Source organism: Emydura macquarii, unplaced genomic scaffold (genome assembly GCF_026122565.2).
Source record: "Emydura macquarii macquarii isolate MOO-44397 ecotype Brisbane River unplaced genomic scaffold, CSIRO-AGI_Emac_v2 contig_1253, whole genome shotgun sequence".
Taxonomy (NCBI): Eukaryota; Metazoa; Chordata; order Testudines; family Chelidae; genus Emydura; species Emydura macquarii.
Genome location: NW_027131390.1, coordinates 41,468,006 through 41,611,131, shown reverse-complemented (window position 1 = coordinate 41,611,131; position 143,126 = coordinate 41,468,006). Strand labels below are relative to the sequence as shown.

Genomic DNA, 143,126 nt, shown 5'->3' with positions numbered 1-143,126 from the left:
AGCCTCCTGGCCATGCTGTGGAGATTCCCGGGGCTCCAGTGAGCAGGAGCTTGGGAAGTGATTGCAATAGACAGCAAAGCACTGTGATTTGGGTCTCGTACTGCCTGGCATTGCCTCTGTTTGCGACGGCTGGCTGGGCTCACGTGGCAGCATCTCCATTGTTTCCAAGGAAGGATTTCTCTATCTCGGCCACTCAACAGTGCCGGGAGCCTCAGCCCCACACTCCATAACCATCCCGGCAAGCCAGGCAAGAGAAGTCAATGGCAGCTCAGCAAGAAGCCAGCTGACACTGCAGAGGCCCCTGGGGTCTGTGTAGTTTGAGAGCCGGAGAACTCGGCCTGTGGTGTAGTGGGCAGTCGTGCCGCCAACCCCCCTGTGCTGCTAGCAGCCCTGCCTCAAGGAGGGAGAAGACAGCAAAGGGAACAATGTCTGTGGCTCTCTGGTGTTCAGACCCCGACGTCTACTCATGGTTGCAATGGAAGGAAAAATACAAGCTCTTATGTGTGTGTTAATACACCCCTGCTGAGGTTATAGTTCCTTCCCTGTTAGCTAAATCCAACACTTGGGGAGCCCCTCCTCTTTCACCCCAAGGGGCCTTGTTATATCCCCCTAGAATAATCACAATAATCCCTCTCTTTGCAGATGCTCCGCTGTTAGCAGCATTGAGCTGGTATTTAGCTCTCTGCTCACACCTCAGTCTCTGGTTCACCCTAATTGGATCTAAATGAGCTGTTACCACTCAAAAAGGAGGAGTTGGAGGGAGTCACTGTGGATAGTTCTCTGAAAACACCCACTCAGCGTGCAGTGGCAGTCAGAAAAGCTAACCAAATGTTGGGAATCATTCGGAAAGGGATAGACAGTAAGACAGAAAACATTGTATTGCCTCTTTATAAATCCATGGTACACCCACATCTTGAATACTGTGTGCAGATCTGGTCGCCCCATAATAAGAAAGATATATATTGGAATTGGAAAAGGTACAGAGAAGGGCAACTAAAATGATTAGAGATATGGAAAAGTTTCCATATGAGGAGAGATTAATAAAACTGGGACTTTTCAGCTTGGAAAAGACATGACTAATGGGGGATATGATAGAAGTCTATAAAATCATGACATAGGTGGAGAAAGTAAATAAGAAAGTGTTATTTACTCCTTCTCATAACACAAGACCTAGGGGGTCACCAAATGAAATTAATAGGCAGCAGGTTTAAAACGAACAAAAGGAAGTAGTTCTTCACACAACGCACAGTCAACCTGTGGAACTCCTTGCCAGAGGATGTTGTGAAGGCCAAGACTATAACGGGGTTCAGAAAGTAACTAGTTACGTTCGTGGAGGATAGGTAGGGATTGCTTGATGGTTGCCCTGCTCTGTTCATTCCCTCTGAAGCACCTGGCATTGGCCACTGTCGGACGACAGGATACTGGGCTAGATGGACCATTGGTCTAGCCCAGTATGGCTGTTCTTATGTTCTCATTGCTCTTCTCTGGACTTGTCCACTTTGCCAGTATCTCCCTAGTACTGAGATGGGCAGAGCTGGCCACAGTGTTCTAGGTGTGATCCCTCAGAGCACTCTAGAAAGATACCTTTACCTCCTGGCAGCCTAAATCACTCCCTGGTGCTCCTTCTTCTAACAGCTCTTGGAGACGTTGAAGTCTGTGGAGCTTCCTGAGATTCCCCAGGCGCAGACATTGGGGAATAGAAATGGATATCGCGACTGTAACAATCACACATCACAAGAAGGGGATGGTCAATGACACTAAAAGGTGACACATTCAGTACTGGTTGTGTTTTTTTACACCACAGGTAACAGTGAAACTCACTGCCATGGGAAGTTGTTGAGATCAACAACTTAGCAAGATTCAAGAAGGGATTGGACATTTATATGGCAGCCAAGACTCTCCGGAGTTGTCATAAAGGACAAACCTTCTGGCATGGATATTAAACCTCCTGCTTCAGGGCTAAATCCAATCTCTAACTATCAGGGACCAGGATCACACCTAATCTGGGGGACAGCTTATCCCCCATCTGTGACTGTGTGGGTCTTGCACCTTCTTCTGAAGCATCTGGCGCTGGCCACTGTCAGTGACATGATTCTGGATTAGATGGATCTCGGTTCTGATCCAGCCTGGTCATTCCCAGATCTTTGAGTTATTCCAATACAGGATTTCAGTGCAAAATTCAAACAGTATTTGATCAGTGTACTTCACAGAGGTGTCTGCTATGTGCCTCCTGCCCGGGGCCAGAACTTCCAGCAATATCACCTTCTCTAGGGCCACTGCTGTCTTCCCCTGCACAGGCATGGCAGCTCTGAGATCTGCCATTCTCAGGGTGCCTGGTGAAATTATCTGGGGAAAAGAAAGGGATTTTAATCTCTACGGGCTGTCCCCTCCGAGTCACCTTTCCTGATCTTCATAGTTACACTGTATCGGGGTCAGTGCAAAGCTTTACTCCAAGGGAGGCAATGAATTATGGGCCCTGGATAATCTCTCGGTGGGACCCTCTCCCCTAAAGGATATGCTGTGGGGGCCCCTCAGCACTGGAAGCTAGTTTGAGGGGAACCCCAAATACTCCAACTGATTAGGGGTGAAGGGGACCAAACCATTAACCAGCCCATGGGCTCTCAGCTGTGCTCTATCTCCTGCCCCCAGAGCTTCAGCAAGGAAGTGCTGAAACATGGGAATCCAGTCGGTGGGATAAGGAGGAGCCTGCTTTGAAATTGCCAGCCCTGGGAGGCCACTGCCAAAGCTTTAAGCAGTGTCAACTGGCCTGTGGGTGCACTTTTGTTAACCCCAATGTCAATGTTCCCCTACCAGCCCATGCAAATGGGAGCAGGTAGGGGAATTCTTAGGTCCCACTGAAAACACAGTTTGGAGGCACTTGCTGGAGGTGATGCTGGGAAAACAGGGCACTGGCTGAAGATATGTAGATAAATAATATTGCCCACCTGAGCACACATTGTCACCATCATGGCTAGTGGATACGTTGCTAGGCAGCTTTGACTGAAAGGAGACATACAATCATGGGACAATTCACATGTTCTCGGGGCAATCAAAGTGCCTGGATTAAGATTCTACTTAGATATCAAGGGACTAGACTAAACGAGTTGGAATAAGCAGCCAGGGTTGCATTGAAGTGACAGTTGCAGCAACAAAAATCAGTTGGATATGATCTATCAATGCATTTATCCATCAGTCATCACCATGATATCTGAGCCTTCCTGACAGTGCTTTGCACAAATATGGTGCCTCCCACCCCAAGATCTCAAAGCACTTCACCGACATGAATGCCTGAGTCCTCACAGCACCTGTGTGGGGCAGAGAGGTAGCATGGGCTGAGGGACAGAGAAGTGAAATGACCACTCCCTGCCCATGGAGGAATCTGTCAGAGCTGGAACCAAACCAGTAGTAGTTCTGATTCCCAGTCCTGTGCTTGGACCAGAAGACCATCTTCCCTCCGGATTCCCAGCCAGTGTCTTGCCCAGCTCATGTTACTGTTTGATTTGACTGATAATGCCTGCTGTGTTTTCAAGTGGTGCAGACCGGATGAAATAACCTTCCCGGGGATTTCACTGCGTTTGAGCATGAGCTCACACTCCCCCCTCCAGGCCTGCAGTAGGGCCAGCAGATGGTCGTGTCCTCAGATTCCAAAGGACAGATTAAATCTCAGGGCAACGTGCACAGTCAATGGAACCTGTTAGTCACGACTCAGCTTCCATCAAGGCCCCTCTGATTCACTTCCCCAGTCCTTGCAGTCTCTCACGTTGCTAAACATTGTCATTGCCTTTGTTGTGTCCCAGTCAAGCAGCCCAGTATTGCTTTAGAGCAGCGGTTCTCAACCGGTGGTACGCGTACCACCAGTGGTACTTACGAGAAGGCTGGGTGGTACGCGAGCCGTACCGTGCCGCCGATTCCGCCGCCGGAAGTGCCCTCCCGCCCGCCCTTGTGAAACTTTGCTGCCGAAAATGGGCAAATGGCAGAAGGGTTTCGGTGGTGGGTATTGTTTCCCTCATGTAAGCCGCTGCAAGTCTTTCCCAGCCACCGCGAAACCCTGCCGCAAATCCCTCCCGCCGCTCCAATGCAGCCAGCTCTACTTCTGACTCCAGAATACATGTCCAGCACATATATTCAATGCTGGGCCTGTCTCTGGCAATCTTAGGTCACCCTTCATTTGTTCCTGCCAGAGGACTGACACACAAGTGTTCTGCTGTGGCTTCCTTCATATTATTAATTCATTATTTAGCCTGGTCATGGCCCAAGACCTCATTGCGCCAGGTGCTGTACAAACACATTAACAAAAAGGCAATCCCTGTCCCAAAGAGCTTACTTGCAATACCAAGTGATAGGCAGAATAATGACAGCTTCCCTTTCAGTGGATGTTGGTAGCTGAGTTGTTTGATGCCCAGAAAATGTAGTGAAAAGCTGAAATGGGAACATCCAACCTATGAAATGTTCCTTTCTTTACATTCCCTCCTTCTGCCACCGTGGTACAGAGTATTCACGGTTACTTTGTATCCACGGTGATTTAAAGCGCTGGTTTGGGGCACTACATTAACTCCAACGAGAGTGACAGCCCCAGCCAGGTGCTCACAAACGCAGGGATAGCCTTGAATTACCCCCTAAGAGTCCTGACTCCAGAACAGATTTTCTGAGGTGACTGCATAGTCATCAGGGCCGCAGGGTGCTGGTAAACAGGAGTCGCCTCCCAATCACTAAGCCGTGGAAGGTGAGGAAGGAGCGACCTCGGATGACACAGAAGCAGAGAATTCCCCCGGGGAAAGTGCAGAGTCATTGTGGAGTCGCAAGACACAGAGGTACCAAACAGACTATGGCCTCTCCTTTGGGAAATGGGTATATAGAATAACAGGCATAACAAAAATTCAGTCAATCGTTAAGACAAAAACAATGGATACAAGAGTCTGACGTCTCACCCTGGCTAGGCAAGGTGCTTGGTAAGTAACACTGTTGTCGTAAGGCAGTGAATCACCCTCAGACCTTCCCGTGCGCTTATAGGTTCATTTGGTTTCTCCCTCAGGCTTCCACATTGACAGAGGTGGCCCAGTAGCGTAAGGAGAGATCTGATTTCATTGGTGGGGCTGAGCCAAGACGAGGAATTGTACAGTCTAGCGCAGTACAGTCTAGCGCAGTGGTTTTCAACCTTTTGGGGCTCAGGACCATTTGTAAACTTTGATGGTCTGTCACAACCCACAGCGCCCCTGAGATGCCCCCCAGGCCCAATACCCCCCCACACAGGGGTCCATTGGGGGTGGGCTTAGAGCTAAGATACCAGAAGCTCTGGCTAGATGTGAACCTCTGGGGAACTCCCCCATCTCCGAAAACTGGGGGGTGAGGCAGTGAGCCGTACACTGCCCAAAAAAGACAGAGCCCACCCCTACATGGCCCATGGGGGGCAGAGTGTAAGGGGTGGGGGGGGGGGATTGAGGGACCTAGAGATGAAGAGGGGAGGTTGGGGGCTCTAGGGGAATAGTGAGTAAGGAATTAGAGGCTTGGTGGGAGTGGGGAAGGATATGGGGGTAGAGGGGCCTAGGCAAGGGCTGAGAAATGAATAACTCCCCAAAAAACACACATCCCCCAATGGCTCACGGATGGCAGAGTGTAAAGGGGTTGAGGGGGCTTGGGGTCATGGGGTAAACTGGGGGTCTGGGAGGGAAGGGTTGGGGGCAGAATGGGTGGAGAGTGCAATGGATAAAGATCTGGCAGGCTGAGGACCAGGAGGAGTGCCACGCATGACTGAGGGGGAGTCACCTGGCTATAAGGGAGGGAACACTGGAGGGCCCATTCTGGAGGTTGGGGGCGGGACAGAGGGCATGGAAGACAGTTTTCACTGTGCTGCAGAACAGAGGGGGTAAATTAGGGGGACGGCACTTATAGAGAATGTGATACTAGTTGCTCCATCCCAGCTCCAGTCCCCCCACTTGGTCGTCTCTTTTTCCACGCTGAACTGTCCCCGTCTTTTTAATCTCTCCTTGTATGGAAGCTGTTCCATGCTCCTAATCATTTTTGCTGCCATTCTCTGTACCTTTTCCAGTTCTAATATATCTCTTTTGAGACGAGGTGACCAGAACAGCATGCAGTATTCATGATGTGGGTGTACCATGGAATAATATTCTGGCATTATGATATTTTGTCTTATTATCTATACCTTTTCATAATAGTTCCTAATAATAATGGTTTCTTAATGGTTAGCTTTGTTGCCCACCACCGCACATTGAGCAGATGTTTTTAGAGAATTATCCACAATGACTCCAAGATTTTTCTTGAGTGGAACCCATCATTTTGTATGTATGGCTGGGATTATGTTGTCCAGTGTGCATTACTTTGCATTTATCAACATTGAATTTCATCTGCCATTTTGTTGCCCAGTCACCCCGTCTTGTGAGATCTCTTTGTAACTCTTCGCAGTCTTCTTTGGACTTCACTATCTTGCATACGGAAAGAGTGCCTACCACTGATCAACACCGCTTACTGCAGCTCCCATCCAAAGAGCCTGGGGGCCCAACACTGCAGACGAGGCCACAACTCGAGTTGTTAGGGCATCAGGAACACATGCTGCTCTTTTGCTGTTCCTCTTTTTTCAGTTTTACTCGGTGCAGGAAACCCGGCACTGCAAATTTAACACCAACAAATAGGTAACTGATTAAGTGATTCAGTGTAATTATTTCCAGCACCAGCCCTGGGGATGTGAGCTGTGATTTCCTGTCTACATGCCTTGTTTTTATGTCCCCACATTCAAATGCACCCAATCCATGTCAATAACCTGTTAGACTCAGCGTTACATCACCCCCAGGCTGCTGATTTTCCAGTGCAACAGGTTCATTTGGCATCGGAAACCATCCCTTGAAACTAACAGTATGTAACTGCATGCTCCCCCACCAGCCAGTGAAGAATTTGGGAAGTGAAAAGGACGACCAAATGCATTCTTGCTATGAGATGCTCATGCCCACATACTTTACAGCTCAGTGACTGCTAGAGGAAACGGGGAGGTTACCATGATCAGCGGACTGAATTCTGCTCTGTGCTATTCCCATTGAAACCAGTCAGGCCCTCAGGGCCCTTTGAAGCATGACGGGCTCAGCCCGACTTGTGACTCAGGAGCTACCCCTCAGCCTTACCGATGAGCTGGCAACACAAGGGCCAATTCCTGACCCCAGCTGGGTGTGATGGAGCTTAATCAGACAGACAGAGCCCAGCTGTGGTGGAGTGGCAAGAGAGTGCTACTGCCATACAGCTGGGACCTCAGCGATGGGAGGAGGAAAGGGAGTCCCCCCAGGCAGCGGGGTTGGCTCCTGTGGAGAGAGCCTTGAGATACTACCCAAAAGAAGCAGGGTGCTGCTCCGGGTAAACTGCTGGAGTCCCTGAGTGAAGGCAGCAGGAGGGACTTGTTCTGGGAAAGAAAGAACAAATTCTGATCAGTGAGAGTCATTAACCCTTGGAACGAGTTGGCAAAGGTTGTGGGGGATTCTCCGTTACCAATGATTTTTCAATCAACATTGGCTGTTTTTCTAAGAGAACTGCTGTAGGAATTATTTTGGGGCAGTTCTCCAGCCTGTGCTATGCAGGAGACTGGACTAAATGATCACACTGGTCCCTAGGGCCAGGAATCTATGAAGATAAGTGAAGTGTTGCAGGGAGCAAGGAGCAGAGATTTTGCCTGAGAGGGGCAGAAGAACTTTTTGGTTGAGGGTTTGATTTGGTCTTTAAGTTGGCCCTTTTGTTGGCCCGGAAGGGGAGTGAGCTGTAACTTGGCCAGAGGGACGAGCCACAGAAAACCTCGAGAGGGAGTTGGGAGGAGACTCCAGCTGGGGCTGGTCATTGCGGCCAAGGAAGGGTCATCAAGAGAGGTGCGAGAGGCAAAGTCCCCTGCAATGCCCTGTCCGTGCACAAGATGAGGTGAGGCTGCATGCTCCCAGCGGGTTATTCCCATGAGCTTGTGATGCACACAAGGCCCCCTTAATCAGGGTTTGCAAGGGGCCCCTGAAGATTCCAGCCTAGCCCTGAGTGTCCCTTACATTCTGGAAAAAGCCCCTTAACATCTGTACTTCTGGGAATGACAGGCAATTCCTGCCTGGGCCTTGAGACCCACATTCTAGGTTTTGTTGCAATGATTAGTATAGTAAATATACTAGGGATTTTTCTTTTGATTCTCTCTCTAATTTTTTGTTGTTAAACTAAGTTTTCTTTTAAGTTCAGCTCAAACTGCCTGGCCATGAGGTCAAAACAGGTGTGTTTCCTTGACTTACTTGCTTTGTCCATGTCCGATGGAATGACTAAGTGACACTGTCTGATGTTAAAGGAAGCACCATCTAGTGCTCCAAGGCAACTCGGAGAAGTTGGGTGCTCCACTTGGAATATGTGGAAGAATGGAAACAGTCTCCCAAATTGGAATCTAGTCAGGCTCCAGTAGATGTCTGGTAGTCTTTGTGAAATGGTTTGGTGGTCTCATAGCAATTTCCTTAAAAAGGAGAGGGTCTGTACCTCATGCAAGCCTACGGAGCAACCTGTTACAGAAATAATTTGTAACTCAACAGAGAGACCTAGGACTGCCTGGCGAGAGCAGAGATGGGCTAGTGCTTCTGAGTCCCCAGTGTTTGGATTCACCCTGTTATCGAGATAGGGGCCAGATGTGAGGTTCAGCTCCTGGGCTGGATCCAAACTTCCCCAGAGTTCAGGTGTTTTATCTGGAGGGTCAGCATTATGGGGGCCCAGAACCTGTCTGCAGAGATGAAGTGAAGCTTGAATTGCTGCAATGCCCAGACAACATCCGACTTGACAGCTGGCCGTCATGAAGATTTAGACAAACAGTAACGTCACTGAGAGAGACAGCCCAGGTGCAGTGTGCGCTGGAGTGATCTCACATGGATGAAGAAAATCTAGTCACTTCAGAGAGAGACAAGTTGGGTGAGGTAATCTCTTTTATTGGACCAACTTCTCTTGGTGAGCAAGACAAGCTTCTGAGCTGACATTGTGTAAAAATGTCTAATAAAAGATATTACTTCACCTAACTGGTCTTGCTAATATCCTGGGACCAGCGTGTCTACAGCATGCATATTCACTTCACAGTCCTTTCAAGTCACGTGTCTCTTCTAGGATGGTTCTATGCACACAAGCTTTCTCCACCTCTTCTCTCCACCCTGCACTGACCTCTTGCTCTTCAGCATGTGCATTCTCTACATACCAATCCTGGCTCTTCAGCGCACTCCCTCTCCTCTCAGATTGCAGACTTGAGCTCTCCCCAATGCTTCAGTAAAACTGTGCCAAGAATCAAGCAGCACCAGAGCTTTTGAAGCCTCATGAAACTTCAAAGCACAAGCAAAACAGGAATGCATTTTTTAAAATGCTTTAAAAACGGTGGATTGCATCTGAGGATTTGATGGTGAAAATCTGATTGTGTATGGGAATCATTCAGGCTGGAGAGCAGGTCATCAAAAACCTTTTAAAGAGGAATATGGTTCTTTGGGCATTTTCCCCTCGGACGCTCCTGTCATTCTCTCTCATTTCTAGAGTCTTTCTGTTATTTAAGCAGCTGAATCACTGCTGCCTCAGTAATGCTTAGGAAATTTGTAACAGTCAGGCCTAACTATTTGTCTCACGGTTGATCTCCAGTCAAATACAGCATCAGATATTTATACAAAGGATCAAGAGACAAGTCCAGGTAAAGTGAGATCTGATCTGAACTCTGAACCAAACTCAAACCAATACCAATTGAGAAATGCTTCTCCCTCCACCTCCATGAAAAATTTATAGGAAAATGAACATTTTCAGGATTTCATCAAAAAGCCAAAAGCCAGATATTTAACTGATGCCTCTGCGTCCTGGTCTATAAAACAGGGTGAATGATCCTTGCCCACCTAATTAGAGGCATCTTAATATGTGTTAAGACTAGGTTCCCCTACTGAGTACCCTTATCGAGTACCCTTTACCTATCTGAGATCCAGACACCATACTACAATGTATTCCTGAGACTTTGTATGACTCAGCCATTTGAACCATCTAATATGGGAAAATGGGGTTCAAATCTGAGCTGTTTGCAGCTGTTCTTTCCTTGGTAAACCTGCTGCTTTAAATCTGTGACCTCCCTATGTCAATTAAAAATCATATGTTTAAAAACAAGTTTCTTTACACAGTATTAATGATGACTTGATTATTACAAGTTGCCATTTAAAACACCGGTTGTGCCTCCACTACTGAATGCTATTGTTTATTTCCTGTATTTTCTATGGCTGTTGAAGTGTGACTCAGACAATCTTGTTGAGGTCTCCAGGTTATAGGTGATATCAACATTCAATGGCAAACCCAGTCATTTCAGGAAATGAAAATAGACTGTTCACCTTCCCTTTGGTTCCTAGTCAGTTTCATCTGCTGAGCTAACACACTTTGTTAGCATTGCTGGGGAACAGTTAAACACAATTAAACATTTTCTCAGTTTATAGAAAAAATCCATGAAACATTTCCATAAATCTTAGGCCAAGTTCTACCATCCTTCTACACCGTGTTGCGAACTCTCACAATTTTACTGGAAGTCTCACAATGTTCTGACAGACTCAGCTTTTGGCGTCAGGTTTTCAGGTGTGAATCCCAGTTTTCTTTTTTATCTTTAAGTCTCTATTCCTCATAGAAGTTTGAAACTGTGACCTGAGTGTAACCTAAAGATTCAGAACAGAAATGGCAAATAAGAAAAAATATATTCGGCTTAAAAATCAGAAGATTTGTTTTAAAAATCTCATAATTTTTTTAAGGCCTGATCATGATCTTTGAACATTTGGGGTTGGCAATACTGCATCCAGTTGAAGGACACCAGATACAGAAGTTCTAACTATACAGTGCTTGAAAGAGATGTGCTGGAGGGAGATGGATGAATATGCCATACTTATTTCTGGTGGACAGGAGGAATAAAAAGGGAAATAAGTTGGAAAAAGGTGGGTAAGAAGGGAGCTCTTATTGCTTTTTCCTCCCAGACTAGGCAGTGCTGGTAGCAGACACTCAGCATAAATAATGAAGGGACACTTTTAATGTAGAACAAGTCACCAGGCTACTTTTAAAAAGCTTTTCCTCCTGTTATAAATTATTCTAATGGAACAGGTCAGTCACCATCCATCCATGCTATATGAGCTGGGGCATTTATTTTTCTTGACAAGAGAGCCTCTTAAATCTGTCTCAGATCTCTGTTCAAGATGTATCTTTTTGGGGAAAAATAGGGAATATACTTACAAAATTTAACAGGAATTGACATCAGCGGGGTTCCTTTATGCTGAGAGAGAGAGTACACTTTATAAGCTGGGGGCCAGAACTGTGGATCCATTCTGAATTTTCTATCTGGGGCCAATCTACCCTTGATTGGTCAAGAGACACATAAAGAGCATCCAATATCAGGAGAGGTGGCTGTTGCCTACTCTACACATTTCAAAATCATTAGTCAGGCCTAAAAAAATCATGAGTGGCATTAGAGTCATGAGATTTTTAAAAAAACAACAAAAAAACCCTTCAGGTTTGGTTTCTTTACTGTCTAGATTCCGAGTCTTTAGGTTACATGCAGATCATATTTTCAAACTTTTCTCAACAACCACGAGGGCTAGAAACATACTTTAAAAAATGCTTGAAACTTTCCTGTAGTCACATGACACCAGGAGCTAGGACTTGAAGTAGAGAACCTAATATTGTCAGATTTGCGATAAAATTGTGGGTGTTGCCAACTGCAGTCTCACCAAGATTTTCAAACTTTGCTGTCTAATGGTAGGCACCTAAATTCATCTTGGACCACTCTAGATACTCACATCCAAGCAACGTGTAAATCTTGCCAATTCTTTCTGGAAAACATGTCTGTGATTCGGCTTTTCCTATCCATCCACACAGTTAAAACTCTCATCCATGTTCTCATTTTGCATCATCATCAATTACTTGCAGCATTCTTCTCTCTGGCCTTGACAAATACAGTCTTCTTGTTCTCAAATCCAGAGAACATTTTCCTAGCCCACTAGTTTGACCATATCACCTTTCTCTTTGCATCCCTCCACAGGCTGCCCCTTTTCTATTGCATCAAACATAAGATGCTTGTCTTCACTTTCAAGGCACTTCACGGCCTATCCCCAACCTACCTATCATTCCCTATTCACTATGAAGAAGTCGATCAGTCCATGAAGTCAACCTCAATCACACACTTGTTAAATTTTCTCTCAGGAAGGGGGTGGCTGGGTGGCAGATCTGCACCCCAAGAGTGTGCCTGGAGACCCAAAGCTACTGGCTAGACTGTACTCTCAGGCTACCTGGCCACTGGACACAGGGGATTGAGTGGTTGGATCCAAACACAGCAACCTGGTGAGCGTCCAGCAGGGAGAGCTCAGCCAAGGTTGAAGCAGTCTTTTTGTTCTGTGTTTGTACAGCACCTAGCACAGTGGGGTCTTTTTCCATGACTTTGGCTCCTACGTGCTGTGGTATACAATAATCACTCATAATAAAAAAACAAAAGTAGCATGATTTTCAGATATGCTGGCCATTCAAGTTGCCTAAATACGGATTAATGTTCAAGTTTGAAAAACATTGGCCTGCCTGGTCCAGAGGGATGAGACAGTTCAAGGGCAACGATCACTCCGCTGTGATGATCTTGTTTCTTCTGAAGAAACTGCTTTTCGTTACTGGCAGCTGATGTCACAATGATTGACCTTGTGGTGTACGGGTGACCCCTCAATCTCATCACATGACTGCTGTCAGTCAGGTAGGAGTCCACTTTCCTTGATACAGAAATATTGAGACAATTATAAATAATTAGGTGGGCACAGCGGGGCAGATTCTGCACTGAAGTTAATGAAGCAGGGACAGTTAATGCCAGCTGAGGATTTGCCCCACAGATTTTAAACATGCAACAAGTTGCGTTTTCCTCGTTCCTTTCTACTTCTTTGTGCCCTGAAACCTCTAGCCGCTGAAGAATGAGGCAGGTGCTGTTCATACAGTCTGATTTAATGCATCAGTTCCCTGGGGAGCACTAGCACCCCCTATAGGCAGTAGCAGTGACCAAATCCAATTGCTACCCACTGATCTCATGGCTAATTGTTCTTTGATTAAACAGTCAAAGAGCTCAGTCTGAGAGAGTCAGAAATTAGCTCATTCTTAAAATCGTTGAAGACTTTGTACTTGAATGGATGAGCTGCACTGACTGAAATGGATGATATCTCTGTCTGCTAAGCCCATTAAAATAAAGATCGCTCATTAGTGGTGCCATGAGCAATTATCATGCAGCTACACTAGCTTCCATCAGTTTAAAAATAGGTAAATATGAATCAGACATTTAAGAGACTAGAAAATGACGTCAATAATGCTGAAAGTTGTTCCAGGATCAATGTCTCCTGGTCTGAAAATAAACACCTGGGGGCAGATCTTTTACTGGTGTAAATTGTCTTAGTTGCAGGGAACTCAATGGAGCTATGATAACTTACCTCAGCAGAGAATGCCTCCTATCAGTACATACGTAGCAATAGGAGACCATCAATCTGTGACAATGTCTCTCCCATTGGCATTTTTGCTGCATTAATAGTGATTTATAATTAAATCCTAGAAGAAATGCTGATTATTTCCTTATAGGCCAGACTGTGTCAATACTCATGTTGAGTAGAACATAAGAACAGCCCCACTGGGTCAGACCAATGGTCCATCTAGCCCAGTGTCCTGTCTTCCCACAGTGGCCAATGCCAGATGCTTCAAAGGGAATGAACAGAACAGGGCAATTATCAGGTGATCCATCCCCTGTTGTCCAGTCTCAGCTTCTGGCAGTCAGAGGCTTACGAACACCCAGAGCAGGGATTTGCATCCCTGACTATCTTGGCTAATAGCTATTGATGTACCTGTCCTCTGGGAACTTATCTCATTCTTTTCTGAACCCAGTTATGCTTTTGGCCTTCACAATCCCCCTGGCAATGAGTTCCACAAGTTGATTGTGCATTGTGTGAAGTACATCCTTTTGTTTGTTTTAAACCTCCTGCCTATTAATTTAATTGGGTGACTACTGATTCTTCTGTTATGTGAAGGGATAGATAACCCTCCCTTATTCACTTTCTCCACATTATTCATGATTTTATAGGACTCTGCCATATCCCTTCTTAGTCATCTCTTTTCCAAGCAGTAAAGACCCAGTCTTTTTAATCTTTTAATCATACGGAAGCTATTCCATACCCTTAATCATTTTTGTTGCCATTCTCTGTGCCTTTTCCAACTCTGATATATCTTTTTTTGAGATGGGGCAACCAGAACTGCATGCAGTATTCAAGGTGTGAGTGTGCCATGGATTTATATAGTGACATTATGATTCTTACTGTCTTATCTATCCCTTTCCTAATGGTTGCTAACATTCTGTTAACTTTTTTGACTGCTGCTGCACACAGAGTAGATGTTCTCAGAGAATTATCCACAGTAATTCCAGGATCTTTCTTGAGTGGTAACAGCTAATTTAGATCAGTCATTTTCTATGTATAATTGGGATTATGCATTCCAATGTATGCTACTTTGCATTTATCAACATTAACTTTCTTCTGTTATTTTGTTGCCCAGTCATCCAATTTTGTGAGTGGACTTTCCCTTTTAAGCATACTAAGCAGTCATGGGATAAGAGCCTTTGGTGGGGGACCTTGTCAAAGGCTTTCTGAAACTCCAGGTACACTATATGCCTTGGATCACCTTGTCCACGTGTTTGTTGACCCCCTCAAAGAATTCTAGTAGATTGGTGAGGCATGATTTCCCTTTACAAAAGCCATGTTGACTCTTCCCCAACAAATCACGTTCATTTATGTGTTTGATAATACAGTTCTTTACTATAGTTTCAACCAATTTGCCTGGTACTGAAGTTAGGCTTACTGGCCTGTAATTGCCAGGGTCACCACTGGAGACTTTTAAAAAAATTGGCATCAGGTTAGCTATTCTCCAGTCATCTGGTACAGAAGCTGATTTAAGTAGTAGGTTACATACCACACTTAGTAGTTCTGCAATTTCATATTTGAGTTCCTTCAGTACTCTTGAGTGAATCCCATTTGGTGCTGGTGACTTATTACTATTTAATTTATCAATTTGTTCTAAAACCACCACTATTGACTCCTCACTCTGGGACAGTTCCTCAAATTTGTCATCTAAAAAGAATGGCTCAGGCATGGGAATCTTCTTCAGATCCTCGGAGTGAAGACCAATGAAAATAATTGATTTAGCTTCTCTGCAACGGCCTTGTCTTCCTTGAATGCTCCTTTAGCACTTTGACTGTCCAGTAGCCCCACTGATTGTTTGGCAGGCCGTCTGCTTCTGATAATTAAAACAAATTTAGCTGGTAGTTTTTTAACCTTTTGCTAGTTGCTCTTCAAATTCTTTTTGGCCTGCCTAATGACACTTTTGCACTTGACTTGCTAGAATTTATGCTCCTTTTTATTTTCCTCAGTAGGATTTGACTTCCAGTTTTTAACGGATGCCTTTTTGCCTATAACTGCCTCTTTTACTCTGTTTAGCCATAGTGACTTTTTTCTTTCTCTTACTGTTTTCTTTTCATTTGGGGTATACATTTAATTTGAGCCTCTATTATGGTGTTTCCATGAAGCTTGCAGGCATTTCACTCTTGTGACTGTTTCTTTTAATTTCTTTTAATTAGCTTCCTCATTTTTGTGTAGTTCCCCTTTCTGAAGTTAGAGACTACTGTGGTGGGTTTCTTTTTAGTATTTTCCCCCCTACATGGATGCTAAATTTAATTATGTTATGGTCACTATTACTGAGCAATTCAGCTATATTCACTTCTTGGACCAGATCCTGTGACCCACTTAGGACTAAAGCAAGGATTGCCTCTCCGCTTGTGGGTTCCAGGACTAGCTGCTCCACGAAACAGTCATTCATGGTGTCTAGAAACTTTATCTCTGCATCCTATCCTGTGGTGACATGTACCCAGTCAACATACGGCTAGTTAAAATGCCCCCATTATTATTATTATTATTGAGTTTTCTATTTTTATAGCCTCTCTAATTACCCAGATCATTTCAAAGTCACCATCACCAGCCTGGTCAGGAGGTCAGTAATATTTTCCTACTGCTATGCTCTTGTTATTCAAGCATGGCATTTCTAGCCATAGAGATTCTGTGGCATGGTTTGATTCATTTAAGATTTTTACTATATTTGACTTTATTCTTTCTTTCACCTATAGAGCCACTCACACATCAGCATGACCTATTCTCTCATTCCTAAACATTTTATACACTAGTATTACTGTGTCCCATTGATTGTCATCATGCCACCAAGTTTCTGGGATGCCTATTATATCAATGTCCTTATTTAATACCAGGCAATCATGTTAGTATTTTAGTATTAGTATTTAGTATTAGTATCTTAGTATTTAGACTTCTCGCATTGTATTAATATTTATATTAACATTTGTAAGTAGAGCCTTACTCTACGCAGTCCTCACTGCTGGGAATGAGAGTGGCAGAATCTAGTCCTAATTACTTTGCTGTGGGCTCTCAAATCCTGTATTTATGATGCCATTGGGTCCTACTGATGTTTCATTGAATTCAAGGTCCTGTCATGTTGTCCTCAGGACATCCGGTAGCATGACAGCTATGATCAGCTATCTGCTGCTACAAGAGGCAGGTATTTAATGAAAGCATTTGCTGTCCTAGTTGGATTATTCATGCATTGCATTTTCACTATCTGTGGTTCTTATATGCCCCCCACCTTCCATTAGTATGCACCTGACAAAGTAGGAATTATCTCCATTTCACAGATGGGAAACTGAGGCCCAGATTTTTAAAGGCAGGTAAGTGCTGCTGTGCTCAGTGTTGCAACTAGTTTAGAAGCCTAAATCTCATTTTCAAATATGATTTAGAGATGTAGAAGTCAAAATTCCATTACCTTTCATTGATCTGAAGAAAAGCGCTGTCTCTTCTGTTGGTGAAATAAATAAAGGACATTACCTCACTCACCTCATCTCTTTTTTGAAAACCTGGACCAGAGAGTCTAAGTGACTTGCCCAAGATCACATGGGAAGTCTATGACAAAGCCAGAAATTGAATCCAGGTCCCACACTAGACCCTTAATCCTGGACCGTCCTTCTCTCTTGCAGATGTGAGGTATCCTAGAAAGACCCCTCTGTATTCCAGAACATCTGCCCAGGATTTACACAAGCACACACTGTAATGGGGCACTATGTGCGTTATTCCTGTGTGTAATAGATAGCCATACAGAATGGAGTGGTCAATAAAAGGGACAGATCTATTAATCTTTACAGTAGTGCTGAAGTTGTATATTCATGATGGATGACCCTCGATAGGTTGGGGATTTGGATAAACCTTTAAATATTTTTCCCTGTTTATCTGAACCTCCTGAGTCCGCAAAAGTGAGCTGGAGGTCTCGGGAGAACAACCCATCTTGGACTGTGGTCAGCACTTCTTCTTGTGGCACCTGGAAGTGCAAAGAGAACAACCTCCCATAAGGAAAGCTGGAGCTTCAGACTCCTGTCTCAACTTGGAAATGAAAGTGGGGAGAAGATGTATCCAAAAATATCTCAAAGAACCTTAAATAAAACACTCTATACAAGTTTGGTTTTGAAATAGCCACAGGGTCAGGTGTCTTATTTTACCCCTGCACTATTCTGTCGCTATCCCCTCACTAATATTAATTAAGGTTCTCAGAAAGTCTGAAGCACATCAGAGTGGACTGTCAATTTTAAAGTTAGATGTTTACCTGCATCTGCCGGGGATGGGAGGGGGAGGAGAGTGTGAATTGTTCAGCTTTCAGCTGGATCAGTTCCTTGGTCTCACTGGTAGATCTTGAGGCTTTAGCCACTTTTAACAGGTACCCCTCTAAACAGGGGAGGGAGGATGGTTTTGTGGTTAAAGCACTAGGCTAGGAGATCTGAGTTAAATTCCTCATCTTGGGGGTAGAACCTAGTGGAGCAGGAGAGTCTGGGTTCCTGTACTGCCAACTCCAGACTTGAACCACTGGGTGGTATGGCTAACTAGTGCCCTAACCACTAAGCAACATGGTCTGGTGAGACAGTCCTCCCTCCCTTTACAGGGACTTTAGGGGGTTAGGCGGCTGGTGAGTGGCAGCTTTGAAAACATCAGTGGCACCCAAAGGGTGGATAGATGCCTGAGTACCTTTAAGGATCTATGGCCTGAGCCAACTCCCACTCAAATCTATGCTCTCTGTCCTTCAATTTCCCCATCTCTAAGGGAGGCTGAGGCATGTGCCTTTCTCTTGCGAAAGGAAAGATTGGCACCCAGCACAATGGAGCTGTAATACCAGTAAGTCTGCAAATCCAACATGTGCTGCTGTTCAGGGCACCCCCAATAAGGGATTAGACGTTCTCCTCACCAAGCCGCACAGTGTTTTGCTGTGCGGGCATTTGTGGGGAGAGAGAGCCGAAAATGACATGCAGAGCTGCCCTGACGTGCCAAGAGGTTGTGGACACATGTCAAGTGACATTTGAGAGAAATGCGTACCAGCTCTGTGGACTATTAAACAAGCCTCCTACGTTGCTGGGGGCTATGCCCACATCTTGCCTTGCCTTCGCCATTATAATGATGGTCAATGACTTTGTCCAAAGGAATGGCCATGCTAAATGGATTTCTCCTCACGCACAAAACTCAGTCAGAACCTGGCCCCGAGAGCAGTCATTTCTGCTTGCTGTCATCCAACCCTGTTACACATTTCAGGAGAGGTCAAAAGGACAGCAGTGGAAAATCACAGCCCATTGGAAAGTGATGGCTGAGAGACTCAGCATTCAGCACTCCAGGCCGTTTTCATTATGGGGTCTGGTGTTGAAGACTCAGTGACAACAAAACTTTTGTTTTATCGGTTATTAAAAAAAGACCTACCCTGTCAATAAGAAAGCCTCTGGCTGCCTGACCTCATTCAATCTGTATCTCATTTTCAGTGCAGGCACTGGGTAAGGCAATGATTTGACACAGGTCGCTTCACCTTATCTACCAGCAGAGGGACAGTTTGCAGGATTGCGGGAGAGACTGCTCTGCAATTAGAACAGGACCTGTCTGCTGTGCTTGAAATCAGGATCTGTCAGGATTTATTACCCACTCAATGTCCCTGATTTTTAAGTTCAGCCATTAGAATTCTCTCCAAGCTGAAACTTGAGATGCAAATGTCTTATTCAGAGGTGCGATTTGACATATGGGTGGCATGCAGGAAGCCATCTTGTCGAGCCAAAGAAGAGATCACAGGCTTTATAATTAATCTAATAATTTAATTCTGACCTCTCTGAGTTTTGTACTCAGGAGTCAGAGATGGGGCAGGTACTGAAGTGCCCTAGATACCTCTGGTGTCTCCAGTAACACCCCTCTTTTCATTATTTATTAGGTGCCAGCAATGTGCTTGGTGCTGTACAAGACAGTTCAGCCTCAAACAGCTTACAGTCTGGTAGAGAGATACACAGGAGACAGGATGCACAGGAAACCCCACAGGGGGGCTTGATGTGGAGCAGTCATGGTGGGGAGTAGGTTTATTTATTTAGGCATCTCTGGAGTGATTTGAATCATACTTGTCATTCCTCTTGGTTTCAGGGCTTTGCTGCAGTTCAAGTGCTATCAGAGCCTGTTCTGCAAGGGGCTAAGCACCTCAAAATCCCACTGGTGTTCATGGGTGGAGAAGGCACCTCAGCACCTAGCAAAAGACGTTCTAACAGAGAGATGACTCAAGGGGGGATTCAAAACCTGCGGCCAGCTCCTTGCTGTTCTTGGCTGTGGCCTGATCCTGAGAGGTGCCGATCACCTTTGGTGAGGCCCAGCACATGCTCGGCGGCCAACAGCGCTTAGACGATCAGTCGCCATGGGGGTGCCCATCAGGCCCAGCCACCTGGGGCCCCAGAAACACAAAGCTGGAAAACAAAATGGCTTCCAAACTCCCAGAGCGCAGCTCCCGTCGGTCACTCCAGCCCCCAGGGAACGAGGTCATTTGAACGATAGGGAAGCCGCTCGTGGCGTCTGTAAATGCTATCGGTGTCAAACTTGTGCATGAAGGCAGCTAATGAACCATGCCTCAGGTTGTAGCAAGGGCTCCCAGCAGAAAGCGCTGGCAGTGGAGCAGAAAAGCAGGAACTCAACCCAGGCTTCAGTTAGCAGTGATGGAGATGGACAATAGGGTACAGCTGTCCCTCCCGGTCCAGCACTGAAGTTCATCCACAAACGCCAGGAGCCAGCCATCTGCCGCTGATCACCCAGGCCAACAAGAGAGCTCTAGAGGCAACAGGCTTACCAAGAACTGGGATTAGCTAGTACAAGTTGCTTTAGCTTCCCCTGCAGGGTGTAGCTGGATCTGTTGCTTGTTTAAGGGGACAAAGTAGTTTCCCAGCAGGTTCTGAAAGTTATGCAGGGTGTGGGAGACAATGATAAACAAGATCAAGGCTCACCAGATTCTGGACCTTTAGTGCCCCATAGATAGCACTGGTGTATTATAAATGCTGCATCATCCATTTATAGTGGGAGCAATGAGAGGAAAAACTAGTTCCAGGTTTGTTAAAGGTAACTAATGGAAACAGGTGCCCCAATCTCTTTGAATTTCAGTGAAATCAGGACACCTAGTTCCCTAAAATCCCCACTGTTAGTTAACAGCATTGTCAAGGCCAAGCCTTCAAAAATAACGAGACAGCCCTTCAAATGCTGAGACTGGCTTCTAAATCATAAAATATTCTACAAAACAATGTACGTGGGGTTCTTTTTTCCTGCCTTCTAATTGCAAGGCCTTCGGGATGCACCCAAGTCATGTTCTCAAGGTTAGATCCACAACTTGAAGAGATAGAAACATACTTTTTATTTAACGAAAGCTAACTGTCTCACACAATCACATGACGAGGCATTTCAGAAAACCTGTGAGACTCACAATAAAATCACAACAGGTGGAAACACTGAGTTAGGAGTTTCAGACTTTTTTTCTTTTAATTTGGGGAAGTGCTAATAGGTAGCTTTTCCTTTTAAAATTATTTTAATATAACACAGCTCGTCTTAGTAAAAGAACAGAAGGGTAGAAATCCTGACTTCTCTGGAGTGTTTAGGTTTGGTGTATAGGTTCCATAAGCTTGACGCTAATTAATTAATCTCCTTCATCTAAATTGCTTTTTCTTCATGCCTGTTCTGTAGGAAGGACTAGAACAAGAGCCCAATACCCGAGAGGGCAATTTTAACTTATTTAAAGTATTGCTTCTGAAAAGCAATTTCCAGCCATTAATTTGAGAACATAAATAAGCTGTGCATCTCAACCTTGGCTTGGGAGGCTCCAAACCAATTTGAGTTGTTTTAAAATCCTGGCTCAGATCCTTTAAAAAATGAGTCATCCTTTCTGTGCCGTGTGACTCTTAAAGATACCAGGTACTCCAACAGAGGTGGAGTTAGGACAGCTTTCTACGGTCTATATTTGGCTTGAGGCAGAGAACAGCCTATCTATGGGGAGTATTTTGTGTGAAATTCCCATGTCATATTTCCTTTGTTTTGGCCAAGAAAGCACATAGTTGACACGATAAAGTCAATGAATTATGTAGTGAAACACAACTGGGGAATGGCCTCCCACTTTCATCTAGCTATTCCCTGGCAGTCACAAGAGCGATAGTAATGAAGCTTTATTCATTCCTAGATGTCTCCACTAAGTGAGGTTTAATGGTGGCCAAACACTCTAGAGGATTTTTAAACTTTCTTTAATTCAAAATGGATTTTTTTGGGGGGGAGGGCGGGGGAGGAAGACTATTTCATCCACTCCATTTCTGAGGCATTTTCAGGCAGTGGATCCTTTCTCACATCAAGCTACAGGGAACATGAGGAAAGCCACTTTAACACACAAGTCGGTGCAGAGGCAGAGGTGGGACAGCAGCCATCTTGGCCATTTGTCTCCTGTGGGGAAGCAGGGAGGTGGAGGAGACATTTCTGTGAGGTGGGAGTAAGTTAGGAGGTGGGGAAGTAGAGAAGAGGAGGAAGGGCTGTGATAGGGAGGGTGTGAATACAGACTATGGTTAGGGACACAGCTCTAGCTAGGCTCTTATACTGTGCCCATCACTCTAGTCTCCATGACTCAAACCTAGCTGGGCAATACTGAACTTACATAAGTGGGATGGGAGTGTCCACCCCTCACAAGTCCTGAGTGGGTTACTTGGGCCAGGAGGGACCCATTAACCTTAGATGCGGCACCTCAGGGGAACCAGGGATTGACAGGGCCTAATGACAGATGAAGCCCAGCTGGGATCGGAGTACAAAGCCAGGAAGCGAGAGCAGGAAGGGCTGCAGGGAGGAAATCTGCAGTCACTTCCTAAAGGGAAGGGTGCTGGTCAGGGACAATGAGGAGATCCAGGAGGCGCATAAGCCCTGGGGTCCTGCCTGGGACTAGGGAGTTCTACAGGAGGCCTAAAGGGGTAACAAGTAGCCACAAGGAGCAGAGGAAGCTCTGGGGGGTAAACCCAGTGATAGGCAAGATATAGAGAGGTGGGGTAGGAAGAGGGCCAGGAAAACAGTCACAGAGTCTGAGACTGAGCAGACCGACGTTGCTAATCCTAAAGTCACTGGGCTGAAACCCGGAGCTGTAGCCGGGCCTGGTTCCCCTACCAGCCACTGGCAATGTGGCACAGGACATGGCATTGGGAATGAAACCTGCCTGAGATGGCATGTGCACAGCTCAGTCAGTGGGACTTTGTCACCCTGGTATGGGGGGATCATATATAATGACCTGACCAAAGAGCTGAGTCACAGATGAGAAAGGGTCACAGTGTGAGCAACCAACGGAAGGGGGTGCCAGATGGGGCGAACGCTAATTCCCAACCACAAAGAGGCACCCCTGCAGAGAGTGAAACCCTTTACAAGGAGGAATGGACCCTAAAAGATAATGCTGAATGCACAGGATACAGGAAGGAAGGAAGCAATACACCCGGACCGTACACAGACCTCACAGCAATAGAAAGGCACCTCAGTCGCACCCACCACAGAGATCTGTGCTCTGCTCTCTGGATGAAGATGGCTTCTGTGTATAATGGGAGACAAAAATACAGCAGTTGCTCAAGGGCTCAATCTTTCCTCCACTGAAGTCATTGGGAATGTTTCCCTTAACTTCCGTGACAGCTGAATCAGGTGCCCATGCAATAAAAACTAGAGATGGGGAGAAGTGGAATGACTTTTGGATCCATTTACTTAGATTGGAAGCTCTTTGAGGCAGGGACTGTCTTTTTATTGTGTGTTTGCATAGCACCTAGCGCATCAGGGCCCTGGTCCATGACAAGGGCTGCTAGCTGCTATTGCTAAAGCAACAATAGTCATACTGATGCTCTATAGGAATATGCTGTATCTTATTGTTTCCAACATACAGCTGTTTATTTATCATCCCCAAACTCCCACCCCTTGAATTCATTCCTGCCCTTCAAGGGCTGAAAGAAGAAAAGAACACGCAAAGCCCAGTTCTACCACAGCAAGCCACAAAACAACACGCTGATAACCAGCCACAGCAAAAAGGCATTGAAACTCAGGGCTATATCTGAACTGCTTTTGTTCTCAGGGGAGTGAGGTTGCCAAGGTGAAGGTTAAAAGGCCATCCTTGGGGACAGACAATCAGTGTTGAGAAGTACCACTGACATGCACCTGCTGGACAATGCACGTCTGTCTTTGTAACAACTCCTTCCACAGGCTGTAAGGATTTGAAGTGAGGATCTGTTGCACCCAAGCACAAACCACAACTGCTTGAGTTAAAGGACTGAGGCCCAGATTTTTGGAAGGTATTTAGGTGTTGCTTTGGCCAGCATTGCAGCGCCTAACTGAGTGAGGAGACTAAATCTCATTTTCAAAAGGGACTTAGACACTTAGGAGTCTAAATTCTGCCAGCAGTAGACAGGAAATCTAGATTGACTTTTTGGGATGACTCCTACTTTGGTTGGTCACCCCTTTCCCATTAATCAACCTGTGGGTGGGAATCTGGGGGAGGAAATCTCCAAAGATTCCCTCTATCCTCCCATTGGGGTGCCTTGCTTACCCCACCAAAAACTGTACTGGGCCAGTTAAAGCGATACAATGTTCTAGTGCAGACAAGTGCTAAGGCTTGTGTGAATTACTACACTGATTATTAGAAGGACAAGCAAAATGTTCCATAGGTTCTTCTGCCCCTTGGCATGAGTCATTCACACAGATTGTAACCTTGGGGCCCGTTCTGCACTTCAGGTAAGCGAGTTCTGTGACTACTGTTGTTTGCTGTAAGGATGGTAAAACACATATGTATCTAATTTCCTCAGTCAGGTCAGATTTGCATTGAGAACCGCATATAGCAGACAAACAACTCTCTCCGGTGTCGTAAAAGAGCAATGACACAAGAATGGGAAATCCAGTCATATTAATTCATGTACCCCATGAAATCAAGCCTGGATTATGTTTTGTTCAGTAAAAGGATTCCTGCATGCTAAATGTATCTCAACTGATTATTAAAAACTGCCTTACGGAGAGCCTGCTTTGTCTCTCTGGTTTGGGGGGTGAATGTGTATGATCGTTCTGAATTCTATAGCAGGAGTCCATGATTGTGCATGCAAACTGCAAGGTGCCCTTGATTCCCCATTTGCACATGGAAGTACGCTAACTATGTGCAAAGGTTGGTGTGCATTTTAGTGCCCGGCTCATGGACCTTCCTTTCCAGCAGTTAGGCACATGGGTACTATGCAAATTATTATCCAGTTGAAAATTAGAAATGTGTGGTGTTTGTTTAAAGAACCGCTAGTCTGGCAAGTTGTAGAAGAGATTCTATTTAGAAATAAAATCTGCTTGAATATTTTTTGACTCTGTCCTCTGGCAAGCATCTTTGTTATAAGCCGGTCTGCTCAAAGCCACATCAAATGCAAGTAGCTGTCTTTTTAGTGTGCAAGTACAAATAAGGCTTGTTTCTTTTCCTTGCCGGCAAAGAAAAAGGTGACATGCTGGATCCTTTACTATCCAGTTTTGATCATATCTCACTTCTACTGCACTTAAGGTCATGGCTTCCCGAGCCAGTGCAGGAGAGCTGGATTTCTGAGACGGGTGAGAATGAGAGAGAGAGAGAGAGAGAGAACTCCATCCCTAAAAGCCAGCTAACAGCTGAAACAACCCAAGTGGGCTGAGCAGTGCGTCTCTTGTGTGTTAAGTGATTTGTTGAAATTCAAGCTCGGTTGTACTTGGTAGGTCCGCTACAGTCCCCAGGGTTCCTAAGGCTGTTGAAATAAGAAAGAGAGGGAATGTGAGGCTGGCAGCTCAGCTGAGTATGCAGATAAAATTCCAGCAAAACTGTGCAATAACACACACTCCCTCTAGTGGTTATAATGGGAAAAAGGCCTAGGCTGAGTTTGCAAAAACATCTTCTGGTCCGAGGGCCACACGAACCAGAGATTTAAAGAGAATCTGAAATATTTTTAGCATGAAAAGCAAAAAAATCAATTTGAAGCTACTGAGGGTCCCATATAGCTAACAGGATACATACACCAAGTCCCTAATCTTTCAAATGCTTATACACTTGTTTGACATTAAACATAGAACCACAGGGTTAGAAGGGACCTCACATGTCATCTAGTTTAACTCTCTGCCAAGATGAAAGATTTGTTGTGTCTGAACCATCCTTTTTGAAAATCTCCAGAGAAGGAGCTTCCACGACCTCCCTAGACAGTCTGTTCCATTGTCCTACTGTTCTTACAGTTAGGAAGTTTTTCCTGAGATTTAATCAATCTTCTATGCTATAGTTTGAACCCATTGCCTCTTGTCCTGTTCTTTGTGGCAAGAGAGAACAACTTTTCTCCATCTTTTTTATGGCAGCCTTTCAAGTATTTGAAGACCGCTATGATGTTCTCTTATTAATTTCCTCTTTTCCAAACTAAACATACCCTGTTCTTTCAACTTTTGCTCATATGGCTTGCATTTCATCCCTTTCAGATTCTCTAAATAATTTCTATACACTGGAGCCAAAATTGGACACAGTTCTCCAGCTAAGGCCTAACCAGCGCTGAGCAGAGCGGTAATATCACCTCCCATGACTTGTATGCTATGCCTCTGTTAATGCAACCTAAAATTGCATTTTGCTTTTTTTTTTTTGCAATAGCATCGCATTGCTGACTCATGGTGAGGTTGTGATCCACCACAACTTCCAGATCCTTCTCAGCGGTGCTGCTGCCAAGCTAGTTATCCCCTATTCTGTATTTGTTTTTTCTTCCTTAAGTGTAGCATCTTACACTTGTCTTTGTTGAATTTCATTTTGTTGTCTATAGCCCAGTTCTCCAATTTATCAAGATCCCTCTGAATTTTAGCTCTATCCTCCAAGGTGTTGGCAGGCCCTCCACCCCCAGTTTTGTGTCATCTGCAAATTTGACCTGTATGCTCTCTATTCCTACATCCAGGTCATTAATAAAGATGATGAACAATACTGAATCCAGAATAGATCCCTGTGGAACCCCACTTGAGACCTCCCTCCGATCCAACATCATTCCATTAAATAGTTCTCTTTCTTTAGGGTTGTTTAACCAATTATGTCTCCACTTAATGGAAGTTCTGCTGAGCCCACATTTCTCCAGCTTACTTATGAAAATGTCATGTGGGACTGTGTCAAAAGCCTTGCTGAAGTCCAGATAGATTATGTCCACCACATTCCCATTATCCAACAAACCAGTTACGCCGTCAAAGATGGAAATCAAGCGGGTTTGGCGTGATTTGTTCTTAGTAAAATCATAGAATCATAGAATATTAGAGTTCGAAGAGACCTCAGGAGGTCATCTAGTCCAACCCCATGCTCAAAGCAGGACCAACCCCAACTAAATCATCCCAGCCAGGGCTTTGTCAAGCCGCAGTTTAAAAATCTCTAAAGATGGAGATTCCACCACCTCCCTAGGTAACCCATTCCAATGCTTCACCACCCTCCTAGTGAAAAACCTTTTTCCCAATGTCCAGCCTAGACTACCCCCACTGCAACTTGAGACCATTACTCCTTGTTCTGTCATCTACTACCACTGAGAACAGCCTAGCTCCATCCTCCCTGGAACCCTCTTTCAGATAGTTAAAGGCTGCTATCAAATCCCCCCTCATTCTTCTCTTCTGCAGACTAAACAAGCCTAGTTCCCTCAGCCTCGCCTCATAAGTCTTGTGCTCCAGCCCCTAATCATTTTTGTTGCCCTCCGCTGGACTCTCTCCAACTTGTCCACATCCGTTTTGTAGTTGGGGGCCCAAAACTGGACACAATTCTCCAAATGCAGCCTCACCAATGCCGAATAGAGAGGAATAATCACTTCCCGCGATCTGCTGGCAATGCTCCTACTAATGCAGCCCAATATGCTATTAGCCTTCTTGGCAACCAGGGCACACTGTTGACTCATCCAGCTTCTTATCCACTGTAACCCACAGGTCCTTTTCTGCAGAACTGCTGCCTAGCTCGTCAGTCCCCAGTCTGTAGCTGTGCATGGGATTCTTCCATCCTAAGTGCAGGACTCTGCACTTATTCTTATTGAACCTCATCAGATTTCTTTTGGCCCAATCCTCCAATTTGTCTAGGTCCCTCTGTATCCTATCCCTACCTTCCAGGGTATCTACCACTCCCCCTAGCTTAGTGTCATCTGCAAACTTGCTAAGGGTGCAAGCTACCCCACCCTCCAGATCATTAATGAAGATGTTGAACAAAACCGGCCCCAGGACCGACCCCTTGGGTACTCTGCTTGTGAGCAGCTGCCAGCTAGACATGGAGCCATTGATCAATACCTGTTGAGTCCGATGATCTAGCCAGTTCTCTATCCATTTTATAGTCCATTCATCCAACCTATACTTCTTTAACTTGCTGATAAGAATACTGTGGGAGACTGTATCAAAAGCTTTGCTACAGTCAAGGTATATCATGTCCACTGCTTTCTCCACATCCACAGAGCCAGTCACCTGTTCATAGAAGCCAATCAGGTTGGTCAGGCATGACTTGCCCTTGGCGAATCCATGTTGACTGTTCCTGATCACCTTCCTCTCTTCTAAGTGCCTTAAAATGGATTCCTTGAGGACCTGCTCCATAATTTTTCCAGGGATTGAGGTGAGGCTGACTGGTCTGTAGTTCCCTGGATCCTCTTTCTTCCCTTTCTTGAAGATAGGCACTATATTTGCCTTTTTCCAATCATCAGGGACCTCCCCCAATTGCCACAAGCAAATCCATTCTGGCTGCTAGTGATGACCCCTCCATCCTCCAGGTATTCACAAATTGAATGTTTTATACATTGCTCTAGAAGCTTCCCAGGTATTAAAGTCAGGCTGACTGGTCTATAGTTCCCTGTCTCCTCTTTTTTCCCTTTTAAAGATGGGCACTACGTTAGCCTTTCTCCAGTCTTCCGGCATCTCTCCTTTCATCCATGAGCTTGCAAATATTATTACCAGTGGCTCTGAGATTTCTTCAGCTAATTCCTTCAGTATCCTGGGGTGAACAGCATCAGGCCCCATCAACTTGAATTTATTCTGATTGGTCAGAAAATCTCTGACGTGTTCTTCACTTATCCTGATCTATCCCCCTTCCCCTTTATTGTCTATGGTAACTTTGCTAGTCGCCCAGTCACATTGTTTTTGTGAGAAGACTGAAGCAAAGTAGGCACTGTGCAGCTCTGCATGATGAGTGATCTGATGATGTCCATGAGATAGCTAGAAAGGCCCATTAGAGCATCTCGTTTCACAGGCCATCAAATATCACACAGTGATACTTGCATTGGCCCAATAGAATGCTTTAGTTAGAAACCAATCTTCCAGAGAGGCATCCAGTATGGATCTGAAGGCATCCAAAAATGGAGTGTCCACCATTTCCTTGGGAGTTTGCCCCCATGATTAATCACCCTCACTGTTAGGAGCTTCTGCCTGGTTTATAATTTCAATTTGTCTGGCTTGAGCTTCCAGCCATTGGTTCTTGTTCTGCCTTTCTCCGTGAGCTGAAAGAGCCTTTGACTAGCCAGTAAAGATAAGCATGTGGGTAAGTGGCCACAGAATTGGAACCTAGATAGGCATAAAGCTGGACAACATTTTTCAAATCCCTTTTTTTTTTTAAATGAGAAACAGTCTTCCAGAAACAAAAGTTTCCACAAGAACATTTTTATTCCTTTAACACAGCTTTTGCTGACGTTGTCAGTGCTTGGCTTTCAGTCTGCTTGCTTTCAGTTGTCAGGATGGGTTGGCCTGTGCTGGCACTCTGGGGGTTGGTGGGTGGGCACCGGTGCGTGATGCCACAGGGGAAGGTTGGCAGGCGCTGGTGCATGGAGCCCTGGGGGACAGTTGACAGTATCAGGCAGTCCCCATTTCAGAATGGACGCGATTCAATCCCCAGCTTTCAATGTGAGAGTAGAACTGCCAGATGGGTCTGCTTCACATGCTAATCCCACCAGACTGCTGCACGTTGGGTGACACTGCTCAGCCAACCCTCCATGTTGCAATCCTTTGTTTGAAATATTGGGGCTTCAGGAAACCCCCTGCCTTTAACTGATAAAAGACAGAAATTGGGAGAGACTGGAGAAGAGGGATAAAGTCACCACCTCTTCCACCCCACACCCATTTTTCTCTTCAGTGACTGTTCCAGGTGACAGTCAGGCTGCCCTCTTTAAGGCACAGAAGCTCCGCCCCTGGACACCTGCCAAGAGAAGGTTCCTCGGCCGTCGAGGGCTAATTATTCCTGGAAAGTCCAGCTTATGCATGTGCACATGCCCCCATGAGCACACACTGTGTGTTTTTACATTACTCTCCTACCCTGCTGAAAACCAAAAACATGGAATACACGGCAAACAGGCATTCACAGTAAAAAGGACATTCAGGAGTGAGGCAGGTACTGAAGGCCAGGTCCCTGCTGAAGTTACCCTATGACCCAGGGCCCTTTTCCCCACACCTTGGGCCGCAGCCCTCCTGTCTTGACAGGTCACCTAGACACATGGAGCCTCTGCCCCCAGGAGTCCTACACCTACCCACTCCAAGAAGCCTCAGTCCTCTTTCTGTCCCAGCCTAGGAGCTACTGCCTCCCCCTACCTGCTCGTTTCTCCTCCCTGCTGGTGGGCTCAGATATGTCCTGCTTCCGGGTCGCTGGCACCAAGAGGAGCCACTTTGGTTTTGGCAGATTGTGGGCCCTTTGAGATTTTTCCACTCGGCTCATCCAGAGCACCTCATCTAGTTCTCTGGGATCCAAAAACCCCAGTGCCACTCCAGCTCGTCACTCAGGTCACTTTATCAGGCATGTAATGCTCTTTGTCCATGCTGGCCCAGCCCAAATGCAGGAGACTTGGGAACAGGGTGATACCACAACTCCAGTTCATGTGACACACCACAGAGTTTATATCTTCCCTAGACACCAACATCTATACTTCTTGCATGTAAGGACCGATTGCTTTGCACGTTGTACTCCTGCCTACTTTGTTTACTCTAAACATACCCACACTATGCTGTGTTGTTGTAGCCAGGTTGGTCCCAGGAGGTGGGAGAGACAAGGTGGGTGAGGTAATATTTTTTATTGGAACAATTTCTGTGGGCAGAGACAAGCTTCTGAGCTTACACAGAGCTCTTCTTGTTGCTTGATCCTTTTTAATCGTCAATATTTGTATTGATTGACCATTGTTCCTGATTAATGAGCTGAGGGTAATAGGGTTCTTGTCCCAGAAGCAAGCTACACAGATCTAAAACCAACGAGTTCAATATTTTGTAGGGAACCTCTGGGTGTATGGCAAGGACACTCACACTGAGGGCAAAGCAAAGCCTTCGTGATTTTTATTAGGGTTAATAATAAAGCCAGAAAAGGTCCAAGCCACATAAACCGATAGGAATACAGTACTGGGGATAGCCATGGTATCATTCTTTGCGCATGCTCTTAGACTTGCATACTCACCACCCTTCGTTGAGGACCTGGTGGTGAGAGACAAAGGACCAGCCCTGACTCTGGCAAGTAGAATGAGTCTGATGGCCCAGCGTGAGGGTTCCACCAACACTGACCTCACCTGAGCTGATTTTTGTCTGGGAGTGGGGTCAACTTTTGAAAGGTCTTTGTGTGTGGAGGTGGGGGCAGAGACTGAATCTCTGGCAGGTGCCCCTGGAGAACCCCACCCTTTGTTTCTATGGCCTGTCTAGGGCTTAGCACCTAGCATGGAGATGAACACCTGATGCATGCTGAGAAGCTGTCCTTGATGTGCCATGCACTCATATGGGTGTTGGAGCTTCACCACAGAGGTCAGCAGCAGACACACCACGTGGCGAAGAATGGGCTAAACAGCCTGCATTGCTGGGTACACAGACACACCACGGGAGTGGGTGAGGATTGAATATGGGCCCTGCATCTCCAATAGAATCATAGAAGATTAGGATTGGAAGGGACCTCAGAAGGTCATTTAGTCCAACCCCCTGGTCAAAGCAGGACCAACCCCAACTAAATCATCCCAGCCAGGGCTTTGTCAAGCTGGGTCTTAAGAACCTCTAAGGATGAGATTTCACCACCTCCCTAAGTAACCCATTCCAGTGCTTCACCACCCTCCTAGTGAAAAACATTTTCCTAATATCTGAACTAGACCTCCCCCACTGCAACTTGGGACCACTGCTCCTTGTTCTGTCATCTGCTAGTGCAAGCTCCGTCATGCTCCCTTTCAGGAAGCCAGAGAAGGCTCTGCCTGAGACACCCCCTCTCCATTCCCTCTGCCAGACTGTTGCTGCGGTGACAATGAAGGAGCAGGAGAACGCCTGCGAGAGATTCCCAGGACTTCACAGTTGGGTGTCACTGGAAGCCATTTACAGCGTATTCTGTAGAGCAGTGTTTCTCAACCTTTTTGATACCAGGGACTGGTTTGCTGCTTTACTAAACTGTGTCAATTAGATCTCAGGGACTGGCACCGGTCCACAGACTGGTTGTTGAGAAACACTGCTGTCAAGAACATTTTTTTTCCCTCCTCCCAAGTAGTTCCTAGGAATAATCCCACTTAACTTTGTTTCTCTAGCATGTTATTTCAAAGAGTCCTTTCAAGCTCATAACACTCCCCATGGTTTACATTAACCATCTGTGGCCTTTATTTAAGCTGAATTGATATAGTAATCCATAGTTCTGTGTTAAACCACAGTGGCCCTAGTGAATGAGTCCATCTTCTCTGCTGCTAGTTTTAAGGTCAGCAGAGTGCGAGTCCCCTTGAGGGTTTTCCTTAGGTTTGGAGACTCCAGGAACACACATAGGAGCGGACCATGAGCTCTCTGGGTGATGCTGTGGCCAAAAGGACTAATGTAATCCTGGGCTGCACAAACATGGGAATCTTGAGGGGGAGCAGACAGATTATTGGTCCAGTTCTGGGGAGCAGCTGTTATTTTGCACCAGAGGCAACACAGCTGCTGAGCGTGGGGGAGCTCGGCCGGGCGTTACTGGCAGTAGCCTTTGGTAAGAGTTGAGTCCCTAGCCATCTTTTCCATCCTATAAATAAATGCTCAATATAGTGGACACATTGTGGCTGTACCGATGAAATATTCATGGAAGTTAGATCAACGACTGCTTTCTTTGAAGAATAAATGGGATCTGTTACTAATTGTCTTTTAACATCTTCCTTCACTATATAAGGACTAGAGTTAGTTTGGTTAGGCTTCAATTCCAATATAATAGTAAAAGTTTTATTAAAATTATTAGTGCCAAAAGTTTTTCATGCCCCACTTCCTCTTCTGGTTATATCTTGCTGACCTTTACAGCAATAAGAAAATTAAGTTTGATTTAGATCATTTTTCTCACACCCTTGATATTGTTCACTATTTGTCCATACCAAGGTGGCTGTAAGCTTAACTCATTCTTTGACACAGTTTTGTGCTGCGGTATGCAATGAATTGATATTATCGTATATCCTCCTCGTGCATCAACAGTTCTAAATAGAACATTACCTATTTTAACATCGTTATGGGCCCATTTTATCGCTATGGTTTTCTTTTCTTCTTTTATCCACTAAGGGGTGTACCATGTTACAAAACCAGAGGAAGATTTTTCTTTTAAAATCTGGGTGCAATTACTTAATGCTGCATAATGCCATATACAAACCCCTCCTCCTCTATACAATAACATGGATTTATCTTCATTAGTTACAATTGATATACCCTGGTATGCAGATGCCATATCCATCACATGTGCCCATGTTTTCCTTTTGCTCATCCAGATCCATTGACATCTTTCTTCATTTTGTGAGATCCCTTTGTAAGTCTTCACAGTCTCCTTTGAACTTAACTATTATGTAATTTTGTATCATCAGCAATCTTTGACACCCACTGTTTACCCATTTTTCAAGATCATTTAGGTATATGTTTACAGCACTGCTCCCAGTACAGATTCCTGGGAGACCCTGCTATTTACCTCTCTCCATTGCGAAAACTGACAATTTTTTCCCACCATTTGCTTCCTACCTTTTAACTAGTTACTGATCCACAGAGGATCTACCCTCTTATCCCATGACTGTTTAGTTTACTTAAGAGCCTTTGGTGAGGGACTTTCTCAAAGGCTTTCTGAAAGTCCAAGTAGGCAATATCCACTGGCTCACCCTTGTCCACATGTTTCTTGACTCCCTCAAAGAATTCTAAGAGTGGTGAGGCATGATTTCTCTTTACAAAAGCTGTGTTGACTCTTCCTCAACAAATTGTGTTAATCTATGTGTCTGCTAATTGTGTTCTTTACTATAGTTTCAACCACTTTGCCTGGAACTGAAGTTAGGCTTACCCGCCTGTAATTTCCAGGATCGCCTCTGAAACCTTTTTTAAAAATTGGTTTCACATTAGCTATCCGCCAGTTATCTGGTACAGAGACTGATTTAAGTGATGGTTACACACCACAGTTAGTAGCTTTGCAGTTTCATATTTGAGTTCCTTCAGAACTGTTGGGTGAATCCCATCTGGACCTGGTGACTTATTACCGTTTAATTTATCAATTTGTTCCAAAATCTCCTCTACTGTCATCTCACTCTGGGACAGTTCCTCAGATATATCACCTAAAAAGAATGGGCCAGGTGTGGGAATCTCCTCACATCCCCTGCAGTGAAGACAGATGCAAAGAATTCATTTAGCTTCTCCACAGTGGTCTTGTCTTCCTTGAGTGCTCCTTTAGCTCTTCGATCATCCAGTGGTCCCACTGACTGTTTCACAGGCCGCCTGCTTCTGATGTCCCTTCAATAACTGCCAGTTTTGAGAAAATGTGGTTTCCAAAGTGCACCAGGGTCATTGGTGGGACAGACGTGCCCCTAGTTTGCCCTCCTCAAAAAGCACAAGAGTACATAAGCCACAAAGGGGACTACTCCATTATTATGCAAGCGCTCGTGGACCACAGAAGTTAATTCATGGACTCCAAAGTGGGCTGCACTGAAAAGTTGATGAATATGAGTTTTCTGCTGATCAGGAATTTACTTTTACGGACAGGTTGGTGCACTATTCCCACCTAAAGACTTTGTCATAATGGAATAAGTGTTATACTAGGAGATCCATGCACCCTGTTTTGCCTTGGCTTATTAAACTGTACCCTGATCTCAGAGGCCCTGCAGAAGAAGGTTTAATTACACTTGCAGTAGATGTAGCATGGTGGCTGAATATGTGTTCGGCAGATTAAAATTCTGCTGCCACTCTTTACAGAACTGTTTGTATGCCACTGTAATTGGTGCCATCCCCATTCCTGTGCTTTTTACAATCTTTGTGAATCCAAAAGTGAGCCATTTGCACTGGATTAAACCTCTGAGAGTAATGGATTGCTGAACTGGTACGCTCAGCCCAAAAGTCCATCTGCTACAACTGGAGCAGGCAGAACCTATGCAACAGAGATCAAGGATGCTTTGTGCACCCAGCTTTGAACTTGCTTGGACCAATGGAAAAGAGAGAATATTACATTTATGAATGTATTTGTACAGCAATGTACACAGTGAGTTAAGCACTAGAGCTGTAAACTACAATTGGGGTAGTGATTGTCAGTTTTCTAATTACACATATTCCGTGTTGGGGCTGAGGGAAAATGATAGTGTGTGAGATAAACTGTGGATTTCCATTGTGGCAGGATCTGAAAAGATAATTTGTGTTTGGGTACAGCTTTCCAGTTATGGCTTTTCATGTCTCTCTCTTTATTCTTCAAAGTACATGTCCTGTGATGTGATGCAGTGAAGGTAACATGTTTTCTTAATGAAATAAAGACCTGTACTTGTTCACATGGATGCTTACAAAATTACATTATTAAAGAATTAGCAGGCTGCCAAGAAAACACCACAAGTTTCTAATAAAGTTAAGTGTGTAACACAAACACTGAACGGTGCAAAACAGTGAACCAGTGCAAACAATTTTTAAAAATTTAAATCTCCAGTTTCTGTGCGTTCACTTTACCCCATGTTTTCCTTTCCCTTTCTACCAGGATTTGTATGCACTTGGTGCTGCTGCACCAGAATGGAGGATGGCTCGGGGGTGGAGGCCTGCACTGGGTATATTTGCCCTGTCCAACTAGCATTCAGTGCTGGTACCATGGGCCACCCAATGATGGTATTATTGTCCAATGCATTTGTGGCCTGCAGGACATGGTACCATGGAGGAGACTCAGAATGGTATGGGAAGAGCAGAGCCTGCACGCTTATGGCTGTTAGCACAAGCAGCCTTTCCAAAAGGTTTTTCTGCTGTTATCTACCTTCCTGAAGTTATGTTCCTGCTCCTGAAACTGTGGTGCAAGTCTCTGTTGATACTGGACACTTAGTGATCAGTGTGGATACCAGTAAGATACAGTACGCCGGATTTGCAGCTCAGTAAGGCTTCATGTGCAAGGTTTTCTATAAATATACTAGTTAAATACAAAGCCTAAAATTAACTACAAAAACCATACTCACTAAACCGGAGAGTTAAGCAGTCACTCAGAAGGCTGTATCCAGGAACGGCTTTCTTCAGGGGCCCAGCCAGGGAGTCAGTGGATCCTCTGGTACAACTGACAGCACCTCCTGCAGAATCAGGCGTTGATGGAGCATGCCCCTTTGTCTAAGTGGTGACTTTTTATACCTCTCTATACACAACTTTCACCCCATTACCCATCTCTTTATTACTACATATTCTATTACCTACATAGGGGTCTCACCCTTGACTACATTCCATTCTCACCATGATAATTGGGATAGTCAAAAAAACATCTGGGGATAGGAGAGGCAGTGAGAAAATATGCCCCTTGGCAGTGGGAAAATGTACCCCCAGACTTTCAAGGATAACTTGTTATTCCCCTCACCATTATCTATGTGCAGCTGCAAGCATGCATGTTCTGTATTTCGTCTTATGATGTGCCATGGTATGCAAAAACCGAGACATCTACAAGGTTACTCAGTGTTCCTATTTGTCTCTGCCAGCCATAAGATGTCAGGCTGCTGAGGCCAGAATGGTTAATCAAGCAACTTAAGCTATGCTAGGCCCCAAAACAGTGGTCAAGCAACTCAAATTGCACTGGGCCACCAACAGTCTCTCCTTATACTCTGTAGTCTCTATGTGCCTTTCCGTTCGCTATGAACACTTACCCCTTTGGTACTGGAGCTGCTGGTTGGTCCTGTTCAGGATGACTACCTTAAGGTTGTCGTAGACATGCTTCCTCTTTGACTGCACTGTGACAGTGGCAAACCTTAGGCTCCTGCTGGGGGATGAAATAAAAAAGATAATGTGTATATATATCTTTTATATATATATATATAAATTATTAAAAGAACTCCAGATGTGTGGGCTTTTTAATGTAATGGCTTTTGGGTACTTCATGATTTTTGAATTCTTGGAGTTGTCACTTTATCATGGGGTTGTATATCTATGTGTAGAAGAGTTTTAGTAGAAATTTGCCTTTGAGAAGGATTTCAGCCAAGATAGGATAGTGCCCTTGAGGCCAGATTTTTAAAAGGTGATGAGTGGGATTTTCAAAAACCTCTGGGTGCTTTCAGCCCTGAAAAAATCTGGCCTAGAATGAACATTTGGGAACCAACTTCTATACACAGGGTGACATCCTCAGTCACTAGAGTTCTCAGACAGAGAGGCAAAACAGTTGAAAAAGGCATTCCCCGTTGGCGGATCAAAAAGGAAACTGAGGTATTTTTGTCACCAACTCAGGAAATCAGTTAACCTAGAGTAATATGATCTCAAAGTAATTATAAAGGTTATAAAAAAAGAACAAGAAATTAGAATTAAGACCTGTAAATTATAGTTTTTGCAATTACAAACAGGAAATGTTACAGTAGAAACAGATGTGATTGCTGAATATACAAGCAACTTAATATTTTCAATAATTTGTTATTAAAAATATAAATAGCACAATGACATCTATCTGCACAATTTCAAAGGTAAACATTGAGGAGCTAAACAATAAAAATAAATAAAGTAAATAATTTAATGGAGTGAAACTATATAACAGACAACAAGAAAAGGAAACCAATTCAGGGAATCAGAACAGTAGATAAGACAAATATGTAAAGTGTTATGAGGCTTTATTCAGTCATAGGGTTGATGAAGGATTCTTTTAAAGACTAAAAATATGTATGACAACTATTTTTCTGAGGGGGGCATATGTAAAATATTTCACTGAATTCATGCTCCTTTGATCGATCAGTCCATCAGTTCAGACAGGGAAAAGCAGCCTGGTCCAGACATTGGGATGCCCTGTGACGAACACAGCCCTGGGAAGCGGGTGCTGAGATGTAGCACCCTGGGAGAGGGAAATAGGTGCCTCTGCCCCCCCTAAACCTTATTTTGTCAGCCAGTGCAGATAGGTCACCCCGTTTGAAGTAACTTTTATCCTCTGCCCCACCCTGTCCTGAGGTTTCCCCTCTCCCACTATCCGGCAGGGCCTGTACCCCCATTCTTAACCCCGCCCCGGCTGTCAGTTTGCCCCTGCACAGACTCTGCTCATCCCCCGCCCCCGACTTTGCCCCAGGCCCAGCAGGGAGCCGGTGGCCATTCCCGGTCCCTGGTGGCTTCAGCAGCTGGGAGCGAGGCCGCTCGCTTGGCACAAGCCGCACCCGGTGTCGAGGCCTGCAGCAGCAGCAGCACTTTCCCGCCCGCCCCCAGCATCGCCCCGGGTGGGTCCCACCCCACCCCACCCCACCCCGGCAGGGCCCGGCTCGGGACAGGAGCTGAGCGGGCAGAGCCCGGCTGCCCGCGTCCAGCCGGAGGAGCCCCGGGAGGCCCAGGCAGGGGCCGGGCAGCGCGGGGAGAACAAAGCGGGGCCGGGCTGGGAGCGCTCGGGCTGGGGCCGGAGCCGCCCCCAGTGTGAGCCGAACCGAGCCGGGCTGGGCCAAGCCGAGCCAAGCAGCTGCTGCTCCCCGCGGCTCTGGGCCCCGGGCCAGGCGGGGACCTTCGGCAAAGCGCCTGCGGCCCCGGCCCCAGGAGGCTTCTCTGCGGCTGGGACCAACCAGCCGGGGCCTGCCCCGCCCCGCCGACACCAGCTGCGGCCGGAGAGACCGAGGTACCGCGGGCCGCCCGCGGGGAAGGAAAGGGCCGGGCCGGGCCGGGCCGGGAGGGTGAGAAATCTGGGGGCGAAGGGAGGGCGGAGCCCCTGGGCCCTGGGGAGATTGGCCCGGCTCGGGGCAGCCGGGGGGGCGGGGAGAAAAGGGAAAATGGCCCTGCTGAGCTGCCCCTTCCCTCCGCTGAACTGTATCAAATCCACTCCGGCTCGAGTCTGCCCCTTCCCCAGAGTGACCCGGAGGTGGGACCTAGGGCGCTTTGTCCGGCTTCTCTCCCCCCTGCCCGAGTGTCTCTGGTCTCTGCCCAGCTTCGCCCCTTCTGTCTGCACGGAGAATTTACAATCCCCTCGGCTCCGGAGGTTCCCGCCCCTTTATCGGCAGCGATTCGTCCTTGTTTAGGTGGGAAATTGTGGCCCCGAGTCATTCGCCAAATAGGAGGGGTTGGGGTGCAGTGTGGGGAGCCCTGAGGCACAGCTGCCTCTGGCGTGGGAGCCAGCGACAGGGTGCGGAAGAGGCACAGGAGCGGAAAGGAGGCTGCCCGACCCAGCTGCTTCCCCCCCCTTGTCCCCCAGCCCAGCTCCCCCTCAGCCACTAGCTGCCAGTCACATTCCCAGCCCTCTGGCCCATCCACCCCCTGCTCCTGTTAGAGCAGCATTGCCCAAGGCTCCCTGCTGCCCCTGTGAATGGCAGGCCAGGGGGAACCATCCCTTTCACCGTTTGCTGTAGGTTGCTGTATCATCCTATGATGGGGCAGTCGCCTCTGGAGCATGTCAGAGGAGCAGGGTGCAGGATCCCAGACCTTTTCTTCCCCCCACCCCCCCCCCGTGTCCCTGCAGGCAGCCGGCCAGCTCAGTGGGTCTTCTGTGGTTGGCCCTCTGGCTGCATCACAGTGTGTCTATGAAGCCCTCCCAGGGTATTAAAGAGTCTGACTAATAATCAGTCTATTTCCCCTTGCTACAGCTCTAGGCCTTTAAATTCAACCCTTGGTTCAGGCTCCCAATTTAGGCCTGTGCCCTTTTGGGGGTTTACACCACTTTACCTGTTGCCAGGGGAACCCAAGCCTACCCACTATTTCAGATTACAACCCAGGGACCTTGTACGCAGCAGCCATGTACTGCTTGCTCCCATTCATTGCTGCTATTTCCCTGGAGCTATACCGGGCGCCTTTTATCTGCAGCCCTATTTCAGGGCCACTATCCCTAGGTTTTTCTTTCTCATCAGGCCAGGGAAGGGTCATCTTTGCTTTATTCCTCCAGTCCCAGCCAGGTATGGACTTGCTGTGTCCCTGCAGCTCCTTTTATTTGAGCCTGCTGGGCTCTGAGTGGCTTCTTCTGTGAGGCCTGTCAAGCTAATCCCAGAGGACCCACCTTAGCTGCTTCCTTGTGCTGGGTGTAGTAGGATCGCAGGGCCTCCTGTAGGGAGCCGCAAAGGCCAGCTGCACCCTTTCAGAAATCCCCTCAAACATTCCCACTTTTCCCTCAAATTCTTCAATATCGACATGAAGCCCCCTCAGATGTTTTCTCTTTTATTAGGAAATGTTTAGTTTTTGCCCCATTTTCTCCTCAATTCTAAAATACCGATGTAAAATTCCTGAACATTTTGTCCCATTTTCTCTGTAGTTATCTATGGTTTATTATCCCCTGAGATTTTCCCCATCTAATTGTGTGATATTGACATCAAATCTCCTCTGACATTGTCCTTTTCTTAAATTCTTGAATATTGGTTGATATTAAATCCTTGCCAATTTGCACTTTTTCTCCCTAATGGTCAAATATTTATATAAAATCCTCTCAGATTTTCTCTCTTTACTTTGTATCAACTATTGATATAAAACCCCTCAAAATTTTCCACTTTCTTCTAATTTGTGACAAATTCCTCATATTTACACCCTTTTCTTTTTAATTATTCAAAAGTGATATCAAATTTCAGATTTTGCCATTTCCATATAATTAGCGTCACAGTTATGAATTATGAAGGTTGCAATGAGGTAAAATTCCCCAATAATCAACTTTCCCTCTCACATTGGAGAATTATTTGTTTCCCCCCTTATTGCCATTAATATCCACACGGTGGCTGACCAGAGTGACTTGCCCCATTCCAGCTACACATCACAGGCAGGGCCTGGCACTAACTGGGGGAACGGGATCTTCCACCTGCTAACAGAAGAGGTGGCTGGACCCTGACAAAGGTATGGGTTTCCTCAGGCAGTGCCTATTTCCAGTCATCTCTTTCTGCTACCCCCTCCCCACTGCCAGGGAACCTCCCAGCTCCACCCCCCATCCTTTGCCCTCTTGAAGTTGCCATGCCTAGAGTGTGTGAATGACAGGTGGGGAACCGTCCTTTTCTACTTATTTATTAAACATCCATGTATTCACTGACAACTTCATTAATGCAGGGCTAAGGGTGCCGAGTCTTGTGCCCTTCCAGGATGTTGAGTTCAGCACAACTCAAACCTCTGAAGTAGGAAATCCAGAGTTAAGGTACACACCTGTGCGGCCTTAACTCTGCCCCCTGGGAGCTGGCAGCAGCCACTGGGCGTTATCCGCATGCACACCACCTGCATGCACTGGGTAGGTGAAGCTATAGTGAATGGCAGAGGCGTTAGTCGGAGCAGTTGGTAGAGGCATGACTGTGATGTGAGGAATCTGGGGATTAGTTTGACAATGGGCACAGAGCTGTGAGGCGTTGTGGGTCTGAGTCCCACTGCATGAAGAAGGGAACGAGGTGTATGTGTACCTCAAGCGTCCAGTCTGGATCATTTGCACACTGAGTTGTGTGGTTTGTGCCAGCAGTGGAGCATGGGGTCTGCCTGCCATGCGGATTGTCAGCAGTGGGGTGGGATAGGAAAGCAGTGTGTGTTTAGTGATGGAGTATTGGATGGAAATCTTGTGACTGACGGAGATGCTGTTCAGTGTAGCAAGTGTGGGATTGTTTCTGGGGAGCAGGCTCCGGGTCTGAGTGTAGAAGAGCTGTCGGTTCTCCCGAAGATATAGTACTGTCCACACTGGTGCTTAGGTCGGTGTAATTTAAATCACTTAAGGACGTGGCTTATTCACACCCCTGAGTGACATAGGTTATACCAACATAAGTGCTAATGTGAACAAGCGCATAGATGTACCCTGAGTGTTTCTCAGTGCAGCAGAACCTAGAATGTCTGTTTGCAGGGAGAACCTGGGATGAATAGAGGTGTGAGATGGATAAAACCACTTCTGAAATCTCTCCAATTGCCCTTCTCGCCCTGACAGGCTGCAGAATAACATCCACATTTTGCTCCTCATTGTCCCGTCCCAGGAGAAAGGAAATGGCGTCAGTGGAGTCAGCGCAGGTAAGGGATTATCAGGGAGTTGGTGGTTGGTTCTGGCAGGAGAGAGAGGGGCAGGAAATTCACAGGAATTGAAGGTGGAAGGAGGGAGCAGGAAATACACAAAGTGAAAAAAGGGAGGGGACAGGTTGTGACCATCCTACTGGAACTGGTTGAATCTGGGGCTTACATTCCAGGACCAGACTCATGGGGATTGGGAGTGGAACTTTCTCTGTTTGTGGAACAAGAAATATCCCCCTGGCCAGAAGTGGGAAAACTTCCCAGATTCCCAGTGCTGGAGCCGGAACCTACTGATACACATCGTTATTTGCCACTCCCCCAGTCTGTGTGTCAACTGCAAACTTTATCAATGACGATTCTCTGTTCTCTTCCAGGTCATTGACAAATATGTTGAATAGCACTCAGCCATGGTTCCCCATTTACAGTTACATTTTGAGACCTATCAGTTAGCTATTTTTTAATTTCTTTAATGTGTGCAATGTTAATTTTATGTTTAATCCAAAGATCATTCTATACCAAGTCAAATGCCTTACAGAAGTCTAAGTATATTACACCAATGCTATTACCTTTATCAAAAAAGATATGCATTTAGTTTGATAGGATCTAAACCTATGTTGATTGGTATTAATTGTATAACCCTCCTCTAATTCTTTATTGGTACAATTATCAGGTGCTTCATTATCTTTCATGGTATCAATGTCAGACTGATAGCCCTATAGTTATCTGGGCCATCCCTTTTACACAATCTAAATATTGGCACAAGACTATATTTCTTCCATTCTTCTGGAGTTTTCCCAATGTTCCAAGACCTATTGAAAATCAACAGCAGTCCAGCCAGCTCTCCAACCAGTTCTTTTAAAACTCCTGGATACAAGTTTTCTAGAGCTGCTTATTTTAAAAATGTCTAACTTTAGTAGCTGCTGTTTATCATTTAACATCTTCATGCATTACTATTGGATTGGAAAGAGTGTCATTGAATTGGATTGGATTGGATTGGATTGGAAAGAGTGTCATTATCATCATCTGAATTGACTGTATCATCATTTTTTCCCCAGACACAAAACAGAAGTATTCATTGAACACTGTTGCCTTTTCTGTATTATTACTGATAATTCTATCATAGTAATGCACCAATACCATTGTTAGGATTCTTCATGTTCTTAATATAGTTTAAAAAAAATCCCTCGTATTGTTCTTAATTCTGGCCATAGATTCCCCTCCTGATCCTTTGCTTCCTGTATGAATTTGCTACAATTTGAAGGCTCTGACTTCTGTTCTTCCCTGTCAACTTCCCCTTTCCTCCATTTGTTATCTAGTGTGTGTTTATGGGGAGGGTTTGGGATTTCTACCAAGGGCCATCCCTGGACCCTGCTGGGTTCCATCTCCTGTATCAGCCTCTGGCTAGTAGGTGTGTGGTACATGTGAAGACCCTTGCTCCCTGTGTCTGCTGGCAGGGACAGGGGTCTCTCTTTCTCCCCTCATACTGATGCCTCCTGGCTGCTCTGGGCGGGGTGGCGATGGGGCTCTGCTACCGTGTCCCTCCCAGAGCCTTCATTTTACTGGCCCTGCTCTCCTGTGAATGATGGTGTTGTCAGCAGGCAGCAGGTAGTGAGTGGGCGCCTCTTGTTCTTTCAGGGGCCAGTGACCTTCGAGGAGCTGGCTGTGTACTTCACAGAGGGGGAATGGGCTCTGCTCACCTCTGGTCAGAGAGCACTCTACAGGGAGGTCATGAAGGAGAACTATGATGCTGTGGCCTCACTGGGTAAGGAGTCCTGTGCCCTGGTTAGTGGAAGCTGGGGGGTCTCTGCAGAACCTGAGTGATGATAACTCTAGACCTTGACTCAGCCCCTCATTTCTGTCAGCTTTCCATGTCCCGCTTTTTGTCTCACGTCCTTCCCCGGTATCATTTCAGGACCTGTGTGTATTTGATATTGTTGGCCATGCGGAAAAAAGTATGATTTATAAAATTTTGTGTTATTTATTCGTGTTGGATGCATTGAAACTGAATGACTCAGTAGAGCTCTCACACCTTTTCCTCCTTTGCAGGGGAATATATGCAGCTGGTCCCATTCTAGATAAAGTCTAGTACACAGAGAGGCGAACTACTTGGTGCATGGATGGCGTGACAGTCAGATGAGGCCATCTTTTGAGAAGAGAGAGTAGGAGGTGGCTCTGCAGGCATCCATGGGTGAAAGGGAAATGGGGAGCAGGGGGAGGGGAGGAGAAAACAGGGTTACTTACCAGTAACTGTTGTTCTTCGAGATGTGTTGCTCATATCCATTCCAGTATAGGTGAGTGCATGCCACCGTGCACTGGTTCCTCAAACTTTTTGCCCCTTAGCAGACCCCGTAGGGTCGGTTCAGGCGCCCCCTGGAGTACCGCGCTCATGCCGCGATACATAGGGCACCGCCGACCCTGCGGGCCCTCAGTCCCTTCTTTCTGCCAACTCTGACAGCAGGGATGGAGGGTGGGTGTGGAATGGATATGAGCAACACATCTCGAAGAACAACAGTTACTGGTAAGTAACCCTGTTTTCTACTTCGAGTGATTGCTCATATCCATTCCAATATAGGTGATTAAATAGCCATACCTTGGAGGTGGGTAGGAGTTACCGGTGAGCTGTCCTCAGCACGGCATGTCCAAATCCCGCATCCTCTCTCGCCTGCTGCACGATGGCGTAGTGGGACGTGAAGGGTGTACCGACAACCAGGTGGCAGCTTTGCAGATGTCCTGCAGGGACACCCTCTCCAGGAAGGCTGCGGAGGGGGCCTGGGCTCTGGTTGAGTGCACTGAAACAGCCCCTGGAAGCGGTACATTCGCCTGCTCGTAGCAGCACCTGATGCAGGCAGTGATCCAGGCGGAGATGCGCTGGATGGAGACAGGTGAGCCCTTCATCCGGTCCGCCACTGCCTCAAACAGCTGCGTAGACTTCCGGAACAGCCGCGTCCTTTCAATGTAGTAGGCCAGGGCCTATCTCACGTCCAGCAAATGCCATCTCCGCTCCTCCTCCGACCCGTGCGGTTTTGGGAAAAACATGGGGAGGAAGATATCTTGATTATAGTGGAACTGGGAGACCACCTTAGGCAGGAATGCTGGATGGGGTCTCAACTGCACTTTATCCTTATAAAAGACGGTATTGGGGAGCTCCAAGGTCAAAGCTCTTATCTCAGAGACCCTCCTAGCCGATGTAATGGCCACCAAGAAGGCTACCTTCCATGAGAGGACGAGCAGTGGGCATGTAGCCATGGGCTCGAAAGGGGGTCCCGTTAGTCTAGCGAGGACCAGGTTCAAGTCCCAGGGAGGCACCGGTCATGGACCTGCGGGTGAAGCCTCTCCACTCCCTTGAGGAACTTCACCAACATAGGGTGGGAAAACAACGACCGTCTCTCCATCGGCTGGTGGAAGGCCAAGATGGCCGCCAGGTGCCTCCTCAGGGATGCCAGTGCTAAACCCTGAAGCTTCAGGTGGAGCAAATATTCCAGGATCGCCTGTATAGGCAAGCCACTAGGTGGGATGCCGCGGGACTCTGCCCACCAGGTAAACCGTTTCCACTTGGCCCGGTACACATCCTGAGTGGAAGGTTTTCTGCTGCCCAGCAGAATCTGTTGGACCTGCACCGAACAGGCTCTTTCTCCCTCCGTCAGCCACAGAGTCTCCAGGCCATCAGGTGGAGCAAGTTCAGGTCCGGGTGCAGCAAGCGACCCTGGTCCTGGGAGAGCAGGTCGTAACGCCTCGTTAGCTCCACAGGCGGGGCGATGGATAGATCCAGCAGCATACTGAACCAATGCTGTCTCAGCCAGGCTGGGGCAATCAGTATCATGTCCGCTCTGTCCCTCTTGATTTTCAAGAGGACCTTGGGCAGGAGCGGAATGGGGGGGAAAATGCATACATGAGGGTCCCCATCCAGTCTATAAGGAACATGTCGGAGATGGAGCCCGGCTCGCGACCCCGGAGCGAGCAGAACCTCGGGCACTTCCTGTTCCAGGATGATGCGAACAGGTCCAGTTGGGGAACACCCCATTGCGGAAAATAAAAGTTATCATCTCCGGGTGTAGTGACCAGTCGTGTCGGGGTAGAAACGACCTGCTGAGGTGGTCTGCCTCGTTGTTCCTGACCCCCGGAAGATGAGAGGCAGATATATGGAAGTCGTGCTTCACCGCAAAGTCCCAAAGTCGAATGGCCTCCTGGCAAAGGGCTGAGGAGCCCAGCCCCTCCCCCCCGCCTGTTCATGTAGAATATGGCCGCTGTGTTGTCCGTGAGGACCTGCACCATCCTGCCCCTCAGGAACCTGAGGAATACTTTGCAGGCCAGCTGTACTGCCCTGAGCTCCCGGACGTTGATATGGAGGCTCTTTTCCTCCTCCGACCAGAGCCCCTGGGTGCTCAGGTCGGTGCTGATGTGGGCCCCCCACCCGACATCCAAAGCGTCCGTGATTAGGGTGACAGATGGGGCCAGATCCCAGAACGGGACCCCCCTCAGTACTTCCCTGGGGATCCTCCATTAGTTCAGGGAGGTCAGGACCTGTGGGTGAACCGTGACCACCCTGTTTAGGGAATGGCGGGCTGGTGCATACACCAAGGCTAACGACGCCTGGAGAGGCCTGAGTTTGAGGCGAGCCAGCCTCACCACATACGTACATGCCGCCATGTGTCCCAACAGCTGCTGGCGGTGCCTGACTGTTGTCTTGGGGGACCTGTGGAGTTGATCAATTATGGCGGCTATCATCTGGAAGCGAGGCTGTGGGAGGAAGGCTCTGGCATTCTATGCACTGCACGGGGTAAGAGTGGATTTCTGCTCGTTTATGAGCAGCCCCAGTCTGGTGTATGTCACAGAGGTGAGGGCTAGGCTGTTCAGAACGTGGGCCCTGGATCTGCCCCGAATCAGCCAGTCGAACAGGTAGGGGAAGATCTGCACCCCTCTGTGGCGCAAATGGGCCGCTACCACTGCCATGCATTTTGTAAAGACCCTGAGGGCAGACGAGAGCCCAAAGGGGAGGGATGAGAACTGGTAATGGCAGCCAGCTACCATAAACCTGAGGAAGTGCCTGTGGCTGGGAAGGATGGAAATGAGGAAGTATGCATCCCTCAGGTCGAGGGCGGCATACCAATCTCCTGGATCCAGAGCAGGGATGATGGAGGCTAGGGAGACCATGCGAAACCTGAGACGCCTGATAAACTTGTTTAGTCGGCAGAGATCTAATATGGGTCTCAGGCCCCCTTTTGCTTTGGGAATGAGAAAATACCTGGAGTAAAATCCCCTCCCTATTTCCTGTGGAGGAACCGCTCCCACCCCCCCACCCCCCCTGAGGCGGAGGAGGGAAACAACCTCCTGCTGCGAAAGGAGTTGCTCGTGAGAGGGGTCCCTGAAGAGGGACGGGGTGGGGGGGGGAATCTGGGGGGAAAGCTGTAAATTGGAGGGCATATCCCCTGAGGACTACACTGAGGACCCCAACGGTCTGATGTAATAGCTTGCCACTCGGTATAGTAGGGTCTGAGCCTCTCCGCAAACGGGAGGTGCGGATCCAGGAGAGAGGTATCGGTGCCACGCTTGGGCGCACTCTCAAAACTGTTTCCTGGGTTTTGGCCCCTTAGAGGGCCCTTGCTGGGGGGCCCCGGAAGATCCCGGGTGGTCGCGGCGCCCAAACCCCCTGTTCCTATCACAGCCCCTACGAGGCTGTGATGGTTTGGGTGATCGCCTAGGGGGAGGTTGGGCCTGGTGCTGAGGCTGCGGCCCAGACTGGCGCGTCGAGCCCTGGGGGGTGTAAAGGCCCAAAGAGCGGAGGGTCGCCCTAGAGTCCTTCAGGGCGTGCAGCTTCTCATCTGTTCAGTCCGAGAACAGACCTGCCCCATCCTGGGATAGCCCTGAAGACTGCAGCCATGAGCAGTGGTGCATGGCAATCGTGGAGGCCATGGCTCTGCTGGCGTTGTCCGCAGAGTTGCTAGCAGTCTGTAAGGCCGCTGCTGCCACCATGGCGCCCTCTTCCAGTACCGTGGCAAAGTCCGCCGCTTGGTCCTGGTACAGGCCCCCTGCAAACCTCCTCAATGAGTTCCATAGGTTCAGGTTATAGCGACCCATGAGTGCCTGGTGGTTCGCTATTCACAACTTCATGGTCCCTGTGGAGTAGACCTTGCGGCCAAACAGGTCTAGTTTCTTGTTCTCCTTATTTTTAGGCATGGTGCCCTGTCCACCTTGCCTATCCCTTTGGTTGGCTGCGTCAACCACCAGGGTCCCAGGTGCTGGGTGTGTGTACAAGAACTCAAACCCCTCCTGTGGCACATAATATTTCTTTTCGGCGCCCTTAGATGTAGGGACAATCGAGGCAGGGGTTTGCCAGAGAGCCTTGGCCAACTTCAGGACTCTCTCGTGGACATGCAGGGCCACCCTGGACGGTCCCGCTGACCCAGCTACCCCAAAGAGGGGGTCTTCCTCCTCTGAGAGCTCCCTCAGTTCCAGGTTGAGGTTGCTTGCCACCCTCTTTAGGAGCTCCTGGTGAGCTCTAAAATCTGGCAGGGGTGCCCTATGGTCCCTGGCGGTCGCCTCGTCAGGGGAGGAGAAGAAGGATTGTGGAAGGGCCCCAGTAGAGGGTCCCTCCTCAGGGTCTGAATCCTCCTCAGAGGAATGGCCCTTGTCTGACTGAGTAGGCGGGGGAGATGCCAGTTGGGCCACTGACGACGGGATTGAGACCGTACCTTGCCCCATCTGGGCCCCCCATTGCCCCCAGTATGGCCACTGCCATGGTCCTTGAGGCCATCCTGGTGACGGCACAGGTGCTGGCTGCGGCGCGTCCAGTCGGCGAGCACAGGACCCCGAGCCGCTGGAGCGGTGCTGGCGGTGTCTATGGCTCCTGCCTGCCCTCGTCGAGGATCTACTGCACTGGACTGCGGTCCGGGGATCGGGACCGGTGCTGAGGCGAGGGACTTGGTGCCAAGGAGCTGCGCGAGGCAGGACTGTAACGACGTTGCCTCGAGTGGGACCTTTCCGGTGCCGTGGCTCGTTGACGGTGCTGTGGTGCAGAGGAGCTTGATGACCTGGAGTCGGAGCTGGGAGGGGAGCCCGCACACTCTACCCTCTCTGACCGTCTGGGGGGAGACTTCGACTCTTGTCTCTGCCACCCACCGGGGCCACCCAGCGCGGGTTTACCCTGAGACACCGGTCCCTACGCCCTCGGCCGAGGGGGGGACGGAGGCGTGGGCTTGCCCATGAGGGCGCGTGCTGCAGCGAATGCCTCTGGCGTCGACGGCCCTTGCAGGGGCGCTCCCCCACCCCCAGGAGTCGGGGGAGGCTCCCTGTGTGGAGATGCAGGTGCCGGAGTAACCTCAATGGCCCGTGGCTGGTGCATCTCTTGACTCCCCCCAGGCCGTGGCCGCGGTGCGGGGGAGTCCTGGTGCTCGGTGCCCTGGCGCTTCTTCTTCTTTGGCACCGGTGACTTGTGACAGGTCGGCTCCGGTGCCGGTGGAGCACTCTGCACCGAGGAGACGCTCAGTGCCATGGGCAAACGCGCTGGTTCAGAATCCGGGCAGAGCGCAGACTCCATCAGAATAGCCTTTAAGCGCGCGTCTCGTTCTTTTTGCGTGCGTGGCTTGAAGGCTTTGCAAATCCTGCACTTGTCCTTATGGTGCTGCTCTCCCAAACAGCGGAGGCAGCGGTCGTGAGGGTCGCTCACGGGGGACGGGGATGGGTTTGCCGCAAGCGGCGCAGGACTTGAATCCTGCTGTGCCAGGCACGGCCCAACAGTAAGCCCCTAAAGGCTTCTTATCTAATCTAATGCTAACTATACTACTTAACAACTAATTAACTCTAAATGTTTATAAAGAACAGTTCAACAGGGAAAGCTACTTGCTTGTAAGGCAAGAGGCAAGACGTTCCAGTAACCGTCACGGGCGGAAAGAAGGAATTGAGGGCCCGCAGGGTTGGCGGTGCCCTATGTATCGCGGCATGAGCGTGGTACTCCAGGGGGTGCCTGAGCTGACCCTACAGGGTCTGCTAAGGGGAAAAAAGTTCCGGGAACCAGTGCACAGTGGCGCGCACTCACCTATATTGGAATGGATATGAGTAATCACTCGAAGTAGAAGAGGAGTTTGATATTGCTTGGTGCCGGGACAAGGGGAGGGCGAGAGCGGTGAGAGGACGAGGAAGCGTGAGGGGAGGGTCAGAGCTCAGGAGGAGCAGGGAGGCATGGGATAGTGAGAGAGGAGAAGAGAACAGAAGAAGCGGGTGCTCCAGGGGCACCAGGAGGTGGGGTGGGCGGAGAGCCGGGCGGGAAGGGAAGGGGAGTGTGGAGGAAGGGCACCCAGGAAGTGGGCACAGTGGTTCAATGGGAAGGAGAAGAAGTTTTGGGGATCTACCCCTGCTGCAGCACAAATGTGCACTTCATCAATGATGTCACAGGGTGGTAGTGAGAGTTCTGGGCACTCACCAGGTCCTGTTCCCCTCCCACCTCCATCTGCAGCAGCCATGGCCTCTCTTCCCTCCAGGCTCCTGGGATCTTGTAGCCAGTCGCTTCCGAGGCCACGTGGCACCAGGTGTTCTTATTTCTCACATTCTCCTTTGCCTGAGGAATTAGTCTCTTGCTCCTGAATTATAGTGTCTAATTCCCCAGCCTTCCTCACACGCAGGGGGATTTTAATACTCCCTCATACAGCACCTGACTGACTAGATTCCCTAATTCCCCCAAACCCGCTTGTCTGATGTCACAGGTCTGGGGGAGGTCTGCTCAAGGAATGCATTCTCAGGTACCTGGCCTCTAGCCGTTCCCTACCTGTGGGCTGGGACATATGTGGCTCTGAACCTTGACCAGGGTTTGAGGCTTGCAGACCCTTTGCACTTCATTGCATTCACTTGACTAAAGTCCAGCCCCTGTGCTTTGCTTTCTCTCCAAGGGCTCTGGCCAGGGTATGTGTGGCGGACATGGAAATTTTGGTAATATTTCTATTATTTCAGTAGATGCCTCAGGTTTCCTCTGTATTTGGTATTGCTCTGCTCGGAGTGTGAAGAGCTGTAGCAGGGTGATATGAATGTCTCATTAAGGGACTGACTGGGACTAACCCATATCAATGGAAGACCCTACAGAGTCCATAGAAACCCCCAGGTCTGAACACTTGACACTGATCAAAGGGGAACTTCCAGCTTGTCTGGGTGGAGCACACATGAACTCAGCCTGTTTTCAGCAGCAGGAGGAACTGGGCTCACAGAGACAGGAAGCTTTCCTGGAACTAGACAAAGGGACAGACACAGGGAAAGGAGACCAAGGCGGTTCCTATAGCAGCATATCTCAAGGGCATTGGCCAGCATGGATTATGTCTTAACCTTTGCTTCTCTGTGCTATGATAAGGACTTGACGATGCTGTGTTCCAGACCCTACTGTTTGTGAAAAGGCTGCCAGGTGTCTCTGCAGATACTGGTTGGGTGCGTTAATCCCTGAAGAGTGGAACAGTCTCTGACCAGGAGTCTATCTCAGCGGGACTTGCTGGGCACAGCTCATGGAGTGCTGGACACCAGAGGATCAGTGTCGGAGGCAATGAGGTGGTGTGGCTACCCTGAAGGAAGAGTGGGAACCTTGGGGGATTGGCACACTGAAGGGGATCATTGAAGGGACTGTTTCAAAGCTGGGATATAGGACAGACCCTGAGGATCCATGACGGTGGTATTCTGAATGCAACAGAATTTTGCAGTAAGCGACTTGCATCAGTAAAAACAAGATTAGTCAAAGGAAACAGTAAAAAAGTGTCATATATCCAGCCCCATCAGAAGAGCATCACAGAGCTGTGCGTGGGAGAGGGTTAAGTGTTGGGAAGCTAAACCAGGCTCAGCTAATTGCATGGCTAGAGAAGGATGATCAGATATCAAGGTCCAAAACCAGGTGGGATTTTGAGAGAGTCCCAAGGCCACAGAGGCACGTGCTGCAGCAGCAGGGGAATATTCTGACGATCCAGTTCCCCCTTTCCTAGAGTTGAGGCAGTGGGAGTTGGAGCTGAAAGCAAAGGACCTTAAGAGAGTGGAACAGAAACTTGCAGACCACAAAATGGAGCGAGGTGATTGAGAGAAAAAGGGGAAACATGAGGAAGAGCAGCGGAAAAGCCAGGACAAGTAGTGACAGCATGAGAGAGAGGTATGGAGAGGCAGAGAAGCAAGACGTCCCATGGAGGGATGTATCGTGGCATCCTCTTGCCATCACTCTCTTCGGTGCCCCTCTGGACCACAAAGGACACAGAGACTCTCAAGCTTGCAGTCACCAGTGGTTTATTTACAACATGCACAAGAGTCTCCCACCACCATACAGAGCCTTGTCTGGGCCAGCCGTCGCTGGGGCTGCTCAGGGTCTAGGGAGACAGACACCACCTCTGCACTCCTCCCAACTCCTTTCCCCTCTGACCTCCCCCAACTCTCTGGGGCCTGGCCTATAAACCTTGCTGGGCCAGCAGGGCACATGCAGCTCATGGCCTAATCAAACCCTGGGGAGGCTGCTCAGCCTGTGCCTCTGCACAGCTGCCTCCCCTCAGGCAGTCAAGCCCCAGCCCAGCTACTCGCTCTGTTGCCCCTGAGCTAGCTACACTAGCGTGGCAGGGGGCTGGCCAGGGGTTCACCCCCCAGCACTCTGTCACAAGGGATAAGTGGGGAGACACCACACAAAGCCAGTTCCCTGGAGAGTCTAGATACCGAATGGTTGGCCCAGTTTAAGGAAAGGGGATATAGATGCCTACCTCACTGCCTTTGAGAAGTCTTGTGATGGGAACCAGGTTGATCCTGTGGACCGGCTCTGCTCTCTTGCCTCTTACTTGCTCCCAAAGTGAGGGAGGTATGTAGCCAGGTAGATGGAGTTGATACTGGGGACTATGAACACTTCAAAAGGGCTCTGCTGCTTAAGCTTGAATTGACAACTGTGGCTTAGAGGGAAAGGTTTTGGGATGTGCAGAAGACCCAGGGTGTGATATATATGGAAGCTACCTCCCTGGTGGTAAAATATCTCGGCAAAGGGGGTAAAGGTGCAGGTTCCACTACACTGGAAAGTTTATATGACCTGGTGAGGTTAAAGCAATTCAATGAGACCTGTTTCCACAAGCTTAAAATGTGGATAGTGGACAAGAAGCCTAAGGATCTGTGCAGCGCAGTCCAGTTGGCAGATAAGTTTGGGGACAGGAAGACCCATGGTGAGAAATACCAAAGAGAAACTGGACCTAGTATGGGACCAAAAGGAGGGAGTCACACAAGGAAGCGCCAGAAATGGGATTCAGATAAATCCAAACCAAGGTAGAGAGCCAATGCAGGCAGAACACCTGTAAGGGATCCCTAAGATCTGAAGTGTAGCATCTGTATGAAACAGAGCATAAATAGGTGTACTGCTCAAGACTAGAGAACATGGGGTTTTTCCAGGACCAAGGACTGCATATTCCTCCTCCTGTGTCTTTTGCTCCCTGTCACATCACCCTTGGTGGGAAGTTCGAGGGGGTAACAAGTGGAATGGGGCACCCCGCACGAGTGCAGGCGAGAAGACTGTCTCCTCGGCCCTGCACGTCCACGGCCTATCGGCTGTCTCCCATGACGGGTAACACGGTCTAGTGATTAGAGCTAATAACTGCTCTCAGGTCAGGGCAGTACGGCCTAGGGGCCAGAGTCCATGGTCACCCTCGGGTCAGGGCAGCATGCTCTGGCAGTCCGTTGGGGTCATGGGGCACCCCCTTTGGGGGTTTGGCACCTAGGGCAGGTGCCCGGAGTAGGAGCTCTGGCCCTCCCTACTCCTCTGAGCCCCAGCCCAGGGCCCTATTGATGTCGGGTAGCCTGACACTGGGTCAGCGGGGATCCTCCCGAAACATGCTAACCAGTGCCTCTCTCCACCCTCGGTTACACCATGCCAGCCCCTGGGGCTACTTCCTACCCAATCATTGATAGGGTCGTCCCTCAGGCCTCCGGGTTCCCCTTTCTGCCCAGTTGCCGCCCACGTCTGCCCTGGATTGTGGAGCCCCCTGGTGAAGGCATCTCCTTGGGTGTCTGGCTCTGGGCTGCCGACGAAGGGTGGCTGGTCTCCATCAAGGTCTCCTGGGTTCCTGACTCCCACCCTTAGGGGCTGAAGCGGCTCCTGCACACCTCCTCGATGGTCAGCCTAGAATGAGCTGGGCTGCTCCTTTTTATGCTAGGGCAGCAGTTGGAGTATGCCCAGCAGGGTCTGGGGGGTGGGACTTCCGCTGCCCATAGAGTCGGCTTAACTCCTTGAGTGCAGGGTAAGTCCACCCCGTCACACTCCCCTAGAGTGATAAACAAGACATGCTGATTGACACTTCCTCTCTGAGTGCTTGATTATAATGCAACTAGCAGTGCCTGCCAAGGTGAGTATGGCCTACTGGGATGGGGGAAATGGGGAGGGAATTGCTGGGGTGCATAAAACTGGGTATAGGACAGCGGGACTGAATTTACCCCATTTACCCCAGGAGAGGTTGGTTTTAGCTGATATCTCACTCCTGAGGGTGACAAAGACAGAGAGAGAACAGCCGCTGCTGGCATCCTGAAGTTGTCTGGTCCCGTATGCCACTAGCTTGTTGAAGGCAATGGTGCCTGCTGAAGTTATTGCCATATGGTGTGGGAAAGTGTCCTACCGCAGAGAAAGAAATAAGGCTGCCATCCCTAGGAGCCTTCGGGAGAGGATTACAGTGCATCTCCATGGAAATTTCTTCAAGGTCTCTCAGGAGGATTCAAAGGACATCCCAGTGTACATAAACAAACTGCTCTGCACAGTCCCCCCTGCTTAAATCTAGAGGGGAATGAAAAGCAGATAACAGCTTTGCCTCTCTGTTGTTCCACTGCCTTTCTAGCATGAATTAATTAATGAAAAATAGGTAGCTGTGTCCTGATAAGTTGGGGGAATCATCACTGTAATGGAAATAAATGTAAACACTTACCTGAGGTTCCTTCCCCTGCATCACACTCACCGGTGCTCGCGAGCAGAGACTGGCTAGACTGCAGTGGGGTCAAAAACAGGTCCCGGCCCCTGGCAGAGCTGGTTGCCTGTCCCCCATATTCTTCTCTCCTCATTCACATTCTCCTCGCTGTTCGTGGCAGGGGCCTGTGACTCGGGGTTCTCAGGGGTATATACAATGGTATATGAGGTCATGGTGGGGTCTTAGCCAAGTATGGCGTGTGGCTCTTTCTGAAAGCATCAGGTCTGCGGCTCAGCATCCAGTCAATGGAATGCCTGCTGCAGTTCCTTGGCTTTCACATGGCGCTGCTGGTCCTGGTCATAGCCCTTCTCCTGCATCCTCCAAGTTATCTGCTTGTAGACGTCAATGTCTCTCTGGCTGTTTTGGAACAGTGCATGCATAGCCTCTTCTCTGCACACGCCCAGGAGATCCAATATCTTGTGTCTACTCCAGGCTGGAGCATGGCTGGAGTGTGTGACTGGGGCTTTAAGGTGTGTGTGTGGGGAGGAGGGGGCTTCTTGTCTATGTGACCCTTGGGCAGGGGAATTCACTACTGTGACCAGAGTAGTCAGTGGTGGGCATTGTGGGACAGAGGCTGGAGGACTGTTATGGTCAAAATAGGTAACGCAGTGTCTACACTCCTGCAGCATTGACCTATGTTTATCGACCAGGGCTTCACACTGCTCAGACAGGTGATGTCACTGTGCTGGCACTTCTGTCAGTGGGAGACAACTTTACGTGTGGACATGTGCACAGCTAGGTCAATGCCAGGCGGGTTATGTCAACCTAATTTTGTAGCGTAGAACAGGCCTGTAAATCCTGTGAGCGCACTGGTATGTAACAGGTGGAGAGTGAGACACTGTAAATGAACTACAGGGTGGTATCTATACAAGAAAAGGTCCCTGAGCAGTCTGTGCAAAGCAAAGAGGACAGCATAGGGGTGCCCAATCACATGTGGGGGCTTGTCATGTCCATCCCAGGTTCCACCTTCCATGTGGCTTTTCAGCCTGTTCAGTCTTCCCCCATTTCTTGGGCTTCTGAGCATCTTTTAACCTGCTCCTCTAGCCCAAGCCTGCTCCATAGGTCCGGGGGGGGGGCAGTGTTACCTGTGCCCAACAGTGTCCTTTAATTCTGTCAGACCCAGAGTGGGGTGTACACCCCATCACAGTTAAATACAATAGTATCAAGATAGGCCTGTGTTCATCATGTGTGTCTCTCTACCATTACATTGTTCACTCTGCCCCTGTATTCTAACCCTTCCCCCACCCCATTGTCTGTCTTGTCTATTTATACTGTAAATTCCTCAGGGCATGGACCGTTACTACTCTGTGTTCATACAATACCGAGAACAATGGGGGCCCATTTTTTATTGGCCCTTAGGCACTACTGTAATGAACATGAACAATTATAACTGTCCTGTTCCTTGTAGCCAAGGAATCTGGCCTCGGGATGCTTAAAAATGAGCTTAGGGTAAAATCATGGAATACAAGTATCACACAAATTCAACTGATCTCGCTCGTTTTTGTTCTCTTACACAGGGTTTTCAATTTCCAAACCAGATGTGATTTCCCAGCTGGAACGAGGGGATGAGCTGTGGGTCCCAGATCTCCAGGGCTCCGAGGAAAGAGAGATCCAGAGAGGGGCCTGTACAGGTGAGGCATCAGTTAAACCAACTCAGAAATGGTCCGTAAATGAAGGAAAGGTTTGGGATTCCCTGCCAAGGTTTTGTGAGCTTTCTGAATTCAGAATTGTTCCCAGCAGGTGTGACATCCTCATGACAGATGTCACTCATGGCTTCCCACTTCTCCTGACTGACACCTGGCTGTGGCTTCCCCCCTCCCCCGCTTTGCCCCCCAATCTTCCTTCCCTCTGAGTGGGACCCTCTCCTCTTTGTCCTGTTTTGTTTGATCTCTCCAGCACTTATTTGCTTTGTTCCCACCATTTCCCATTCCTCTCTTGAGGTTTCCTCTCTCCCTAGCACGGGCAGTGACTTATGTCTAGATTCTCTCTCTATCCCTCCAAGGGATGGGATGGTGAAGGAGAAGAAGAATCCCCAGCAGGAAGATGCTGAGCAAGTAGAACCACTTGGGAATTAGCAGGAAAATACCAAGGGAAAGTTTCTTGGAGCTGTGCACAGGACAAAGCCTAGGAGGGTCAGTATAGGGCAGAGAAAACCCTCAGTAGCTGCTCAGACCTTATTAGACATGAAAGAATTAGCATGAGAGAGACCCTACTCGTGCTCTGAGTGCGGGAAAAGCTTCAGTTGGTGCTCGCGCCTTCTCACACGTCAGGGAGTACACACAGGCAAGCGACCCTACACGTGTTCAAAGTGTGGGAAAAACTTCAGTGTGAGCTCAAATCTTATCACACATCAAAGTGTCCACAATGAAGAGAAACCCTTCACATGCCTTGAGTGCGGGAAAAGCTATAATTGGAAATCACATCTCATGAGATATTGGAGAATCCACACTGAAGAGACACCCTTCACGTGCTCTGCCTGTGGGAGAAGCTTAGATGGAGGTCAGTCCTTATCACACATCAGAAAATCCTTCACAATGAATGTGAGAAATGTTTTAGAAAGAGTTAATCTTTTATCAGACATAAGAGAATCCACACAGGCCTGTAATGCCACAAATGTCTTGACTAGGGCTGGCCAAAGATTTTTTTTATTTTGTTATTAAGTTAGTTCTCAAGTAGCTTGCACCATTTTTTTTTCAGTGTGTCTCTCAGTTCCACATGAGTTCCTTGCCTCTGTCTTATGCACCTCACCCTTTTTTCTGGTGAATCCCAGGATCCTTTCTGTAAACTTTTTCTTATAAGTCCTGGCAGTATGTCCCCCTCGTGCAACAAATATCCATTGGCCCTTGGTGGGGGAGATAGGGTTGAGCTCCCCTAGATACACTGAAGCTTTGTCTCCACTGGGATTGTATGTGGAGTTAGCTGCTCAGCTTAGTGATCTTGTAACAACACAACGACATTTGCAGTGCAGACATAACAGTGGCTGGGGATAGCTTTCCACTTCACCTGAGCTAACCTCCATAATTTTTCTTAGTCTAAGCAAACTCCGAGCAATTGATACCATTCCCCCATTACAAAGTGATTGTTAGTCACCTAGTTCCCTCTTATGGGACAGTTTGTCTCAATCCAAGTCCTTCTCCCATTGCTCAGGGTTGTGTTGGATAGAAGTATTTTTTCCCATCATTTTCCTCATTTAAAGTACATTGAAATATAACAAAGAGAAGGAGCAGTAGGTGTCACACTTGGATTCTCAGTCAGACTCATTGGGGCTGGAGCTGAAAGTGTCACAGACCCGGAGGGGGATTTTGAATGGATCCCAAACATAGAGTTACCATTCTGTGCTTTAGTCTCTGCTTCCATCTATTGGCAAAGCTGCTTCTGGCCTTTTTCCTGCTGAGCTGGGATTGTTGCAGAGAAGGAGGGATCTTATACTCCTCTGTGTTGTGGGTTTTTCTCATTCCTGAAGGTGGTTTGGTCTCATAATTGGATATTACTTTTGTTTGACAGAATGTACCTCAGATTTATTGGGGACTTTGAGACAAATGACCATCTGCTAAAATGGTAATATTTTATTTGTGTCTTTTCCCCTCCTCTCCGTGATGACATGGAGGAAATCCAAGTGCAGTTCAGTCATGAGAAAAGAACAGTCCCAGCTATTGGGCATGCTACCAAGGAAACAGTAGCATTTTAAAATTTCTGCTCTGAAACAATGAACAACAACATACTGCAAATTGTGCAACTAACTGAAGTAACTGGACAAACTTGTTGTGACTGCAATATAAATTAAAAACACAGGATGTCCAATAAATAGGGCTTAATCGATTTATTAATCAATGATTATTAGTCAAAGATCAGTACAGTATAATACAGAAAGAAAGAGTACTTTACATTACCAATCCTTCTGGAAGACAGGAATTGCAGCTGTCATGCTGTCCCAAAGATTATGTGCTTATCCCTCCTGTATTAATACCTGACTGAGGGGAGTTTCACAATTTTCCTTATATCACTTTATCTAATTTATCTTTCTTCTCAATTTTCTGTGTTTTTCATAGACATTAATTGCTGCACCTTCTACTTGGGGGATATGTTGTAAGTTGCAACATGGGATGTAATTTACATATTAACAGTTATCCAGACCCCACACATTGAACAAAAACAGAGAGGCATGTACAAAAGACAAGAACCTTTTTTTTTAACGTTCCAGGCATAGCATTATCTACCTTTTTGCTATGTTTGTGCCTAGCCTAGTGTAATTGTGAAATTGCCTAGTGTAATTGTGAAATTACAACACTTCAGCTGTCTGTTTAATGTAAATAAAAAAGCATTTTGGAAGATCTTAACAGCAAGACAATTCAAGAAACGAATGTGATATTATATAATGTAAATACTATATATACTATTAATATTGGCTATCACTATAGAAGTTACAGACTTTCTCTTACCTAACTTCATATATTTTGTAGTAGCCGGTATAGCAGAATACCTAGAAGCTCCTGTATTTAAGTGTATTTTACAACTTCTTCTATCTTAATTTTTGCTAAGCTTGCATTCTCCAGTACAGATAGAAAGCGGGAGTTCGTACAAAGGTCACAGCATCTACCCACCGTACAGTTACAGACAATTTAACATGACTATAAAGGATTTCAAATATAATACACTTTACATATTCAGTTGACTACTTTCTTATTTTTATTATATAAGACCACTTTTCCATTTACAGTTGCTACAATAATCAGTTATATTTTTAACAGTTATCACACATTTAACCTCTACATTTCCCAATATATCTTATCCAAACAAACTTGTAGTTTGTAATAAAACAATTTACATCCCTGAATAATAGTTCTGATTGTGGGAGCTTAGGTAACCAAGTTACATTCCATAACTATAGCTCCATGTTTGAACTCAGTTTTCAGTAATATTCCATTCTTACATGGTAGCTGTCATTGCAACAGCACTGCTGTGATTTCACAAGCTGTATTTTTGTACTTTTTCCTTAGATTAGCTGAGGGGTATAGTGATTCAGTTTGCTCAGTGGTCCCATAGCAAAGCATTCTGGTCTGTTTGTTCAGCTAATGGTATGAAGTATTGTGGGTTTTAGTTTAATTTGATCAACACACTGTTGTTCAGTTGGTTATGGCAATACTGTTCCAGATGATCTGGGAAGCGTGTTCCCCAGTAGGTGACTTGAAACTAGGTAAAAGCCCCATTTATTTGGATCCCCAAGCAATTGTGGCCTAGGCTGTGCAGGAAATAACTCTTGAAGATTTTTCCTTCTTACCTCTTTTCAATAAACACTCCACCTGTGCTGGGTTACAGGGATTCTGATTTAGGCCTGGATGTAGTCCCTATCTTAGGTCTGCAGCACCAGATTAAATAAATAAACTGGGCATGTTTGAGGTAGCTATTCCTCCCTATCACTACTGACATTTGGTGTGGTTTGGTAAGGATCCTACTCCAGAGAAATGTCATGTTACCCTGACCAAGGCCAAGAATTAGACAAGAAGTCAGGTACAAATACCAGGTACCTAGTGGTTGATTTTCACCCCAGAGATGGAAATTATGATGACCTATGCCCCAGCTGACCTATTTATTTTTAGAACACTGCTCCTTAGTTCTACTTCAAGTGATAGCTCATATCCATTCCAATATAGGTGAGTGCACGCCACCATGCACAGGTTCCCGGAACTTTTTTCCCCTTAGCAGACCCCGTAGGGTCAGCACCCCCTGGAGTACCTAAGGCCCCTCAGTTCCTTCTTTTCGCCTGGGATGGTTGCTGAAACGTCTCTAGCTTCTCGCAAGTACCTTCCCCTTGTAGAACTTTGTTATTGTTGTTTAGTAGTTAGTGTTAAGTAGTGTAATAGAGAATAGTTAGCGATAGAATAGAAGCCCTTAGGGGCTTAGGGTGGCCGGGCCATGCCTGGCTCACCTGGCTTTAAGCCTTGTGCCGCTTGTGGCAAGGCTTTCCCTGTCAGTGACCCTCACGATCACTGCCTCAAGTGCCTGGGAGAGCAGCATCGGAGGGAAAAGTATAAAATTTGTAAAGCCTTCAAGCCCAGGACTCAAAAAGAGAGAGACATTAGGCAGAAGACTATCCTGATGGAAGCGGCGCTCTGACCGGTTTCTGAGCCTCCTCGTTCCACCTCGGCACCGAGTATCTCCTCGGTGCAGAGCGCTCCGCCGGCACCGGAGTCGACTTGATGTCCATCCCCGGTGCCGAAAAAGAGGCGTCAGTGCGCGGAGCACTCTCACTCCCCCGCACCGCCTGCGTGGGCGGGGTCGAGTGCAGAAGTGCACCAGCCACAGCCCATACAGCATGTTCCGGTGCTTGCATCTCAGCGCAGGGAGCCTCCCCTGACTCCTGGGGGTGGGGGAGTGCCCCTGCAGGTGCCATCAACGCTGGAGGCTTGCCAGGTGGCACGAGCTTTGATGGCCATGCCCATGCCTCCGCCCCCCCTCCGCCGAGGGACAGAGGGCTGGTGTCCCGAGGCAAACCCTCGCTGGGTCCTCCCGGAGGCTGGTCGAGACCCCCGATGGGAAAAGTCTCCCGCCGGATGATCACCAAGGGTGGAGCATGGAAGCTCCCCTCATAGCTCTGAGTCTGACTTGTCGAGTGTATCCTCCCTGCGGCACCGAGGACGGTCCCCGGCACCGGAGGCAACGCATTCAAGGCGGCGCTGCTCAAGGACCACCTCGTGGAGCAGAGACTGCTGCCGCTCCCAGACCCTGTCACCGAGCCCTTCACCAGCACGGCACTGTACCCGATCACCGGCACAGAGCCCGGCACCAAAGGGCTCCTCCACTTCGGCGCGTCGCAGATCTCGGTCTTTGGAGTCAGGCTCGGCACTGCGAGGCTCTAGACAGCACCGTTCCCGGTCTCCCAAGGGTAAGCAGCACCGCAAGTCGTCGGTGCCAAGGTGACAGATGTCGTCCTGAAGTTCATCGGAGCGTGCTTCCTCCCGTTGGCACCATTCGTGGCAGCACCGACATTCTTCTATCTCTTTGGGGTCGTCAAGGGGCCGGTCCCCGACGAGGAGCAGCAAGAGCCGGAGATGGGCTCAACAGCACTGCTCCAGTGGCTTGAGGTCCTGGAAGGGCAAGGGCACCCGACGCCACCAGGAGACACAATAGCCGGTGCCGATTCCAGCACCGGGTTGGCCACAGGGTCCCTGGCAGTGGCCTTATTGGGGTTTATGGGGGGCTTATATGGGACAGGGCACAGTCTCAGTCCCATCCTCGGGAGTGCAGTCTGTGCCTCCTGCGCCAGATAAACAGGGATGAGGCGGCTTCCAGGGACCACGGTGCCACTGACAGACTTCAGGGCGCACCAAGAGCTCCTGAAAAGGGTGGCCTCCAACCTCAGTCTGGAGGTCAGGGAACTATCAGAGGAGGAGGATCCTCTCTTTGGTGTTTTGGGGTCAGAGGGATCATCAAGGGTGGCCCTGCCCATGCATAACAGGGTCCTTAAGCTCGCTAAGGCCCTGTGGCAAACCTCTGGCTTGGTCGCCCCCACATCCAAGGGCTCCAAAAAGAAATACTGTGTCCCTGCGGAGAGGTTTGAGTTCCTTTTTACCCACCCGGCCCCGGGAACCCTGGTGGTGGACGCGGTCAATCAAAGGGACAGGCAGGGGTACCAAGGCACCACTCCCAAAAACAAAGAAAACAAAAAAATGAATTTGTTTGGGAGGAAAGTCTGCTCCACTGGGGCCTTACAATTTCGCAGTGTGAACCACCAGGCCCTATTGGGACGATATAATTGTAACCTCTGGGACTGCATGAGGTGATTTGCAGAGGCATTGCCCCAGGATCAAGTGGCGGCCTTTGTCACGGTCCTGGAGGAGGGAATGATGGTGGCTGGGGTGGCACTACAAACCACCAGCGATACAGCAGACACAGCAAGCAGGGCCATGGCCTCCACCATCACCATGAGGCAGTGTTCGTGGTTACAGTCTTCGGGGCTTTCGCAAGAGGTGCAGTAATCAATACAGGACCTCCCCTTTGATGGGTCGGGCCTGTTTTCGGATAAGACCGACGAAAAGCTGCCCGCCCTTAAGGATTCGCAAGCCACACTGCGTTCCTTGGGCCTCTATATACCTCAGGCCTCGAGGCGCCAGTCACAACCACAGCCACAATAACAACGTAGGCTACCACCTAGACCATTTCAGCCCAGTAGGGGCAGAGATAGGAATAGGAGGTTCAGGCGGCACAATCAGCCTAGCTCGTCCTCCCAGCAAGGGCCCCCCAAGGGGCCAGGTAACAAAAAACAATTTTGATGGTGCGCCTGAGGGTGGCACTCATACCTTTCTCCTGGATCCGTCCCGTCACTTTCTCGACAGGCTAAAGCCCTTCTGTGCAGAATGGGAAGACATAACATCAGACTGTCGGGTCCTCGGAATAGTTCTCTGAGGATACGCCCTTCAGTTTACAGCCTTCCCTCCAAACAACCCCCCACCCCATCCCTCTTCAGAGACCCCTCTCACGAGCAACTCCTCTTACAGGAGGTAAACACCCTCCTCGATCTGGGGGCGGTGGAAGCGGTCCCACCGCACGAAATAGGGAGAGGATTCTATTCCAGATACTTCCTCATCCCCAAGGCAAAAGGGGGCCTAATGCCCATATTAGACCTATGCCGACTCAACAAATGTATCAAGCGGCTCAAGTTCCACATGGTCTCCCTAGCCTCCATTATCCCTGCTTTGGATCCAGGAGATTGGTATGCCGCCTTCAGTTTGAAAGATGCATATTTCCATGTTTCTATTCTTCCCAGCCACAGGCTCTTCCTTCGGTTTATGGTAGCTGGGTCCCACTATCAGTTTACGGCCCTGCCCTTTGGCCTCTTGTCCGCCTCCAGAGTATTCATCAAGTGTATGGTGGTGGTGGCGGCCCACTTGAGGCGCAGGGGGGTGCAGACTTTCCCTTACCTGGACAATTGGCTAATCCGGGGCAGGTCCAGGGCCCACGTACAGGACAGTGTGTCCCTCACCTGTGCCATATGCAACAAGTTGGGGCTGCACATAAATGAGCAAAAATCTACTCTAATCCCGGTGCAGCGCATAGAGTTCATTGGGGCCACCCTGGGCACTTCCCAGGCCAAAGCCTTCCTCCCACAACCCCGGTTCAAGGCTATGGCCACGATTATCGCCCAGCTGCACCGGGGCCCCACAACAACAGGCAGGCACTGCCTACAGCTGTTAGGATACATGGCAGCCTGCACATATGTGGTGAGGCTGGCTCGCCTCAAACTCAGGCTGCTCCAGGTATGGTTGGCCTCGGCGTATGCACCGAGCAGACACCCCTTGAACAAGGTGGTCATGGTTCCCCCATGAGTACTGGCCTCCCTGAACTGGTGGAGGACCCCCAGGGCGGTGTTGAGGGGTGTCCCCTTCAAGGATCTGGCCCCGTCAGTCACCCTGATCTCTTGTGCCTTGGATGTGGGGTGGGGAGCCCACATCAGTGCTGACCTGGGCACTCAAGGATTGTGGTCAGAGGAGGAGAAGCACCTCCATATCAATGTAAAAGAACTCAGGGCCGTCAGGCTGGCCTGCAAGGTGTTCCTCAGGTTCCTGAAGGGCAGGGTGGTGCAGTTGCTGATGGACAACACCGCAACCATGTTTTATATCAACAGGCAGAGGGGACCGCGCTCCTTAGCCCTCTGCCAGGAGGCCATTTGACTATGGGACTTCGCAGTGAGGCATGACTTTCACTTGTCTGCCTCTCACCTCCCGGGGGTCAGGAACGATGAGGCGGACCGGCTCAGCAGGTCGTTTCTACCCCATCACGACTGGTCATTGCACCAGGAGGTAGTGACTTTCATTTTCCGCAAGTGGGATGTTCCCCAACTGGACTTGTTTGCATCGTCCTGGAACAGGAAGTGCCCAAGGTTTTGCTCACTCTTGGGTCGCAAGCCGGGCTCCATATCCGACGCATTCCTCATTGAGTGGAAGGGGACCCTCATGTATGCGTTCCCCCCCATTCCACTCCTGCCCAAGGTCCTCTTGAAAATCAAGAGGGACAGAGCGGACATGATACTCATTGCCCCGGCCTGGCTGAGACAGCATTGGTACAGTATGCTGCTGGACCTGTCGATCGCCCTGCCAGTGGAGCTCCCAAGATGACACGACCTGCTCTCCTAGGACTAGTGTTGCCTGCTCCACCCGGACCTGGACTCCCTGCACCTCACGGCCTGGAGGCTCTGTGGCTGACGGAGGGGGAGAGAGCCTGCTCGGCACAGGTCCAACAAATTCTGCGGGGCAGCAGAAAACCTTCAACACAGGTCATGTACTGGGCCAAGTGGAGAAGGTTTACCTGCTGGGCAGAATCCCAGGGCATCCTGCCGAGCCTTTCGCCTATCCAAGCGATCCTGGAGTACCTGCTCCAGCTAAAACTCTAGGGTTTGGCACTAGCCTCCCTCAAGGTCCAGCTAGCGGCTATTTCGGCTTTCCATCAGCCGCTAGAGGGGAGATCCCTGTTCTCCCACCCCATGTCAGTCAGGTTCCTCAAGGGGGTGGAGAGGCTTTACCCACAGGTCTGTGACCCGGTGCCTCCCTGGAATCTTAACCTGGTCCTCTCTAGACTCATGGGGACCCCCTTTGAGCCCATGGCTACATGCCCTCTGCTCATCCTCTCATGGAAGGTAGCCTTCCTGGTGGCCATTAGCTCGGCTAGGAGGGTTTCCAAGATTAGAGCTTTGACCTCAGAGCCCCCCTACACTGTGTTTTATAAAGATAAGGTGCGGTTGAGACCACATCCAGTCTTCCTGCCCAAGGTGATCTCCCAGTTTCATTATAACCAAGACATCTTCCTCCCCGTGTTTTTTCCCAAACCACACGGGTCGGAGGAGGAGCGGAGATGGCACTTGCTGGATGTTAGACGAGCCCTGGCCTACTACGTCAACAGGAGAAAGCCGTTCCGGAAGTCGACGCAGCTCTTCGTTGCAGTGGCGGACCGGATGAAAGGATCACCTGTCTCCACCCAGCGCATCTCCACATGGATCACCTCCTGCATCAAGTGCTGCTATGAGCAGGTGAACGTACCACTTCCAGGGGCCATTACAGTGCATTCAACCAGAGCTCAGGCCTCATCTGCGGCCTTCCTGGAGAGGGTGCCCCTGCAGGACATCTGCAAAGCCGCCGTCTGGTCATCGGTGCACACCTTCACGTCCCACTACGCTATCGTTCAGCAGGCGAGAGAGGACGCGGGATTTGGCAGAGCCGTGCTGAGGCAGCTCACCGGTAACATCTACCCACCTTCAAGGTATTGCTTTTTAATCACCTATATTGGAATGGATATGGGCAATCACTCGAAGTAGAAAACATGGTTACTTACCAGTAACTGTTGTTCTTTGATATGTGTTGCTCATATCCATTCCACACCCACCCTCCATCCCCGCTGTCAGAGTTGGCAAAAAGAAGGGACTGAGGGGCCATAGGGTCGGCAGTGCCTCATATACCACAGCATGAGCGCGGTACTCCAGGGAGTGCCTTAGCCGACCCTACGGGGTCAGCTAAGGGGAAAAAAGTTCCGGGAACCCGTGCATGGTGGCGTGCACTCACCTATATTGGAGTGGATATGAGCAACACATCTCGAAGAACAATAGTTACTGGTAAGTAACCCTGTTTTCCGTGGCATTGATTCTGGTCCTAAAGAATGCCGTGGTTACACTGGGAGCAATTGTCCTTTGCCATTTGGATCCAAAGTTTCATGAGGCAAAGAGAGAAACAGTTGATACCTTCAGAGGACATTCCTTCCCCATGGACTCCAGTCTGGTTGCCTTTTTGGATAAGGAGCACTTCCATGCTGTGCAAGTGATGATAGACAGTGAAGGGATGAATGACAGGTGGAACAGTCCCTTCATAATGAATTGGAATCCAATGAATCCAAGTTCAAACTGCAGGATACACGAATATTGAGTCCAGATGCGATGCTTTTGTCTCTTAGCTTTGCTCTTGTCTCTTATGCCTTTGCATCATTTCTCCACCTCCTGCTACTCTGACATATTAGAAAATGTGAAAATAGAACACAGGTGGTTTTCTCATGATTCAAATCTTCCCACATTGTGAGAGACTCCTTCCCCCAAACTTTCACAGCAGAAGACAGCAGGTATGTCTACACTACATCATTCCTGGTTTAGTGGGAATCGAGTCTGATGACCAGTATTAAGAAATTCTGGGCTTGAGAGTATATACTGTATTTTAATCGTATGTTAAGACTTTTCTAACCTGTGGTGGATTCTAGGGCTTTGTCGTTCACATGGCAATGCACAAACCTTAGTCAAAGTAACCACATCCCAGAGTCCTTAGTGTGGCCCCCCCCAAAAATGTGGCAGCTCTAGCTCTAGGACTGTGGTGCACTGTTGAAAAATGTCCTCTGGAAAGAGGCTTGGTGGGCAAAAAGGGGGGGAGGGTGGAAATCAAATCCTGTTTTGTTTGATCTCCCTAGCACTTATTTTGGTTTGTTCCTGCTTTTCTCATTCCTCACTCTGAGTTTCCTTTCTCCCCAGCACAGGGAGTGACCTATGTCTGGATTCTCTCTCTGTCCTTCCAGGTGATGGGATGTTGAGTGAGACCGAGAAGAAGAATTCCTGGCAGGAAGATGCTGAGCAAGTAGAACCGCCTGCGACATTAACAAGAAGATCCAAAGGGAAAGTTTCTTGGAGTTGTGCACAAGCAAAAGCCAGTGAGAGTCAGTATAGGCCAGAGAAATCGTTCAGTAGCTGCTCAGACCTTATTAGATGTAAAAGAATTAACATGGGAGAGAGACCCTACACATGCTCGGAGTGTGGGAAAAGCTTCAATTTGCGCTCAGTCCTTATCAAACATCAGCGAATCCACACAGGAGAGCGACCCTATAAGTGTTCTGAGTGCGGGAAAAGCTTCAATCAGAGTTCACACCTTACCAGGCATAACAGAATCCACACTGGAGAGACTCCCTACACATGCCCTAGATGTGGGAAAAGCTTCAATCAGAGCTCACACCTTACCAGACATCACAGAATCCACACTGGAGAGACACCCTATATGTGCTCTGAGTGCGGGAAAAGCTTTAGTTGGAGGTCTGCTTTTGTCAGACATAAGACAATCCACAGACGTGAGTAATGCCATCAATTTCTTGACTAGGGCTGACCAAAGATTTTTTTAAAAAATACACTAGTTAGTTCCCACATAGTTTGTAACATTTACTTAAGTGTGGTCTCTCAGCTCCATGTGAGTTGCCTGCCTCTGTCTTATGTTCCTCCTCTTTGTTTGGGGTGAATCCCATAATCCTTTATAACAACTCCTTTGTGTTATAAATGCAGGGATTGTGTCCTCCTGTGCCAGAAATACCCATTGGTGCCAGGAGGGGGAGATAGGATTGACCTTGACTAGCTACTCTGAGGTAAAAACTACCTGTGCTTTGGCTCCACTGGGATTATACGTTGAGTTAGCTGTTCATCTTAGCGATCTTTTGTAACAACACAACTACATTGCAGTGTGGTCATAACCCAGGTACAGTGGCTGCAGTTAGCTTTCCCCTTCACCTGAGCTAACCTCCATCATGTTTCTTAACCTAGACCATTTGTTCTCAAACTAGGGGGGTCATGACATGGTTATGTGGGAATTGTGAGCTGTGAGCCCCAAGCTCGGCGAGGTGTGGGGCTGTGAGCCTTCCTGCTTCATCCCGACAGTGAAACGAGGGGGATGCGAGCAGTGATACACAGATACTGCCCACCCCCAGTGTTCCCCCACACCCTCCTAGGGGGCTGTGAGCGAGGGGTGTGAGGAGCAATGCCTGGGCTTCCTGCATCCAGGTCACTTTCCCCATCTGGCTGTGCTATTAGGCAAGCATCAGGAGCTGCTGCTCTCTGCCCTCCCCTTACACAGCCCAGGTGGGGAAAGTGACCTGGATGCAGGGAGCCCTGACATTGCTCCTTGCCTCCCCCACACACACAGCCTCTGAGGGTGGCACACAGGAGCAGCATTCAAGGAGAGAATGAGCAACGATACCAGCCACTCCACGCATGCAGGTCAATTTCCCCAGGTGGGTGCAGGGGGGGAGCAGTGGTTAGGGGCAGAAAGGGCATAGCGGGCCTGCAGTGGTTAGGGGTAAAGGAGGAGTGGGTACCCCACGGGGCTTAAGAGTCACACTCAGAGGCTTGCTCTGTGAAAGGGGTCACCAGTACAAAAAGTCTCAGAACCACTAATCTAGACAATCCCCAAGCATCGCATTGATACCATTCCCCCATTACAAAGTGATAGTTAGTCACCGAGTTCCCCTTTTGGGGACAGTTTGTCTCAGTCCCAGTTGTTCTCACGTTGCTCAGGATTGTGCTGGACAGAAGTATTTTTTCTACCATTTTTCCTCATTTAAAATAGATTGAAATATAACAAAGAGCAGGGGTGGGGTAGGAAAAAATGTGTTATTTCAGACTCTGTGACACCCGCAGGAAATGGGATGAGTCACAAGGATTCCCTCCTTCCCTATCACTGTCACAATCCCCCGTCACCCAGCAGCATTAGTGTCAGTGTAAACTACAATAGTGTTTATCCTCCCCACGATCTACCCCTCCCCTTCCCAAAGTGTCACGTGGTGCTGTGTTCCGAGTGCTCTTTGTGCTTAGGTGTCACACTTGGATCCTCCATCAGACTCATTGGAGCTAGGTCTGAAAGTGTCACAGACCCGGAGAGGGAATTTGAATGGATCCCAAACACAGAGTTACCATTCTGTGCTTTAGTCTCTGCTTCCATCTATTGGCAAAGCTGCTTTGGCCTTTTTCCTGCTGAGCTGGGATTGTTGTGGATGGGAAGGTTGGCTGTTTTTCCTCACTGTGATGAAGCTAAATCTTTTGTAAATAACATGGGTCAATAATAATGAGGTGGCACTGAGTAAATCAAGTTTCAATGAATCAGAGGAGAACATGATGGGAGAATCTGTTTTGATTTTGGGTTATCAGATATAACCTGCTCTGGAATTTCATTTTATATCAAACTGAAAGTGTCTTAGACCCCTCTGTGCTATGGGTTTTTCTCTCTTTCCTGAAGGTGGTTTGGTCTCATAATTTGATATTACTTTGACAGAATGTACCTCAGATTTATTGGGGACTTTGAGACAAATGACTGTTAGCTAAAATGGTAATTAGCTTATTTTATTTGTGTCTTTCCCCCTCCTCTCCATGATAACATGGAGGAAGTTCAAGTGCAGTTCACCATCGGGAAAGAATACTCCAAACTATTGGGCATGCTACCAAGGAAAGAGTAGCATTTTAAAATTTCTGCTCTGAAACAGTGAACAGTGGCATACCACAAATTATACAACTAACGGACGTAAATGGATGCAATCACACTTGTTGTGGGTGCAATATAAACTAATAACAAGAGATGTTCAATTACTAGGCTTAATGAATTTATTAATCAATGATTACTAGTAAAGATCAATACAGTATAATACAGAAAGGAAGAGTAACATCACCAATCCCGCTGGAAGACAGGAGTTTCAATGGTCACACTGTCTCAAAGATTCTGTGCTTATCCCTCCTGTATTTATACCTAACTGGATGGAGTTTCCCAGTTTTTCCTATATGACTTTATCTAATATATCTTTCTTCTCTATTTTCTGTGACACGTTTTTCATAGACAGTAATTGCTGCATCTTCTATGTAGGGGGTATGTTGTAACTTTCACAATTGAGTGTATTTTACATTTTGATTATGCAAACCCCACACATTGAACAAAAACAGAGAGGCATGTAGGTAAGACAAGAACTTTGTGTTGAACATTCCAGGCATAGCAGTCTCTGTCTTTTTGCTATGTTTGTGCCTAGCCCTGAAATTACAATACTTCAGCTCTCTCTGTTTTTAACATAAGTAAAAAAGCATTTTGGAATAACATAACAGGAGGAAGATTCAAGAAACATATATGATAATATATCATCATGTCAATGTTGTATGTACTATTAATATTGGTAACACTACAGAAGTTACAGACTTTTTCTCACCTAACTTCATATATATATTGTAATAGCCAGGTATAGCAAAATACCTAGAAGCTCCTATATTTAAGTGTATTTTACAACTTCTTCTATCTTAATTTTGCTAAGCTTGCATTCTCCAGCACAGATACAAAGCAGGAGTTCATACAAAGGTCACAGCATCTACTTGCCATATAGTTACAGATATTTTAACATGAATATAAAGGACTTCAAATATAATATTCTTACATATTCCATATTGACTACTTTCTTATTTTGATTATATAATATGTCATAAAGTCAGGCCAGAGGGCTGCAAAAAGGCATACCAGGGCCAAAGTGTGAGCCCAAGAATGTCTAAAGCCCTGGTTCCTGCAAGCAGGGGAGGGATGATTGCAGGGCAATTAGAGACACCTGGACCTAATGAAGGGCTAGTCCAGGTGTACTTAAATGCTGCCTTCCCTAAAGGAAGGGGGGAGAGGGACAAGCACAAGCACAAGCACAAGCACAAGCACAAGCACAAGCACAAGCACAAGCACAAGCACAAGCACAAGCACAAGCACAAGCACAAGCACAAGCACAAGCACAAGCACAAGCACAAGCACAAGCACAAGCACAAGCACAAGCACAAGCACAAGCACAAGCACAGGAGGAAGTTGCCAGAAGGCTGGTAGCAGCTGGAGGAGACAGTGTTTCTCTGCAGCTACAGAAGGAGAAAACCCCTGGCCCCAGCTAGCAGAAGGAAGCTGGAGCAAGGTACATCCAGGGGGAGACAGGGTTACTGTGGACTCCCTGGCCCACTACAAGGGGTTGAAGCGTGAGACCCACTAGGGAGAAGCTGGCTGTTTGCCACAAATAGCACTTTTCCACTTACAGTTGCTACAGTACTCCATTATATTTGTATCAGTTATCACACTTTTAACCTTTTATGTATAAAAACTGATTTCTCAATATATCTTATCCAGACAAACTGGTAGTTTTTAATAAAACAATTTACATCCCTGAATAATAGTTCTGATTGTGGGAGCTTAGGTAAGCAAGTTACATTCCATAACTATAGCTCCATGTCTGAACTCAGGTTTCCGTAAAATTCCATTCTTACATGATAGCAGTAGTGTGATATCACAAGCTGTATTTGTCCATTTGTCTTTAGATTAACTGAAGAGTATATTAATTCAATTTGTTCAATAGTGTGATCACAAAGTGGTCTGTTCATCTAGTGTTATGAAGCCTTGTGAGTCTTAATTTGGTTTGGTCAACACACTGTTCAGTTGGTTATGGCAATATTGTTTCAGATGATCTGGGAAATGTGTTCCCCAGTAAGTGACTTGGAATTAGGTAAAAAGCCCATGTATTTGGAGCCCAAAGCAATTGTGGCCGCCCAGGCACTGCAGGAAATTACTCTTGAAGATTTTTCCTTCCTAATCAGGTTCACACTTCCCATTATTATGGAAACACAATCTGTATCAATGTAGAGATGGAGAAATTGGAAGTGGCGTTTTTGATTATCTTACCCCTTGTATATGTTGCAAATGTGTATACAGTGAAATCAGTGTCCAAGGTGGGATAGCTGCAGAATTATACCTATTTTTAATAAACAACCCAGGTGGGTTATAGAAATTCTGATCCAGGCCTGGATCTAGTTCCTATTTTAGATCTCTGCCACCAGATTAAATAAATAAATAGGGCATGTTTGGGAAACTATTCCTCCCTATCACCACTAACATTTGGTGTGGTTTGGTAAGCATCCTACTCCAGAGAACTGTCAAGTTACCCTGACCAAGGCTACGGATTAGACAAAAAGTCAGGTAGAAATAGCATGTGTCCAATGGTTGATTTGCACCCCAGAGATGGAAACTGATGACCTATGGCCCAGCTGTTCTATTTATTTTTACAACACTGCTCCTTAGTTTCATGGCATGGATTCTGGTCCCCAAGGATGCCATGGTTACATTGGGAGCAATTCTCCTTTGCCATATGGATCCAAAGTTTCATGAGGCAAAAAGAGGATCAGTTGATGCCTTCAGAGGACATTCCTTCCCCATGGACCTCAGTCTGGTTGCCTTTTGGACAAGGAGCATTTACATGCCTTGCAAGTGATGATAGGCAGTGAAGGAATGAATGTGTCTGACTCCAAGTTTCAAACTGCAGGATACAGATTGCAAGTTCAAACTGCAGGATTTGCATCACTTCTCCACCTCCTGCTACTCTGACATATTAAAAAATGTGAAAATAAATTATAGATGGCTTTCTCATGATGCAAATCTTCCCACATAGTGTGAAACTTCTTCCACCAAACCCTTCCAGCAGAAGAAAGTGGTTATGTCTACAGTGTAATGTAATCCCAGGCTTAGTGGAACTCACATCTGATGACCAGTATTAAGAAATCCTGGGCTTGAGAGTCTATAGTGTCTTTTAACCCTAGGTTAAGACTTTTCCAACCTGTGGTGGATTCTAGGGCTCTGGCGTCCACATGGTAGTGCATAGAACCGAGTCAAGGTAACCCCATCCCAGAGTCCCTAGTGTCCCGTCCCTGTTGCAGTCACTTGCTATGATTAGTGTGAAGTTACTAGTGAGACATGGTATGCTTGATTTGCAGATTAGTAAGGTTTAATGTGCAAGGATATTTTATATAATTAATTTTTGCCTTTATATTAAACTAACTGCAATATTTTATATTTATTAGATTTAAAGAGTTATGTATTTACTTAAGAGACTGTATACAGGAACAGCTTGCTTAGGAGCCCTGCCAGGGAATTAGGCCAACAGCATCTGCTGCAGTATTAGGCGTTGATGAAGTGTGCCCCCTTGCCTGAGTGGTGGCTTTTTATTTCTTTTTCTATATAGCATTTTTAATTTGCTTATTTTGGGTGATGTTTTTGTTTTTTAATTTTTATATCTTGTTTACACTAACTACATGTTTATGTTTTTATTATAATAATTGGTGCAAAATAGCATTTGATAGTGGGAAAGAATTCACCTTAATGTAAAATGTATGAACTCTTGCCCTTATTCATGTTTATTTATATGCAACTGTAAACTAACAAGCTATTTGCTGTGTTGTGTAAAACCCACACTTTTTACTATTTGCTATGGTGTGCAAAAATTGAGATACCACAAGGTTACTCATTACTCTTAGTCTCTGCCAACTGTAAAAAGCAGTCAGGCTGCTGAGGATAGGCCTCAACCAGTGGTCAAGCAACTCACCAGTGGTTAGGCAACTCAGTCAAGCAACTCAGGGCAAGCTAGGCCTCCAACAATCCCCTCCTTGGTGCCCATTGTGCTATTAAGACAGGCTACCACAATGTTTCTTTTGACACTCACCTCTAGCTTTGGCTCAAGTCACCCCATCAGAGGTTCAAGCGTTTATATTCTTCTTGCCAGCAGTGTATATTACAGAGTGTTGTACCACTTGTTGATACTGGACACTTTGTGATTAGTGTCAATACTAGTGAGACACAGTACGCTTGATTTGCAGATTAATAAGGTTTAATGTGCAAGATTTTTTATTAATGATTTAAGGCTTTCTTTTGGGTGGTCAAGCAACTCACCAGTGGTCAGGCAACTCGGATAAACAACTCCGGCGAAGCTAGGCCTCCAACAATCCGTCCATCTCCCCCTCCCCCCCCAAAATGTGACCATTCTCCCTCTAGGACTGTGATGCACTGTTGGAAAATTTACTGCTCACTCTCTGTCCACTGAGGAAAGAGTGGAAATCAAATTCTGCTTTGTTTGATCTCTCCAGCACTTATTTTGATTTGATTTCACTTTTTCCCATTCCTCTCTCTGAAGTTTCCTTTCTCCCCAGCACAGGCAGTGACCTATGTCTGCATTCTCTCTGTCATTCCAGGTGATGGGATGGTGAGTGAGAACGAGAAGAAGACTCTCCAGCAGAAAGATGCTGAGCAAGTAGAAACACCTGGGACATTAGCAGGAAGATCTAAAGGGAAAGTTTCTTGGAGTTGTGCACAGGCAAAATCCTGTGAGAGTCAGCATAAGCCAGAGAAAACCTTCAGTAGTTGCTCAAACCTTATTAATCATGAAAAAATCAACATTGGAGAAACACTCTGCACATGCCTTGCGTGCAGGAAATGCTTTGATTGGCACTCAGGCCTTCTCACACAACAGAGAATCCACACAGTAGAGAGACCCTACTCGTGCGCTGAGTGCGGGAAAAGCTTCTATTGGAGTTCAAACCTTGTTGCACATCAGAGAATCCACACAGGAGAGAGACCCTACACGTGCTCTGACTGTGGGAAAAGCTTTACTTGGAGCTCAGGTTTTATCAGACATAAGATAAGCCACACCCACAAGTAATAGCATAAATTTCTTGACTAGGGCTGGCCACAAATTTTTTTAAAATACATTAGCTAATTCCCACATAGTTTGCACCATTTTCTTCAGTGTGGTCTCTCAGCTCCACATGAGTTGCCTGCCTCTGTCTTATGCACCTCACCCTTCTTTGGGGTGATTTTAGGGTAGAAATTTCTACCTCTGCATCTGACGAAGTGAGCTGAGCCTCGTGAAAGCTGATGCCTGCTAAAATTAAATGTTAGTCTTTAAAGTGCCACAGAACTCTTGTTGTTTTTATTAATCAATGATTATTAGTCAAAGATTAATGCAGCCTAATACAGAAAGGAAGAATACCTATGTTACCACATCCCTCTGGAAGAGAGGAGTTACAGCAGTCACACTGTCTCAGTGGTTCTCTGCTTGTGCCTCCTGTATCATGTTTGTGCCTAGCCCTGAAATTACATTACTTCAGCTATCTCTTTGTTTATTGTTAGTAAAAAAGCATTTGGGAAGATCTTAACATGAGAACAATTCAAGAAAAATATGTGATATTATATGTGGAAACGGAGAGAAAAACTCTGATAGGTTCGGTTTTGGGATACGGGGGGTTAAGCGAGACAGTGATGATTCTGGGGGTTTGCTTAACCAATAAACCCTTTATTTTATAATAAACAATTCTATCCTTATAATAAAACAGTTCTATTTCTATAATAAACAGTTTCACAGCAAGCAATTGCACAGCAAACAGGGCAGGAGAACTCCGTGCACGAAAGGACAAAATGTGCCATCCAAGACTTTAGCGTTTTGTGATCTCTCCTGGATCAACGCGTGGCTGCCAGCATGTGACACTAGGGTGCCCGGTTTTGGAGTTCCCCAAAGAAGTTACAAGACAAACACAACAGAAAACAGTTAATCCATACTCACAAACATTATATACAGGTATACTATGCTGGCCAAATTCAGTTGCCGTTTGCTTTAGATACTGCAGACGGGAGAGAGCCACTGTGAGTGATCAGTTCACAGTGAAGCGGGCTAGTGAAGATGCGTCAGCCCACCGAGCCGACACGACCAAGAGATACGGGGGTGCCGGGTAGATTCAATTCCTCTCTGCCTTCTGCCACCTGGGTTTGAACTTTTATAGTTTCCCCTGGTCAGCAGAGGCTAAGTCCCATTGGTTGCTATTTGCTGCATGACCTTCTAAGGTCATGGCTTGGAGTTTAGCCAACCAGGTGCTCCTGATTTCCCGGGCAGGTATGAACCAGCCAACCAAGTGATTACAATTATCCTGGGCAGTTGCTGACCACGCACCAGCAGGTGGGGTCACTTCATTTCCTTATAAAGAGACAGGTACATGCGGCTCGTGCTGCTGAGTCAACCCTCCCTAGGCTGCCTCTTTATCCACGTGGGGGGGGGGCAGTGCAGGTGGTGCTGCAGACTCCACTATGCAATTCAGTCTCCACATTATATATAATGTTAATACTGTATATACTGTTAATTTTGGCTAATACTATAGCAGTTACAGATTTTCTCTCTCCTAACTTCATATATATTGTAGTAGCCAGGTGTAGCACAATACTAGGAGTTGTTGTTTTTAGGTGTAATTTACAGGCTGCTTATATCTTAGTTTTTGTTAGGCTTGCATTCTCCATCTGAGATACAAAGCAGTTCATACAAAAGTCACAGTGTCTATCTACTGTACAATTTCAGAGAAGTTAATATGAATATAAAGGACTTCAGACATAATACACTTAACATATTCACTACTGACTACTTTCTTATTTTGGTTATATAACACCACATTCCCACTTATAGTTGCTACGATAATTATTTATTTTTATCAGTTATCCCACTTTTAATCTTTAATTTATAAGAACTGATTTCCCAGTATCTCTTATGCAGACTTACTGGTAGGTGCACTGTGTGAATATTTACTGCCCACCGTGCACGTTATCAGGAAGCAGCTCGCTTTGCTAAAGGGTTGATCAGCTCACTTTCCATTGCACATCCGTGAGTCTCTCTGTTAGGCCTGGTCTACCCTGGTGATGGAGGTCAACATAACGTCATTTACGTTGATCTCTGAAAGCCTGCGTGTACACTGTCATGGTAGTGTTGTCAACTTAACACACGTCGAAAGTCAACGTAATAAAACCACCTCTGCAAGTGGCGTAGCACCTAATTCGATTTTATTGGTTCGATTTTGCATCAGTGTAGACAGAACATAACGTAATTCGAAGTTCCTGCCCCATTGTGACCGCTCTGGACATTCGCGCTCTGTTGTTACGTGGTCACGCTCACCGGAAATGCTCCCCTCCCCCCATGCACCAGGAACATTTGAATTTTCATTTCCTGTGCTGCTAACGTGGAGAGAGCTTTGTAGCTGAATTCCTCATGGCTATTGCAAGGCCCAAATGCGCTCCAGTATGGAGTCGACCAGAGGTCTTAGATCTCATCGGTCTTTGGGGCAAGGAGTCCATTATGGCTCAGCTCAGAGCCAGCAAAAGAAATGTAGACATTTATGGGATGATATCCCAGGGCATGTTGGAGAAAGGGCACAACAGGGACGTGCAGCAGTGCCGCGTGAAAATCAAGGAGCTGCGGCAGGCATATCAAAAGGCCAGGGAAGCTAACAGCCGTTCTGGCTCCTCTCCCCAAAAATGACGCTTCTACAAGGAGCTGCAAGCCTTTCTCGGCAGGGACCCCACCATGGTGCCACCCTGCAGCATCAATACCTTCGCTCCATCCCACTCCAGGGACAGTGATGAGGACTCCGTAGACGACGAGGAGGAGGAGGCTGAGGAGAGCAGGGTGCAGGAGATGGGGTGTCCCTTCTCCCAGACAGTCAGGACCTATTCCTGACCCCAGAGCAGTCCAGCAGCACACAGGACAGCACTAATGATCTCAGGGAAGGCACATCTGGTGAGGTTTTTTTTTCTTCTTAGCAGTTATGTTCTTTTTTTTTAAGGGGGGGAGGGGGCAGAAAAAGGGGATTTCAGGGGTTTAGTGTACTGTCTTGGTTTCCTGTTTGTTTGGGGGAAGAAGGGAGGGGGAAGGAGCGTTGCATCCCGGGACGATGAATCTCATCCCAACAGCCACCGCAGCTAGTTGCACTGTGGGATAGCTACCCACAGTGCACTGCTTTGACTGCTGACACAATCGTGGCGAGTGTGGCTGCACAAGCCTGGTGCAAGAAGCATAGTGTGAACATGATCCAGAGACTTCTAAAAATCGGGTGAAAGTAGACTTTAAGAACGTTGACTTCACCCTGCAGTGTAGACATACTCTTAGTGTGGTTACACATCGACAGTCAGAAGAGAATGGGTTAATGCAGACCTGATCTGCTGCCATTTGCAAAGGGGGGAGGCTTCCATTTTCAACTGAGTGGATTGCAGATTGTTGGGCTAGAGAGGACTAAGGAATTTGTCCCATAGAATTGTGGGATACTTCTAGCTGACTCCAGGGACCCCAGTCAAGTGGAGCTGTGTCTACAATGCAAAGTAATGGGGCTCAGGCCTTAGGGTTCAGCTTAATTTGATCTTCGGCCCTCCAGCCCTGCAGAGTCTGACCCCTTGGTTATTTTGTAATCTTTTTGTAATCTTGTTAAATTTTGTAATCTTTGAATATGTTGTTACCAATGGAAATGAAATTAAACATGAAGTAAATTATTACAGAATAAGAGATTTATTATGTGATAACCTGAATTATATTGTAACACTGCAAATTATATTGTTGGTTTTTTTTTTCATCAGTTTTACAAGAAATGGTGGCTAATTCTGAAAATTATTTGATGTATTTGGATTAAGGAGTGCTGAAGTGAAATCTCACTTCAAAGTGAGAATAGACACCCAATGTAGACTTCAATTATTTCTATTTCAGTTTATTTTGATAAGCTTTAAAATAAATTTTCTGTTAAGAGGAAAATTACTTTAGGAGACAAGATGTGTAACCTTCTACCCAGTTAGACTGTAATAGTGACGGCAATATAAACCCGGGTTATTCGAGTCTTCAGAGTTAGTGTTTCTTAACCTGTGCTTGAGTGTCCACACTAAATAGTGACCCTGGGTTTAGGATTTCAAGACCCGCATCTCACACCAGCACTAATGTGTCCACACTGCACAATGCAGACCCAGTCAAATCAGCCTAGCCCAGTTCCTAGTGCTCTCCCAGCTGTAGCCTCTCTTCGTTCATTGTGCACCATGGAAAACCTTGACTGTCCATCCCACAGCTCTTTACCAGAAGTAGTCTCGGCCCACCAATCCATCCAGCCAACTGTGTTTTGTGTCTGCAAGTTCCTGGCAACTGAAGCCAGGAACATGGAGGAGGCACCATTTGAAGAATTTGCCATGCTTGTATTTTCAATCCTGTTTCCTAAAATGGGCAGAACATCCATGAGATGCTGGTGGACATTTTGGTGGCATTTTCTGACTTACTGATGGCTCCTGACACAGGAGGAGGATACAACGCAACGGGCTGATGCTGCTCATGACACTCAATTCAGCCGCGGATGCCCCCTATGTAGTCCAGCGCTAGTGGAGCAGGGAAACAAGCACAGACTGGTGGGGTCATGTTGTCGTGTGGCCCTGGAGTGACCAGCAGTGGCTCCAGAACTTTCATGTGAAGAAAGCGACATTTCTGGAGCTTTGTGAGCAGCTCGCCCTGCCTGTGTGGTGTCAGGATACCTGCAAGATGGTGGCGATGTTCCAGTAGTGAGTTGCTATGACCATCTGGAAGCGGTCTATTCCTGACTGCTACAGGGCCTCCGCTAACCAGTTTGGTCTTGGCAAGTTAGCTGTGGGGGCACAGGGTTCTGAGGCCATCAGTCAAGTGATTTACCCAAAGATGGTGAGCATAAACAATGTCAAGAACATAATTTAAAAACATAAAGTCCAACAGCCCAATGGTCCATCTAGCCCAGTGTCCTGTCTTCTGCCAGTGGCCAGTGCCAGATGCTTCGAAAGGAATGAACAGAACAGGGCAACCATCAAGTGATCCATCCTTTGTCATCCAGTCACAGCATGTGGTTGTCAGAGGCTTAGGGACACCCAGAGCAAGGGGTTCCCTCCCTGACCATCTTGGCTAATATCCATTGATGGACCCAGCCGCCATCATCTTATCTAATTCTTTTTTTAACTCACTTACAGTTTTCGATTGTACAGCATCCCCTGGCAACAAGTTCCACAGGGTGGCTGTGTATTGGGTGAGGAAGTACAGCAGAACCCTGTTTATCTGATCTTATTGGGACCGGGACCAGATCAGATAATCAAACATTCAGGTAATCGAGAGAATGGGAAAGTGTGGGCTGCAGCCCCATTTAGGTGGCCACAGGGAAGATCGCCCTCTTCTGGACGTGTGTGTACTGGTAGTATGGTTAATTTAAAGAGCCAGATAATGAAGGGTCAAATAAATGGGATTCTCCTGTATTTCCTTTTGTTTGTCTTAGACCTGCTGCCTATTAATATCATTGGGTGACCCCCGGTTCTTGTGTAATGTCAAGGGGGTAAATAACACTTCTTTATTCACTCTCTCCACACCATTCTTAATTACTCATTCAAGTTAGACTTCTATCATATCTCTCCTTAATCATCTCTTTTCCAAGGTGAAAATTCCCAGTCTTTGTAATCTCTCCTAATGTGGATTCTGTTCCATATTCTTAATAATTTGTGTTGCCCTCCTCTGTATCTTTTGCATTTCTAATATATCTTTTGTGAGATGAGGCAACCAGAACTGCATGCAATATTCAAGGCGTGGGTGTACAATGGTCCCACTGATTGTTTCGCAGGTTTTCTGCTTCTGATGGCCCTTCAATAACTGCCAGTTTTGAGAGAATGGGGTTTCCAAACTGCACCCGGTGGGACTGATGTGCCCCTAGTTTGCCCTCCTCAAAAAGCACAAGAGTATAGAAACCACAAAGCGGACTACTCCATTGTTATACAAGTGCTCGTGAATTACAGCGGCTGATTCATGGACACCAAAGTGGACTAAACTGAAAGTTGATGAATCCATGGTTTTCTGCTGATCAGGGGTTTACTTTCATGGACTGGCTGGTGCACTATTCCCACCTAATGACTTTGTCATAAATTGAATAACTGATATTCAGAGGGACCCTGCTTATCCCCTTTTGCCTTGGCTTATGAAATCCTATCCTGATCTCAGAGGCCCTGGCAGAAGGTTTAATTACACTCTCAGTATGTGTAGAGTGGTGGCTGAATATGCGTTTGGCTGATTGAAATTCCGCTGGCATTCTTTACAGAACCATTTAAATAGCTCTGTAATCTGTGCTGTCCACATTCCTGTGGCTGGCTGTGCTCCTCACAATCTTTGTGACACTGGAACAGACCCCTGAAGTGAATGGATTGCTGAACTGATACGCTCAGCCTGAAAGTGTCCCTGCTTGTGCAGGGGGCACATGTGCAACACAGATCAAGGATACTTTGTACACCCAAACTTGGACTTGCATGGACCAATGGAAAAGGGGGAATATTACATTTACAAATGTATTTGTAGAGCAATGTCCATAGGAAGTGAAGTTTTATAGCTGTAAGCTACGATTGTTGGGGTAGTGATTGTCGTGAGTTGCTAACTATACATCTTCAGTGTTGCAGGGGAAGGGGAATGGTAGTGTGCAAGATGAACTGTGGATTTTCACGATGGGTGAATCTGAAAAGATAATTTGTGTCTGGGTACAGCTTTCCAGTTCTGGTTTCTCATGCCTTTCTCTTTATCCTTAGAAGTACACATGACCTATGACATGATGCAGTGATAACAACTTTCTTAATGAAATAATAACCTGTACTTGTTAACATAGATGCATTACAAAAATAACATTATTAAAGAATTGGCAGGCTGCAAAGAAAACACCAAAAGCAGTAATAAAGTTAAGTGCATGACACAAACACTGAACGGTGCAAAACAGTAAAATAAGTGCATACAATTAAAAAAAAATTTAACTCCTCAGTTTCTGTGCGTTCCCCTTACCCCAAGTTCTCCTTTCCTTTTCTACCATGTATTTGGTGCTGATGCCCAGGGATGGAGGACGGCTCGAGGGATGGAGGATGGCTGGGTACATGTGCCCTGTTGAACTAGCATTTAGTCCTGGTTGCATGTGTCTTAAATGTGAGCAATAGTTTGGCTTCAGTATTGAACTATTCAGCAGGCTAAATCTGGATTGCCGTCCCTGGGTGCATTTCTCTAAGGGGGATTTATAACTAACTACATGGCTACTTCCTTGGGTTTCTGTTTTAGGATTGATAAGGGTTGATGTTGGGCTGTTTTACTCTCATGATTTCACTAACCGGGTGACTTTATTCCAGTGTAACATCATTGTTTCCTCACTGATTCACGAATTTGACTATAACTGTATTGTTAAACCCTTTGTTAGCTGAGTGTTGACTGTAGAATCATAGAATATTAGAGTTGGAAGGGACCTCAGGAGGTCATCTAGTCCAACCCCCTGCTCAAAGCAGGACTAACCTCAGCTATATCATCCCAGCCAGGGCTTTGTCAAGCCAGGCCTTAAAAACCTCTAAGGATGGAGATTCCACCACCTCCCTAGGTAACCCATTCCAGTGCTTCACCACCTTCCTAGTGAAAAACTTTTCCTAATGTCCAACCTAGACCTCCCGCCCTGCAACTTGAGACTGTTGCTTCTTGTTCTGTCATCTGCCACCACCGAGAACAGCCTAGCCCCATCCTCCCTGGAACCCCCTTTCAGGTAGTTAAAAGCCGCTATCAAATCCCCCCTCATTCTTCTCTTTTGCAGACTAAACAAGCCCAGTTCCCTCAGCCTCTCATAAGTCCTGTGCTCCAGCCCCCTAATCATTTTTGTTGCCCTCCGCTGGACTCTCTCCAGCTTGTCCACATCTTTTTTGTAGTGGGGGGCCCAAAACTGGACACACAATATTCTAAATGTGGCCTCACCAATGCCGAATAGAGAGGAATAATCACTTCCCGTGACCTGCTGGCAATGCCCCTCCTAATGCAGCCCAATATGCTATTAGCCTTCTTGACAACCAGGGCACACTGCTGACTCATATCCAGCTTTTTATCCACTGTTACCCCCAGGTCCTTTTCTGCAGAGCTGCTGCCCAGCTCGTCGGTCCCCAGTCTATAGCTGTGCATGGGATTCTTCCATCCTAAGTGGAGGACTCTGCACTTTTCTTTGTTGAACCTCATTAGATTTCTTTTGGCCCAATCCTGTAGTTTAGCCTTAGTGATGTGGGGTCTGGATTAGATTTGTTCATTTTAATAAACTGTATGAAAGGGCCATTGAGTCACAGTTCTGTCAATCAGCAACATGAGCCATAACCATGGAGAGCCTAGATGGGGATCATCCGGTCCACCCTGGCGCCCAATCGGCTGTCTCAAAAGTAACCCTTTGGTTTTCCCAGGGGAACAGCTGAGGCGGCACCATTCTCAGATCCAGCTGCAACCCAGGGACTCAGAGCATCACAAGGGAAAATGAGCTTCCCCACCCAGGCTTTCAGAATGGAGGCGGGCCATGTGGGTGAGTGAGCTGGGCTCAGTTGCGGGGGCCGGGAGGGGAAATTCCTCTGAATGCTACTGGTTGGCTCTGCAGTTACTGTCATGCCATGGGGGCTGAGGAGTCATTCGTGGTCAGGCTACCGAGAGCCAGCCAAATTGTCCATCGGCTTGTAGAGCAGGGAGACTCCAGACTGTCCCTGGCAGGGGGGAGACCTTGTAAGGATCCCCATGTTTTGCTTGTGAATTTCAAGCCGGCCAATGGGTACAGGGCGGCATCATCCCAGAGAACTGATACTCACACGCCATTCTACCTGGGGCGGGGAGGGACCTGGGGGGCTGGACCCTTGGGGGTGGAGGGTTTAAGCTACTGTTGGTGGCTGAATATTCTAGTTACTCCTGTTCTTTCCTTAGTCCCAGTCCTTTCTTCCCTCTACCTGATAAGTTCCCCCTCTTGTCATACTGTTACGGTGGGGATTGTGGTAGTTCTTTTATCCCTTGTGCATATTGTCATAGGAAAGCTCAGGGCCCTCCTAAATAAAGACTTGAATGCATAGTTCTTTGAGGCAGTTTATTACGAGCAGCTCGGAGAGGTATCGGTCACCCTAAGGTTCCCGAGGACTTCTGCCTTACAGACTCACATCACTAAGTTTTATTCAGACAAAGAAAAAGATGACATATTGCAGTACATTTCCATTAGCTCAACCTTTTCTACACTAAGATATACTAAGAAATTCCTCCATATTGCTAATTGAACAGGGCCCCTAACAACTATCTTTTGAAGCTAGCTAGCAATGTCCTGTTATCTACTGACAGCTGTAAAAACCTGCAACATCTGCAAAATGTACCTGTTTCAAGGCTGAGAAAGCTACTAAAAATCCAAGATGGAATCTTTAGCATACAAGCTGGAGTCTTAAAAGCTTAATACAAAATAGAATATATAACTAGGTATAGAAGTAGAATACAAAAAATAAAGTATATAAAACTGTTCCTTCCACAATAATCAAGTCAACGTCCTTGCTCTATGCCTCAGTTTCCCCCTCTGTCCAGTGAAGGTATAAACACTTCTCCAACTTCTGGTAGGCGAGAGTCCTGATCAGATGATGAGCATTAAATCTTCTGAGCTCAGAAGGATAGTGAAAGCTGGTTGTTTGGGCAAGAATCCTGCTGATCTCTTGCTGGGCATCATCACAAGTGAATAATAAAGTATCTAATAACACTTCTTTGGGGATGGAGTCCAGCTGCTTCCCCTGGGTAAAGCTCACAGTCCTTCACAAGAGTGGGTGTGTCCGATCCCCATTGTATGGATGGGCACTGAGCCCCCAGAGACGGAGACCACCGGTCCCACAGCTCAGTAATGAAACCAGCCCAGACTTCAGGCGTCATGTCTCCCAACCCCCTACTCCCATTACTGCAGCAGATCCTACTCCTGTGCCCATCCAGGGCGAGGGAACACATGCCTGGGTGCAATTCCCAGCTCCGGGAGGCAGTGTTTGTAGTGGTTAGTGCCATGGCCCAGAAGGAACGACACCTGGTTCCATCACTGACTCATGACTCTGAGCCAGTGGCTTCCCCAGCCCAGCTGTGGTTTCCCCATCAGAGGGGCTGGGTCCCTGAACCAACAGCCAAGGGGGTGGGAGGTTTCCAGAACGTGTGTAAAGTGCTGGGGGATCATGAGATGGGAGGTGTCACCCCTCCCTCCCCACACACACACACGGGGTGAGTGTTCTGGGCCCTGCTGCTGGCCTGAGCTGAGCTGTCCCTTGGCAGTGGGGCCTGCTCTTCTTTTCAGACATTGTCATTTCCCCAGTGACTTAGCCAGGGGAGTTTCCCAGCGGAAGCCCAGCCTGGGTTCTCTTCCTTCTCAGGGCGGGGAGGGAGTGTGGCTGGGGCTGCAGGAGGAAGCTGCTTGTCCAGACTGATGGCAGGTCTCTGTCACTGACCCCACTGCTCTAGAAGGACGAGATGCCCCTGGGGGGGGGGGGGTCCCAGCACTTGCCAGTGTGCGCAGCTCCCAGTCCAGGTGCCCCCAATTGGTGTGGGGGCGAAGGGGAGTCACCCCAGTTGGGGGCAGATAGGCCCACTGGTGAGTGGCTGAGTTGTCCAGACTCACGGCTGTTCCCTGCTTGGTTCCAGGATGGACGTGCTAAGGAAGATGCTGAGGAGGAAAGCTCCAAAGGTGGCCCCAGAGCCAGCGGGGGGGGGAGGGGCAGCTGCCAGCAGCCAGGCCAGCACAGAAGTTGGATGTGTCCAGCCTTCCTCACCCAGAGGCAACCAGCTCCCAGGGCAGGTGCTGAGGGAGGAGAGATGACACCCAGGCTGAGATGGAGGCAGCCCATGTTCAGCTGGATCGGTGGGACCCAGTGCATGACAACATGTCTCAGGGCTGTTTTTGCAGGTCAAAGTGGCCACTCCTTGGCAGCTTCCTGGAGCACAGATGCTGAGGGCTCCGCTACAACAGGTGAGGAGATCTTGGGCATGGGGCAGAGTAAAAGGCCATTAACATCCTGTAATCTGTCACTTTATCGAGTTAGTGGGGGAATCCTAGCCACGGGGCGTCTGGCTGCAGCCATGTGACCTCACTGATTCCAGCAGGCTGCGCACAGCCACCCATTGCAGCAGGGAATGGAGATAGCTTCCCAGCACCTGATGATCTGAGGTAGGCACCTCCCAGATAAGATAGAATCATGCAGAGTCCTCTCTGCCACAGGCCTTTGCATGGGAGAGGAGAACATGAAATGCTGCAGTGCTGTCCTTCCCCTTTCTCCCCCCAGCAGTAGAAAATGTCACCCTCTCTCCTTCTCTGCTCAGTGCTGTGACCCCCAGTGACCAGAAGAGGAAGAGGAAGACCAAAGGAGGAGGAGGACCTGGCCATAAAATGAGGAGGAAGTGACCAGAGAGGAAGAGGAGACCCAAGGAGCTAGAGGACGAGGAGAACCGGACTGCAGAGGAGAAGGAAGAGAATGAGAACAGTGATGAGGACCTGGCCATAGAAGAGGAGGAAGTGACCATGGAGGAAGACGAGAACTGGGGGAGGAGACAGAGGATGACAGGAAGGAGCAGGAAGTGAACTTGATCACAGAGCAGAAGAAGTAGGTGTAGGACCTGGCCATGCAGGTGTAGGACCTAGCTTGATCATCACGCTCAGCGGGTAGTGATCAGTGGCTCCATGTCTAGCTGGCAGCTGCTCACAAGCAGAGTGCCCAAGGGGTCGGTCCTGGGGCGTTTTGTTCAACATCTTCATTAATGATCTGGAGGATGGGGAAGATTGTACCCTTAGCAAGTTTGCAGATGACACTAAGCTAGGGGGAGTAGTAGATACCCTGGAAGGTAGGGATAGGATACAGAGGGACCTAGACAAATTGGAGGATTGGGCCAAAAGAAATCTAATGAGGTTCAATAAGTGCAGAGTCCTGCACTTAGGATGGAAGAATCCCATGCACAGCTACAGACTGGGGACCGACGAGCTAGGCAGCAGTTCTGCAGAAAAGGACCTGGGGGTTACAGTGGGTAAGAAGCTGGATACGAGTCAGCAGTGTGCCCTGGTTGCCAAGAAGGCTAATAGCATATTGGGCTACATTAGTAAGAGCATTGCCAGCAGATGGAGGGAAGTGGTTATTCTCCTCCATTTGGCAATGGGGCTTTCAAAGTGGCCCACCGCTGCCCTCTCGCTGGCTGCATAAGGAGCCGTTACCCAACGGCCGAGGCAGAGCACACTGCCGTGGAGCTAAAAAACCAGTGCAGGCTCCTTGCTGCAGCCAAAGGGACAGGACATCAGCTGGGGGAGTGAATACAGTATTTCAAAAAGGCCAAGGGGCACAATTATATGCAGAGCAACTGTAGCCGTGTTGAGTCCAGGAGATTATAGGGCAAAGTGGGTGAATTCATAGCTTTTATTGGGCCAACTTCTGTCGGTGAAAGAGCCAAGCTTACTACCTTACAGGCCTGAAGACCAGCTCTGTGTCAGCTCGAAAGCTCAGCTCCCTCACTGACAGATGTTGGGCCAATGAAAGATAACCTTTCCCCCACCTTGTCCCCCTAAGGGCACTAATGATATTTTAGGGCCGGTTCTCTGCTCTATTTCACGCCCTTTGTGCCACTCATGGAGCAGAAGCCTTCCTAGGTCTCCAGCTAGAGCGGAGCGGGGGTGGCTAGTTCCTGAGCCCTCTTTTGGCCCTTGGGGCCGGGGGCATCTTCACTATGAGGGCATGGCTGGAGCCCATTGCCGAATGGGGCAGAGAATCAGGCAGCTTGTCCTCCTTTTCTCCCTCCTTAATCCAAAGGGGTTGAATTACATCAAATAACTTTTCAAAATTAGCCACCATTTCCTATAATAATGAGGCAAAAAAAAAAAAAAAAAACAAACCAATATAATTTGCAGTGTTATAATACAATTCAGGTTATCATATAATCAGTCTCTTAGGTTATGTCTATACTGATGGCGGCAAAGTCACCGCTGTCAGATCGACCTATCTGGCTCGACTGAGTAGTCATTGAAGACCCGCTCAATCAATCCAGAAGTCAACACTGGTAAACCACCCCCTCACGTGGTGCAGTGCAGTGAAGATGCCAAGCAGAAGAGAAGCATAGCAGTCGACGGGAGTTACACAAGCTACTCTGCGTAGTTTGCATAACTCCCGTCGACTGCCGCTGAATTGCCCGGTAAGTGTCGACCAGGGCTTATTCTGTAATATTAAACTTCATCTTTAATTCCATTTTCACTGGTAACAACAAACGTATTAAAAAAAGCTTCTCATATACATTATTTTTCCCTCATTCCTAATGCCCACCACGTGAGCCCTGTGTAAAGCTGTGGCCTCCACTCACATAGCTGCCTCCCATGTGTGTGGGTTCATTTGTCTCTGGGGGTGTCTACACTGCAACATAAGCTCGTGCTTGAGCCCAGGCTCAAGGTTAACCCCTCTTGCAGATACACTGTAAATGTGCTAATCCAGGGCTTAGACCCAGGGTCCCAGGACACTGCAGGGCTAGAGGGCCCAAGCTTAAGTTAAGCCAAGACCCAAGGTCTCAGCCCCACTGCTTTGCAGTGTAGACACAGCACAGCTTGATTTGGTTCCAGGAGTCAGCTGGAAGTACCCCACAATTCTATGGGACAAAATCCTTAGTTCTCTCTAGCCCAACAATTCGCAATTCACTTTATTGAAAACAAAGCCTTCCCCATTAGTAAATGGCAGGTCAGGTCAGCATTAGCCCATTCTCTTCTGATTATAGATCTGTAAGCACACTAACAGAGAGCCTATTGGGTTTGCAATGGAGAGCGAACCTATCAAGCCTTTGGCAGACCAAGATGCTCATGTGCAGGGTGGGCAGTAAATATTCCCACAGTGCACCTACCAGTGTTACTGGGAAATCAGTTCTAATAAGTAAAAGATTAAAAGTGTGATAACTGATAAAAATATAATTGACTATCGTAACAACTAAAAGCAGAAATGTGGTGTTGTTTAAGCAAAACAAAAAGTAGTCAATAGTGATTATATAATGTGTATTATATTGGAAGTCCTTTATATTCATGTTAAATTCAATGAAACTATACGGTAGATGCTGTGATCTTTGTTTGACCTCCAGCTTTGTATCTGTGTTGGAGAATGCAAGCTTAGCAAAAACTTAGATACAAGAAGCTTCAAAAATACACTTAAATACAACAGCTCCTAAGTGTTGTGCTATACCTAGCAACTACAATAGATATGAAGTTAGGTGAAAGAAAGTCTGTAAATCATACAGTATTAGCCAATATTAATAGTATATACAATATTAACATTATATATAATATCACGTTTCTTGAATTGTCCTCATGTTAAGATCTCCAAAATGCCTTTTTACTTACATTAAACAAAGAGATAGGTAAAGTACTGTAATTTCAAGGCTATACACAAACACATCACAAAAACAGAGAATGCTAGACCTGGAATGTTCAAAACAAAATTCTTATCTTGTGTACATGCCTCTCTGATTTTGTTCAATTGCTGGGGACTGCATAACTGTCAAAATGTAAACTATATGCCATGTTGAAACTTTCAACATCTCCCCCACATAGAAGATGTAGCAATTACTGTCTAGGAAAAACATAACACAGAAAATAAAGGAGAAAGATATATTAGATAAAGTGATATAGGTAAAATTGTGAAACTCCCCTCAGTTACATATAAATGCAGGAGGGATGAACACAGAATCTTTGAGAGGCTGTGACAGCTGCAACTCCTGTCTTCCAGAGGGATTGGTAATGTAAGTACTCTTCCTTTTTATTCTATGCTGTATTAATCTTTGACTAATTATCATTGACTAATAAATAGATTAAGCCTAGTTATTGGATATCTCTTGTTATTAATATATATTTCACCCACAACAAGTGTGATCGTGTCCAGTTACTTCAGTTAGTTTAAAAATTTGTGGTATGCCGCTGTTCAACACTCACAGTAGAAATTTAAAAACGCTTCTGTTTCCTTGGTAGCATGTGTAATAGCTTGGAGTATTCTTTGCCGATGGCTGAACTGCACTTTAATTTCCTCCATGTCACCATGCAGTGGGGAGGAAAAAGACGGAAATAAATTACGATATTACCGTTTTAGCAAATGATCATTTGTCTCAAAGTCCGCAATAAATCTGAAGTACATTCTGTCAAACAAAAGCAATATCCAGTTATAAGACCATACACACTTCAGGAAAGAGAACAACCCACAGCACAGAGGGGTATAAGACACTTTCAGTTTGATATAAAATGAAATTCCAGAGCAGGTTATAGCTGATAACTCAAAATGAAACAAGATTCTGCTATTGCATTCTCCTCTGAGCCATTCAAACTTGCTTCACTTAGTGTCCCCTTATTATTATTGAATCACGTTATTTACAAATGATTTAGCTTCATCACAACGGGGGAAAACAGCCAACCTCCCTGTAGGAGAGTAAAGAGTTAAAAGCTGGACAAGTAGTCAGGCCTAAATTACAAGGAATGGGGTCAAGGCAAGAGCAAACCGCATTTCTGTTAATTGATGTGAATTTTAGCTAGAATCTGTTATCTCTCTTCTTTCCCTCCCTTCCTAGCCATTTGTGCAAGGAATGAGGCTAACAAATAAGGTCTTTGGTGGGAATACAGCATTATCCTCTTTCCCTCCCTTGCATACAGTTTATTTTAAAGAATGTTAGTAAGTTTCAAGGTAATGTGCCTGCCTCTGTGCAATAATCCTGTAAACAAACAGGGGCGGGTAAAATTGTATTCATTATGTAGTTTTTTTTTTTACCTCAGAGTAACTAGCTACAGTTAATTCCCGACCTGGGGCTGATGAGGATTTCTGGCAAGAGATGGAATACACCCAAGATTTGTAAGACAAAAGAGTTGGTAAAGGGCCATGGGAATCACTCCAAGGAAGAGTGAGGAGCAAAAGACTGAAGCAGGCAATTCAAGTGGAGCTCAGAGATCACACTGAAACTATGTGGGAATTACTTTAAAAAAAAACAAAACCCAGCCCTCATCAAGACATTTATGGCATTACTTGCCTATGTGGATTCTCTTATGTCTTATAAAAGCTGAGCTCTAGCTAGAATTTTTTGTGAAGGCTCTTGTGCTCGCTCATGTGTGGATTCTCTGTTGTTTGATACGGTATGATCGCTGGATGAAAATGTTCCTGGGCTCATAGAATATGGAGGGTCTCTCTCCCGTGTGGATTGTTTGATGTGTGATGGGGGTTTTTCCTCACTCAGAGCACTGTTAACGTCTCTTTCCAGAGTGGTTTCTCTGATGTGTGATGAGGTTTGAGCTGTGTTTGAAGCTTTTCCCACACTCCAAACATATGTAGGGTCGCTCTCCTGTGTGGATTCTCTGATGTGAGATAAGGTGTGAGCGCCGATTAAAGCTTTTGCTGCACTCCGAACACGTGTAGGGTCGTGCTCCAGTGTGGATTCTCTGATGTGTAATGAGATGTGAGCTCACATTGAAGGTTTTCTCGCACTCAGAACAGGTGTAGGGTCGCTCACCTGTATGGATTCTCCGATGTGTGGTAAGGTTTGAGTTCCGACTGAAGGTTTTCCCACACTCGGAGCATGTGTAGGGTCGCTCTCCTGTGTGGATTCTGCTATGCGTGACAAGGTGTGAGCGCTGTTTGAAGCTTTTCCCGCACTCAAGGCATGTGTAGGGTCTCTCTTCCATGTTCCTTCTTTCATGTCTAATAAGGTTTGGGCAGCTACTGAGGGTTTTCTTTAGCTTCTGCTGACTCTCACTGGCTTTTGCCTGTGCACGATTCCAAGAAACTTTCCCTTTAGTTCTTCCTGTTAATGTCCTAGATGGTTCTACTTGCTCAGCATCTTCCAGCTGGGGATTCTTCTCCTTGGCCTCACTCACCATTCCATCACCTGGAAAGACAGAGAATCCAGACACAGGTCACTCTCTGTGCTGGGGAGAAAGGAAACCTCGTAGAGGAATGGGCAAATGTGGAAACAAACCAAAATAAGTGCTGGAGAGATCAAAGAAAACAGGATTTGATTTCTACCCTCTACCTCTCCACCCTCACAAAAGCCCATCGCCAGAGGACAGAGAGGTGGGCAGTAAATTCTCCCACACTGCACCATGGCCCTACAGTTAGAGTAGCCACATTTTTTGAGGGGGGCACACTAGGGACTGTGGGATGTGGTTACTTTGACTCGGGTCTGGGTACTGCCATATGGGCGCCAAAGCTCCAGGTTCCAGCACAGGTTAGAAAAGTCTTAACATAGGGTTAAAATACAGTGCAGACACTCAACCCAAGGTTTATTAACACAGGTCATCCAACTCGAGTCCCACTAAACGTGGGATGACACTGACCTTTAGACATACCCACTGTCTTCTCTATAAGTGTTGCTAGAAAGGGTCTCACACTATGTGGGAAGTTTTGCATCATGAGAAATCACCTGTATTGGACATCTCTTTTTTTAAGTTTATAGTGCACCCACAACATATGTGATTATGTCAGTTAGTTGCACCATTCACTGTTTCAGAGTAGAAATTTAAAAATACTGTTTCCTCAGTAGCATGCCCAACAGTTTGGAGTATTCTTTCCGAATGACTGAACTGCACTTGAACTTCCTCCATGTCATCATGGAGAGGTGGGGAAAAGACACAAATAAAAAACAAGGTTACTTATCAGTAAATGATGTTCTTTGAGATGTGTTGCTCATGTCCATTCCAATATAGGTGAGTGCATGCCACCGTGCATGATTCCCGGAACTTTTTTCCCCTTAGCAGTCTCTGTAGGGTCGGCTCTGGTGCCCCCTAGAGTCCCGCGCACATGCCATGGTATATAAGGCACTGCCGACCCTATGGCCCCTCAGTCCCTTCTTTCTGTCAACTCTGACAGCGGGGACGGAGAGTGGGTTGTGGAATGCACATAAGCAACACATCTTGAAGAACATCAGTTACTGGTAAGTAACCTTGTTTTCTTTTTCAAGGGATTGCTCATGTCCATTCCAATATAAGTGATTAATAAGCAATACCTTGGAGGTGGGTAAGAGTTGTAAATGAGCTGTCATCAGCATGGCTCTGCCGAATCCCGCATCCTCTCTCGCCTGCTGGACGATGGCATAGTGGGACATGAAGATAGGCACCGACGACCAGGTGGCAGCTTTACAGATGTCCTGCAGGGGCACTCTCTCCAGGAAGGCTGCAGAGGAGGCCTGAGCTCTGGTTGAGTGCGCTGTGATGACAATCGGAAGCGGCACATTCGCCTGCTCATAGCAGCACTTGATGCAGGATGTGCTCCACGTGGAGATCATTGGGTGGAGACAGGTGATCCTTTCATCTGGTCCGCCACTATGACAAAGAGCTGCATCGATTTCCAGAGCGGCTTTGTCCTCTCGATGTAGTAGGCCAGGGCTCATCTCACATCCAGCGAATGCCATCTCCGCTCCTCCTCCGAACCATGTGGTTTGGGAAAAAACACGGGAAGAGAAATATCTTGGTTATAATGAAATTGAGAAACCACCTTGGGCAGGAAGGCTGGATGCGGCCTCAACTGCACCTTATCCTTATAGAATACAGTATAAGGGGGCTCCGAGGTCAAGGCCCTAATCTTGGAGACCCTCCTAGCTGAGGTAATGGCCACCAGAAAGGCTAACTTCCATGAAAGGATGAGCAGAGGGCATGAAGCCATAAGTTCAAAAGGGGGCCCAGTGAGTCTAGAGAGGACCAGGTTGAGATTCCAAGGAGGCACCAGGTCACAGACATGTGGATAAAGCCTCTCCACCCTCTTGAGGAACCTGACCAACATGGGATGGGAGAACAGGAATCTCCCCTCTAGTGGCTGATGGAAGGCTGAAATGGCCGCCAGGTGAACCCTCAGGGAGGCCAACGCCAGACCCTGAAGCTTTAGCTGGAGCAGATACTCCAGGATCGCCTGAATAGGAGAGAGGCTTGGTGGAATACCTCGGGACTCCACCCAGCAGGTAAACCGCTTCCACTTAGCCCGATACACGACCTGTGTTGAAGGTTTTCTGCTGCCCAGCAGGACTTGTTGGACCTGCACCGAGCAGGCTCTTTCTCTGTCAGTCACAGAGTCTCCAGGCTGTGAGGTGCAGGGAGTCCAGGTCTGAGTGTAGCAGGCGACCGAGGTCCTGGGAGAGAAGGTCGTGCCATCTCGGGAGCTCCATGGGCGGGGCGATTGACATATCCATCAGCATCCTGAACCAATGCTGTTTTGGCCAGGCCAGGGCAATGAGTATGACATCTGCCCTGTCCCTCTTGATTTTCAGGAGAACTTTGGGCAGGAGCAGAATAGGTGGAAAGGCATACATGAGAGTCCCCATCCATTCGATGAGGAACGCGTCGGATACCGATCCCGGCTTGCGACCCCCAGAGCAAGCAGAACCTTGGGCATTTCTTCGTTCCAGGACGATGCGAACAAGTCCAGTTGGGGAACACCCCACTTGTGGAAAATCATAGTCACTACCTCCAGGTGCAATGACCAGTCATGGCGGGATAGAAACGACCTGCTGAGCCAGTCCGCCTCATTGTTCCTCACCCCCAGGAGATGAGAGGCAGACAAGTGGAAGTCGTGACTCACTGCAAAGTCCCACAGGCGGATGGCCTCCTGGCAGAGGGCGAAGGAGCACGCTCCCCCCTGCCTGTTGATATAAAACATGGCTGCGGTGTTGTCCGTCAGCACCTGCACCACCCTGCCTGTCAGGAATCGGAGGAACACCTTGCACGCTAGGCGAATGCCTATGAACTCTTTTGCATTGATGTGCAGGTGCCTTTCGTCCCCCATCCAGAATCCAGATTGGCGCTGATGTGGGCTCCCCATCCCACATCTGAGGCATCAGAGATCAGCGTGACTGACGGAACCAGGTCTCTGAAGGGGACGCCCCTCATCACTGCCCTGGGAGTCCGCCACCAGTCTAGAGAGGCTAAGACTGGCGGGGGAACCATGACCACCCAGTCCAAGCGGTGTCTGCTCGGCATGTATGCCGAGGCCAACCATGCCTGAAGTGGTCTGAGCCTCAGGAAAGCTAGCCTCACTATGTACGTGCAGGCTGCCATGTGGCCTAACAGCTGTAGGCAGTGCCTGGCTGTTGTCATGGGGCACCAGTGTAGCTAGGTGATAATCGCTGCCATAGCCTCAAACCAAGGTTGTGGGAGAAAGGCTCTGGCCTGGGAAGCGTCCAGGGTGGCCCCAATGAATTCTATGCATTGCACCGAGGTTAGTGTTGATTTCTGATCATTTATGAGCAGTCTCAGCCTGCTGCACATGGAGCAGGTAAGGGTCACGCTGTCCTGCACGTGGGACCTGGACCTGCCCGATTAACCAGTTGTCCAGGTAAGGGAAGATCTGCACACCTCTGCGCCTCAGGTGGGCAGCCACTACCACCATGCATTTGGTGAACACCCCAGGGGCCAACGAGAGGCCAAAAGGTAGGGCTGTAAATTGGTAGTGGGAGCCAGCCACCATGAAATGGAGGAAACGCCTGTGGCTGGGGAGGATAGATACATGAAAATATGCGTCCTTGAGGTCGAGGGCGGCATACCAGTGCCCTGGATCCAGAGAAAGGATAATGGAGGCTAGGGAGACCATGCAAAACCTGAGTTGTTTGATGTATTTGTTTAGACGACACAGGTCAAATATGGGTCTCAAACCCCTCTTTGCCTTGGGGATGAGGAAATACCTTGAATAGAACCCCTTCCCTTTTTTGTCTTGGGGGACCATTTCCACCACTCCCAGGTTGAGGAGGATGACCACCTCCTGCAAGAGGAGTTGCTCGTGACAGGGGTCCCTGAAGAGGGATGAAGGGGGAGAGTTGTTGGGAGAGTGTGATGCAAATTGTAGGGCATAGCCCCGAAGGACTATCCCAAGGACCCAACAGTCCGACGTGATGGTTACCCATTCTGTGTAGAAGGACCTTAAATCTGTCTAGGAAGGGGCAGGACGGATTCAGGGAGGCGGTAGGCGTGCCACCCTCAGGCGCATCATCAAAATTGCCCTTTTCGATTGCCTGACCCCTTGGGGGGCCCCTGCTGGGAGACTGAGGATGAGCTAGGGGGCCGATTTTGCCTTCCAAACCCCCTATTTCTGTCCCTACTCCTGTGGGGCTGGAAGGGCCTAGGCAGGGGCCTTGGTTGCTGCTGCACCTGGGGCTATGACTGCTGCCTGGAAGCCTGGGGTGTGTACAGGCCCAGGGAGCGAAGGGTGGCCCTGGAATCTTTAAGGCCGTGCAGCTTCACATCAGTCTTATCTGAAAACAGGCCCGACCCATCAAAGGGGAGGTCCTGAATGGACTGCTGCACCTCCTGCGACAGCCCCAAGGACTGCAGCCACGAGGACCACCTCATGGTGATGGCGGAGGCCATTGCCCTACTTGCCGAGTCTGCAGCATCGCTGGATGTTTGCAGTGCCGCCCTAGCTGCTGTGATCCCCTCATCCAGGACCATGGCAAGTCTGTGGCCTGGTCTTGGGGCAAAGCCTCAGTGAACCATCTGAGGGAGTCCCATAAATTAAAATTGTACTTGCCCAGCAGGGCCTGGCAGTTGGCAATCCTAAACTACAGGGCTGCCGTTGAAGAAACTTTCCTCCCGAAGTCCAGTTTCTTGTCATGCTTGTTTTTGGGAGTGGACCCCGATGACCTTGTCTGTCCCACTGGTTGGCCGCATCGACCACCAGGGTTTCTTGGGCCGGGTGGGTGAACAGAAACGCTAACCTCTCGGACGGGACATACTATTTTTTCTCGGCCCACTTAGATGTAGGGGTGACCGAGGCAGGGGTTTGCTACAGGGCCTTGGAAATCTTAAGGACCCTGTCATGGAGGGGCAGAGCCACCCTTGCTGGGCCCTCTGCCCCCAGTACATTGAAGAGGGTATCCTCTTCCTCCACTAGTTCTTTGACCTCCAGCTTTAAGTTAGAGGCCACCCTCTTAAGCAGCTCTTGGTGTGCCCTGAAGTCCCTCAGTGACGCCATGTGGTTCCTGGAGGCTGCCTCATCTGGGGAGGAGGAGGAGGACTGCCAAGGTGCAACCTGTGACCAAGGAATGGTCCAAGGAATTTGTCCAAGGAATGGTCTCAATGGGCTTTCTCCAGTGCGGGAGGCGCAGACTGGACCCCCGATGATGGGACATCTGCACGCCCCATGGGCCCCAATAAGGCCATTGTTGCTGCCAGAGACCCTGCGACCAACCAGGGGCTGGCTGCAGCACCAGCTGAGGTGTCTCGTGGGGGCATTGGCTGGCCTTACAAGCATCCCTGCAGCTGCCGCCCTTTCGGGACCCCGATCCACTGAAGCAGTGGTGTTGAACCCGCCTCCGGCCCTTGGTGCCGCTCCATGCTGGGGACCAACCTCTCGATGCCTCTGACATGGAGGACAACAAGGACCGCCTCTTTGATCTGTGCTGGCAAGCGGAGGAGCGCTCCGGAATCCTCAATGTCGTCAAACGCTATCTCAGCATTAACGACTTCCGGTGCTGTTTGCCCTTAGGAGAGCGGGAGCGGTGCCGCTGGGAGATTCACGGTGCCGACCCCGACTCCATCGACCGGGTGCTGTGCTTCCGCAAGAGCGACCAAGTTCTGTGCCGTGCCGGTGTGGGCGAACTCTTCAGTACTGGGCTCTCTGACAGCAACCTGCTCCTGTGCCTCCTGGTTGCGGGCAACCTCCTCGGTACCGGGGATTGGGACCCGGAACCGTCCCTGTGCCGCATGGCTGACCTCAAGCGGTGCAGCCTTTTTTGCGCTGCCTCCGGCGTCGGGGACCAACTTCGGTGCCGAGGGGAAGATCTGCTCAATGAGATGGACTCAAAGCTGCTGTTAGGAGAGTGTCCTCACTCTACCCTCGATGGCCATCTGGCGGGAGACCTTTCCACCCTTGCCAGGGGTCTCCATAGCCCTTCGGGGGGACCCTACGCAGGTTTGCCCAGGGACACCAGCCCTACCTCCCTCTGCCGGGAGGGAGGGGGTGGAAGGCAGAAGTGGCGTAGGCAAGGCCAACAAGGCTCTTGCCGCCTGAAAAGCCTCCGGTTTCGACGACGTCGGCAGGGGCACTCCCCCACTCCTAGGAGTCAGGGGAGGCTCCCCGCACGGAGATGGAGGCACTGGAGGGGACTCGACGGGCCGTGGCTGGTGCACCTCTGCACTTGACCCTGCCCTTACCGGCAGCGCAGGGGAGTGTCTACGCCCCATGTGCTGCCGCTTCTTTTTCGGTGCTGGGGATGCCTCTCGGTGCTGGGTCAATATCGGTGCCGTGGGTGCGCTCTGCACCGAGTTCACGCTCAGCCCCAATGTAGATCAGGTTGGCTCAGAGGCCGGGTGGAGCGCTGCCTCCATTAGAATGGCTTTTAACCAAATATCTCGGTCCTTTTGAGTCTTCGGTTTAAAAGCCCTGTAAATTTTACATTTTTCTTTCCTGTGCTCTTCCCCCAAGCACCAAAGGCAGCAGTCGTGGGGGTCGCTCTGAGGGAAAGCTAGGTGACCTGGGCATCACCCGGCCACCCTAAGCCCCTGAGGGCTTTTCCTATCTATCTAACTAACACTACTTAACAACTACTTAACTAAGAGATCAAAGAACAAAGTTCAAACAATGGGGAATGGTACTTGCGAAGAGCAAGGCTAGTTCCAGCAACTGTCACGGGTGGAAAGAAGGAACTGAGGGGCCATAGGGTCGGCAGTGCCTCATATACCGCGGCATGTGCATGGGACTCCATGGGGCACCAGAGCTGACCCTACGGGGTCTGCTAAGGGGAAAAAAGTTCCGGGAACCGTGCTCGGTGGCATGCACTCACCTATATTGGAATGGCCATAAGCAATCACTCGAAGAATAATATTATTGTTTTAGCACAACTCTTAGCAACGTGAGAATAACTGGCATTGAGACAATCTATCCCTAGAGCGGTAACTCATGGCTCACAATCACTTTGCAATGTGGGAATGGTATTAATGTGATGCTCAGGTTTGTCTAGATTAAAAACAATGATGGAGGTTAGGTCAGGTGAAAGGGAAGCTAACCCCAGTGACTCTACCTGGGTTATGTCTGCACTGCAAATGTAGTTGAGTTGTTAGCTGCTCAGTTTAGCGATCTTGTAACTCCATGTATATTCCCGGTGGAGACAAAGTACAGGTAGTTTTTAACCTCATTGTAGCTAGTCAAGATCAACCCTAGTTTTCCCACCTGGCACTGATGGCTATTTCTGGCAGGAGGAGACACTCCGAGGAAATATAAGACAAAGGAGTTGATAAAGGGATCCCAAAGAAGGATGAAGAGCATAAGACAGAGGCAGGCAACTCACGTGGAGCTGAGACCACACTGAAGAAAATGGTGCAAACTATTTGGGAATTAGCTAATGTATTTAAAAAAAAATCTTTGGCCAGCCCCAGTCAAGAGATTTATGGCAGCGTTTCCCAGCCGGTGTGCTGCGGCACAGTGATGTGCCGTCAGACATGAACAAGTGTGCCATGCAATTTTGGAAATGTCACACATGAGAAAAATAAGCGAATGAATAAATTAAATATTGTTAATATAATTTTGTTTTGTGGATGGAATTAAATTGTATTTCGGTCGTGTTGCTCTTTCAGTGAATCAATGAGTACAGATGAGACATGCATCTAGTAAAACTCTTCACATGGGATTCGCATGTTGGGCAGAGTTTTTGCGGGTCGTGCATTTGCAGTGGTGAATTTTGAATAGTGCAATTACCAAGCCTGGTGTCCTCTTAGCTTCGAAAAACATCACCCGTCGGCACTGAAGGGAGAGGGAAATGGATAAATATTTGAAAAGAAAAAGTTCTGATGCTTCCTGCCATGATAAAGCGACTGTGTACTTCAAGACAAGCTCAGATTTTACATTGAAAGTAACCTATGTTTATAATATTATTATTAATAATGTGTGGTAGTGTGTATATAGGGGTGACATATATGGATGTGCGTATATGGGTGACGGGTCAGTGGGGTGGTGTGCCACAATTTTTTTTGTTTATGTAAGTGTGCCATGGAATGGAAAAGGTGGGGAAATGCTGATTTGTGGCATTACTCACCCCTGTGGATTCTCTTATGTTTGATAAAATCTGAGCTCCAACGAAAATTTTTCCCACACTCAGAGCACGTGTAGGGTTTCTCTCCTGTGTGGACTCTCCGATGTGTGATGAGACTTGAGCTGTTTATGAAGCTTTTCCCGCACTCAGGGCATGTGAAGGGTCTCTCTCCTGTGTGAATTCTCTGATGTGTGATGAGGGTTGAGCAGTCACTAAATCTTTTTCCACACTCGCAGCATGTGTAGGGTTTCTCCCCAGTGTGGACTCTCCGGTGTGTGATGAGGTGTGAGCTGTCTTTGAAGCTTTTCCCGCACTCAAAGCACGTGTAGGGTGTCTCTCCAGTGTGAACTCTCCGATGTGAATTAAGGTGTGAGCTCTGGCTAAAGCTTTTCCCGCAAGCAAGGCATATGTAGGGTCGCTCTCCTGTGTGGACTCTCCGATGTGTGATGAGACTTGAGCTGTTTATGAAGCTTTTCCCGCACTCAGGGCATGTGAAGGGTCTCTCTCCTGTGTGGATTCTCTGATGTGTGATGAGGGATGACCTCTCACTAAATCTTTTCCCACACTCAGAGCAGGTGTAAGGTGTCTCTCCGGTGTGGTTTCTCTGATGTGTGATGAGGTTTGAACTGTGTTTGAAGCTTTTCCCACACTCCAAACACGTGTAGGGTCGCTCTCCTGTGTGGACTTTCTGATGTGAGATAAGGTGTGAACTCCGATTGAAGCTTTTCCCACACTCTAGGCATGTATAGGGTCGCTCTCCTGTGTGGACTCTCTGATGTGTAATGAGGTGTGAACTCTGACTAAAGCTTTTCCCGCACTCAGAGCACGTGTGGGGTCGCTCTCCTTTATGGATTCTCCAATGTGTGATCAGGTGAGAGCTCTGGCTGAAGCTTTTCCCACACTCCGAGCACGTGTAGGGTCTCTCTCCTGTGTGGACTCTCCGATGTGTGATGAGGTTTGAGCTGTTTATGAAGCTTTTCCCACACTCAGAGCACGTGTAGGGTCTCTCTCCCATGTTCATTCTTTCATCTCTAATGAGGTGTGAGCAGCTACTGAGGGTTTTCTCTGGCCTATGCTGACTCTTGCTGGCTTTTGCCTGTGCACATCTCCAAGAAACTTTCCCTTTGGATCTGCCTGCTAATGTCCCATGTGGTTCTACTTGCTCTGCATCTTCCTGCTGGGGATTCTTCTTCTCCTTCTCACTCACCATCCCATCACCTGGAGGAATAGAGAATCCAGACATAGGTCACTGCCTGTGCTGGAGAGAAAGGAAACCACAGAGAGAGGAATGGAAAAAGGTGGGAACAAACCAAATAAGATATGGAGAGATGAAGCTAAATAGGATTTGATTTCCACCCTCTACCCACTCAAAGCCTTTCCCCAGAGGAGAGAGATGAGAGGGTCAATTCTGGATTCAGATCCCACTCAGGGACAAGGAAGACTGGGGAGGGAGCTACAGCCAGGTGTCAGTCAGGAGAGGTGGGAAGCCATGAATGACATGTGTCATGATAATGTCACACCTGCTGGAAACAATTCTGAAGTCAGAGAGCTCACAAGTTCTTCACAGGGAATCCCAAATGTTTCCTTCATTCATGGACAGTTTTTTAGTTGGTTTAACTGATGCCTCACCTGTGCAGGCCCCTCTCTGGATCTCTCTTTCATCAGAGCCCTGGAGATTTGGGACCCACGGCTCTTCCCCTCGTTCCAGCCAGGAGATCACATCAGGTTTGGAAACAGCAAACCCTGCGTAAGAGCAGAAAAACAAGCGAGATAAGCTGAATTTGTGGGATACTTGTCTCAAAGAATATTCCATGGTTTTACTCTCACCTCATTTCTAAGTATCCTGAGCCCAGATTCCTTGGCTCCATGCAGCAGGACAGGCCTAAGGGCCAATAAAAAATGGGCCCCCATTGTTCTAGACATTGTATGAACGCAAAATAGTAAACGGCCCATTCCCTAAGGAACTTACAATCTAAACAGACACCTGGTGGGGGAAGGGTTAGCATATGCGAGCAGAGTGAACGACACCATTAGGCCCAGGTAGCCTCATCCCCCTGTGCCTGCTAGATGCTGGGATTGGATGACAGGGGAAGGATCACTTGATAATTACCCTGTTTTGTTCATTTCCTTGGAAGCAACTGGCATTGGGCCCTGTCACAAGACAGGATACTGGGCTACATGGCCCATTGGTCTGACCCAGCATGGCCATTTTTATCTTCTTATGGATATCTGTAGACCTGGTGGGCCCGCTGAAAATGTCTGCAGCCAGGTACAAATATACATTGGTGAGCTTGAACTATGGCACCAGATACCCTGAGGCCATTCCCCTCTGGTCAGAAATGGCAGCTGTCATTATAAGGAAACTCATGGAAGTATGTGCTTGAGTAAGGATCCCAAAAGAATTACTGACAGAGCAAGGGAGAAACATCACCTCGCAATAAATGAAGGAATTGTGCAACCTGCTACGGTTCAAGTCCTTGAAGACCTCGGTATACCACCACCAAACCGACAGTCTGGTGGAACAAAACATTGACAAAGTTGAGGAAGTCCATGACCACTGACTCCTGACACCACCCCACCTGTCCTGCTCACCACCCGCGAGGTGCCCCAGGCACCCACAGGCTTCTCCCCATTTGAATTTTTGTATGGCAGGCAGTCAAGTGGAATCCTGGACCTCCTCTTTGAGACATGGGACAGGCAGAACTCCAGAACCACCAACGTAGTGACCTATGCTATACAGTCAGGAAAGAAACTGAAAACCTTGGGGCGCTCGTGAGGGGAAACCTGTAAAAGGCACAACAAAACCAGGAGCAGGGCTATGACAAGGCCCGTCTCTGAGAGTTCCAGCCTGGAGACAGAGTGTTACTTCTGCTGCTGACACTGAAATCCAAGCTACTGGCCTGATAGCAAGGGCCTTTCAAGGTGGTAACACATTTTGGAGGTGGAGGGGTTGATTATGAGATCCAGCTACTCAGATTAGGAAGAAGTCAACCCAGGTTTATCATGTCAATGCCTGATGGCAAGGGCCTTTCAAGGTGGTAAGACAGGTGTGGGCGGGCTGATTATGAGGCCCAGCTACCCAGAAGGAAGAAGTTGATCCAGATTTATCATGTCAACCTGCCCAAGGCTCAGAAGGGACAGAGGCCTCCTCATCACCCCGTTCTCTCCTGACCCCCAACTCAGCCCTCAGGGCCCTGCACCCAAGATCATTCCCCAGTGCTGGTAGGGAAGAATCTGTGGCCCAACCAGAGCAGCAAGGAAAGGGAGCAGTGAACAGGCTGAAGGAAAGACAGGTCCTTCTCCTGAAATGCCACATGAAAGGTGGAACCTGGGATGGGACCACGATGCTGGTGAGGCCCACAGACAGTGCCTTCTCTACACACTGCCCTTGCCTGAGAACCAACAGGCCCTGCGGGCTCTGACCATTTGAACTCTGTAAAGTTCCAGATTATTTGGACTCTAGGAGACCATGCCCCGAGCTGGAAGAGAGGAGAGGTAGGAAGTGGCCCAGGGTATCAGACTTACATCCTCTGCATGGAGGAGATGGCTGGCATTGCTTCCCACAGGGTCCTGGGCTGGGACCTGATGGAGAGGGAAGTCCCAGGTGCTCCTATCATGCCCCACTTGAGAGCTAGACCTGAGATGGGCTGAAACTGTGATACCTCCATCTTAGCAGCAGAGGTAGGCGTCTCTACACCACCACCCCCTTTGATGCGAGAGATGGGAAACCAGATGTGCTAACCACTAGGCCACTTGGTCCCCCTTAAACTATTATATTAACGTTATGAATTTATTTGGACTAGTCCTTAAAAGCATGTAAATTTCAACGACTATTCTACTGAGATAGGTCAGATTACATTGGCCCACAGAATAATCACAGACCTTTGTATCAATAAGTATCACTTATTTGTGTGTTCCTGGCCTGCTGGAGGTGGGGGATGGGTTTCCTAGGGAATCTGGTATCAGTAGGGGGTGATTAATGCCAAATTCCAAGATTGTTTATGCAGATAACCAGCTTTAGAGGCTTCGTCCTCCTTACGGAAAAGCAGTGACGGGTGTTACCTGGTTCAGGAGACTGGGGAACTGAACAAAGACAGACTTTTGGGACATAAAAGGCTGTTTCAGCTGACTGAGGGGGGGTCTCCTTTGGTACATCTACACCGCAAAAAAAAAAAAAAACAACCAACCCTGACAGGACCCTCTCAGCATGGATGTGCAGACTGAGCTGAGCTTCAGCCCAAGCTGGAACATCTCCAGGGCTATTTTTAGTGCCGTAGCATGAACCGCATGAGCCCGAGTCTGTAGACCCAAGCTCAGAGGCTTCCTGCCACAGGAATTGTTTTGCAATGTAGACATACCTGTTCTCATTTTGGATCCTCCACTGATGTGGGCTGGTTTCAGCTAGTCCTTTAATGGCCCATTCATACCAACCCAGACACCTCTTGTCTCCTGCTCTGCTGCACAAACAGCTTTTTAACCCCTTTGTACCCCCTGCTAGCAACCTGTAGGCAAGTAAGTCACTGTCATGCAAACCATTCATACAAATATTACCGAAAATTCTCACTTCATCACATCTCTTCCCCGTGAGACAGAACTGAGGGTCACTTTAACCAATGACCTGGGGAGGTTTAATCCCAGTGTTGTTATCCATAGATGCCAAAACTAACTCCCCATCCCCTTGGTAGCTGTCCTACCAGGCATGTCAGAAACTCATACCACCAGAGAACCACAGGGTTAGAAGGGACTGCAAGGGCTCACGATTCTTACAGCTCAGTGTTCATAAGAATATGAGAATGGCCATACTGAGTTAGAACAAGGTCCATCTAGCCCAGTATACTGTCTTCCCATAGTGGTTGGTGCCAGATGCTTCAGAGGGAGTGAACAGAACAGGGGAATTTATCGACTGATCCATCCTGTCATCCCATCCCAGCCTCTGGCAGTCAAAGGTTTAAGGACACCCAGAAGTGATGGGGTTGCATCCCTGACCATCTGGGTTGATAGGTCCATTAATGGACCTATCTATCTCTATCAACTAATCTAATTCTTTTCTTAGCCCTGTTAGATTTTTGGCCTTCACAACATCTCCCTGGCAACCAGTTCCATAGATTGACTGTAGGTTCTGTGAAGAAGAATTTCCTTATATTTGTTTTAAATCTGCTTCCTATTAATTTCATTGTGTGACCTCCAGTTCTTGTGTTATGTGAAGGGGTAAAAATACTTCCTTATTCCCTTTCTCCACACCATTCACCATTGTATAGACGTCTATTATATCCCTCCTTAGATATCTCTTGTCTAAGATGAACAGTCCCAGTCTTTTAAATTTTTCCTCATCTGAAAGCTGTGCCATACCTCGGATCATGTCATATTGCCCTAATTTATCTTTTCTGAAAAGGGGCAACCAGAACTGCATGCAGTATTCAAGGTGTGGGTGTATCATGGATTTACAGAGTGGTATGTTATTTTTTGTTTTATTATGTATGCCTTTCCAAATGGTTCCTAACATTCTGTTAGCTATTTTGACTGCCGCTGCACATTAAGTGGATGTTTTCAGAGAACTATCCACAATGACTCAATGACACAAGATCTCTCTTCGTTGGTAACAGCCAATTTAGACCCAGTCACTTCTTATGTATATTTGGAATTATGTTTTCCAATGTGCATTACTTTGCATTTATCAACATTGAATTTCATCTCCCATTCTGTTATCCCGTCACCCACTTTTCTGAGACCCTTTGTAATTCTACGCAGTCTGCTTTGGATTTAACTACCTTAAGTAATTTTGTATCATTTGCAAATTTTGCCCCCTTCCTGTTTACCCCATTTTCCAGATCACTTAGGAGTATGTTGACAGTACTAGTATAGAACCCTGCAGGACTCCACTATTACCTCAATCCAGTATGAAAACTGATCATTTATTTCTACCCTTTGTTTTCTACCATTTAATCAATTACTAATACATGAGAGGACCTTCCCTCTTATCCCATGACAGCTTAGTTTGTTTAAGAGCCTTTGGGGAGAGATCTTACCAAAACCTTTCTGAAAGTCAAAGTACACTATATGCCCTGTATCATCGTTCTCCACATATTTATTGATGTCTCAAATCATTCTAATGGATTGCTGAGGCATGATTTCTCTTTACAAAAGTCATTTATGTGTCTGATCATTCTGTTCTTTACTAGTTTCAACAATTTGCCTGATACTGAAGTTAGGCTTACCAGTCTACAATTCCCAAGATCACCTCTAGAGCCATTAAAAAAAAATCAGACACATTAGCTGTCTGCAAGTCATCTGGTACAGAGGCTGATGTAAGCAATTGTGATGTGGGGTGAACACCTAGATCGGGTTAATGAGGCTGAGATGGGGCCAATTCACCTGATAGGCCACAGCTGTTGGGAACTAGGTGGCCTAAGTAAACCCCTGCATGATGACGGAGCCAGCTGAGAAGGAACAGGCAGGGATTAAGAATTAGTTTAGAATTAATTTAGAATTAAGCCAGGAAGCTGACAGCAGAAAAGGGCTGCAGTGAGAGAGCCTGCAGCCACTCTCTGGACATTGGAGGGGGAAGCAAGGCAATCTAGTGGGAGAGGGTGTAGGAAAGGCTCAGGGAAATGGTAGCTATGTTTAAGATGGTGCACACCTTGGCTGCTGATTATAGGGTCCTGGAGCTGAAATATAGAGTAGAGGACCGGCCCATTTTCCCCCACCAGTCACTGGGGAAGTGGCACAGACCAGGCAGTGGATGGGAAGACTGCTGGAGACACTGTGCATGAAGAGACTACGATACATGGAACGGGGGCAAAATACATAGTAACCTGGTTGGGGGGCTAGCCAGAGAGAGCTCCCAGAGTAACAGAGTGGGAGTGAGAGGCAGCAGGGTGCGCAACAAGCCGCAGGAGGCGGCATTGGATCTGGAAAGAGCTAATCCCCAGAGCAGCCAGGAGGTGGGCCCTAGGGGTGAGTGAACTTCACGACAATTTGGTGGAAAATACAGACACTCGGTTGCCCCAATACAAGGGGAGCAACAGAAACTGGGCATGACGAGCAACCTTGTGGTTTCAACCTAGGACAGGGTTCTGCCACTATCTTCTCCCACTCGTCTCCAGGGAGCGGGGAGGGCGGTGAACCTATATTACTCCAGGTCTCCACTGTCTTGGCTGCAGTCTGGAAACTCTTTACCTTTAGGTGATGGTAGGAAGTGACCCCTTGAGAATTTGAAATATGTGACACACAGGTTCGCTGCTGCCAACTGGAAAAGGGTTCCTTGTTCTTCACAAGTAACTCCTGTCTCAGACCTGAGAAACTCACGACACCTAAAACTGCCTACATGGTATTTATCTATAAAGGGTAGCAGGTGAGGTCTCTAGTGAAAGCTTGTAACCTATCGGTTCTCATACACATTGTGAGCTGTATGTACCATTCATATTTAAGGAATAACGTACCTATACTGCAAATCATATCCTTGTGGTCTTGGAGTGAAAATGAATCACCAGGGAACCACATGTCTCGGTTGTGGCCCTTTTAAGCAGGAGTAAGTTATAACCTTTCCCAGGCTAGCTGATTATGTGACACATTGCTCAATTGTCCACTGTAAATGTGTCACGGCCTCTAGGGCACTGCCTCATGCCCAGACATTGCATTGCAGGGGACTTTGCCTCTCACGCTCCCTCTGGTAGCCATTTCCTTGACCACAGTGACCACTGCCAGCTGGTCCTCTCTCCTGCTGGCCTTACTGGGTCTTCTGAGGCTTAGCCCCCCGGCCACATCACACAGCACTTCAGTCCCTTCTGGGGTGCAGCTCTAAATACAAAGGGCCTTCAGCTCTCCTGGGCTTAACTCCAAACAATAGGTGCTTCACTCTCTGGGCTTCCACCTCATTCTACACTGGTTCCCAGCACTCTGTCACACACTCCCAGAAAAGACTCTGAACAGGGGACCCTCAAGGCTGAGCTGAAATCAATGAAACACCCTGATTATGAAAAGAGACTAAAGGCTGGGACTCTGTCAGAGAAGAAAGAGCACAAGGGGTTATCCATTACAGGAGTGACACTGCCAGTGTGAATCTCATGAAAAGTGGATCCCAGCTCTCTGGACTGGGCAAGTGCCATAAGGCCTGACCAGAGGGTGAGGAATATATTATTAGACTGGAACGGAACTGTAATAAGTGTACGCTCTAGACTGACTTTTTTATTTTTCTTTTATCTGCAACCTTGTGCTTCCAATTCTCTTCCTTGCATTTATTTTGGATTTTTACTTTAAGCCAAGTTAAATAAACTTCTAGTTGGTTTTATTATAGTCATGACCAAGTGCGGAGCTGAGGGGAGGCCGGTGACCCTGGGTGCACTGCTTCCCACCGAGGCAGCGGATCGGAGTACATAGTGGGTGCCTGGAAGATAAGGGACTGGGCACTTCAGTGTAACCAGAGGGGGCATGTCTATTGCTAGTTTGTGGAGGGAAAAAGTGGGGCTCGCGGAGCACAGAGCAGTGTGCTCGTGTTGTCAACAGCTGGCAGGTTTGGGAGAATTTCCCATGCTGGGCACAGACAAGGCTCTCACACTGCGAGCAGCTGGTAGTGATTCACCCCCGACACCTCAGGTAATCCCGCCAGTGTCACAGTGAGATCAGGGAGAACCCCTTACAAGCAAGCACCCCGCTCCTTCCTGTGTCTGCACAGGGATCTGAGCCACAGGTAGGGCAAATGGTTTCACATGTGGACTCCTGGCTGTCCATCCTTGCAGCATTCAGTGGGGTTTTACCACACAGGGCTGGACAACGGTTCTCTGATTTCCAGCTGCAAGATAGGCATCTATGTGCCTGTAGGCTGATGGCACAGTCCTGCCGGGGCATCGCAACCCTTCCTTGGGCCCAGGATCCAAGGAAGGCCACAGCGCCTTGAACAGTGCCGGTTACAAGCCTTTAGCCCCGGCCTCCAGCGGGGTGGGCTTCCTTCCCAGTCTGAGCCCTCCAGCGGGGCAGGGCTGACAAGCGGTCTGGGCCCCCCCAGCCCACAGGCAGGCAAGCAGTCTATAGCCCCCAGCCTTCCCACTGGCAGGGCTGGCAAGCAGTCTGGTGCCCCCGGCCCTCCGGCAGGCAAACGGTCTGGTGCCCCCAGCCCTCAGGCAGGGCGGGGCAGGCAAGCAGTTTATAGTCCCTGGCCCGCAAGTCAGAAAGGGCTGCTGAGGCAGTCAATAGCCACCAGCCCTCCAGCGGGTGGGGCAGGCAAGATAGTTTGGGGCCCCCAGCCTTGTAGGCAGGTGGGGCTAGGAGGGCTCGGTATCCTCTGCTAGCCAAATGCAGAGGATGTCAAGCACTCCCAGGGTGGTTAGGGAAGGAGTGGGGGACGCAGGCCCACCCGACTCCACTGCGTCCCAGCCCACGGCCTTATCAGTAGAAAAGCAGTTTGCCACTGAGTCAGTGGGAATCCAGCTTCAATAAGCTGACAGGGTTTAAGCCTGACTCAGCCGCTTGCTAGTCGGCTGTCCCTGGGCCACTTCCTCCCACCCTGTCTCCGGGTACCTGTCAGTAGTAGTCTCCCTCTGGGTTGCTGGGGTAGATGGTGAGCGGCAGTCCCACAAGTCCCTCACTGTTGACCGGTGGCAAGTCCGGAAACTACTCCGGGTCGTCAGCAGATGGCAGCTCCTCCAGGTCCCAAGGGTTCCTCCGATACACCCAGCTCAGAGGTCCCCAACGTCAGACACTCTTCCAGGTCAGGGGCAGCCTCCGTGGGTTTTTCCCAGTAGTCTCAGGTGGCTCTTCCCAGCTACTAGGGCCTGGTGGCCCAACCCAATCACTCGGGCTTGGCAGCCCTCTCCGGTCACTCGGGCCCGGCAATCCGGGTGGATGTTGGAAGCTCCAGTCAGTCGGGCGGTTGCTCCAAACAGCTGCTGGGCCTGGGTCAAGGCTAGGCTGCAGCCTCTGGGTAGACACCTCTGCCTCCGGCAGCAGCTTCCCCCTGACTGAGCTGCCAGGCCTGTCTTTTATAGCTCCTTTTCCTGCCTTGGCTCCGCCCCTCTGTTTCCAGCCAGTTTGACCTGTAGGGCCCTGTTCTGCCCAGCAAGGGCATCGCAACCCTTCCTTGGACCCAGGCTCCGAGAAGGCCACAGCGCCTTCCAGCAATACTCTTCTTAAACTGGGCCAACCATTTGGTACTTAGGCTCCCTATGGAACTGGCTTCCTGTGGTCTCTCCCCACTTTTCCCTCTACGGGATGTCTTGCTTCTCCATACTCACTTCATGCTGTCGCTACTTGTCCTGGTTCTTCCTCTGCTCCTCCTCATGTTTCCCCTTTTTTTTCTCAATCAGCTCGCTCCCGTTCATGGTCCTCCATCCAAAGCGCCTTTGCTTTCAATTCCAACTCCCACTGCTTCAACTCTGGGAAAGGGGGAACCAGATCGTCAGGACGCCCCGCTGCTGCTGCAGCACGTGCCTCTGTGGCCTGGGGACTCTCTCAAAATCCCACCTGGCTTTGGACCTTGATCCGATCATCCTTCTAAAGCCATGCAATCGGCTGAGCCTCGTTCAACTTCCCAACACTTAGCCCTCTCCCACACACAGCTCTGTGATGCTCTTCCTAGGGAGGTGGACAGACGCCATTTCCTTGCTGTTTCCTTTGACTAATCTTGTTCTTACTGCTGCAAGTCGCTTACTGCAAAATCCTCCCGTTGCATTCAGAATTCCACCAGCTGCCACCAACTCTCATGTGTCCTCAGGGTCTGTCCTATGTCCCAGCTTTGAAACAGTCCCATCGAACCTCTTCAGTGTGTCAGTCCCACTCTTCCTTCAGGGTAGCCACAACGCCTCACTGCCTCCAACACTGATCTTCTGGGGTCCAGCACTCCTGCTTCACACTGTGAGCTGTGCCCAGCAAGTCCCGCCGAGACAGACTCCTGGTCAGAGACTGTTCCACTCTTCAGGGATTAACACACCCAGACAGTATCTGCAGTAACACCTGGCAGCCTTTTCACAAACAGTAGGGTTGGTTAGTCACCTATAACGCAGCATCGGCAAATCATCAGCTTAGCACAGGAAAGGAAAGTTTAAGACATAACCCATGCTGGTCAATGCCCTTGAGCCATGCTGCTGTAGGAACTGCCTTGGTCTCCTTTCCCTGCGTCTGTCCCTTTGTCTTAGTTGCAGAAAAGCTCCCCATCTTTCTGAGCCCAGTTCCTCCTGCTCCTCAAAACAAGCTGAGTTCACATGTGCTCCGCCCAGACAAGCTGAGAAGCTCCTGTTGATCAGTGTCAAGTGCTCAGATCTGGGGGTTTCTGTAGACTCTGTAGGGTCTTCCATTGATATGGGTTAGTCCCAGTCAGCCCGTTAATGAGGCATTCATATCACCCCATTACAGCTCTTCACACACCGAGCAAAGTAATAACAAATAAAGAGGGAAGTTGAGGCGTATATAGGAATATAGAATAATAATAGAAATATTATCAGAATTCCCACATCTGTCACACATAGAATCATAGAGTTGGAAGGGACCTCAGGAAGTCATTTAGTCCAAGCCCCTGCTCAAAGCAGGACTAACCTCAGCTAAATAATCCTAGCGAGGGTTTTGTCAAGCCGCAGCTTAAAAACCTCTACGGATAGAGATTCCACCACCTCCCTAGGTAACCCATTCCAGTGCTTCACCACCCTCCTAGTGAAAAACTTTTTCCTAACGTCCAATCTAGACCTCTCCCCCTGCAACTTGAGACCGTTGCTCCTTGTTCTGTCGTCTGCCACCACTGAGAACAGCCTAGCTCCATCCTCCCTGGAACCCCCTTTCAGGTAGTTAAAGGCTGCTATCAAATCCCCCCTCATTCTTTTCTGCAGGCTAAACAAGCCTAGTTTCTTCAGCCTCTCCTCATACGTCTTGTGCTCCAGCCCCCTAATCATTTTTGTTGCCCTCCACTGGACTCTCTCCAACTTGTCCACATCCTTTTTGCAGTGGGGGGCCCAAAACTGGACACAATACTCCAAATGCAGCCTCACCAATGCCGAATAGAGGGGAATAATCACTTCCTGCGATCTGCTGGCAATGCTCCTACTAATGCAGCCCAATATGCTATTAGCCTTCTTGGCAACCAGGGCACACTGCTGGCTCATATCCAGCTTCTTATCCACTGTTACCCCCAGGTCCTTTTCTACAGAACTGCTGCCTAGCTCATTGGTCCCCAGTCTGTAGCTGTGCATGGGATTCTTCCGTCCTAAGTGCAGGACTCTGCACTTGTCCTTGTTGAACCTCATCATATTTCTTTTGGCCCAATCCTCCAGTTTGTTTAGGTCCTTCTGTATCCTATCCCTACCTTCCAGGGTATCTACCACTTCCCCCAGCTTAGTGTCATCTGCAAACTTGCTGAGGGTGCAATCTACCCCATCTTCCAGATCATTAATGAAGATGTTGAACAAAACCGGCCCCAGGACCGATCCCTGGGGAACTCCGCTTGTGATCGGCTGCCAGCTAGACATGGAGCCATTGATCACTACTCATTGAGCCCTATGCTCTAGCCAGTTCTCGATCCATTTTATAGTCCATTCATCCAACCCATACTTCTTTAACTTGCTGATAAGAATAATGTGAGAGACCGTATCAAAAGCTTTGCTAAAGTCAAGGTATATCACGTCCACCGCTTTTCCCATATCCACAGAGCCAGTCACCTCTTCATAGAAAGCAATCAGGTTCGTCACATACCCTGGCCAGAGCCCTTGGAGAGAAAGCAAAGCACAGGGCCTGGACTTTAGTCCAGTGAATGCAACGAAGTGCAAGAGGACAGCAAGCCACAAATCCTGGTCAAGGTGAAGAGGCATGTATGTTCCAGCCCACAGTGAGGGGATGGCTAGAGCCTGGGTACCTGCGAGGCCATTCCTTGAGCAGATCTTAAAGAGGGACAGAGATTCCACCATATCAGAGAAGCGGGTTTGGGGGAATTAGGGAATCTAGTCTGTCAGATGCTTTACGAGGGAGTATTAAAATCCCCCCGTGTGTGAGGAAGGCTGGGGAATTAGACACTATAATTCAGGAGTAAGAGACTAATTCCTCAGGCGAAGGAGAATGTGAGAAACAAGAACACCTGGTGCCACATAGCCTCGGAAGGGACCGGCTACATATCCCAAGAGCCTGGAGAGAAGAGAGGCCACAGCTGATGCAGATGGAGGAGGGAGGAAGGGAGATGACCTGGCGAGTCCCCAGAACAATCGCTACCACCCTGTAACATCATGGACAAAGTGCACATTTGTGCCGGGGCAACGGTCTTTCACCCTATGGGAAGGAGGAACACAGCAAGGACTCAAGAAGGATCGGCAGGGTCACAGTGGGAAGGGAAGGGTTGTGTGGGGGATAGGTAGTGGTGGACAAAGTACAAGAGTTTAATATTTGAAAAAAAAAAGTAAAATAAAGTGAAATCAAAGAGAACTAAAACTGAAGCATCAGTTGTGAACCAAAAAGGCCTGGGCAGGGATTCTGTGTTAAAGGGCTGGGAGCCCCCACAGCTCCAGATCCCCAAAACATAATTTCTTTCCCACTGGTCCACCCTTCCCACATGCTGGGTGCCCTTCCTCCACACTCCCCTTCCCTTCCCCCCACGGCTCTCGGCCCTCACCACCCCCTGGTGCCACTGGAGCACCCGCTTCTTGTGTTCTCTTCTCCTCTCTCACTATCCCATGCCTCCCTGCTCCTCCTGAGCTCTGAACCTCCCCTCATGCTTCCTCGTCCTCCCACTGCTCTCGCCCTCCCCTTGTCCCGGCACCCAGCAACATCAAACTCCTCTTCTCCTCCCCTCCCCCTGCTCCCCGTTTCCCTTTCGCCCACAGATGCCTGCACAGCCACCTCCTACTCTCTCGTCTCAGAAGATGGCCTCATCTGACTGTCACGCCGTCCATGCGCCAAGTAGTTCACCTCTCTGTGTATTAGACTGTATCTAGAATGGGACCAGCTGCATATATTCCCCTGCAAAGGTGTGAAAGCTCTACTGAGTCATTCAGTTTCAATGCATCCAACAAGAATAAATAACACAAAATTTTATAAATCACACTTTTTTCCGCATGGCCGACAACATCAAATATGCACAGGTCCAGAAATGATACCAGGGAAGGATGTGAGGCAAAAAGCGGGGCAGGAAAGCTGTCAGAAATGATGGGCTGAGTCAAGGTCTAGAGTAATCATCACTCGGGTTCTGCAGAGACCCCCCCAGCTTCTACTAACCAGGGCACAGGACTCCTTACCCAGTGAGGCCACAGCATCATAGTTCTCCTGCATGACCTCCCTGTAGAGTGCTCTCTGACCAGGGGCGAGCAGAGCCCATTCCCCCTCTGTGAAGAACACAGCCAGCTCCTCGAAGGTCACCAGCCCCTGAAAGAACAAGAGGCACCCACTCATTACCTGCTGCTCGCTGACAACACCATCATTCACAGGAGAGCAGGGCCAGTAAAATGAAGGCTCTGGGAGGGACACCGTAGCAGAGTCCCATCGCCACCCCACCCAGAGCAGCCAGGAGGCATCACTGTAAGGGGAGAAAGAGAGACCCCTGTCCCTGCCTGCAGACACAGGGAGCAAGGGTCTTCACATGTACCACACATCTACTAGCCAGAGGCTGATATAGGAGATGGAACCCAGCAGGATCCAGGGACAGCACCAGAGAGGAATCCCAAATCCTCCCCATAAACACACACTAGATAACAAATAGAGGAAAAGGGAAATCGACAGGAAAGAACAGAAGTCAGAGCCTTTGAATAGCAGAAAATTAACAAGTGAAGCAAAGAGTCAGAAGGGAAACTGTATGGCCTGGAGAGTTAAAAAAAATCCTTCACACTGTCCTTAAATATATTAAGAACATGAAGAATCGTAAAAATAGTATTGGTTCTTTACTACGATAAAATTACCAATAATAATATAAAAAAAATCAAAAGTGTTCAATGAGTACACCTATTCTGTATCGGGGGGAAAAACAAAGAGATGATACAGTCACATCATGTGATGATACTGACACTCTTTCCATTCCAATATTAACTCCTGAGGATGTTAAACAGCAGCTACTAAAGTCAGACATTTTTAAAATCAACAGCTCCAGACAACTTGCATTCAGGAGTTTTAAAAGAACTGGCTGGGGAGCTGGCTGGACCACTGCTGCTGATTTTCAATGGGTCTTGGAACACTGGGAAAATTCCAGAAGAATGGAAGAAAAATAGTCTTGTGCCAACATTTAAAATATGTAGAAGGAATGGCTCAGGCAAAATTATACGACTGTCAGTCGGACATTGATGCCAGACAAAATAATGCAGTACCTGGTAATTGTACTAATAAAGAATTAAAGGAGGGTAACACAATTAATACCAGTCAACATAGGTTTAGATCCTATCAAACTAACTGCATATCTTTTTTGATGAGAATAAAAGTTTGGTTGATAAATGTAACAGTGCTGGTGTAATATACTTAGACTTCTGTAAAGCACTTGACTTGGTACAGAACCATCTTTGGATTAAACAACCAGAACAACACAAAATTAACACTGCACACATTAAATAAATAGAAAAGTGGCTAATTGTAAGTGGGGAACCATGGTTGAGTAGGTGTGTTTCTAATGGAGTCTCACAGGGATCGGTTCTCGGCTCTGCGCTATTTAACACTTTTATCAATGACCTGGAAGAGAACATAAAATCATTATTGATAAAGTTTGCAGGTGACACACAGACTGGGGATGTGGCAAATAACTATGTGTATCCGACGTGTATCCGGCTTCAGCATTGGGAGTCTGGGAAGTTTTCCCAGTTCTGGCCAGAGGGTTATTTCCTGCTCCACAAGCAGGGGAAATTTCACTCCCAGACCCCATGAGTCTGGTCCTTGAAAGCAAGCCCCAGATTCAACTAGTGCCGGCAGGTTGGTCACACCCTTTCCCCTCCCTTTTTCCACTCTGTATTTCCTGCCCCTCTCCTCCCACTTCCAGCAGCTCCCATCTTCCGTGAATTTCCTGCCTCTCTCCCTCCCACCAGAACCCACTGTAGTAAGAAGTGAGAGTTAAGGCCTAAATGGAAAAAGCCGAGTGAACAGAAGTATAAGGGGTCACTCAAATTAACTGAAATTAACAGGAAAGTGCTGATACTGCAAGATTGTAAGATTGCTAAAATATTACTAAAATATGTAGCAGGTATAGGAGGTACCAAGATACTAACTCTCTAAAATGACACTTTTATGGATAGAAATGACAAAATGTGATACATGGAGTTGTTTTGCCCAAATCAGCCAATCAACGGAAAAAGGTGGTATTAGACTATGTCAAGAGGGTGGCAACTACCTACGTCAAAGGGGGCAGAATGAAAGTGTATATAACAATGTATAAAAGAGGGTGTCAGAGGGAATACCGGCGTCCGGTCTAGGGGATAATGGAAAGTCCCGCCGTTGGGCTGAGGCCATTGTAACGCTGCCTATGTGAAACTGACTCAGAGATACTCTGTAAGTAACTTCTCATTGTGCTGCACGCAATAAACCTGGCCTGGGTGCCTTCAGTGCTCAGCTAATCTGTGGTCGTGTCGACTCATTTGATCGTGAGAGCCGTCTCAGTTTCCTGATAGGAGCTGGGACAGCATCTACACAGGGACACATGCACGCAGCCTACACTGATAAACATCAGTGACCAACACACACCGATTACCACACCCACCACCAGCTCCCTGATAATCCCTTACCTGAGCCGGCTCCACTGGCGCCATTTCCTTTCCCCTGGGAGGATGGAACAATCCCAAGCAAAATGTCAATGTTATTCTGCAGCCTGTCAAGGCGAGAAGGGCAATTGGAGAGATTTCAGAACAGTTTTGTCCATCTCACACCTCATTTATCCCAGGTTCTCCCTGCAAAGAGACATTCTAGGTTCTGCTGCACTGAGAATCACTTAGGGTACATCTACACTGCAATAAAACACCAGCAGCTGGCCTGGGTCAGCTGACTCAGGCACACAAGGCTCAGGCTACGGAGCTATAAAATTGCAGTGTAGACATCCAGGCTTGGGATCAAGCCCCTCAACTCAGGCCCAGTGAGTCCAAGTCAGCTGACTTGGGCCTAACACAGGTATTTTATTGCAGTATAGACATGCCCTTTGTGACTTTATTACAGCACAAACCCAGCCTCTCCCACCAGGATTAGCCTCCGGGACATGGTTAAACCTCCCCAGTAATAAAGTCTCTGAACCAAAACTGGAGGAGAGCAGAATCAAAGGAGACACTTTAGGAGGATCCCCCCATCACTGTCCCCCAGGGCAGTTGTCACAGACATACAAGGATATTTAGTGCTGTGACACGCTGTACCCCATGTACACCCTTATGGTGTGATTTGTCAATCATTCATGTTCACCCTTACAGCGTAACTGTGTATTGTCTGATGCAAAGGATGTCATGTAAGGTGTTTTTGGAATGCTCATGACATATTGAACATTATTGTTACGGTAGCATGTTCCTTTCAATGTCATACATATGTACAGATATGGAACTCTGCTATGTCACATCCCCAAATGTGTCTCTCACATGGCTTGAATAGATGCAGACAAACACAAAGCTGTGTTTCCACGCCCAGCAGAGCTATGAATACAGGAACAATGGACTGCCCTAAGCACCTATGAGCACTTTGGCTCACGTAGAAGAAATCATGCCCATTGCCAGACGGGGCCTATCACCTGACACCAGTGGGTGTTGGGGAAACTTGTTAAAAACTGAGGCATCTTTGTCTCGGGGTCTCCCTTGGAATCCATCTTCTAAGCAACACCAAAGAATGAGAATCTACCCACAGCGAGGGGGCAGGGGATCCTGGTTGCTAGAGGCATCGCAACCCGCCTGTGTGGTAAGCTGAATACAGACTGAAATATTTATCTTAGTTTAGGAGGCGAATTATCTTTTAGTTGATTGTGACTAACTCCTTGACATTATTCATCTTTTGATTTATATTTATCTGACTTAGATTCACTTAAAATCTTCCTGTAGTCAATAAACTTGTTTGTTTTATCTAAAACAGTGCCTGTGTGTACAGAGACCTCACTTAGAGTGCCAGAGCTGGTGCATATCAATTTCTTTGATAAATTGATGGACAAATGTAAATGAGTTTGCAGGGTGCAGTGTACAGCACTGAACCTTGCAAGACAGCGATTCCCAGGGTTGCATCTGGAACTGGGGGTGTTTGCTGGGGGTCTATGCCATGAGTAGCGGGCCAGAAGCGCTCCTTCACTAGGTCAGGGACCAATTAGTCGCAGGAGGCTGGGCATGGACTGACCCAGGAGTGGGCAGTTCACACAGCAACAGAGGGTAAATCAGGGCCCAGGAGTGAGGAATTGGGGTGACACAGCTACACACCAATCCAGACTGCAGGGGGGAATGTCACAAGTGCCCCAACAACTCTTGGGAGTGCCCCTGCAACATGCTTAGCCTAGGATTAGCTTTTGCAAGAACTCTGCCTCTGAGACTGGGCCTTCTAGCCTCAGCACAGCCTGTTTGTCTGTGTGGCTCCCCACCTCTTTTGGGCTCCTGATACAGACTTTACCGCTGGTTGTGTTGCTCCCATAAGGGGTAATGTGCAGCAGTGAAGGGCAGCTTTCCAGCAGCATAGTGAGGGCTCAGAGGTAGGTGAACGCACTTAACCAAGACCCAGGTTTCCTCCAGTCCCCATCAACATCCCCGTGGCCTTTGGGGAAGGTCAGGGCTGCCACCGCTTCAGTGGTGATAGACTTACACCAGCTGTCATAGCTCATGTTACCCCTCACCACTTTCTCCCCTCCAGCCCGGAGTTTTGTTCGTGTTGTAAACTGTTTCCATTTACTAAAGACAAGCTGTGAGAATAATAAGCTCTCTTTGTTTCTGTGTTGCACACAGTATTTTCACCTGTCTCTGAGACACAGCTCAAGCTGGATAGCAGTCATAGCATGGCACAGCACTGCTCACAAAAACACGATTGTTCCTCATTCTCAAAATGGGCCCTCAATGCCTCCCTGAGCCAAATTGCCCCCATTCTGCCCCTCTAATACCCCTAGCATGTGGCTGAACTCTCCATGAATGCAAACAGTAATCCAGTGCTGTTTGTTTGCATCACACACAGCAGGTCAGGCGCCTCAGATTCCTGTTCCAACTGTGAGCTCATGATATGCTGTGCAATCATCCATGATGTGTTCACACTGACAGCAATGGAGCAGTGCAGGATCCATTCTTTCAGATACAGATGGCGGGCACACAGGAAATGGGGTGCCATTGAAAAAAGCCATGAAACACAGTAGGGAAAGCAAGGAATGACAGGATGGAAATCAATGCATCATGGGACATTGAGCCCGCACCCGTGATGCACTGCGATCCTCTCCGCCTTCCCACAAATCCTAGCGGCACAAGGTGGCAACTTGCACAGTGGGATAGCAGTGCACCGTAGAAGCTCTCAGTGTTGATGCTAGAGCACCAAGTGTGGACGTGCTTTGGCGACAATTAGTGCTGCATGGACGAGTGCAAGCTCTGTAATTACACTGCTTTTTCATTACCAATATAACTTGCACTGACAAACTTTTCTAGTGCGGACAAGGCCTATACCAAGGGAAAAGCAGGATCGTTTGAGGGAATTTCTGACAGGGTGCAGCCTGTGGCACCCTACAAGAGACCCCATGATCCTACTACACTCTGCCCTAGGAAACAGCCAAGGTGGGTCCTTGGGGTCTGCCTAGACAGACCTCACAGAAGAAGCCACTCAGAGCCCAGCAGGCTCAGATAAAAGATGCTGCAGGGACACAGCAGGTCCGTCCCTGGCTGGACTGGAGGAATAAAGCAAGAGGGCCCTTCCCTGGCCTGTTGAGAAAGAAGAATCTGAGGATGGTGGCTCTGAGATAGGGCTGCAGATGAAAGGCCCGGTAGGAAGAGGCCCAGGGAAATAGCAGGGATGGACGGGAGCAAGCAGTACGTGGCTGCTGCATACAGGGTCCCTGAGTTGGAATATGAAATAGCAGGCAGGCCTGGGTTCCCCTGGCAACAGGTAAAGTGGTGTAAACCCCCAAAAGTGCACAGGCCTAAATTGGGAGCCTGAACAAAGGGCTGAATTTAAAGGCCTCAAAGCTGTACCGAGGGAAAAGAGACTGATTATTAGTCAGACTCTTTAATACCCTGGGAGAGGCTCATTTACATGTTGGGATGCTCTGGCTGACCATGGAAGACCCAAGCAGTGGGCCGGCTGCATGCAGGGACATAGGGCGGGTGGGGGGAAGAAAAGGTCTGGGATCCTGCACCCTGCTGCTCTGACATGCTCCAGAGGCGACTGCCCCATCGTGGGATGATACAGCAACGTACAGCAAATGATGAAAGGGATGGTTCCCCCTGGCCTGCCATTCACAGGGGCAGCAGGGAGCCCTGGGCAATGCTGCTCTAACAGGAGCGGGGGGAGGAGGTGGATGGGCCAGAGGGCTGGAGACTGGGACTGGCAGCTAGTGGCTGAGGGGGAGCAGCTGGGCTGGGGGACTGGGGGGGGGGGGGGGGGGGAGCAGCTGGGTCGGGCAGCCTCCTTTCCCCTCCTGTGCCCCTTCCGTGCCCTGTCGGCGGCTCCCACCCCAGAGGCAGCTGTGCCTCAGGGCTCCCCACACTGCACCCCAACCCCTCCTATTTGGCGAATGACTCGGGGCCACAATTTCCCACCTAAACAAGGACGAATCGCTGCCGATAAAGGGGCGGGAACCTCCGGAGCCGAGGGGGTTGTAAATTCTCCGTGCAGAGAGAAGGGGCGAAGCTGGGCAGAGACCAGAGACACTCGGGCAGGGGGGAGAGAAGCCGGGCAAAGCGCCCTAGGTCGCACCCACTGGTCACTCTGGGGAAGGGGCAGACTCGAGCCGGAGCGGATTTGATACAGCTCAGCGGAGGGAAGGGGCAGCTCAGCGGGGCCATTTCCCCCTTTCTCCCCGCCCGGCTGCCCCGAGCCGGGCCAATCTCCCCACGGCACAGGGGCTCCGCCCTCCCTTCGACCCCGGCTTTCTCACCCTCCCGGCCCGGCCGAGCCCAGCGGGGTGTCCCGGAGCAGAACCCGGCGGCGCGTTCGCGGGGCGGGGCGGGGCGGGGCGGTCCGGGCAATCCCGATGCACGAAGTGCCTCTGCTCCCCCCGCCCCGGCACCTGGCAGCAGGGGGTGGGGCTGGGCCGGCTTAACGGCGGAGCCGCTGCTGCTTCGGCCAAACCGGCGGCAGTTTCGACGGCGGGGTGGAGCCGCGGCCCCGGCGGGAGCGTCCCACGTACCGCAGGGAGAGAGGCGGGCCCGGCGCAGGGGACAGAGCCACGGAACTAACCGCGCCCACTTTGGCAGCTGAACCAAAATGGCACTTCCGCTTCCGGTGCCAAGGGACTTCCCTTAGCAAAAATGGCCGCTCAAGCGCGCAAAGTGCCTCTCCACGACCCCTGAGGCTATGTCTACACTGAGGCTGGTGAATTCGCTGCCATCAGTGTGGACATAGCCTCAGGCCCCCCTGCAGCTCCCTGACTAGGAAACTGACTTTAAAACCGCATCTCGATGGCAGTGGGGCCGATCTCCTCTGATGGCTCAGGGAGAAGCTGCCCGGCCCGCCCCTCCTCACATCGTCCCTGCAGCGCAGCCTGGCTTAGTTCATTGGTGCAGGAATAGATCAAAGCTCCCCAGCTGCACTGGGGCGTATCACAGACGAGCAGCTGCACAACGCCAAGGAAAACAAGTGTCACGTTAGCAGCATAGTCCCTGAGCTAGAGCGAAGGCGACCCTGTGCCCACCCTCTCGTGCCACTGACTCTCCCCTGCTAGCCCCCCCAGAGCCTCCTGGGGTCATGTGCTTCCATGGGGCCTTTCGGCTCAGGTTATCCAACTTCTTGACATAAGTGGGTCAATATTGTTCCTGTCCCTCGCTCCCCAGACTTGCTGCTGTTGGAAAGAGGCCCTGGGACTGGCTGGGAACAGGCACGGGGGAAAGAGCAGTATGGTGGGTGGGAGCAGCGGGTGGGCAGTACACTGAATCAGGCAGGCTGTGAGTTCGCTTTCTGCCCTGTGCCCCGAGCTGCCAAGGAGCCGGTTGACGTTAGAAACACCTTCTTAGTTTTTCTACTTAGGACCAAAAAGGTCCAATAAAGAACGTCGGACATAAACGGGTAAAGAGTAAAAAAAAACTACTTTTATTTCTTAAACAGTTTTGCAAAGCTGGGCGCAACTCAAGAGAAAAAAAAATGTATTCTGCAAGGAGCGCGCCTTTTTTAGATTTTTCAACAGTTTATATTCCCTATCCCGGCCGAAAAAGTCCCTCCCTTCGTTCCCCATTGGCTGGGTAGTAAAAGGTTTACAACTTTCGCGACCGCCTATTACATACATTCTTTTCTACATACAAGACATCATTCCATGTTCATGCTAATAAGCTAATTCTCTATGCAAGGTGTGTGTTAATATTCTATTACCTTTTTAAGCATGCGCCCATCTACTTTACCTTTTGCCCTTCTCTAACGGAATTTTTGTGTTCAGGGTTTATGATTAGCTAAGGACTCCCTCCCTTCAGCAGAGGATTAACCCATTGTTTCCCTAAGCTAATTTCCTAATATTGAAGCCATGAATTCCCTTTTTTATTACTACAACTATTTTATTTCTTTTAGACTCTTAACTCTTTCAACGTCCAGCACCTCTGTGAATGCTGACTGGCCGCATGATGGTAACGGTGCCCCTCACACAGACAAGGAGTCCTTTTATCCCCCTTTTGTGACAGTAGAGAACCAAAGCCCTGCCGGTTGATGGAGCGCCTGCAGCTGAGCCCTGCGTGTGGGCAAGCAGCAGTGTCACCGTAGCAGCATCACACTTCAAAAGGGGAAATACACAAAAGTGAGGGAGCTAGTTAAACAGAATTAAAAGCAACATGCAAGGGTGAAATGCCAGGACACTGCACAGAGACTATTTAAAAAAACATTCTAGAGGCTCAAACTAAATGTATACCCCAAATAAATTAACCACTCAGATGATCAAAAAAATAAAAAAAATGCCTCCGTAGCTAAACAGCAGCATAAAAGAGGTACTTAGAGGGGAAAAAGCATCCTCTAAAATTTGGAAGTCGAATTCTAATGAGGAAAATACAGAAGAGCATAAACTGTGGCAAGTCAAATGAAAATTATAATGAGGCAGGGCAAAAAAGAATTTGAAGCACAACTAGTTAAGGGCACAACAATTAACAGCAAATTACTTTTTAAGTACATGAGAAGCAGGAAACCTGCCAAGCCGTCAGTAAAACCACTAGATGATTGAGGTGTTAAAGGAGCATTCCAGGAAGACAAGGCCATTGTGGAGAGGCTAAATGAATTCTTTGCATCTGTCTTCACTGCAGATGATATGGACGAAATGCTTGCACTCCAGCCATTCTCGTTAGATCATGGAATCAGAAGTATAGAACCATAGGGTGAAAAGGGAATGTAAGCTTCATGAAGTCTAACCCACACCAGGATGGAGGATTTGCTGTGTCTAAACCATCCATCATCCCTTTTCCGGCTGGGATTCCTGGACCGCAGCAGCTCCCCAGATGTTCTAGCTCTCTTCTTTCACTTCTTTGGACGGTGCTGCGCTTGCCATTGGTTTGCTGTATTTCTGAGTCCTCTCTCTCTATGCCCTGGCCCTAGCAGCTAGCTCTCCAGGCTAACCTCCCATTGCCATCAACGAGGGTATCCTGGCCTGTCAGGGCGGCAGGTTTTGGCCCGTGATCAATGCAGGCGCTACGGCTGCTGCTCACCTACGTGGTGACTCCTGCAGCCCATCACCAAACAGCTCAGACACATTCTGCAGGGTGGCCTCACTGGGAGCAGAGAAGGAAAATGGCCTCAGCAGCACACTCTGTACATTGCTCCCGGAGATGTCCCAGTGACACCCAACTGTGCAGCCCTGGGGTTCTCTCACGGGTGTTCTCCTGCTCTTTCCTTGTCACCACGGCAACAGTCTAGCCATAGGAATGGAGAGAGGGGTGTTACAGGCCGAGTTTTCTCTTGTGTCCTGAATGGGGGGCTTGAGAGGTCATGTGCTATTGGAGGTGAAGGGCCCAGATTCAATCCCCACCCACGCCCATAGTGTGTCTGTTTGGCCGGGGGTTTCCTGCCCCTCAGTGCAGGCTGTTCAGGAGGTGGAAGACAACTGACCATGGTGGAGGCAGCATCTCTGGAGCTGAGCAACACCGGGGCTGGGGAGCCAGACCGGAGGTTCCAGTACGTGACATTTCACATGGGATCCATGGGGCTGGAGAGGACAGAACTGGGCCCAGAGTCCTGGGGCAGATCCTCAGTCAGTTCCTGTGAGACACAAAGGAGAATGTGAGATTCAGGCTCCACTGACCCCTGGGCACTTCCCAGAAAGGAGGCTGCCCAGACACATCCAGCAGGACCCCCTGGCAATGCAGCTGGGCCCTGTCCTCCCCATTACTTCCTTCCCCTCAAACTTGGCCCACCCTCCATCCTCTGCCAGCTGCCCACTACCTCTCTACCCCCAGCCTCAGCCCACCCTCCAGTCCCATGATTCCCCACAGGCCCTTATCACTTCCGCACAGAATTTCCCCTTCGCTGTTGCCCAGTCCTCAGCCCCAGGATTCCCTGCTCTCTGCTGTGCCCTCCAGCCCCACTGATCTGCCTCCCAGCTCAGGGAGGCCCTTCTTTGTCCGAGGTCTCCCATCCTCCCGCCAGATCCACAGAGCCATATTTCACTCATTGTGGTCTTCTCCACCAGGGCCACTTTGGAGCAGGGCAACTCCAGGGTGTCCAACCCTCTCTTCTGTGTGGTGATGCACCCGGGGGAGATGCTTCATAAGGTTCCATAGATCTTAAAGCCAGAAGGAATCATTGGATCATTTTGTCTGACCTCCTGAATATTCCAGGACATTAAATGTCACCCAGTTACCCTGTATTAAGCCAAATAACTTGTTTGTGGCTAAGGTGTACCTTTCAGTGGAAACACTCCCAGTTCAGTGATGACTCCCCAATGAGAATTACTTTGAGATCTATCAGGCATCCAGTTCTCAGTCCAGCTAGTGTGTGCTCCACTGATTTGTTCTTCAACTCCTGCCTTCCAAATGGCCAATCCAGGCTCAGTTTGTTCAGAAAAAAATACCCTAGCAAGGGCCTTTCCAAAAATGAAAACGTGGGTGTGTCAGTGTGTGTTAACGATGATTTGACGCAGGTTCGCTTCTACTATGGGCACCCTCACGTGCAGCCAAATGCCATAATATTGTGAGGGAAATAGAAGACACTAAATCTAACCCTTCGGTTCTTCCTGTGCCCCCTGCATGTTCGTAGTGGGTGTGACTGCCCATGTGTGACACAGCAGCTCAGAGTATCAGGAACCTGATCTGCTCAGTCATGTTCTGAACTGAGAGAAGTGGGGGCGGGAACTGAGTGAGCCTATTACCCAAAGACCCCCCACCCCATGCAAACCCTCTTTGGGGATCACACCAACCATGAGGGAGGCTGGGAAAAGCCCCCCGCTGCCCCCATTTCCTGAAACCAGCGCCTTCTCCAGCACAGGCAGGGTCAGAAGCTGGGACAGGGCCTGCAGAGGGAGAGTACTCCAGATTGAGTGGGACAAATGCCCCCTTCTGTGTGGTCCCAGATCCTAGAGGACAAGTGTCCCCATTAGGGTCTGTGAATTATCCTGGACAAGCCAGGCCACAGTAGGGAGCTGAGATGGGACAAGGGGAAGAACGGCCTCATTTCCTGCTACGATAGGCAAAGACTGTACCTTGTCTCCACCCTGGAGATGCTCCATGGTGATCTCTGGACAGCTTCTTCCATGGCTGTATCCTCCGCCTCCGCCGCTTCCTCCTCCATGTCCAGGTCTCCTCCTCCTTTTCCATGGCAAGGTTCTCCTCCTCCTTTTCATCATCCTCTGTGACCAGGTTCTCCCCCTGCTCCTCTTCACCTTCATCCATGGCTATGTCCACAATCTCCTTCTCCATGACCTGGTCCTCCTCCTCCTCCATAGCCAGGACCTCCTCCTCCTCCTCTTCTTCTTCCCCCTGCACGGGCACATCCTCATCCTCCTTAGCCAGGTCTCCTCCTTCTGCTCTTCTTGCTCTTCCTCTGTGGCCAGATCATCCTTTTCCTCTGTTGTGAAGTCCTCATCCTAATTGATAGCCAAGTCTTCATCCTCCTCCTCCTCTGTGGCCAGATCCTTTTCTTCTTCCTTCATAGCCAGGTCCTCTTCTTCCTCTGTCCCTGCTCTGTGACCTGGAGCTCCACTCCCAGGGCCAGGTCCTCCTCCTCCATGGCCTCCTTCTCCTGGTCCTCCTCCTTCATGGATATGTCCTCCACCTCCTCTATGGCCAGGTGCTCCACTCCTGTGGCCTGGTCCTCCTCCTCTGTGGCTAGCTCCTCCTCTTCCCCCCCCCCCCCTGCTCTGTGGCCAGGTACTGCTCTTCTATGACCAAGTCCTACTCCTCCTAGACCTTCTTCTTCCTCCTCCTCCTCCTCCTCTTCTGCCGACAGGTTCCCCTCCTCTTCTTCCTCCTCCTCCTCCTCTTCTGCCGACAGGTTCCCCTCCTCTTCTTCCTCCTCCTCCTCCTCTTCTGCCGACAGGTTCCCCTCCTCTTCTTCCTCCTTCTCCTCCTCTTCTGCCGACAGGTTCCCCTCCTCTTCTTCCTCCTTCTCCTCCTCTTCTGCCGACAGGTTCCCCTCTTCTTCTTCCTCCTCCTCCTCTTCTGCCGACAGGTTCCCCTCCTCTTCTTCCTCCTCCTCCTCTTCTGCCGACAGGTTCCCCTCCTCTTCTTCCTCCTCCTCCTCTTCTGCCGACAGGTTCCCCTCCTCTTCTTCCTCCTCCTCCTCTTCTGCCGACAGGTTCCCCTCCTCTTCTTCCTCCTCCTCCTCTTCTGCCGACAGGTTCACCTCCTCTTCTTCCGACAGGTTCCCCTCCTCTTCTTCCTCCTCTTCTGCCGACAGGTTCCCCTCCTCTTCCTCTTCTGCCGACAGGTTCCCCTCCTCTTCTTCCTCCTCTTCCTCCTCTTCCTCCTCTTCTGCTGACAGGCTCGCCTCTTCTTCCTCCTCTTCTGCAGACATGTCCTGCTCCTCCTCTTCCTCCTTCTCCACCTCTGTGAATATCTCCTCATTTTTCTCATCCTCCTCTTCTGTAGCCAAGACTTCCTCTTCTCGCTCCTCCTCCTCCTCCGTGTCCAAATCTACCTCCTCTTCCTGTGTGGCCAGGTCTTCCTCCTCCTCTACCTCCTCCGCCATGGCAAGGCCCTTGTCCTCCTCCAACTGGTCGATGGGGGTCACTGCGTCAGGGAGACAAAGGCAGAGGGTGACTCTTGCTGCTGTGGGGGGAGGAAGAGGAAGGGCCGGGTGTGGTGGGAAGAGAAGATTTAATATCTCCCCCTCCCATGTAAGTGTAAGTGGGGGAATTGGCCCACTACTGTGGGGAACTTTCCTTGCTTCTACACTACCCCGGTAGAGTTGGCTAGCAAAAGGATCTGAGCCCCTGCTCCCATTCCTTTTACCCAGAGGCCCACCTGACCTCAAGGGCTCCCCTCCCACTCTCCTGTGTGGTGGGATCCCTGTAACCCCGACAAGGCTGGGCCCAGGATTCCTGGGGCTCAACCCCCAATCTTGCCATGGTCCCTTAAGGCAGGGGCTAGGATGTCCCCACTCCGGGGTACTGGGTGCTTCCCTGACCCACTGATCATTGCATACAATACAAAGCAATACAATTTATTACACAAACAGCAATCAAATCAATTAAAAAAATAAGAAAAGAGGAGAAAGGTTAGAGGAAAACACCCAACACTGCCCCCTGGCCTGGGGCACCACAAACAGTGTCTCTGGGGTTCACAGTCTGTGTAACACGTTGCAGGCCTACTGTCCAGACCCTGGTTGCGCTGCAGGGATGCAGAGTCAGACCCCTGCTCTGCCAGTAGCCACACACTCCCAAAGTCCCCTTCACTCTCCCCAGCTGCTCACCACACCCAGCTCCAGAGGCCTCCTGCCCCAGTTCGCTCTACTTCAGTGCAGCTGTGCTTGACTCTCTTGGATGCCCCTCTGTTCTGCTGCTGTGGGTCTGGTCAGCTCGGCTCCATTCAGCTTTTTGTGCTCCTCTTCCAGCTGCTGGCTCCTTTGTCCTTAGCTCCAGTCAGTTCTGCCCCAGGCATGCCCAAGCAGGCAGCTCCAGTTCACAGGGAGGGCTCCCCCCGGCTCCCTCATTAGCCTGCCCGCTCTGCCAATCAGGCTGACCTGAGTTGGCCTCTCTCCATTGGCCCTGGGGGCTGTCCATTCCAGGGTCCTGCTTCCTCCAGAGATGGCCAATCAAAAAGACCCACTAAGTTTCAGTAAGGGGCTAATAGACCCCTTACATTCCCCCCTGCTAAAATTCTACCACACCCAGGATGTTCACATCAGTGCATTTAGGTCCCATATTAACAACATTTACCAGCATCATATTATACAAAAAATAATTAACAATTAACAAAAGAACACAACATATTTAACACTCCATGTCTGCTTCTCTACCTAAATTCCATAACACAGTCATCTCTAAGTTTAACAAGTGGTTCACCCTTAGTGGTTCTCTGGGATCTTCTTACAAGTGGTATTCCATTACCCATATTTCCTATTCCCCTATTCCCAGATAACATCAGGTCAATTTGGGGAACCTGGCTATTTTTGTTGGGGTTTGGGCTTGCCCCATTGGTTTCAGTCTCCTTGGGGCATGCTGCTCTATGCCTCCTATGGGCCCTGATTGGACTGAAAGTCCAGCGTTTTAGCTGTTCCCTATGTACTACTCTCTCAGGACCTCCTCTATTAGGCTGGATAGTGTAAACTGCCAGTTCAGGATTGTTGCGAGCGACCATAATGTGAGGATTTGACTCCCACTTGTCCTGTATTTTATTACGTTGCCAGCATCTATGGTTACGAACTGGTACATAGTCACCAGGCCTTATGAAAGCCCTGCTGGACAGGAGATCAGAAGTCCTTTTGTTACTTTGGATTGTGTCTTTAGTTGTACTGAGAGCAACTTCACAGGTTGTCTTTAGCCTGCCATGGACACCTTTGACCCAGTCATCAAAATCGGTCGCCTCATCTTTAGAAGAGAAAACCTCTTGGTGCTTCTCTGGCAACACCCTCAAGTTAGCCACCTGTGCAGGAATCAGCCCCTGGGGCTCCGCTTGGGCTGGAACTGGCAGTCTCCCACCACCCTTTTCTTGAGGAAAGGTAACTTGTTCTCCCTTCTCTCTCCTTGTCACCTGCAGCTCATTTCCATCTTCTTCAAATGTTACCATCACCCGAGGAACCACCTCCCCAGGCCGGTGTACCTCTGCAGTTCTGTTTGGAGGGTGCAACTCCACAGCCTTCGCACTTGAGTTTAGAAGACTCGCTGGTACTCTTCATTTGGCAGCATTAGTCAGTACATTGGCTGGCCGGAAGCCATTAGGTAGACTTGCCTCAGATGTAGGCTCAACAAGCACTCGATATCCATTGGTATTTCCTGCTACCCAGCAGCGTTCATCAGGGATCTTTCCCCTCTAGGGAGGAATAACTGTCTTGTGTCTTCTGCCCACTGTAACATTTCCAATCTGCCCAGTGGGGCCCAGGGAACGACTCTGCCACTCTGCTCGAGCCAGTACTCTACTCAGCATTCTTCTTAGAGTGCCCATGTCGGTTCATCTTCCTAGTTCCTCCTCCTGGCAACAGTAGCTCCTTCAGCTCACTAATGATGTTCATTCCTAGAATCCCTGGGATTCCTTCTCCCATATGACTTCCTTCGGAGACTATGTCTCTCAGGATGAAGATGCATTTTCTTCGCAGTGTCTGGCCCACATACTTTATGTCTGCTTCCAGGCACCCCACCACTGGGATTGCCAATCCATTAACTGCTGTTAGACGTACAGACCGTGGGCTGTGCATGAGCAGCTCCTTGTCCTTCAAATATTGTTGGAAATGTGACTCAGTAATGGTGGTGACTTCTGAGCCAGTATCTAACAAACATCTGGTCTTCACCCCTGCTATACATACTTCAGTAGTTAGACAGTCTCCAAACACTCACTCACAGAAGTGAGCACTGTCGGTGTTCCCTTCAACATCGTATGCATTTTCCACCAAGGACAGGCCTAGGAATCCTTCTGTTACTGCTTGGTCTTCTACTATAGATGGGCCACTCACTCCTGGTGCTCCATTGGTTTAGAATGCCTGGGACTCTGTTCTTCTCACTGGACGTTCTTGGCTAGTATGCCCAGGCCTTTCACAAGTGTAACAAATGTATCTTCCTAGCTCATCCTTCAATGGGGGCCATCGGGGTCCCCGGGCCCTTGGATACATTGGCATATTAGTGGGATTTTTTGCTTTCATCACCTCAGTCATCACTTTCAGCATCTCCTCCTGTTGGACCATTAATTTTTGGACAGCTACACTTAAACTTTCTAGTGTTAACCCTGTTTGGGGCAGGGCCTTTTCCCCAGTAGTTGCATTCACTAGGGCCCCACTTGGTGTATGGGTGTTACGCTTGGCTCTCTCCCCCACCAGAACGTCCTCTTCTTCGGACCATGTAATAGCAGCCTGCATTAGTTCATAGAACTTCTTACCAGGCTCTTCCTTAAACCTCCTTTTCATTTCTCGGGAGAGAGAGTCACCTTGGAGCCCCAGCACTAACTGCTCTTTCAGAACCATATCCGGGTCTGGAATTCGTCGAGGGTCTCGCTGCTCCACTTTGCTCATTTTCTCCCAGAGATCATACCCGTATGCCCAGACAGTTTCACCGGGCTCCTGTTTTCTCTCAAAGAACTTCTTTAGTCAGGTTCCAATAGGTACCTTGTCTCCATACACTTCTAGGAGGAGTTCAAACACTTTTTCCACATCTGCTTTGTCTGCCTATGCCATGAACTTTACTGTGGCCTTGGCCTGGCCCTTACGGTGTTCCTCAATGAAGTCCACACGATCTTCTTCAGGTACTCGTAGCACACACATAGCCACCTTCACAGACTTGATCCATTCCTCTACTGTAATGTCTCCTGGTCTAGTCGGGAAGCCACTGAATTCTGTGATCTTCTGCTCCCGTGGGACATAAATGGTAGGAGGTTTCTCAGCTTCTGCTCTCTGTTGGTCTGTTACTGCCTTAGCCAGCGATAAGACTTCTCCCTGTTCATCTCTGACTCATTGTAATGCCTCAGCTTGGTCTGAAAATCTGCGTTGGAGTTCAGCAAGCTGGGCCCGTAATTCTTCAATCCCAGCCATGGTAGGGCTCTCAAACAGACCTGGACCATGCTACCAGAACTCAACCACTTAACCAGTGAGGTGGATCCTACGGAGAGGATCCTGTTCATAACGCCAATTATGTAAGCGGGGGAATAGGCCAACTACTGTGGGGAACTTTCCTTGCTTCTACACTACCCCGGTAGAGTTGGCTAGCAAAAGGATCTGAGCCCCTGCTCCCACTCCCTTTACCCAGAGGCCCACCTGACCTCAAGGGCTCCCCTCCCACTCTCCTGTGTGGTGGGGTCCCTGTAACCCTAACAAGGCTGGGCCCAGGATTCCTGGGGCTCAACCCCCAATCTTGCCATGGTCCCTTAGGGCAGGGGCTACGGTGTCCCCACTCCGGGGTACTAGCTCTGCACTGGGCGCTTCCCTGACCCACTGATCATTGCATACAATACAAAGCAATACAATTTATTACACAAACAGCAATCAAATCAATTTAAAAAATAAGAAAAGAGGAGAAAGGTTAGAGGAAAACACCCAACACTGCCCCCTGGCCTGGGGCACCACAAACAGTGTCTCTGGGGTTCACAGTCTGTGTAACACGTTGCAGGCCTACTGTCCAGACCCTGGTTGCGCTGCAGGGATGCAGAGTCAGACCCCTGCTCTGCCAGTAGCCACACACTCCCAAAGTCCCACAATACCCAGCTCCAGAGGGCTCCTGCCCCAGTTCGCTCTACTTCAGTGCAGCTGTGCTTGACTCTCTTGGATGCCCCTCTGTTCTGCTGCTGTGGGTCTGGTCAGCTCGGCTCCATTCAGCTTTTTGTGCTCCTCTTCCAGCTGCTGGCTCCTTTGTCCTTAGCTCCAGTCAGTTCTGCCCCAGGCATGCCCAAGCAGGCAGCTCCAGTTCACAGGGAGGGCTCCCCCGGCTCCCTCATTAGCCTGCCCGCTCTGCCAATCAGGCTGACCTGAGTTGGCCTCTCTCCATTGGCCCTGGGGGCTGTCCATTCCAGGGTCCTGCTTCCTCCAGAGATGGCCAATCAAAAAGACCCACTAAGTTTCAGTAAGGGGATAATAGATCCCTTACATAAGCACCCCATGGCAGAGAGATCCCTACACTGCCCCTCCCACAGACCCTCAGCCCCCCGGGCAGACAGGACCCTTCACTGTCCTGTGCTCCCTGGGAGTTGCCCACCCCCGGAGCATCAGGGACCTGCTTCCCAACAGCACCCCCCACTCCATGTCCTGCTGCAGGGGGAGGCTGTGACTCCCGCTGGTGTCATTGGGCTCGCGTGGCTCAGGCCAGGGCCCCGGGCTGGGATCCCCCCAATATCTCTGACAGTAACGGGGCACTGGGTGTTAATGGCCCCTTGCTCCTCCCCATGCCGAGCGGGTCTCCTCACCTTCAGTGGAGCAGCACGCAGCCGCTGTGCTCCAGGGAGTTTCGAGGGAGCAGCCGCTCTCCCCTCCAGCATCACTTGAGCTGCTGAGGCAGCAAACCCCCAGCTCCTGCCCTGGGGATGCCTCCTGCTGGCCCACGGGGCTGGGCTCCTGAGGGCTGGCCTTCCAGCAGCAGCAAACCCAGAGATGCATTGCCTGGCTGTTGGCGTGGGCTGGGTCCCGCCTGCCCAGACAGAACTTGGGCCACCTCCAGCCCAGCCTGGATGTCGTCCCGCTCCCCTCAGTGCCTGCTCTGGTCGCTGGGCTCCTCCTGGCCAGCAAGGCTGAGCAGGTCCATCTCCTGGGCTGTCTGAGACCTGCTTCCTCCCCAGTGGGGATGGAGGAGCAGCTCTCTGCCTGGCAACGCTGGCAGCTGGCCCCTGCTGGCTCCGGGGCCACCTGTGGGGACTTCCTCCTCAGCATCTTCCTTAGCACATCCATCCTGGAACCGAGCAGGGAGCAGCCGTGAGTCTGGGCAATGCAGCGACTCACCAGTGGGCCTGTCTGCCCCCAGCTGGGGTGACTCCCTTTCGCCCCATGCCCATCGGAGGCACCTGGACTGGGAGCTGCACACACTGGCAAGTCCCAGCACTGGGACCTCAGGGCCGTCTCATCCCTCTAGAGCAGTGGGGTCAGTGACAGTGACCTGCCATCAGTCTGGACAAGCAGCTTCCTCCTGCAGCCCCAGCCACACTCCCTCCCCGGCCTGAGAAGGAAGAGAACCCAGGAGTCTGGGCTTCCACTGGGAAACTCCCCTGGCTAAGACACTGGGCAAATGACAATGTCTGAAAAGAAGAGCAGGCCCCACTGCCAAGAGACAGCTCAGCTCAGGCCAGCAGCAGGAACACTAACCCCGTGTGTGTGTGTGTGGGGGACAATTGTGACACCTCCCATCTCATGCCCAGAACACTAACCCCGTGTGTGTGTGTGGGGGGGGGGAAATTGTGACACCTCCCATCTCATGATCCCCCAGCACTTTACACACGTTCCGGAAGCCTCCCATCCCCTGGGCTGTAGGTTCAGGGATCCAGCCCCTCTGATGGGGAACCACAGCTGGGCTGGGGAAGCCACTGGCTCAGGGTCACGAGTCAGTGACAGAGCCAGGGATGAAACCAGGTGTCCTTGCTTCCAGGCCATGGCACTAACCACCACAGCACACTGCCTCCCGGAGCTGAGACTTGCACCCAGGCCCGTATTCCCATCCGCCCCGGCATGGGGAGGACGTGGGATCTGCTGCAGACGGGAGCAGGGGGTTGGGAGCCAGGACTCCCAGGTTCTGTGGTTGGTTTCATTACTGAGCTGTGTGACCTTGGGCAGGTCATGCCCCCTCTCTGTGCCCAGCGCCCGTCTGTAAAAGGGGATCGGACACTTCCCTGCTATTGCGTAAGGCTGAGATTTACCAAGGGGAAGCGGCTCTTCATTCCATGCCCGTAGATGGGTCGCTATTGGCTCTGGATGGTGCCCGCAGTAGGAATTCTTTCCCAGTCAACCCTCCCTGACTGTACTTGTGAGCTCAGGGGATTTAATATTCATGGTCTGATCAGGCCTTATGCCTGCCAGGAGTGTGAGAAGTGTCTGTACCACCCCTGGACGGATGGGGAAACTGAGGTACAGAGAAGGGAAGTGACCTACCCAGGATCCCACAGCAGGGCAGGGGCAGAGCCAGGAAGAGACCCCAGTAGCTCTGCAACCACTGCCCTGAGGCCTGGCTCAAGCCTTCTCCCTGTTGCCTGCTGCTCAGTGCAGCTTCTCCCCTTTCCTCAGGGGGACGGAACCTGGGTCTTCTCTTGGCACCTGCTGATGCCACCCCAGGGGGGCCCTTCCTAGTGCCTGAGACACAAGGGCTGCTGTCCCTTGGGGAAGGGTCAGGACCCAATAGCAGACTAGGATTGTAGTGCAATGCGCAAGGGGTAAAATCCTACCACAATCCCCACAGGAACGACACAAGCAGCGGGGGAGCTAATTAGGTAGAGGGAAGGAAGGACAGCGGCTGAGGAAAGAACAGGAGTAACTAGAATAATAAACCATCACCAATAACAGCATTTACAAGGCGCCCAACCCCCAGACCCAGGCAGAATGGCGGGTGAGGATCAGTTCTCTGGGGTGATGCTGCCCTGTACTCGTTGGCTGGCTTGAAGTTCCCAAGCAAAACAAGCAAACACAGGCATCCTTACAAGGTCTCCCCCTGCCACGGGGCAGTCTGGAGTCTCCTTGCTCTACAGACCGCTGGACAATTCGACTGGCTCTCAGTAGCCTGACCACGAATGGCTCCTCAGCCCCCGGCTCGCTGGTCTCTGTGGCTAACACACGTCAGTGGTCAGCAGCCACCAGTGGGGATCAGGGTCAATGGGCCCCTCCCAGGCTGTGATGTGTCTCCCTCCGCTCCATTCCACCAACAGCCAACAATTGAATGTAAACCAAAACTTTTCTCTCAGAACTCTGGCTTCTGATTGGTCTGGTGGCAGCTTCCAACAGGTTCTTTCTCTGCCCCCGCATTCCAGACATTCTGGGAAGCGGAATCCTGAGCCTCTGCACCCATCACTGCTGTAGCGCAGGGCGAGTCCCGTCCAGGCTTAGTGCATATGTCAGGAGCAAGCAACTCCAGAGGGGGTTACAGGCCAGACACTGTTCTAGCCAATAGACAATAAATACCCTCAAAGACGGGCTAGAACCCAGGGTTTTGACATCCCACACCCGGCTGTATTCACTGCACCCCCGTGCTTCACAAGCTGTACAAAAGCCTGTATCTTCCCGCCAGATCATCCTTCCTAGGCTGGAAAGGTGTTGTTTACTGCCGTTCTTTGCGCTTCTTATGAGCAGGGCTGCAGAGATGCTTTTGAATGGATCCTCACAGCCATCCCCACCCAGTGAGAGAGATGGGGAAGATCATTGTCCCCCATTTTTTGATGGAGAAACTATAGCAGAGGAAAGTGAAGTGACTTACCTAGGGTCAAATGGGCAGGCAGTGTCAGAGTTCGGATAGAACCCAAGAGTCCTGCCTTCCCTTGGGAGACTATTCCCAGGCTCTAGAGGGACTGGGACCCAGGAGTCCTGACGTCCAAACTTACTGATTGCTCACATTTCATACCTCAAATGCTCACAATAAAGTGCTCTCAAATGAGCTACAAGAATTGTACATTGAAAAGTTGCAGCAAGTAATTTGGAAGAACTAGCACACGGAGGAGAATCAAACTACAGATAGATATTATTGAAGAGAAGGTGGAAAAACTCATCAACTAAACATCTTTGTTATAAATTGTTGTTCAGTCTCTGTCCCTGGTTCAGACAGAAACATCCCTTGGGGAGGACCTATTAATGGATATCTATATCCCATTATCTCTATATCGTAGTAAGGAGGAGAGGATGGAAGATGACAAAATATGGGTAAGATCTGATGAGAAACAATCAAATGAAAAAGAGCCCCATTCAATTACATCACATACTTGCAGACAGCTAAAAAGTGACAATTTTTTAAAGTGCTTATATACAAATTTGTGAAGTCTAAATACAAGATGGGTCAACTTGAGGTCCTCATATTAATGAGAATATTGATATAATAGACATCACAGAAACTTGGTGGAATGAGTTGCAATGGGACACAATAAAGCCAGAGTACAAAATATATCGGAGAGACAGAATAGGTTGTACTGGTGGGGGAGTGGCACTGAATGTAAAAGAAAGCAGAGTGTCAAATGAAGTAAAATTCTTAAATCAACCAAACCGTACCATAGAATCTCTATGGATAGCAATTCCATGCTTGAATAATAAGAATATAGCGGTAGGGATATATTACCAACCACATGACCAGGATGGTGATAGTGACTGTGAAATGCTGAGGAAGATTAGAGCGGCTATAAAAATAAAAAACTCAATAGTAATGTGGGATTTCAACTATCCTCATATTGACTGGGTACATTTCACCCCAGGATGGGATGCAGAGATAAAATTTCTGGACACCTTAATGACTGTTTCTTGGAGCAGCTAGTCCTGGAACCCACAAGAGGAGAGGCCATTCTTGATTTAGTCCTAAGTGGAGCAGAGGATCTGGTCCAAGAGGTGAATATAGCTGAACTGCTTGGTAATAGTGACCATAACATAATAAAATTTAACATCCCTGTGGGGGGGCGGGGAGGGGGAACACACCAAAGCAGCTCACCCCAACACCATTTAATTTCAGAAAGGGGAACTACACAAAAATGAAGTTAGTTAAACAGAAATGAAAAGGTACAGTGCCAAAAGTGAAATCACTGCATAATATCAGCTCAATTTAAATGTATACCCCAAATTAAAAAACGTAGTAAGAGGACCAAAAGAGTGCCACCATGGCTAAGCAGCAAAGTAAAAGAAGCAGTTAAAGGCAAAAAGTCATCCTTTAGAAAGTAGAAGTTAAAACCTATTGAGGAAAATAGAAAGGAGCATAAACTCTGGCAAGTGAAGTGTAAAAATATAATCAGGAAGGCCAAAAAAGGATTTGAAGACCAGCTAGCCAAAGACTCAAAAAGTAACAGCAAAAATTTTTAAGTGCATCAGAAGCAGGAAGGTGGCTAAACAACCAGTGGGGCCACTGGATGATCAAGATACTAAAGGAGCATTCAAGGAAGCTAAAGCCATTGCGGAGAAACTAAATGGGTTCTTTGCATCAGTTGTCAAAACTGAAGATGTGACAGATTCCCAAACTTGAGCCATTCTTTTTAAGAGACAAATCTGAGGAACTGTTCCAGATTAAGGTGGCATTAAGGGAGGTTTTGGAACAAATTGATTAATTATACAGTAATAAATCACCAGGAGTAGATGGGATTCACCCAAGAATTCTGAAGGAACTCAAATGTGAAATTGCAAAACTACTTACTGTGGTATGTAACCTATCACTTAAATCAGCTTCTGTACCAGATGATTAGGGGCATGGAAAAGCTCCCGCCTGAGGAAAGATTAATAAAACTGGGACTTTTCAGCTTGGAAAAGAGATGACTAATGGGGAATATGATAGAGGTCTATAAAATCATGACTGGTATGGAGAAAGTAAATAAGGAAGTGTTATTTATCCTTTCTCATATCACAAGAGCCAGGGGTCACCAAACAATATTAATAGGCAGCAGGTTTCAAATGAACCAAAGGAAGTATTTCTTCACACAATGCACAGTTAACCTGTGGAACTCCCTGCCAGAGGACGTTGTGAAGGCCAAGATTATAACAGGGTTCAAAAAAAAACTAGATAAATAATGGAGGATAGGGCCATCAAAGGTTATTAGCCAGATGGGTAGGGATTGCTGTTTGCCAGAAGCTGGGAATGGCGATGGGATGGATCACTCAATTACCGGGTCTGTTCATTCCCTCTAAAGCGACTGGCATTAGCCACTGTTGGAAGACAGGATACTGGGCTAAATGGACCATTGATCTGACCCAGTATGGCCATTCTTATGTTCAAAGAGAATAACCAGAAGCTGGAACACGTGTTTGCTACCAGAGGCTGAGCTGGCAGATGGTAGGAGGGGCAGGAATACAGTCTCTACCCCATAGCTGTAGCAGTTCTTGTCTGAGTGAAGTGAGGTCTACCACGCAACTCAGTGACGGTGAGAGAGATGACAATTTCCTGCAATATCATGAGCGATCCCTGCTGAATGAAACCCAGCCTTACTGAAGTAAGGGTCAATGTTTTAGGACATCATTGTATTTAAAAAGCAAATGTTTCTGTATTATTGCGGGATTGTCTGGAAGTTCTTTGAGGAGGAGACGTGGCTAATGGAAACCTTGAGAAGCGCTATGAGCTTCAAGGGACTCTTTGAAACAATGTGCTGGAGAAACAGCGTTCAGGGGCATTCCTAGAAAACACTTGGGAGGAGGGAAGAGAACTTCTCACTCTCAGACCCAATCCCTTCCAGCTGCACCTGGCGAAAGACCGGTCGGTTGATCACCTGCTGTGTGAAAACAAGATCAGAGGCCCCTAGTGGATAAAAGAGTGATGCATAGTAGGGAGCTGGGTGCTTGTGTTCTGGGCCACGGTGGTTATGAACTAGTAACCACAGAACTGTCCCCCCGGCAGGGGTCTGAAGGGCTGGTCACTGGCCAGAGCCCTCCCTGGGGTCGGGGTGATTGCTGGGAAGCTGGTCAGGATGTGTTTAGGTTCTTCATAAAAAGGAAGCTCTTTTCAGGTACCCGCTGCAGGGTAATGTACATGCGGCAGCTTCCACATCTGTCTCCTTCGCTGGCTCTTCCATTCCTTGGGTCACTCCCACTGCGGCCTCTGTTCCTCTCACAGCTATCCTGCCTGAGCGCCTGCCAAGGAAAAATAGCAAAAATCCAACCTACCAACCACCCACAGGGCCCCTGGCCCACGCTCCCTTTCCAATCCCACACACACTCCCCTGTTCTCAGCTGTTTGCTAGCTCCTGTGCTGCTGCTTTTTCACGTAAAGCAGAAGAGAGACCACTCATACAAAATGATAACTAGTAAAGGCATGTCTCTGCCTCAGTTTCCTCACCACTGCAGGGCATGCTCTGTGCTGGTGTTAGACTGAGAATTGTCTCCCTACTCCTTTTACCTGTTTGCCAGATCTATCACCAGGTAAACTGACTGAGACCACTGCCAGTAAAGTGTAGAACAACCAAAGTTTTATTAGGGGCGTGTCAAAATCACAATCCCCTCAAAACCACTATAACAACAATTAAACACTGGTGTTGAGAATATATGGGGGAATATACCCCAGATCCAGTTCCTCAGAACATAACCCCTGGTTCCCTCTGTCAGTGATAATATTTACTGTTTCCCTTCTCTCTCTCCCAGGGAGTGCTGATCACAACCTCCTCTGGAAGGGTCGGCCTTTTTCTGGTATTTTTTGTCCTGGCCCGGAGCCGTCTGCTACTCGTCCTGGTCCATAGCTGCGCAAATAAATGACACCCCGCCACGCTACCACTCAGATGGGCAGCCCCTTGCCCTGGCACTCACTGCCTTAAATAACTTCCCAGGGGCTGATCTTAGCCAATCCACTGCTGGGATTTTCCCACCTTGCTATCACTGGGCAGACTTCACCTGCTGGCAGCCTGCCAAGTGTTAGCATCCTGCCTATCTGAGGCCAATTCTAAAATGGCTTCTAAATCCAAGACGGAGTTTAACATTGTCATTTCTTTATTTACAATCGAGGAAGGGTACATGAAACATCTACCTAACATCGGGTCCAAGACTCCTGGGTTAGCCACAGGGCTCAGGAAAGTGGGCAGCCTCCCACACACACTGCACATGAAGCTTCTACATGCTAGGTGACCTCTCCCTCCTGAATCCTTTCATCTAGCTTCTGTGATCTGGATCTGGATCTCTCTCTCTCTCGCCCCACACTTCCTCTTGTCTGGCCCCTGTTCCTGTGTATTTCTTTATTTAAACCCCTCACTCTCACCTGGTCTCTTGTTCTTCTCATAGTTTTCCACTGCTCCTGCTTTCCCTCCTCCCTTCAGGAGACATCTAAACTTGTTTTCTAAGGATGCAGCTTATCCATTATCTCAGATGTTGGCACCTCAGTACGGTCAGTAACTCCTAAGCACCTTTTTATTGCAGCTGTCTAGTGCAGATGTGCTACAGGGCTTGTCAGTAGTGGTGGCTCCACATAGGTATAGGCACTTGTGACACAGCACATGTTCATAGTACAACTTCACAAAATGAACCACTGTGTGTCAGTTGTACTGACATAGCCTCGAACCAAGCAAGTGCGGTGGGAAAAATGGCAGCAGGAAGAGAAATAGGACCACTCGGGGCCTGAAAGTGATTAACTGACTTCAGTGCTGGGCAATGGAGAACATGTAATGAGCTGATTGAAATACAAACATACCTGTCGCTAGAATGGTACAATCACATCACCTAACAGTGGTGCAGACAGATCACTAAGGATGAACAACCAGGCAGTGTCAATGACTAAAATGACATCTTTCTTCTCCTCTCCCATCACATTTCATCTCTTCCCCTCCACTAGAGGGGCATGAGACACAGAACTCTGTGGAGTCAATACTGCCTAGAAGAAAATAGGTCTAGGCTGAACTGGGAAATTACCTTGTTTAACAGGAGATAGGAAAATAGTGCAGGTGTCTCCACTGGAGCAGAGTGAAGGTGAAAGGAACAGACATGACTCATCAGATCTCACGCATATTGAAACTCTGGAGAGAGCAGAACCAGGATGTATTACTAGAAGCAATTCAGACCAATGGGGAGAAGTTGAATATAAAGCAAAGGGTTGTGTGTAGAATACAGTTTGTTCCCAAGGGCCTGGGAGGGGAAGGAAATCTGCTAATTTCTTCCTGTTCATTGTTTGCTTTACTTGTTCTTCTCCCTCATACTACAGACACTCAGGGTGGAAGTAGTGAGACTTCTCATGGACTCATAGACTTTAAGGTCAGAAAGGACCATTATGCTCATCTAGTCTAGTCTCCCCAGTCCTGGCCAATGGCTATTTTCATTGTTTTCTTTCTCAGCGCTTAGCCCTGGAATTGGCCTTGCTAGATGATTAATATCTAGTGGGCAGCCAAGGGAACATACTTCATTAACGTAGAATTAAGGCTGCCTGGTGAGATGTTGGCCACTCGCAGAACCTCAGCTTCAGCAAAACTCAAATGTCTGAAAACCAGGAAATAGCCACACACCCATAACTCTGCCCTCTTCCAGCTATGTCCCAATATGCCCCGTAAACACACATACATTTTGCTCCACCAGCACCACAGTGGCTGAAGTGTACGAGCTTTTCACCTCCATGTACAGCCCTTCCAAACAGACCCACACCCTCAGATGAGCCTGACACGGCACAACCCCTGGGCAAGCCACATGGGGGACGCAGGCTGGGCCTGGCCATAACAGTGACTGCAGAGCTAGCCAGCCACACGCAAGGGAATCCTCCCCCCACTGACCCCTGCTCACTCACCCACATGGCCCCCTCCATTCTGAAAGCCTGGGTGGGGAAGCTTATTTTCCCTTGTGATGCTCTGAGCCCCCAGGCTGCAGCTGGTTTCCTCAGCTGTTCCCCTGGGAAACCAAAGGGTTATTTTCAAGGGAGCTGATTGGGCGGCAACGTGGACTGGATGATCCCCACCTAGGCTCTCTATGGTTATGGCTCATGTTGCTGATTGACAGAACTGTGACTCAATAGCCCTTTCATACAGTTTATTAAAATGAACAAATCTAATCTAGACCCCACATCACTAAGGCTAAACTACAGTCAACACTCAGCTAACAAAGGGTTTAACAATACAGTTATGCAGTTAAGGTCAAATTCGTGAATCAGTGAAGTAACAATGATATTGCATTGGAATAAAGTCATCCGGTTAGTGAAATAATGAGAGTAAAACAGTCCAACTTCAACTCTTATCAATCATAAAACAGAAACCCAAGGAAGCGGCCACGTATTTAGTTATAAATCCCCTTCAGAGAACTTCACAGTGGGAGGGCAATCCAGATTTAGCTCACTGAAGAGTTCAATACTGAAACCAAACTATTGCTTACATTTAAGAAGACACAACAGCAAAGCCAATTAAAGCTTCCTCTTTACATTTCACCATTGTGTAGCTAATCCTTCTCCTTGCCAACCCTTCCCTACACCAACACAGTGTGACATTCCCCTCCTGCAATCTGGACTGATGTGTAGCCATGTCACCCCAATTCCTTACTCTTGGGTTCCGACTTACCCCGCTTTGCTGTGTGAACTGCCTACGCCCAGCCTCCTGCAAGTAATCAGGCCCTGACCTAGTGAAGGAGAGCTTCTGGCACTCCCAACAAATACCCCCAGTTCCAGGATCAGAGTCAGATTCTGTTAAATCCCTTGTGCGAGCTGAGCAAGACGTTTGACTTATGTCAATGTAGCAGAAATGACTGTGTGTACCAAGACACAGTAGAGAAGCTGGCAGTGTTGGGGATTCAAGGGACCAGTGACCAGTGCAGGGAGTGGCTTAAGTGGCTCAAGAGTGACTATTGGAAAGCCATGGATGAGAACCACTCCGCTGGGAACTCCCACCATCCTGCCTCTTCTACAAGGACTTTGACCAGATGCTGAGCACTGCGCTGAGCCCCCAGCAGTTTACAACAGACTGATCAGCAGCAACGGTGACTTTCTGACTCTAGCGTAGCACCAGACAGGAGACAGCAGCTGGCAGACCAGGCCAGCGAAGTGAGTTTGGGATGTGAGCTGGTCGCCAAGGAGGCTTTGCCACTGAGGTAGTTGCAGTAAGTCCTAGGTCCATACTCAGAGGAGCTGTTTGATGACCCTCTCGGAGGAGCAGCCCACTGCGGAACCAGCAGCAGAAAGAGAAGAGGCAGAAGTAGCCTGGCACGTTTCTGGCTCTCGGTTTGTTATCATCAATATATGAATAGGATGGTTTTCTGGTTTATTACCCAATGCAATTATTGTTACAAGCCACAGCATGTATCCACTAGCGGCAGAATGCTCACCAGTGCCTTGGCATCACCCCTCCCTGACCACAAGGAATTCAAAATGGACACCAGGCAGTGCAAAGAAACAAGCATTTTCAATGACATTTTAACTGCATGCTTGCATGTTGTTACAAAGATGTGCTAGGGTGTTAAAAGTAAGAACCTTATATCGCCTTCCCTTTAGTACACTGCACCGTACAAATCAGCCACGCCACAGACTAACGAGCTGCCTGGGAACTCTGGGGGAAGAGGAAATGTAGCACATGGAGGATGAATTCACTGGCCAAAACACAGCATGGGGATTGAATGCAGTCCAGAAATGTGCCGGTGAAGGGGGCTGCTGGCTGCGTAGTTGTTTGGCAGG

The 143,126-nt window shown here is 48.5% G+C and overlaps 3 protein-coding genes and 1 long non-coding RNA gene across 4 annotated transcripts; 1 reads left to right on the top strand and 3 right to left on the bottom strand.

Moving 5' to 3' along the window:
- Positions 1-29,088: 29,088 nt before the first annotated feature.
- On the bottom strand, positions 29,089-36,766 carry LOC137153368 (uncharacterized). The gene is made up of 3 exons (XR_010919775.1): positions 36,452-36,766; positions 35,783-35,890; positions 29,089-29,217 (listed from the first exon to the last, which is right to left on the bottom strand). It is a non-coding gene; the product is annotated as an uncharacterized lncRNA (long non-coding RNA).
- A 1,300-nt stretch (positions 36,767-38,066) lies between these two features.
- On the top strand, positions 38,067-77,794 carry LOC137153367 (zinc finger protein 829-like). The gene is made up of 6 exons (XM_067548609.1): positions 38,067-38,376; positions 41,620-41,699; positions 43,332-43,458; positions 56,143-56,256; positions 67,166-67,708; positions 74,415-77,794. Exons 2-6 carry the CDS (start codon positions 41,676-41,678, stop codon positions 74,879-74,881), a joined length of 1,275 nt encoding a protein of 424 aa, XP_067404710.1. The 5' UTR covers positions 38,067-38,376; positions 41,620-41,675; the 3' UTR covers positions 74,882-77,794.
- Positions 77,795-88,769: 10,975 nt separating this feature from the next.
- LOC137153364 (zinc finger protein 84-like) lies at positions 88,770-120,939 on the bottom strand. The gene is made up of 6 exons (XM_067548607.1): positions 120,765-120,939; positions 116,473-116,555; positions 114,016-114,142; positions 101,447-101,560; positions 99,821-101,035; positions 88,770-91,696 (listed from the first exon to the last, which is right to left on the bottom strand). Exons 2-6 carry the CDS (start codon positions 116,494-116,496, stop codon positions 91,056-91,058), a joined length of 2,121 nt encoding a protein of 706 aa, XP_067404708.1. The 5' UTR covers positions 116,497-116,555; positions 120,765-120,939; the 3' UTR covers positions 88,770-91,055.
- A 3,834-nt stretch (positions 120,940-124,773) lies between these two features.
- LOC137154251 (uncharacterized) lies at positions 124,774-130,447 on the bottom strand. The gene is made up of 4 exons (XM_067549937.1): positions 130,234-130,447; positions 126,582-127,017; positions 125,490-125,830; positions 124,774-124,874 (listed from the first exon to the last, which is right to left on the bottom strand). The coding sequence occupies exons 1-4, from the start codon at positions 130,445-130,447 to the stop codon at positions 124,864-124,866; spliced, it is 1,002 nt and encodes a 333-aa protein (XP_067406038.1). The 3' UTR covers positions 124,774-124,863.
- Between the last annotated feature and the right edge of the window lie 12,679 nt (positions 130,448-143,126).

Coding starts and splice junctions, on each gene's coding strand:
- LOC137153364 (XM_067548607.1), bottom strand. CDS start 116,496: ATGGCGCCAGTGGAGCCGGCTCAG. Junction 101,561..114,015: donor TGATGCTGTGGCCTCACTGG/GTAAGGAGTCCT, acceptor GCTCTTACGCAG/GGTTTGCTGTTTCCAAACCT. Junction 91,697..99,820: donor ACATAAGAGAATCCACAGGG/GTGAGTAATGCC, acceptor CTGTCTTTCCAG/GTGATGGAATGGTGAGTGAG.
- LOC137154251 (XM_067549937.1), bottom strand. CDS start 130,447: ATGAGCAAAGTGGAGCAGCGAGACCCTCGACGAATTCCAGACCCGGAT. Junction 127,018..130,233: donor GGTGGGGGAGAGAGCCAAGC/GTAACACCCATA, acceptor TCCCTGACGCAG/TGACCCCCATCGACCAGTTG. Junction 125,831..126,581: donor GAAGAAGAGGAGGGGAACCT/GTCGGCAGAAGA, acceptor ATCTGGCCACAG/AGGAAGAGCAAGAAGAGCAG.
- LOC137153367 (XM_067548609.1), top strand. CDS start 41,676: ATGGCGTCAGTGGAGTCAGCGCAG. Junction 41,700..43,331: donor CGTCAGTGGAGTCAGCGCAG/GTAAGGGATTAT, acceptor TTGTTCTTTCAG/GGGCCAGTGACCTTCGAGGA. Junction 56,257..67,165: donor CCAGAGAGGGGCCTGTACAG/GTGAGGCATCAG, acceptor CTGTCCTTCCAG/GTGATGGGATGTTGAGTGAG.